Raw genomic sequence first — 141,926 nt, 5'->3', positions numbered from 1 at the left:
CTGCCTACTGGATAATTTGGCACTTGTATTGAAAAGCCATCTGTGATTAAACCTCTTTCTGCTCTTCAGAAGCCACTTCTTTCCAGCCTAAACTGAAATGATGTGAAACTGATTGTATTAAGCGACAGCAAAAAAGCACTGAGTTGCTCCAAAAACGGCAGTAAACCTAGTTAAATATTAAATTTACCAATATGGTGAGTTCTTGGTTGGAAAGTTAAGTGTCTGAAGAAGCCCATCCAAAGTTAAAGTACATCTGTTTAGAAAGTGGTTTACTGCAAAGCAAGGCAATTTCTGTAGACAAGGCTTCACTAGCTGAGATTTATAGAACCCTGTCTTCTTCCCCACCGCCTTTTCTTCACTCACGCTACAGCGGGCTGGAGCAACCACCGATGCTCTCCCTTATCCTCCCACACCTTGTACCTGTCCTAGTAGAAACTCCATTCCACTGTCATCTTCAGCAACTTAGACAGCTTTATTTGGGAGCTGCGCTCCCCAGGAAGACCAGAAATACCTTCTCTGTCCACACACCTTTACTTACTCTTGAAGACAATCAATATTTTTAAATGAATACTCCCACCACAGAAGTAAACATTTGGGAAGCATCCCAGCGAACGATATAAAGGCTCCTGTACATCAACTTGGTGTTCCCTAAATGCATCCACAATTCAGAGCCTGTGTGGATGTACAGATGTAGGTGCGCAGGCTGCAAGCACCCCAGGAGACAATGCGTAGCACAATCCCTCTCTAAACCAGAACATGCAGTAATTGCAATTGCAGATACCAAATGCGTATATCCCCTTTTCTCTCTCTATGTACACACATATATGTAGGTATTATATACATATATATATATGAATATATATATATATCAGAAACAGAAAGGTATGTTAATAACACATAGGTATGCACACGTATACAGTAAGCACGGACACATACACACTTCTGTGCACTTAAATAACTGGGTGAATAGGTGAATACGAACACTAATAGCCATTTATGGCAACAACAATGAAAGCTGTCCCTGGAGCCCGCCTATGGTACAGCAGCCAAAATGATTGAGTATGTACAGGGCACCGCCGCAGCAATGGCTCTCACATGGGCCTCCTTTTAGAAATGATTAATATTTAACCGACTTGGTGAACCTGGCTTTGGTTTTAGTCATGATTAGATAGCAGGGTGCACAGAGCCATCCCTCTAAGGACGTTGTGGGACGTCCAAGCAGCTTCCACTTGTGCTTCACGAGGAGACAGATAGAAAGTGAGAAGGGGAGAAAGGGAGAGATACAAGGCAGTAAAAAAAAAAAAAAAAAAAAAAAAAAAAAAAAAAAAAAAGAAAGAAACATGCTCAGCTCCGTTTGTGTTTGTTTGGAAAGAAAAGGGGGGAAAGCAGCCTGAGAGGCCAGTGTAATAAGATGCTGTAGCTTTCATGAAAGAGGTGAAATAATTTTAAACACAGACACACAATGAGTTTATTTATTTAGAAAGTTGTTAAATAGAGTCTGGGAATTCAAATATTCAATGTTGACATTGTACAGAGCTGGCGGGGAGCCAGCCCCGGCTCTCCAGAGGGACCCAATGGCCACGGCGCCCAGGCCCTTGCCCCTCCCAGCCCACTAACTAGGTAAAAGTCATTAGTTATACCCACAAGCAATATCTGAATCTGAGTCAAATAATGTTGCCTGAGCCAGCCAACTTCAAAGGCGTCTAAGTGTGTTTGGCTTTTTAGTGCTGGAACTGCAGCAATATGTCACACTTTTGAAAGAGTTTTGTAAACAGTTCCTTCCCCTTTGTAGAAACATTTCTTAAGTTTCTTGTACCCCATGTAAACAGCATTAATTAACAAGGGCTACATTTTTCATTTACAAGCAGGACTGTATTAATAATGAGCTCGCCTTTTGGACTATCCTTTTCCTTTGTGTCCTTTCTCTGCCCCAGCCGCAGCTGGCCTGATGTGGCCCGGGAGCAGCGGGGCTCAGCCCTGGGCCGCAGCCTCTGCCACAGCACCACAAAGGTGGCCCCAAATTCAGCCATTACTGTTGGCCCCGACTGAGAGACGGTGGGAGAGGGGGAAGGAGAGAGGAGAGGAGAGGAGAGGAGAGGAGAGGAGAGGAGAGGAGAGGAGAGGAGAGGAGAGGAGAGGAGAGGAGAGGAGAGGAGAGGAGAGGAGAGGAGAGGAGAGGAGAGGAGAGGAGAGGAGAGGAGAGGAGAGGAGAGGAGAGGAGAGGAGAGGAGAGGAGAGGAGAGGAGAGGAGAGGAGAGGAGAGGAGAGGAGAGGAGAGGAGAGGAGAGGAGAGGAGAGGAGAGGAGAGGAGAGGAGAGGAGAGGAGTAAAAAAAGGAAAAATCAGGGAAGGGGGGGAAGCAGAAGGGGGGGGAAGGGGGAAAGGAGGGAAAAAGGGGGGAAGAAAGTGCAAGCAAGAGAGAGAGGGAGAGGAGAGAAAGAGATCGAGATAGGGAGAAAGAGAGATAGAGAAAAAGAGAGAAAGGGAGATAGAGAGAAAGAGAGAGAGAAAAAAAGAGAGAGAAAAGAGAGAGACAGAGAAAGAGAGAGAAAAGAGAGAGAAAAAGAGAGAAAAAGAGAGAGAGAAAGGAGAGAGAAAAAGAGAGAGAGAAAGAGAGAGAGAGAAAAAGAGAGAGAGAAAGAGAGAGAGAGAAAAAGAGAGAGAAAGAGAGAGAGAAAGAGGCAGAAAGAGAGAAGGAAGAGCCACAGGCGCCCTCTCCACACTGAAAAGGGTTAATGAAGCGCCTGGTGCAGATGTGCCCGGCATATCATGGGATGGCCTCGCCGGTCCCCGGCGCCCCCCGAGCCGCGGCCGGTGGCTCGGCGGCTGGAAAGGGGCTGAGGCCGCCGGAATGGCAAAGCGATGGCATATAAACAGCCCCGCTGAAAAGCCGGGAGCCTGGACATGGCAAACACCTCCCTGCTCGAAAGCAAATTCCCGGACAGTCTCTTAAACAGGCAAATAAACTTGCCGGCTCTGTTTTTCAATCAAGCCTTTTAAGTACTAGACTGAGGCAAATTACAGGCGCAGGAAAACCTGCTGAAACTTAGGAAAGTGTTATTTTACTATCTCAGACGGTTAGAGGGATCTGGATCTACCTTGGCTGCGCTAAATTGCCTGTAAAAAAGTGGTGATAAAGTGTAAAAGTAACAAGTGCCTCCTTCTTCACGTGTGTTCCCCTGATCCGATCACCTTCTGCCTCTTTATGAGGCTACCGGGGGGCCGGGGCTACCCCGGGCCGGCTGCCGCGGGGGTTATTCGGGGATACGGTTTCACCAGACCCACCCGAGAGGGATAACCGGCAGCCCCGGTGCCCGGGGACCGGTGCCGGTGCCCGGAGGAGCGGGGATGCTCGGGCAGGTGCAGCGAGGGCATCCCGTGCCCGCAGCGCCGCGCAGCAGCCGCCTCCGACAGCGGGACAGGCTGGTCTCGTCCCCTATTTGAACAGAAAAATCATTAGCTACTCCCTGCGTGGCTTTTCTTCTTTCTTTACTTTTTTTGGAGGGGAGGGGCGAAGGCTTAAAATTATATTTTTTCTTAGCAATTTTGCACTGAGGTAGAGGAAATGAGCGCTTCGGGTATTCCCCCTTAATTAGAGGGAAACGCTTTCTTAGGTGTTAGCGACAGTCACGCAATCGGGGCGATTTTTATTTCAGGCACAAAGCGGTAAAAATTAAATAATAAAATAATTGCGCTTGATCCCGATCTATACAGTTTTCCATGTAAAAAGGGCGAAGGCTACAAAATATTTTCTATTCCTTTTCTAGCCAGAAAGAGCTGAAAAGCTAAAAACTTTTCCCATCAAAAGACTCAATCACCGGGATCGCCTCAAACCCTCCTTCCACTTGCCATGAAACTGAGCCGCTCTTCGGGGGGAGGAAAGCCTTTCGAAACACACATCAAAAAAATAATTCCCAGCTTTTTAAATATGATTTCCTTTATGAGCGGATTGTAACCGAAGGATTATTTAATGCAACGCATCTGGGAGGGGGGGAAGTGTTGCTGCTGCTGCTGCTGAGAAAGCCAAGATGCGCAGCCCAGAGCAGAAACTTCGCAGACGGTGGGATCTCGCCCGAGGAGCAGGAGGAGAAGCAGGAGCAGGAGTAGGAGCAGGAGTAGGAGTAGCCCTGCATCGCTCCGCAGCGAGAAAAACAAGAGAAAGGCAAGAAAACCTGACGGATTCGGTCGGGGACGTGAGGGTTTTGTTCATAATTAGCTCCAAAGTAGGAAGTGCAACCTGAAGATTTAACAACACATTTGTTTTCAAATTGTGGACGCTGCATTACCCACTTTAAAACCACCGAATCAAAGGCAGGTTGCTGCTGTTATTGTTAAGGTTCACGGAAAAGCTGATGATGATCCGGAGAGATCTTTCGCTTCCCCTTTCCACGCTCCTTTATTCCCCCCCTCCCCGCCTTTTCACAAATAAAGAGTAAATAAGCATCTGCTTTTTACGTCACGCAACTTATGCAACATTTCATCTGATATTCTTTTTTATTTCGCCTGCCCATTTTTCCTTTCGCTTGGGAATGTGAGTTGCCATCGCCACGGATATCAAATGAAACTTGCCCAGATGTGTCAGAGAAAATAAAGACATCAGCTGCTTTTAAAGTAGGACGCGAGAGCTGGCGAATTGTCGTTGTTGAGTCCCTCATAAAAACTATATATATATATATAAAAATATAAATAAATTTAAAAAAAAAAAAAAAGAGGGGGGAAAAGCCCTAAAGCTGCGGCGTAAAAGCAAAGATCCCTATCATAAAGGAGAAACAGATGGGGTGAGCGTAAGACAAATAATTAAATAAGTCGGGATTTGCGTGTGGACGGCCGAGCCCTCGCCTCGCGGAACAGAGACCTTCGGGCAGCCAAACTGTATAAAAAAGTGCTGGAAAAGCGCCTGAAATTACAACATTTACATCAACTTTTCGCGGGTGACTCCAGCGGGCCGAGAGCCGCTCTCGCTGCCCGGTCGTCGTGTCGTCCCCCCGCTCCCCCCGGAGCATCCCGGCTCCGCGCCCCCCGCGCGGCTTGGGGGGCGGAATGAGGGGCGGGGGGGGGGTGACACAAGCCGGGCAGGGCCCGGGGGGGGGTGAGGAAGGGGGATCCCCGGTAGCTCCATAGCGGCTACCTGCGCCCGTTTCTGGCCGCTGCCCCTCCGTGCACCCGCACACGTTTCGTACCCGCACACACTCACCCCCGCACACACTCGCACACACTCACACATCCCCCCCCCAGCCCTGCGACAGCCGACAGCGCCCGCTATAGGGCCCGGAGCCTCTCGCATCCCCGACATCCCCCCTCTAAACACACACACACACACACACACACTCACTCCAGCCCCCGGCAGCAACTTCCACTGAACTTTTCCTCAACTCCATCCCCACCTCCCATCGCCCTCCCGCAGCCCCCACAATCCCCGCGGCTCCGGCATCACCCCCGTCTCCCTCCTTCTCCCCACCGGGCCGGGCCGGGCCGGGCCGGGCGATGGGGGGGATGCTGCAGGTTGCCTGCGAGCTCCGCGCCGCACCAGACATGTCTATGCAACATGGCAGAGAGGGAGGGTGAAAAGCCAAGAGAAAGGGGTATTGCACCTACTTGCGGCCAGCTTCCTCGCCCTGCCTTTGGATCGCATGCTGCCAGTCCCGCGGCCGATGCTGGCGTGGGCTTGGGGGGGGTGGGCTTTTTTTTTTGCCTCCCGGAGCTTTTCCTCCTTTTTCGCTCCCCCTCTCCCTCTCTCTCTCCTCTCCCCTCTCCCGCACACACACTCTCCCTTTCTCTCAATCCCCGGCTCGCTATCTCTCCAGCATTGTCAGTTTGGACACCTTCGCACATGCGCACGGGCGGCTCCCCCCCGCTCTTCAACATTTCAGCGCCGCCAAAAAAAAGTTTGCAGCGATCCATCACCGGCCGGTGGGGACCCTGACAGCCGGCACCGGGGCCGGGACGGGCCGGGACGGGGCGAGCAGCGGCCGCGGGGCTGCGGCTCCTCTGGCTGCGCAGCCGGAGGGTTGGGAGCAGGGGCGAGATGCGCTCCCCCAGGGCAGGGGATGGGGGGGCCACAGTTTTTTTCCTCCCTTTTTCTCTTTGGTTTATTTGTTTTCTTTCTTCTAATTAACGCTATTCGTGCGCCTGAGCACCATTTAAATAGTTTATCCTCACCCGGCCGCAATTATCGTAGATCTCTGCGTATATAGAGACGGGGAGATATAATTTGATTAGAAGTTTTATTATGTATGCGTATCGTTAAATTGTACACTTGCCCAGCGCGCACACACCTTTTCCCCACCTTGAACTCGGCTCAGCCACCACCACTTGGGCAGGAAAAAAAAAAAAAAAACTCTTTTAAAACAGTAACCCCGACCGCTCTAATCTGTTTTAATTACAGGGTTTGCCAATCAAAGGAGGGAGCACGCAGGAATTGGGAACTCCTTTAGGGGGTGGCTGTGTCCGAGGTATGAATCAATCCAAACTACATATAGATTTTCCTCTGGTACAACCTCCTTGCATTAAACAGTTTTGTTCAATACCTTCCATGCGCTATTTATGTTCCCATTAATATCTGTTGCAAATCCTGCCAGACACCATAAAAGAAAATTACAATCTTTCAGACTCGGGGCTGCGCCAGTACATACACGCTGCTTAACTTTTTGTTTTAATAAAATCCTCAGCATCGCCCCTTCCCCCTTCAAGCCCCCCTCGCCCCCCCCCCGGTTGCCGGGGCTGCGAGTCGGGGCCGGGACCCCCCAGCCCAGTGCCCCCCAGTACCCCCTAGTGGCCCCCCCCCCGAGCCGTGGGGATCCCCCGCTGCTCCCCCAAATGCCGGGCAGACAGGCGCAAGCACTTCAATTCGCTCTGCGGAGCCATCCTCGTTATTTTTAATTTACAAATTGGATTTATTTTGGAGTGGTTTTTTTTTCAGGGTCTCGCAGCTGTGCCCACCTTCACAGCCGGGCAAGGGGGCACCTCGCAATCTCCCGAGAAGGAGGGCAGGGGTCCCCCAGCCAACGCACCCCTCGAGTGTCCCGAGTGGAACCCCTTCTGCCCGGTGGGGATGCGCGGGAGATGCGCGGGGGATGCACGGGGCCAGAGACGAGACCCCAAATCTCTTTCGCAGGCTCGGTGCTGCACCGGAATGTCCCCAAATCACCCCCGGGAGAACTATAAACGCCAGGGAACTTTGCAGAACTCCCCCCGTGCCTTTTCCTCCCTCCCCCTCCCCGGGTTCTGACGGAGACCCCGCGAAGCCGCTGCCAGCAGCCCGAGCATCTTTCCCCCAGCACCCGCTAGGAACACGCGTGGGAGCCCGCTGCTGGCACAGACGCGGGTTTCCCGGTGTCATCACCTGCCCCACCGTCCCCGGGAGCCCGGCAGGTGCCGCTCCGCCCGCCCGGGACCCCCGAGCATCGCCCCCCGCTGCCCCGAAAGGTGCCGCGCACCCCCGGGAGAGCCGATTCGTTCCTTTGGGGAGGCTCCTTCGGGTGGGAAGCGGCTGGCCGCGGTGCGCGGGCTCGTTTTACAACAGACCCACGGCCAAAAAGAAATAGTTACATTATAGGTTTGGTTTTATTGGTTTTATTTTGATCTATGCATCTATCTCTAGGAGACCAAACGCACCCGCTCGCACCCAGGTTTCACTGCATTCCCCGTAACAGGAAATTTTCTCTTCCTTAAATTCTAATTGAATAAGCCCCGCAGCCTACTTGGAGAAAAGTTGGAATTCTTCATCGAGGTATTTGTTGTGCTATTGTCTTTGTGCAGTGAACTTTACATCGTGTTATTCAATCTCAATCTATATTCTCCTAGCTACCAGTAAGATTAATTTAATCATTGTAATGCAATTATTAATACTGTTTACCCAACGCTTGATTTCAGGTTTGCTGTTAAGAAATTAAGCTTCTTGCTGGGTGACCGAAGGAACAAAAAAAAAAAAAGAAAGAAAGAAAAAGCTATGCAGGGATTTCCAGTCCACATTGAAATGAAACAGTCCTCTTTATTTAGTCTCAGAACTCCAGCTTTCAGCCACGGGCTCAATTAGCCGAAATGGAAACAATTTTCATTCATTGCAATAACTCACTGTTCTGCTGATCACTTTCAAAATATACACTTTATTATTATATCCTGACCCCGGTGCTGCGAAGTGGCAAGGCTAGAAAGAGGCAGAGGGATCTCTCCAGCCCCCTTGGGCTGTAATTATTAGAAATTAATTGGGTTCAGGACCCTGGGTAGCATGGGTAAATTAATAGCTTGTCTGGTTGTTTAAATCCGAATTCTCAGTCTGCAGGAGAGCCGGGGAGGGAGGCTCCGGCTCCCCAAACCCGCCCCGGGGCAGCGCGCACCCGCAGCCTGGCTTTCCCCCTCCTTTTCACCCACGCATTGTTTTCGGGGAGCTATTTAGGGGTTAAAAATCAAAAATAAAGATCCTGTATACTTGGAGCTGTCGTGCAGGAGTAAAAGTGAAAAGAGAGCCTTAGGCAAAAGGAAATTACTGCGAGCCCGCGTGACCTTTCCGAGAGGTAATCAATCAAGTGATCAACAGGGATATTTATCATTGCTAGATGGGGCTACTTTACAAATGCGCAGAAGGGGGGGGGGGGGAATACACACACACAAAAGTTTGGATAAACCCGATAAGTCTGAAGACAAATACGGAGACTTTAATCACTGGCAGGATTGCACATTTTCTTTTTTTCTGAGCTCTCGGAAGGAAAGGAAGGGAGAAAATCGCTCCAAAGTTTCCCAGTAGAAAATTCCTCCTGCACTAGGTGGTCACATGGAAGCTGTCCACTTCGCTTTGCGGTCCTGGGAAAGGCTGGGAACGACAGATGTGATTAAAAAAAAAAAAAAGGCACCAAATACAAGAGAAAATAATAGAGAGAGACTGAGGCTTTGATAACCGTCTCGGTGTTTGTTTTTATGTAATGTGTTTTTATTTGTTGGCTCGCACCGGGGAGGCTGCGGAGCGCAGTGCCGCCTGCCTCCCGACCCCGAAACGGTTAACTCGGAAAACAAAACAAAAAAAAAAAAGAAAAACCCCACCTCGTGCCCCCTGCTATATGAAATCAGCGATCTGGTTCAATTAAACTTGCTCTCCGTAGCATAAAGCATCCACCACAATACAGGCAATGAAAACCAACAATAAAAGCCCATGCATTTTCTGCGCAGTTTCCTTCTCCCTTGTAAAACATGCCGTCGTGAAAGCACCAGACATTTAATTTTGCTTCCTATAACTCACCGGATTCCTTAACAAACCTACTACGACCGCTTTTTTTTTTTTTTCTTTTTTTTCCCCCCTCTTTTCTTTTTCCTCCCCCCTCTTTTGCGCTGCGCTCCACGCACGCGCCTGCACGGAGCTGTTTGCGCCCAAGCGCTGCTGCCTTTTAGAAAGGGGGGGGGGGAGCAAAAGCCGTCACTCTCTCTCCCTTCCCCTCGGGAACGCTATTCGGTCCGTATTTGAGGAGAAACTTCAGCCCCTCCGAGGCGGGTGAGGAGTGCGCGAAGGAGAGCGGAGCCCTGCGCGCCCCTGCGCACCCCGCGGTCTGCGGCGCCCCCTGGCGGCTCAGCGGCGTGCGGGCACCGGCCCCGCGAGGGGCGAAAAGAGGCGAAAAAGGGGATTAAAGGGACAGGGGCTGGGACAGGCGCTGCCCGGCTGCCAGGAGGTGCCTTGAACTGCATGGAATCACAGAATCACCAGGTTGGAAAAGACCTCTTGGATCATCGAGTCTAACCGTTCCTATCTGCCACTAAACCATGTCCCTGAACACCTGTACACCCGTCTTTTAAACACCTCCAGGGGTGGGGACTCCACCCCCTCCCTGGGCAGCCTCTGCCAGCGCCCAATGGCCCTATCTGTGACAATTTTTTTCCTGATGTCCAGTCTGAACCTCCCCTGGCGGAGCTTGAGGCCATTCCCCCTTGTCCTGTCCCCTGGCACTTGGGAGAAGAGCCCATCTCCCTCCTCTCCACAACCTCCTTTCAGGTAGTTGTAGAGAGCAATAATGTCTCCCCTCAGCCTCCTCTTCTCCAGGCTAAACAACTCTAGTTCCCTCAGCCACTTGTTCTCCAGCCCCCTCACCGCTTCGTTGCTCTTCTCTGGACACGCTCCAGAGCCTCAACATCCTTCTTGGAGCGAGGGGCCCAGAACACAGGATTCGAGGTGCGTCTCACCAGTGCCGAGCACAGGGGCAACAGGCAGTTGTCCTGTCCCTGGTAAAAGTGCCGCTGAAAATACCGGTTGGGAAGAATGAAATGCATTCGGAGGTTGAGAAACAAGCTTGGAATAACAGTAAATCTTGGAAATACTCCTCTAGAAACATTTCCCCATGAAAATGGTACAAGATGCCAACTATGAAGTAGGTTGCATTTCTGCCAGTTGGATTTCCACAACCAGAGAGGAAAAGAAAAAACAGAGGAAAATTAAGAGGCTGAGGGCTAGGTCAAAGACCAGGGTGAAGGTCAGAGAGGTAAATGGGGACATCAGAAAACTGAATCTAATTTTTTACTTCGCTGCAGATTTCCTGGATTACTTTGCACTGGACCCTCAGTCTCACTGCTCCTCCATCCCTCAGCTGACATGGAGAGAAGCTTCACTGAACCCAAGAGCTGGAGGTTTCCGTTTTCATAGAACATGGAATCATAGAATCACTAGGTTGGAAAAGACCTTTGAGATCATCAAGCGCAACTGTACCTGTCTGCTACTAAATCATATCCCTAAGCACTTCATCTACCCATCTTTTAAACACCCCCAGGGAAGGTGACTCAACCACCTCCCTGGGCAGCTGTTTCAGTGCCTGATAATCCTTTCAGTGAAGAACTTTTTCCTAACGTCCAATTTTAACCTCCCCTGGCATGACTTGAGGCCATTCCCTCTCATCCTATCACCTAACACTTGGGAGAAGAGACCACCAGCCACCTCACTACAACCTTCTTTCAGATAGCTGTAGGTCTCCCCTCAGCCTTCTTCTCTCCATTTTAGGACAGGGTTGGCTTGCCTTTACCTCCCAGTCCTGCAAGAAGGTGGCAATGCAGGACCATCCCCAAACACGGAACAGGATTTACATATTAACTACCTGTAACCAAAAAACTCATTTGCCAAAGAGAGGTGCAATTGATACCTTCAACCCAAGCTCCTTTCCAAAACTTAAAGCACTTTCTGGCCAGAAAAAAGGTCATGTCCTCAAGAGGTTACCCCAGTGCATCTTGATCTTAAAGGAGCATCAGTGGAGACTTAATTGGAAAAATTAAAGAGGAGGAGGGGGAAAGTAATTACAGGCCACTAGAGAAAAACAAACATGTTCTGAATGCAGACAAAACATTGAACAAAGGAGACTGAATAGTACTACAAATCAAAAGGGGAAAATGTCAGCAGAGATCAGCAGAAAGTGAACATCTTATTAAAAGTGAAAACTGAAATAATCAAAATCACAGAGAAACACAGAAGGGGAAAAGCAACCTGAAATAGAATTAAAGGAACGGAGTAAATTTTACAGCAGTGCTCAGTAATCCTTAAAGCTGATATCTGAAGATTTAAAAAACTGAAGCCTCACCGCACAGGTGAGTCAGCAATGAGAGAAATCCTCAGCTGATTAGACACAAGAGAGCCAGGCTGGCTCCCGTTACACAAAGTGAACTGGGCAAGGCTTGAAAATCCTTACAGAAGATGAACAGGGCTTTTCTGCTATCTCCCACGGCTGCCTCCTTCCTCCCCGGCTTCACAGAAGGAAGAAGCTGGAGACTGGTGAAATCATGGTTTTGGGGAGCTGTTGTCTCCCCCAGGCAACACAATGAAGATGGCACAACAAGCACAGCTGAGCTCTGATGGGTCAGTAAAACACTCCCGGCATGCACGTTTTCTTGTGCTGAAACCACGTTCTGAAATAGGACTGTCCAATGCCGTGAAGGCTGAGGAAGCTTTGGTTATTAAGCTGTTTAAAGAAGATAATACGACAAAATATAAGAGGAGGGAAATGTCATGGGGTGATGGCAGAAAGGCTTCCAGCAAGTAGTGCTGAAATAAATGAAATTTTGAAGTAAAAAATGAAATCATGTCTTTATGTTGTGGGAACAGTATCATGACCAAGGACTGTCATCACAAAAGTGGAGTTTTCCTTTGTTAGTGCTTTACCTGCTTTCATGCACGGTGTCGCTACCAGGCAAATAGTGGGCTTCTTTCTGCTTGTCTTTAAAGGAACCACAAAGGCAGGTTAACACATCAGCCTTTATAAAATCCACAAAGCCATTCTTCGCTTTAAAGCATAAGGAACACATTCATATTTCACTCCCATTTTTCTCCAGCACAAAAGCACAGGGTCGGAATTAATGAGTAAAGTATTTGTGTGACGTTTTATATTGTATTGGCATTTATATAGTGCTTTTCACAGGCTTCATGTCAAAACCCTTTACAGGGCAATAAATCATACACCTTTCCTGATGAAATTGTATGTAGGCAATTGGGCACCTATCCTGCCCTCAGCAATGTCCCATGTGCAAGACACGAGAAGTGTGATGAAACCCGCAGAAGCGGGTCTGAAAAAAAATGAATGTAGGTCAAACCTTCCCCCCTTAATATCCTGCAACATGTTAAAAAGTCTTTAGAGCCCACTTGAACAGCCACAGGAAAGACCTAACCTTAACATGACAAAGCTTCTATTACAGTCTGAATTACTCAACATGCAAATGGAATTGTGGGTCTTACACTTAATCCCAGGGGGGGTTGTCTCTGAATTTAAACAAGATGTCCATTTACATGGAAAACAAGGATTTTTCAATTAATTTCTAAAAATAGTATCCATCCACAAGACTGAACCGAGGTATGAAATTTTGAATCCTAGGCTTTCTGTTAGAATTCAAAATTGTGCATCTCTGCCCTGACAGCATTTGCTTTCTTATTTGCAGTTTTTCAGATAACAAAGAGTTATGAAATTTTGAGAACTGTAAGCCTGATTAGACTGACTCTTTTGTACATTTGCTTGGAGTCCTGCTATGTTTCCAAAGCCACTTTTCGGTAAGAAAAATGGAAAGTCATTTAAAAGTCTTTTTGGGAAGAGATGCCTCAGATTGGCAAGCAGAAGCCAGAGCTCTGCTCCATTGTCCATGCAGGAGAATCACAACGCTTTGCCCAGTAAAGAGCTTTTTGGGTGCCATGGTTGTCAAAGGAAGCTTTGCAGAGCATTCCTCCTGGCAGACCATACCCCTTACCACTTAAATGCAATCTCCCCAAGATTGCATAAAGGCAACAGTTGAGGAGTGAATGGAAAAATCTTTGCAGTAGCTCAACACCATTTTAAAACCACTTTTCCATCTCCCCTATCTGCAACACGTAAAACCTGATAACGTTCTGCACATACTGGCTGACAGCTCAAACGCATTAGAAACCAACTTAGTTATGATTTATTAGCCGGAAGAGCTGCTAGAGTAATTTCTAAGTGTGAAGGAATACAAAAAGATACTGTTCTCCACCAAACAGACATTTAGATTACTTAATCTAAAATCAAAGTAATTCAGAAGTGAACCAAAAGTAAACAGGTAAAAACACATCACCCTGCTCCATTAACTGCCATGGGCTAGGTTGGAAGTGGAGCCTTCTTGCATCTTTTCAAAGGTGATTAACGTCTCGTGAGATCTGAGCGTTACCTGTGCGGATGCACGGCCGTGTAACGAACCAGCACTGCTCTTGCTTTCTTCTGAGTATTGTACCACAAGCTCTTAACTCACAAGAGCTCAAATTCACACCCTGTTGCTGTGCTCTGACAGCAATAGAGTTTAATTTTGTCTCTTGTTCCTGTCTCAGTATACAACTTATTTAGTAGTTTAGAGAATGATCGGTATATAATAGACATGCATAGATTCCACTGAGATGGATGACAACGATAATTAAAATGGTCTTCTCAGTGGGAGACACTATCAGCATCAATAGTTAAAGCAGAATTTTAAGAGTAACCAACAGATTAGAGCCTGTAAATTCTATTCTTTCTGGCAGCAATACATTCGGAGATTAAATTAGACTAAATGTTTGTTACAACAACCGGATTTATGTTAGCATACAGTATTATGCCCCCAGTCAATGTTATGCTTTTGGTCATATATATTCTAAAGGTCTCATTTTCCTACTTTCATAATTTTTTGATCAGTTTTGTTTAAACTGGAAGCCTTTTACTTTTCACTTTAGAAATTACTGTTTCTTCTTAAAACTTCTAGCAGGTTGTGGTATCTGGAATGAGTACTAAGAAAAAGGAAACAAGCTAAAGTAAATTACTATCTAATCTAACCATCTGACTATTTCTAAGGTACCTATTATTGTGGAATCAAAGTACTGGATCTCTGATAGCATGTGATCTTTCATCTCAAATTGGACCTCTGATAACATTTTTAATTAAAAATCTTATTTTGATGCCTGCTGTAGCTAACATGCAAATAGCATCACATAAAGAACAAAAGTTATGAGAGCGGGAAACAGAAAATAATGGCTAGTTTTAGCATGTTTATTGTACCAAAACAAACAACCCCATCCTCCAGACCCTGCTGGATTAAAATGATCAGGTTCAAAGACTGACCTAGAAATGAAAAATGCTCTCAATTTATTAAAATTAAAAATGAAGAGTTTGTCAGAAACAAATTTGATGTACTCACAAAAATAATTCAGAAGAACTCTTTTTTGGCTTTCTTTGCCCTCCAGTGCCCAGCAAATGTTCTGATTCTCACATCAACACAGGGTATACACGGACAGCACTTATAGCTGACAGAAGTCGAGTGTGTTCAGTTCCTTCCATATCAGACATGAATTACTCCCTTGTATGTCATACGCTGCTACTTCTGTCCAGGACATGAGAACAGATATCATTGCTCAGACCTTTCTGCTACGTATGGAATCCCAAAAGATTTCTATCACACTTAAACCCAGCATATATTAAAGCCTCACCATTCTCGAGGAGGGCTATCAAGTACAGTCTCATGATACTCTGACTACCAAGCAGTCCTTTTTCAAAATGTCTTTGGAAAAAATTCTAAAATATTCCCATTTGCTTTTCTATATTGTTTCTTTCATTCTGCACTCATCACCATAATATGAGCACACTCTAACAGCACACTAAACAGCCGTTCAAGCGTTTTTTTCCCCAGCATCTTCCCAGAGGGCGATGCATATACTGCGTAGTGATTTCTAAGATTTAAATTTTTCACTTTGATACAGCCCCATGTATCAAAGATGTAAAGATATCTCCGCTAGTTCTCTGACAGCTCTGTAGCCTAGAGGAGCAGCCTCTTGGTATCTGCTGCCTGGAAGAAAGCAGAGTGTAAACAGTCTAAACATCTCACACTTCTCTGAGGTCGAAATTCATCCCCTTTCCTTTCAGTTGCCACACAGATAATGAAATTAACATTATAGCCACAAATTACAGCAAGTAGTAAATAACGATAGACATCAGGTTCCAGAAAGAACAACAGATTACATTTCCATTTGTTTGTTTTACAATGCAGTTTGTGTTTCTAACTACAGTAACCAAAAAGGCCCATGAAAGTGGAGAGCCAATTCAATTTGCAGCTTCCCTTAAATGAAGCAGAACCCTAGGAGACCCCCTCTGATAATATAGCAATGCTCTGTCTGCATCTCCTGTCTGAGGAGAAGCAGTCAAGGTCTGTAGTAGGAGAGTTTGGCTGAAGAATGAATGGCAAAACCCCACAGAAGAGGCAGGAGAGTGAAGATCTCGTTTTTCTCCTTCCTCACATTTCCTACGGTAACTGTGGTTTAGCCTTTTGGTTTTCATTTTTCAGGAAAGTCCTTAAGCCTAGTTCACAGCAGTCTTTATGGCCGAGAGCTCATTCATCAAGGGCAAAATCTCAGATGCAAAGAAACTTCATGATGAAGTGCTAAGGTGCAAAGCTGAAAGAGAAGAAAAATAATTTTTCCCATCCTAGAAATAATTCCAAATTTTCAGAAGTGTTCCCAATTGCAACAAGATTAACTCAGAAGTGGGGTTGGTTTGTTTATTGTTTAGCAGTTTTGTTTTAACAAAAATGCAGGGAAAGGGAAAAAGCAGTCTAACAACCTCATAACCCAGAAGGAAAGGCCTCGTGGAATGTGAAGACTCTGGGGGTTAAGTCCTCCTCAGACAGGCAGAGCACACTCCCTCTAGATCCTAGCCTGAAAACAACTTTTTATTACAGAAGTTTCACTGAAACTGGCATGTTCCCACAAAATGTTTCAGTGGTGAGAAATAAAGATTTCCCGAGCATAAAGCACTGCCAAAAATTCCCAATCGTTTCTAGCCAGTGAGCAAGCAAATGTGTAATTTTGCCACCAGTGAAGAAGGTTCTCTCTGTCCCAGTGGTGCTGTAAGGTCATGCTTCAGCTTATCTCTAGGAATTTGTTCGTGCATCCGCGCTGCTAGGTACCTGTAATAACGCAGGGTCATTTTTAAATGCCTTTAAGCAGTTTGTATTGTAAATGCTTGTATAAAAGCAATGGGCATGGCAAAAGAACACAGACAGAAAGCTACCATGACCTCTTTTCCACCCTTTTACAGCAATCTCTGTTCTCTGCATATACACATACGTTGCCACTCATGATGTGTGAAGAGATTTTGGAAAACAATCTTTCACAGATATTTACTTTTCAATCCTATATACTTTTAAAAGAGAGGTGGGATCTAGCTTTCACCTGTGGCAGTTTGCACTTGCCTCCTGTTCAGATGCTGGGAAAGGCCAGAGGAAAGAAGCTCTTATGTTGCCTGAAATTGAATGCAAGGTGATAACTCTTTGACTGCTCAAAATTCAAAGTCTTTCTGGAGGAGAAATCCTGAAAAGGAGCAGACCTACATAGTGTTACTGTGGTCATGAATCTGGTGGAAGGTTTGGTGGATACCGAAGCAAGGTACAGTGTGAACCCCCGAGCAGCTGAGCTTGTTTTAAACCAGCTCTGCTGGATATTGTGGAAAGGGGAGACCGAACACAGAATAGTGGCTGTTTCAGAAGTCAGGGGTGCTGAGTCAGTAAGTCTAGAGACCGCTCTTGCTTATATCACTCGTGGATACTGGATGCAGTTAAGCATTTCATATTACCATCCCCATCCTAAGTTTACGCATGCTACTCCTTACTATGCTCAATCCACAGTGATAGCAAAGCTTTGCAGTTAGAATGCATTAGCAAACCCACACTAACTCCTCTTTTCCCAAATTATGTTGCTATCCCCAAACAAGCAACTTAACACCTGCTGTTATCCCTGACAAAACAGGTACTTCCAGAGAGGAAAAAGCATCTCTACGTTACAGACAAAAACAACACCTCCATTGTCTGCTTCCAAAGAAAATTCAACTAAGCAAAAGAAATCCTGTGTTCTCTCCAAAGAAGACCTTGTGCGCTCAAAACAAAGTTGAAAGAACTCAAATACTTCACATAATTTTTAATTAATTCTACCTAGACATGCAGCAGTCTGAGAAGATGTAGTGTTACATATATATAACCTCCTCATGTTTCGCTATTTACATTGTGTTGTTCTTTGGCTATTTCCCAACCCTATTCATTCACCCTAGAGATCAATTTATGCACCAAAATAAAGTATGACCTTATCTTTGCACTGTACAGAAAACCGAAACAAAATTTCTCACGGGAGGCAGGGGTTAAGACACTGGACTGGGTGTCAGAGAAGTGTTCTATTCTTGGCTCTACCACTCACTTGCTGTGGGAGCTTGTAGAGCAAGATATAGACCAGGAATGGAGACTCTAGCCAATACATTCCTCCTCTGTAACTTTTCCTCTTTCATTATGCATGAGAGTGAGTTTTTCCAGCGTTCAAGCACACGTCTGAAAGCTAGGGAAACGCGACTCAACCAAAATACAGAACCAGCAGAGAAAGAAAATGAGTGGAAAACATCAATTAGAAAGTTTTCTTGGGCACCTCTGAAGTACTGAAACAGAACCTCTACTCACACTGCAAAGACAGAGGACCAAATTCAGCCCCAGTTCCAGTAGGCGCACTTCCAACTGTTGCACTGGACCTGCACAGAGGCTGACTTTGGCCCGCTGTACTACAACTCCTTGATCCATTTGCTGCTCCAGGCAAGTTTTCTGAGACAGCAAACTACAAAGGCTCAGGCCAGGGGAGAGAGGTTTTCTCATGTTTTTTAAAAAATAAGAACCTATGCTTTGCTTTTTAAATAAGAAATCAGAGTTTTTAAAAGATAAACCAGAATATATTAGGGCATCTTGAATTCCAAAGCCATAGCAAAGACTATACCCAGATCTCAAGCAGATAACAAACTGCCTAAATTAAGAAAGAGCAGCATTTCCATGCTCTTCAATAGGAACAGACCGGATAATATTCCTTGCTTTACATAACGGCTGTGATCTAATGCATAAAGTTGCAATTTTTTATTGATCTGGAAGATCTGAAGAAAATGTAAGCGTGTAGGTCCTCATTTAAGCACGGCTGAGGTTAGGCTCTCACCCTGCTATGCCAGCTAATGATTGCAGAGCTTGATTTTTGCAACTACAGCAATTTGTAAGTTAAATACATTGCCATGAAAATTATTTATCCTGCCCTTATTTATTTTTAACCATTTTACCACTTACTCAGAGAATCAGCACGACATTCTGCTCTGAGCCATGTTCTAGACGTTTGGTGCAGACTTGGCTCATGTGCTGACATTGTAGCCGGGTCTTGGACTCTTTAGGCTCACAGAAACAGGACAATGTTCTAGCTGTAGAGTATTGTTCAATATTAACTTTTTTCTATGTTTTGTAGATGGTCTACAGGAATAGCATATACCTTGTTTGACTATTTTAGGAGCTGTATGAAATCAAAGACTGAACAATAACCTCACAAAATCTGCTGCTGTACTGCGTCATTTCTCACACACAGGTAACTCTGGTTCTACTGTACAATGAAATGTACTATCTTGGCCAAGGGAGAAAAACATTACTTATTCTGACAATCCCTCAAAATGCCACATTTTCAGAAACTTCTAGTCTGAAAGCCAGGCCCACTGGGACTCCTTTAAGGTCACCAAATATAGGATACATCAAAACATAAGTGATTTATTAGACATGTTAGCAGTGAACATTGGTCTCCTTGCATACAAAATGTTTGTTCCCTCCTCCTGTTTTCATGTCAAATCTCTTATCTTTATTGTTTTCAGGGCCCGTAACAAACTGTCCCAGCCAGCTGCTCAAGAAAGAGAACTAGCTTCTCAGTACATAGAAACAATCCCTCCAATTTCCTACTTTCTAAAATTTTCTATATTTTAATTGCTGAAGTACTAGGTAACCACAGTCTTTAACCTTTAATCTAAGGGCAACGCACACTTGATACATAATTATTTCTTAATAAAATGTAATTATGAAAAATTCAAGGCAGTCTCAGAGAATGTGCAACTGAAACTGTTAATATACCTGAGGGATTATTTCCATGCTTATGTATTTTAGGCATTACATAAACCATAGACTTTCTTGGGACATTATGAACAAAGGAGAGTTCTTTTTTAAACCTGCTTTTTACTGATTGCATTATCAAATTCAATTTTATTATCCTGAGTCTTGGGGGAAGGATATGATTTTAATAATGCATAAAAGGTTCACCTGGTAGTTGGCTGTTGGCTTTTACTTGATACTTGATGTAATCCGTAATTACTGTAGCAGCTCCTGTGCTGGCTAGTGTGTTAAGGTCACTGGAAAGCTATACTGTGTTGTACTTGGTGTACAAGAACATCCTTCTGGTGATTGATGGCTATACCCTACAGAAATACTTTAATCTTGCCTTTAAGAAACACTGTCAATATGGATTCTTCCTTCTCGAGCAGCGCATGGTCCTTAGGAACCTGTAGACAGCCCAAGATCTATCTTTTTAGCAATGAACATTCAATAACATCTCCTTTGGATTTCAAATTGGGTTCCCAAATGTTCAACCAATAAACTTACATACTTCTTATTTATTAAAAAGGGCTCATTCAAAAGGCACATTTTACCTTGCAAAAGCATTAAGATGAAAAACACTTGAAGCCTTCACCACACTTAGGAAAAAAGAAAGAAGTATTGCAGGACTTGGCTTCAAGAAGGTGACTTTCACTTTTTTAAGTATTATTCCCTCTCATAATAATTTTTCTTTCAACTGTATTCTTGAACTATCTGAAACACTTGGCTTGGACTTACAGTTGAGAAATACACTTAAAACATGATCTGAACTGGCTTATATTACAAGACTAAACTGTATTTTAAAGAAGTTTAACATTACTGTGCTGTAGCCAAACCCTGCAACACAGCAGGCTTGCAAGCCAGCAAGTCACCTGCGGCTTCACATGTCATCTGCTTCAGTAGAACTACCAAGATAAACTTGAAAATAGAAGGAAAATGCTGGAAATATTCCAGAACTGCAGTATCCCCAAGCTTATTAAACTTGGACTTTATAATCACAAGATTTCCATGAAATAGATTGACAACTAAAGCAATGGTCAGTGTTAATCACAGAATTAGCAATTTAACTATTAGTCCACATCTGTTTATGATCCTTACTGGATGTAAACCAACTTTTTGTCCTGGGGATACAAGTTTGGTACATTAGAAATGACATTCCCAAAGGAAAAATCAGTAGGGAAAGTCCTCTGATTGGAGAATGAAAAATCAACTTGGTAGAAAAATGGGTGATTCTGAAAAGCTGATTAATGGGTAATTTGTTTCTGTAACTCAAAACAATTTCTGTACTAGATAACATTACCTTTACCTTTTGCAAGTTTATTTCAGAAAAACAGTTCACTGAAAGGTTCGTGTGCTTTTACAAGGAAAATCAGGAGCAAGGCTCTGCTTATCATTGACCAATACTTGCCATCCATTTTCATAGTTTCAAATTCATGGTTCAGATCTATAAGCCAAATGAACAGAAATTTGTAGAACACTTCATCGGTAATATTTTGGCATTAAAAACACCAATAAAGAATCCTTATCTTCACCACCATAAAAGAAAACAGAAAGGTTCCCTGGGACATGTTTGAAAGATTTTTTTTCAGTATAGAACTTCATTTTTTATCTTGTTGGTTACTTATTTTCTCAGTGAAATTAATTCATTTCATGTTCACTAAATGACTTGCCATTCTGTGAAGTTAGGTGTCCTCATGTCCGGTTCCAGCCAAGAGTGACCATGGCTTTTTTGTGTCTCCCAGCTCATGTTAATAGTAACGCAGATTCTTGTAGGGGGCAGATCCATTTAAAGTGTAGATAAGAGTGTTGAGGATTTTTTGTAATATCAATTAATCTTAGCTCATATTATAAGCTTAAACCTCTTGCAAGACCAACACAGATGGAAACTAAACATATTATTGTTCATGTCTAATGAAAGAATAGGGAGCTTTTAAATCTTAGTCTCTGTAACTGCTAAATGACTAACATGCACAGACCAATAAACCTCTGCCTTTGAACAAATCTTGTGATTGTCTCCACTGAAAACTAATTTTGTCGTACTTGTCAGCTGTGTTGCATCATTCTTGTCCTCAGGAAAAAAAAACAAAACCAAACCACTAACAAACAAAATAAACAGGGAACAAAACCCCTAATATATCTTGATACTGCATGGCCAAGTCTGTGGGTTTACATTTTGTTGCTTTAAATATAAACACTGTGAAATCAACATTAACACAGAAGAAAATTGCTATTCAATACAGCAGTGACAACGCCGGTTACCTGTAAGGCCACTACTGCAATCCTCGATAATTTCTTGGGAGCAGAATCAAAGGACTACAGCACACGACTTCAAAAAAAATTTCACTAGAATAAATAGAGAAAACATGAAAAACAGTGATTTTCTGGGGCTCTGTTTGAAAGGAAGAGTTAAATTAATACATGAAAAGATCCTATCAGCTCTGACTTGTCTGAGTTATTAATTGAACACCTTCTTGGAAACATGTAGATAAAGACGTGTACCTTAGAGAATACGAGATGAGAGTGAAAGGAAAGGGAGAGAAATTAGCAATTTTGCCAGTTCACTCTCTTAATTGTCCAGCTAAGGTTGTTCAAAGCTGCCTGGAGGAACATAATATGAAATGGTAACTGATGATGCAGAAGATAAGAACTTCAGGATTATACTTAAACATACTTATCGTTAGACTCCGAAGAGGCTGTAAAGCCAGCTGAACAATATAAAGCTGTTCTAAAACAAGACAAATGTAAACTCCATGTGTTATAAGCAGTTCAAGCTGCTTCCTGTGATGAAAAACATGGGCTGTACGGTAGACATACTACAGCTAAGTACAATAGATCCCATGATACAGTTGTTTAAAGGAATATTAAAGTGATGAAAGAAGTGATGGAATTCTGCTCTTTAGGAGCTCAGAGGCTGAACCAGAGAGAAAAGGTTTAAGCATGCAGGCTTGGTAAATTTTCCTGATTCTGAAAGTTTGCGACCTAGAAGACAGTTTTATGCGTGAAGAGCCTGGCCTCGCAGGAAACAATCCAGCTCTCTGGATCTGTTGCTGCTGGCAAAATGAGAAGAGGATAGTGCTGCTTAGCACTTCTCATCCAGAGCCTCAAAAGGAGCTCAGAATCATTATCACCATTTTATAGATGAAGAGTCTAAGGAGCTCTAAAGGGCACATCTGGAGCGAGCAGCAGATTTGGGACCAAACCCTCTTTGTCACTTCATTTCAGTCGGTTTCTATTCTTTCAGCCTTATTTTGTCCCCCACCGAGCACAGTGAAGCGTCCAACTGTACAATTCAGATAATACCAATACAGTAATAAGAAACAACCCTATTAAAATACTAATTGCAGCACTAAAATGAATTTTCTATGAAATTATCATAGCTGCCAATATTCCATCATTAATGTACAAAAGTCTGATTATATTTTCAATAAAAACAGAGAAATGCTGCCTTTAAACTCGTTATCGTTGCAAAACAGAATGCTATGATAATGCTGGAGAAACTTGGTTTGCAGCCGTAAAATTCCCAAAAGTCTTGTGACTCACTTATAACTTTGTTATAGATTATTACCTTCCTCACTCACATACCTCCCATGTTCACTTTTGGGAAACAAAGGATATATTCCACAAAAGCAAACAGTAAATTTATTTCAATAAATGAGAAACGTGGAAAGCAATTTATCCTACAACATATTTCTGTATGCTGGAAAGGCTAACATTTGCACATCTAGATTCCAATTGTGCTGATCTAGTTTAAAATGCTGATCTCTGACACTATTTTCCATTCAGTAAAGGTGTCAAATTAATTAATTTAATTGTCAAGGTGAATCTTGAAGTTTGTAGATAGGAAATAAAATGTTTTAGTTTGTGTAAAGATGCGCTTTAACTAGTTTCTCAACCAAGCATAAACTGAAAATTGCTACTTTTTTTAGCAAACTTGAAAAGGAATAAGTAGCTAATGTTAAGTTGCATTCTTAATCAGTTGAGTTTAAGTGTTTAAACGCACATTGGAAAATGTATTTTTAAATACCTTTTTACATAGTAACAATTCATTACAGTCCTTTCCTGTGAAGCTTAAATAGTATCTTTCAATTTTTTTGCTTTGAAGCGGATTCTATAAAAAAAAAAAATCTTTAAATTGCAAAGTTTTCTATTAAAGGGCAATTTGCCCGTCCTTGAAAAAAAGAAAAAGTTTTTACAAATCGTTTCACTTGAATTCCTACTAGGAATGATCCTACTCTACATTTAATTCTGTAATGGACTGAGTGCTACCTTCATGTTTTACAAATGAATGGCTATTGCCATCTACTGTTGGAAAACATACGATCGGCAGCAAGAGTCTATCTAACAGACCTTCCCACAGTGCAGACAAGGTGCAGAAAACAAAGACTTCACCAGCCATAGCTTACCCTGTTGAAATCTTGGAAACACAATATTCAACTGGACAGAGAGAGGAAGGAAAAAGCCTCTTGCACTCCTAAACCATCATAATTCTTAGGTCTGACACAATTGGGAACTATACATGAATACAAACAGTTGACGATTGCTCATTTTGTATGGATTTGAGGGTTTTAAGGCTCCCCCAATGACTGCGGCTAGAGTTGCATATGCACAAATTAGAAAAGGAATTAACAAAGCTTAATTTTAAGACGCTACTAGGCCAAAGCTACGATCATGCCTCTGCAAATTGAAAACTATAAATGCAGACAGTGGAAGCCATCCTTCAGCTTTCTGTGCAAAGGACACTCAATACAGAACTTTTGCTTGAGGACAGACCTGATCTAACCCATAAAGCAGGTCGAAGTCATCGAGCAGAGGACCAAGACCCAGAGCTGTTCTCAGAGGACCTAATGTCAGAGATTTAGCATTGTCCAGAGTTGTTTCTTCCAAATTTCTGTTGGCTAAAATAACTTTTTTATTTAGTTGGGAGTGTTAAGCTGAATACAGAGATCTAAGCAAAAGCAGACACAGAAAGTTATTATAAGCTTAAACCTTCTTTAGTCCATTTTTTTAGCACTTACAAAGATTTGACCGCATGACTTCATTTTACCATTTAATTACTTATTTTTAAATGATTGAGATGTATGCTTCTTCAATTCCCTTTGCTGATAAATGTCCTTAGATACGACATCCAACCACATTCTGAAAGTACCCCTTGTTGAGGCAATCTACAAACAGAATTAGGGTAGGGTTCTATTAATGTTTGCCAGACCTGTTGGAGGTTAAACAGCCTTTGAATTAAACCATTCTTTACTTTTTGATAATTATTATTTCTCCTTAAGACGCTTTTTGTTGTCTCATAAGCAAGGTCAACTTGAACTGCTTTCTTAGGCTCAATATCATAGTTCAATTTAACTCTGCTTGCACCGTTCTTACAAAGCCTGCATGCACTATCGCCTCTGTGAACAACTTTGGGAAATATCCAGCAGAATTTTCAGTAAGCGAATAAGCTCCAGCTTTCCTATTGGTTATTTCAAGTACACAGCAAAGTGTACTTGAAGTTTACACACAAAGGCATACCAACATGTGAATCTATGCTAATTTACTTAAGTTTGTCCATCTTTCTTTACATATAAGCCTTTCAAAATTATTAAAATTTTCCTTGTTTTGGTTTGTTGCGCATCGGCACATCACATGCAACCCTAACAGTTATAACTGTTTTTAAATCAATGCAAGAAAGCTAAAACGTAAACTGGAAAATGCTTAAAGATAGATAAATACTGCTGTTTTCATACATAGCAAGTTGCAAGAGAGTGGGAAAGTGTTCTTGTTGATATCAGGGATATGTGAGGATGTTGAGAGGTGACTGAAGGCAGAGCTCAAGGTAGAGCCAGGAGTGGAGCACAGCACAAGACCTCTGCACACCACACACTGCCACAGCCAAAATAAACCACAGCTGAGATCTCGAACGTAGAAATATGCACTTGAAAATCTGGTATAAGGGGAGGTATGCTCAACCCCCCAGGGTCCCCAAATTTGTCACTCCTTGACATGCCCTCAGAGCAGGGCTATTTGCACAAGCAGTTTAATATTACACCTCTTGCTACCCCGTCAATCCAAAGGGTTCTCCTAAGGGATTTTATCCACGCTGTGCTGAGTTTTTTTCTAGGTTCTCGACAGAACTTTCCACAGGGACAGAAAACTCTGAGGTATTTAGAAACAGGACACTAGAAAGGTGACCACGCAAAAGGAAGGTGACCCTGCATATATTAATAGATTTCAGTGAGGCCACTTTGTAACGGCAGGGTGATCGACAGTGCTTTATCACCTTTTGCCAAAGCACTTTCCATGTACCCAACCTGATGTCACAAATGTCGCATGACTGACCTCAAGCAGTGAAAACGTCCGCCTTAAGATGCAAGCAAGATGTCCTTCAAAGCTCACCACCTAAACCTTTGTTACAGAACCTGCTGAGGACTTAGTGTTAATTTCTGAGCACCAGGCACTCAGTACAAAGTCATTCAGGATACACAATCCTAATTCCTAAACCACCGAATGGCAGCTCAGAGTATGAATCTCAATAACGAGCTTTAATAGTTTTATTGAGCACAAGTGCTCCTCTTCTCCCAAATGTCATCACCTGTCTCAGTGTCACCCTGTGTCACAGCTAGCACTGATGGTAAACTTCTCAGTGCACACAAGCTGCAGACAAACCATTAGATTTTCAAAACCAGACAAATCTGGAGATATTAACAGCAGCACTTACACTCTGCAGGGAAGAAAATCCACTTAATGCAAAGTGATTCCAGCATGGTACCGAGGCGGACCTGCTTCCGGAGACGCTAACCCTTGCAGGTAACTACTGCTCACTGCGTTTTCATCTTAGAGGAGAGCCATCAAATACAATTTCTTTGGCATACTGAGGCAGCTGTCACTTGCAAATGGTTTTAAACTCTTCAGGAGAGAAATTGCTGTGAGCTTCTGGTTTGATTCCCAAAAAACCATGGTTGCATCTTTTTTGGACTGTTTCACAGGGGCTGGAGGGCATCTGCAGGCTGTGCAGAAATTGTAGCAAGCTGCAGCAACAACAGCTACATTTGTTGTAGTCTCCACAACAATACCATGTTGCACAAAGTTTTCCTTACTCCTATAAATAAATAGAAACAAAATTAGACCAAGTCCTTAGTTTCTAAACATTTTTTCTCTGGCACGTGGATCTGCAGAGCATGCACTTCTTCATGCGTACACTAACTTGGCAGTTTAAGCTTATCATCTCTTCCAGAAGTGACAGCAAGGGAGTGGGTAAATCATTGCAAATGCCACAAAACCAGATACATTTATGGAACAAGACTTCTGTCAGGGAATTAAGACACTCGTAAGACAAGGAGAGTCTTGTTTGAAAAAATAATGTACTAAGCACACGAAGTATCTTTGCTCTGCGGGTTTAGTTGCAAGTCTGAAATGAATTATTTGATGCTAAGTGAATGCTGTTGCTCGGAAACAAGATAAAACAAATGAAAACACAGAAGTTAGAAACAAGAAAGAACACTGCCAGTGTCAGAGCCAGCGCTAGTTTTAGCTAGAACAGGTTTATTAAGTGACATTCAGATTCCACTGCCTGAAAGGACCTATACGTCTTGAGCTGCATGGTGTCAGACTCTCCGATTTCCAATTATTCTGGTAACAGGTTTCCTTCACATAGAATTAAGAAAATTAAGTAGCCAAGCTCACGCCCACCCTCTGTATGAATGAAGAAAAGAAGGCCACAAGATGGCACTGGTCAAACACTCAGGAGATGATTGAAGGGCTGGTGAAAAGTGAGTGGATACAAGCCCAAACCCAGTTTCTAGGGCCATGTCTGTTCCCCGCTGACCTGTGGCAGGGCAGTGGTGCGCGCTTGGTTTCCATCACGCACGCACGTGTCCCTGCCATTCTGGTTGGTTTTCTCAGAGGGTTTGATACTGGCTACAGAAGCATGGAAAAGGTTTGGCCTACAGCAAGAACAAGGCAACTGAACAGCCCGTTTCCATGATGGTGAGCGGCATGGGCTGGGCTCCTTGCACTGCTCCTCTGGGCAGACAGTGCCCTGGCTCATCACATAACGCAGAGGTTTGCTGCACAGCTGGCCCAAAGCCTCTGCACAGACGGATGGTTTTGGACAAGCCCCAACACTTTTCCCCTCGCAATCCGTTCTTCCACACCTTGGCAAAATATTTGTCGCCAGCATCCTGTACTCAGCCTCGCGTGTTTGTGCAGAAACTCAGCTGTGTGCTTCTAAAATCCATGAGTAAAATTCAACAGGTCTTAAAATCAAAGAGCAAAATTTGACATGTCTTAAAATTGATGAGCAAAAATCGACATTTCTTAAAATCCATGAGCAAAATATATTTCTTAAAGTGAATGAGTAAAATTTGACATTTCTTAAAATCCATGAGCAAAAATTGACATTTCTCAAAACCCACAAGCAAAAATTAACATGTCTTAAAATTTAGGTGTTTAAGGAACAGGTTAGGTGTTTACGGGACGGGTTGATGAAGTGCTTAGGGACATGGTTTAACGGAGTGTTAGGAATGGTTGGACTCGATGATCCAGTGGGTCCTTTCCAACCTGGTGATTCTATGATGATTCTATGATCCATGAGTAAAATCCTACATTTAAGAAATGAGAATTTAAAAATTAAAAAACTAAATAAAGAGTTTAAGAAACGTTGACTGTCACTAATGGATTTTAAGACATGCCGAACTCTACTCATTGATTCGGCACTTCTTAAAATCCATGAGTAAATCGATTGATCAGTGAGTAAAACTTGACATTTCTTAAAATCGATGAGTAGATCGATTGAACAATGAGCCCCGGGGGCAGGAGGGGACACCGACGGGTCCCTGGGGTGCACGAGGGGACAGCGAGGGGTCGCCGGGTGCAGTAAGGGACACGGACGGGTCCCCAGGGGGCAGGAGGGGACACGGAAAGGCCCTCGGGGGGCAGCAAGGGACACCGACGGGTGCCGGGGGGGACATGGACGGGTCCCGGGGGGGCAGGAGGGGACACCGGCGGGTCCCCCGGGGCGCAGGAGGGGACACGGGCAGTCCGTGGGGGTGTCTCGGGTGTCGGGGCGGCGCTGGCCGCGCTCCCCACGGCGGAGGGAGGCGCGGTGGTGGCCGGCGGCGCCGCGCCCGTGTTGCTCTGCTGGGGTCCCCTCCTGGCGCTGAGGGAGGGCGCCGCCCCCTCGCTGCCCGCCGCCGCCGAGGCTGACAGAGGCGAGCTCTTCGCGGCGGCAGTGGCGGAGCCGGCCGACCGCGGCCAACGGGGCGGCGGCGGCGGCAGTCCCCGCGGCGGAGCTGGGGGGCCCCAGGGCGGGCCGGGTGAGGAGCCCCCCCTCGCTGACGTTTTTTAGATGGCAGAACACCCCTTCCCTTCCCCCGCCTCCCTCCCTCCCGGGCAGCTCCCCTCGTCCGCTGAAAGTCAGCGAGTAAAACAGCGGGCGGGCGCGGGGAGCGCGGCGGCGGCCATTAGGGTTAGTGGCACCCGGGCCTCCCCACCCGCCACGCGACGAGGGGGGGGGCGCGCAGCCGCGCCTTTTATAGCCTTCGGGGCCACGCCCACCACGCGCCCATTGGTGGAGAGGGCCCCCTCCTCCGCTCCCATTGGATGCGGTGCGGCGAGGGGGCGGGAGGGCTAGAGTGGCGGGAGTTTGGAACGCACGGGCCGTTCGTCCGCCCGCTACACCACGTGCTCCAGCGCGCGCGCCGGGCCGGGGCCGCCTCTGCCCTGGGAACGGGGACGGGGACTGGGACTGGGACTGGGGCTGGGGCTGGGGCTGGGGCTTGGAGCTTGGGGATTGGGGATTGAGGATTGAGGCTTGGAGCTTGGGGACTGGGGCTTGGAGCTTGGGGATTGGGATTGGGGCTGGAGTTTGGGGACTGAAGTTTGGGGCTTAGGGTTTAGGGCTTGGAGCTTGGGGATTGGGGTTTGAGACCTGAGGTTTGGAGATTAGGGCTTGGGGATTGGAGTCTAGGGACTGGGGTTTGGGAACTGGAATTTGGGGCTTGGGGTCTTGGGGTTTGAGACCTGAGCCTGGTCTTGGGCCTGAGTCTGGGTCTGGAAACTCAGGAGCAGGAGCCCCACCTGCAGCTTGGATGTGGGATATAGGAGCTGGCACCTGGAGTTTAGGGCCTGGACTTGGAGCCTGGGGGCTGGACTTATGGCCTGTGTTCGGTCCCTGCCCATTTCAGTGAAGGATCCTTGAGTGACTAACTAGAATTGCTCCCGTCCCCCTGAAAGCAGGGCTGAGCCACCCCCCTGTGCTCAGTTGGAAGATGGTATTTCTCTCTTTTGTCATTTCTCGTTGCTTAGAGCATATCCTCCAGTACCTGCTCCCCAGAGCGCTTCCCTCGGACACCGTCTGTCTAGCATCTGCTGTGTCATGTTCCTCAGAACAGCTTTCTTCTGTTTGTCTTTTGACTCTGAGGTTTCCATGGAAAATCAAGGCATTCCAAGGCTGGGCAGTTTTGCAGATACAATGGAGTATGAAGCAATAGCATAGAGCTCTTGATTATTCTCTAGTTACTTCAGTTGTACGTAGACTGAACAGCATTGTTCTGGTAAAGAACCTCTTTAAAAACATTTTACACCTGTTCAGAAAGACGTAATCATGGGCTGAGAAGGAAGTAATTATGCCAGACGTTGTGATTTTTATTGGACTTTCAAAAGGCACACTACAGACACAGACTTCCCCCTGGATACTCACTTCCAGGGACATGCAGTCTCAGTTCCTTTTCCATGAAGTGTTAAGTAAAATCTGTTACAAAATCCTGTGTATTTTAGAAACATTTTCGGTGCACGGTGTTAGGCTCAGCCCCCCTGCACTGTGTCACAGTAATCCGCATCGGCAGGAAGGCAACTCAAGGAAGCAAGGAGTCTTCTGTCCAAACTGAAATCTTCCTGTTAGGACGAGCATGGACTTTCACCTGAACACTGCCTGGGACCATGCGCACTGCCTCCTTGTCTAAGCATTCAGCTTAATTCCAGGGAAGAGGCTGAAACCACCAGAAAGTACTGGAGTGGGAGTAAATCCTTATGCCAACACAATAATAATAATTCATTCATGACAGAATGGGAGCAGAGCTTATCAATTCCTGGTGACTCTATGCCAAAATTAGGAGGGTGAAAGAGGGTTTCGGGGCAACAAAACCTTTGATTCTGAACCATAACTTCATGTCCACCAGGAAGGTGGCAATTTTTTTCCACCTCACTAGATTCTTAGTCATCTCTCCCTCAAGGCTCAGGCACACACAACATCATTTTTCTTGTATGCCTTTGTGACTTGCAGTGTCTTGTGATGTGCCAGTTGTTCCAGAATCCATATCAGGTGTTCTGTAAGATCACAGCTGTCCAGGTCAAGCCAGAGTTCCACAGGGCAAGCAGTAGCCTTCAAGGCTCGATACGCTCTGGGTGACAGTGTAACTGGAGCCATATTCATTAGTTAATTTGGATTTTGTGTTTTATGAGCTTATTTACAACTGTTAACTGTACTCCCTGGGGACTGCTGCAGACCTGGCAGGAACAGGATGCGCGTTGATAACATTGGGGCAGTGTGGGGCTGAGCAGGAATGTGGCTGCAATCTCAGTCTTTTCATGCTGTTGTGCATAACAGGTCTTGTGGTCATGGTGTGCCACTGAAAACACAAGCACATTCCCACAAGTGTTTTTCCACATGGACTGTGAGATGTTGCAGTCACGAGAAGGGCCAGTAATGATGCACGTTGTTCCCCAGTGCTCTTCCATGGCACGTCTTGTACACACAACCCTATGTATGTAGCTATTACATACCTCTGAGCAACGACAGAAGCAGTGTTAGGAAATCCTGCAGCTGCCACTGCTAAACTCAACAGAACATTGTCACCGCTTGCTCACAGTTTTCTTCTGCTTCGCCCCTCCTTTCCTTTTAACAACATTCTTCTGGAGCCTTTCCCATCTCATTTCTTCTGGCTGTTCTTACTCCTCCTCCCAGTGGCTGGGGTTCGGCTCATATTTCTTTTTGTAAAGTGAGTTCCCCTCCGTAGCTCCTTCCAAGATGAAGCATTTCAGTGCCTGGTGTCCTAGAAAATCCAGGAGAATTAGTCACTTCCTCATTTTCCGAGCAGCAGCTGGAGTGAAGCCTGCAGAAGAGGCTGCCTTATGGAATGTGCTCGTGTTCATTCAAATCCCAGCTTGCCTGGAGACTCTCACTTCTTATTTACCGTGTTCCTACCCTGCCAGGCTAGCAGTGCCAATTGACTCTCTTTTGGCTTGGGGTGTCTCATTCTGATTTTGGACAAACATAGATTGACACTGCCCTGTTTTGTTCCTGCAGGACCATCTCTCCTTGGCAGCCCTGATGGATTTTTCCTGCTCATGCCACCTGCATTTGCTGGCACCAGCAGGAACACACACCCCCAACACTCGGCTCCTCTCATTTCCCTGGGTTTTTCAGCTCCTTTTGTTGGTACTTCTCTTCTAGTCTGTGCTTCCTTCCCAACAAAGCACTCCTTCCAGCCTTTGTAGATTTGACATGGTAAGAAACAGCATTTCAGAATGACACTTTATTGTGAAATATTAACTGAGGGCATGGCTTTTTATTTATAGAAAATCAGAGTGTTCGAGGGAAGATCCCGGTTATTCCTGTTACTTCTAGTGTGTGTGGAGAAGGGGCAGAAGATGCTGGCCCTGGAGGAGTTGAGCTGCTGCCTCTGGCACTGCGGTGTGAGAGGCTGCCCTTGGTGGAGGGAGGCTGAGGGGCTGGTGGTTTTGGGGGATGCAGGGCTTGGGTGAGCCGGGTGCTCTGGGAGAGGAGGGAATCATAGAAAAGACAGGTTAGAAAAGACCTTTGAGATCATCAAGCCCAACCGCAACTGTTCCTTATTAAACCATATTCCTAAGCACCCCATCTACCTGTCTTTTAAACACCCCCAAGGGATGGGGACTCCACCACCTCCCTGCACAGCCTCTGCCAGTGCCTGAGAACCCTTTGGGTGAAGAAATTTTTCCTGCTGTCCAACCTGAACCTCCCCTGGTGCAACTTGAGGCTATTCCCTCTTGTCCTGTTGCTTGGTCGAAGAGACCAGCCCCCACCTCTCTACACCCTCCTTTCAGGCAGTCCAGACCCCTCCCCAGCTCCGTTCCCTTCTCTGGACACTCTCCAGCCCCTCAATGTCTTTTTTTTGCAGTGAGGGGCCCAAAACTGAACCCAGGATTCGAGGTGCAGCCCCAGGCACAATCCCTTCCCTGGTGCTGGGAAACACGGCCGAGGAGGGACAGAAGAGGGCCGTCAGTGGCACGAGGAAGGTGCCATGAGTGCAACTCCATGACCACAGCTCACGAAGATTGCTGTACAGCCGAGTTTCCGTAGTGTAGTGGTTATCACGTTCGCCTAACACGCGAAAGGTCCCCGGTTCGAAACCGGGCGGAAACACGTGCAGCTGAACATTTTCTTAAACCCACCCAAATTATTTCTTGTTCTGTTTAATCACAGCTACCTTAAACTCAGAGCGGAGAGCCGCGTTACTCGCTGCTGCCCGACCCCCGCTTAAAGCAGCGCTCAGCCTCGTCCTCGCTTGACTACAACTCCCGGCATGCATCGCTCCCAGCTTGTCTGCACGGATGGCCCCACCGCGGCGCACTGCACGATGGGAATTGTAGTCCGTGCCCCCCCCCCCGAGACCGAAAATGCCGTCAAATAAAGCTTCTACTGACTCGTTTTGGAGTTTTAGAAAGCGAGCATCCTTTATCAGGCCTGGGCAACGCGAGGGAGGGATGCCCATCGGTAGCGTGCAGCAAAACAAGAACAGGGGAGAGAATGTATATCCTATTTACATACATATTCCCAGAAATCTTATGTGTGTTCTATCGCTTTCCAAGAACTAATTTTAATGTCATTACGGATTTCACAACAGTCAAATCTCTTGCGAATTTGGAGCTGGCCCCAGCACTGCCTGACCTTGCATTTGAAGGGAAAATGGAAAGCCTTGGGAAGGACTGCACACAGACGATTACAGAAGGGACACCTGTTTAGCACAGCCCATCCTGAACACGTGATGTGACGGCGTCTGCAAAAACCCTGCTTGAAAAAGAACGCTGCGCCAGCCGTGCTGTCAGAGGGATGTTCTGCCTGTGAGAAACACTCAATCACTCATAAAATATTGAAAAGGGCAAAAGCAGTGTGTATATGTACTAGTTTTAGACAAAGAACCGTGCAAATCCTCAAAGAATGTTAATTCATTTTTTAGATTATCCAACCATGCCTGGCAATTCCCTTCAGGTTCTCTCCTGACCTAAACCAGCTGCATCTTACAAGACAACTAAGCATATCAATAAATTCTCACAGCCCTAATACAGGTTCTCTCGTGACCTAGAACAGCTACACCCTACAAGATGGATTTATATCATGAAATAGTCATAGAATCATAGAATAGTTTGGGTTGGAAGGAACCTTAAAGATCATCCAGTTCCAACCCCTGCCATGGGCAGGGACACCTCCCACTGGCTCAGGCTGCCCAAGGCCCATCCAACCTGGCCTTGAACACCTCCAGGGATGGGACAGCCACAGCTTCCCTGGACAACCTGGGCCAAGGCCTCACCACCTTCACGGTGAAGAAATTCTTCCTAATGTCCAGTCTAAATCTGCCCCTGTCCAGTTTATACCCATTCCCCCACATCCTATCATCACAAGCCTTTATGAATAGCCCCTCTCCAGCTTTCTTGTAGCCCTTTCCGGTGCTGGAAGGTCGCTATAAGATCTCCTCGGAGCCTTCTCTGCTCCAGGCTGAACAACCCTAACTCTCTCAGCCTGTCCTCCTACGGCAGGTGCTCCAGCCCTTCAAACATACAAACGTAATCAAACATACAAACCAGTCGCAGCAAAACTTATCAATTCTCACACAGCTAAGCCCAAACCCCACAACTGCTTCGACGAAACTTAACTCCGCTTTAGCCTAAACCAGAAACATCCCCCCCTCAAGCAGCACCTCCTCCTCGTTCCTCCCGGGACACCGCCCAGCTCTGCCCCCTCCCCATTTCCGCCTCGCCCTCCCCCGCCGCGGGGGAACCGGAAGTCCCTCCCCGGAAGCGGGGCACGCGGCGTCACCTGAACATGGCGGCTTGAGGCGACGGCGCAGCTTCCTCCCCTTCCCCTCCGCAGGTGCGTGAGGCGCTGCCGCCGCCTTCCTGCTGCCCCGCAGCGGCTCTCGGGGCGGGCGGCGCCTGGTCAGCCGGGACCGGGGGGGCGGGGAGGGCGCTTTGGGCCCCGTCCCGCGGCGCGGCCGGACCCGAGGCCGCGGCTTGCTGCGGTGATCGGAGAAATAGTTATTATTACGGAACGCGGAATATCTTGATTTAAACTAAAGCAGAGGTAAGTTCATCCAAATAACTCTATTTTTGGTTTTTTTTTTTTTGAATGCTGGGCAGAATGTCTCTGTGACAGCATGGTTTTTGTAGCGTGTTTTTTCAAATAGTGTTTTTCCAGACGCCGTTGTGTCTTGTGTTCCCTCTGATCTGTGCTGAAGAAGTGTCTCTTCTGTAGTCGCCTCTGTTTTCAGTCTTTATCAAATGGAAGGTCAAGCAGAGACCTGGAGCCGGCTCCAAATTAGCAAGAGATTTGACTGTTGTAATTATTACAACAGTCTTTGTCTGTAATAACATTAAAATTAGTCATTAGCTAGTAATAGAATATGCATAACATTTCTGGGAATATTTACGCGCATGCTTGAAAGTGGAAAATATATTCTGTCCCCAGCTCTTGTCTCACTGCGCAGTATTCATGGAGAACACTCCCTCGCATCCTGATATAGGATAAATTCTTGGAGAGTTTATTTGTCTGTATCAGTGGCTTGCCAGGACCCTGTTTGCTGTATTCGTGCTGAGTCACCCCTGAAACCCAGTGCCCCCCAAGTCCAGGCATTGCCCCATCGCAGTGCCCAGGGAGCGGCTCCGCTGCTGCCTGAGTGCAGCTCCGTGAGCCTTGGGTGGTTAATTCCTCAGTGGGCCCCTTGGAGCCCCGGTTTTACACAGCAGTGCACAAGATCAGGCAGGCTAATCCACTGATCCGAGCGGGGCAGGACACGTCCCTGCCCTCTCCCCCTTTATTGCCTTTGAAATCTGTAGCTCTCTGAGTTAAGAAGGATCCACCTGTCTCACTGTACCTTGTACAAAAGCACTGCCACACAAACTGTCCTGCAGAAATCATGAGAGGATTTGAACGCTGAGCCTTTTGTAATCATTAACTTATGTTATGGGGGGAAACAAATCTGGTGTGTAAATTGCTTTTTTTTTTTCTTTTTTCCTAGATCAGAACAAGGAGGCTGCAGCCGATTATCAAAATGCAGTATTCCCATCACTGTGAGCACCTTTTAGAGAGACTGAACAAGCAGCGAGAAGTTGGCTTTCTTTGTGACTGCACTGTTATTATTGGTGAATTCCAGTTCAAAGCACACAGAAATGTGCTTGCCTCTTTCAGCGAGTACTTTGGTGCATTTTACAGAGATGCGTCTGACAATAACGTTGTTTTGGATCAGACTCAAGTGAAACCTGATGGATTCCAAAAACTCTTGGAATTTATTTATACAGGAAACTTAAACCTTGACAGGTAACACGCTCTGTTAAAGGGAGGAAAAGAATAGGGAAATAAACTTTGTATTGGGGTAGCACTGGGTTTTTTTTTCTCTGTAATAAGTTCCGGAGGAACAAATAATGGTGAATATAATGCATATTAACAAGTTGGAGATCATCTGTTTGTATATTTTAAAATAGTGTGTGGTAGGTGACTGGCAAAAGAAAGGTACGTTGCCTGGTATTTATTTTTTTTTCACTTTCTGAGTCTTTCTGCCTGGATTAACAATCTATTGCGATTACCAGGAGATGGAAAAATAGGTGATTTCTTTCTGAGGTTGGATTGTAGAAGCCCACTTTTGCAGAGAACACACAGAACTATATAAGCACTAGGTACAAAAGTCTGAGGACCTACTTCTTAGAATTTCTATGACCTGTTACTTAAAACCTTACATCATGGTGTCCAAAAGGGGTTGCAGAAAAAGTGGTTTTCCTCTTGCTGTGTTGATTCTGTGCCTGTTGCATTACATCGTGTACACCGAGGATTCTTTGCAGTGCTTTCCTCTCAAGGAAAGAAAGAGATTATCCCTTGTGTGGGAAGTGACTGCTTGGAAGTACACAGGCCAGGATTTTAACTCCTTTCTTAATGTCTAGCGTCAAATGCATTTATGAAAAGCTTTGTGGCTATTGATGTCTGGAAACTCATATCGGATAATTTGAGTACACAGGTGTAGGTGGTTTGTTGTTTTAAAGTAGATACAGGCCAGTAGCAGCAGTAGAGCAGCGTGCACAGCTGTGTGGTGAAGCTGGTGATCGATGCTTTGTGAATCAGGTATGAGCAGAGGTGGGCGATGTTCTTGGTGTCTGTCTGGGACAATAGCGCCAGAGTTTCTGGACTCTTTCTGAGCAGCTGAGATCTCTGAGAGAAGAGGAAGGTAGAAGTACTGTTCTCACCCCGGGGGAACTATTTGCCTAGAGTTGACACCTGCAGGTCTGCCCCAGTTCCCCTGTCACCTTGTGTTGTGTCTCTGTAGATGACTGCCACAACTGGATGCAAACTCTGTTGTCTGCTGCATGGTGGGTGCAGGAGTGACGCCAGGAGGGCATCCTTTGAACTTGGCACTAGTATGATACCAGATTCTAAACCAGATGTTTTCATGCACAGAGAGTGATTGTGGCTACGTACTTACTGTTTAATTACATTTACTGTGTAACAGAGTGTTAGAGTGATGTTGTTTACCATTAATGTCGCTTTAAAATGCTGTAAATCCATAGATGCACTGATGATACGTTGCCACCTTTTCCAGATCAATTTTTTCCAAACCATCAAGTCCTGTGTTGCAGGGACTGAAAAACAGAGTGTAGCAGTTTAAATGAGGATTTCCTTGGTGTTACCGTTGACTGTGTGCAGCTGATACAGAATTAAGACTGTTCGCAAATCGCTTTATAAAACAAGATTAATACCTGCCTCACAGAAGTGCTGAGGTGAATGCACTGTTTGTGAATTACTTAGGACGTTTGGCAGAAGGGTTATAGAGTGATAATATATGCAATTTATTCTCCAGTGTTTTGTCCATTCATGCTCTGATTTCTGAGCTTTTTGGACCAACTGCCCCATGTCTAGCCTCACCACCTTACAGCTGGTCTTTTAACTTATAGTTCTACAAAAGGCATGTAACTGACTATTAAATTCTTGGTTCTGTGGATCCGCAGACCCTGCTAGGCAGGGCCATCAGTTCAGGAGCCGTTGTCATACTTGGGTCTCCCAGCACTAAGAGATGAGCTCTTGCTGCACGTGTTCTCAAAGCTACATTTTCTGACAGTGTAGCTTTTCTGCAGCTGTGCTCTCTGTATATGATACAATCGGTACAGAACAAATATTTGCTGTGTCCAGAATGTTGTCACCCGAGTCTTGTTTTCTTGCAGCTGGAACGTTAAAGAGATTCACCAGGCTGCCGACTATCTTAAGGTAGAAGAAGTGGTCACGAAATGCAAAATAAAGATGGAAGACTTTGCTTTTATTGCTAATCCCTCTTCTACAGAGACATCCAGTATCACTGGGAACGTTGAAATGAATCAGCAGACTTGTCTTCTGACTCTTCGAGATTACAACAATCGAGAGAAAGCAGATGCTGCTTCTGCAGGGTTGGTTCAACCACAGGCAAAGAAAGCAGCTTTAGAAAAGCAATCTCCTCAAACCAAAAAGCGAAAGAAGAATTTCAGCTCCCCCAAAAGTTTACAGAATAAATCTGTACAATATCAGAATGAGGTGACGGAGCACACATCCATTGAAATGTTTTTAGATGCAAATAAGCTGGCTACCCAGTTAACGGAACAGGCTGCCCGAGGCAGCGATAACTCTGAACTACGGCTGGTGTCTGTGGTGGAAAGCGAAACACTGGCTGCGCAGGATATCCTAGTTCAGACTATTGCAGTGAAACAGAAACAAGGAAAGCCTCAGCAGAGCTGGGCACTGAAGGAGCACTGCATGTCTAACATAGCCAGCACCAAGAGCACTTACCCGTTGGAGTGTTCAGGGGAAGAGCTTGACCAGAAGTACTCCAAAGCTAAGCCAGTGTGCAACACATGTGGAAAAGTTTTCTCAGAAGCTAGTAGCCTCCGCCGACACATGAGAATACACAAAGGTGTGAAACCATATGTGTGTCAGCTTTGTGGGAAGGCGTTCACCCAGTGCAATCAGCTGAAAACACATGTAAGAACTCACACAGGTAAGCTGCTGGCCTTGTCTTGTGGGCTGTGGGGACCTGTACTCGCAGCCTGTGAATGCAGGAGTAAAATGACTTTGTGTTCTGGCTTCTTCCTCCAGAAATTTTATCTGCTGCTGATTTGCATATGGGGCTAGTGCTGCTATCCTGGTAGTGTGAAATGCTGCAGCAATTTTTAGTACAAAATCATAACCAGTACAAAAAATAGCTAGACAGCTGTTTGTTAGTTTGAACATCTTGATTTCTGGAAAGACTCAGAAGAGCTGGCTACTCTTTAGCTCTGTAGAGTAATGGAGTGCCAAAACCTATTGCCAGCAGAGTGTGAAAACCTTACTAGACTTGATAGCTGAATTTCTGTTGCTTTTTTTAAAGTGCAGATCTTAATGTATGTTTGGTAATAAAAGTGTGGAAAGATGCAGGCTTGTGACAAGTAGGTAAATTCCCCCACAAGGTGTTAAAAAAGGTAGGGGAGGTGGCAGAATTCCTACAGCGTTTGGGATTTTATTTAGTAAAATATGGAGCTGAAATATGTGATGGTTTTACAATCTCTCCATTTAATAACATCACTAGAAGTTTGAATGGTCATGGGTGTTTTTGCAGGAATAGGTAGGGAATTTCACGGTGTTGGTTGCTAGATGGCATGTTAGATGTCCAGTACCTTTATTTTTGAAGTTTTTATGTGCACAGTGTACTTAAGAATTGTTGAGTTCCTGCTTTGATTGTGGACTGCCATAGAAGTGCAGAGATTGGCTCTCTTATGCTGTCATCTAGGAGTGCAGAATAGCACGATCCATTGTGTGAGTCTGTGTTTACCACTAAGAACATGTGAATAGTCAGAGGAGCACCTGTAGCATTCTACAGTAGATGCTAAAGAGAAATTAATGAGCATTGGGCTATGCATTGCAGACTTGTTGCTGTTTGACAGGTGAGAACAAGCAGACGATTTACTGGTGTTTCATCCTGAATATTAAGAATCATGAATAATGGAGGGAAAACAGCATTATTAAAAATGTTAATCATTACCCTTTTTCCCCAAAAGGTAACATGTTCAAAACCAGTTTGTTATCCACTATATTCCTGGCATGTTCCACTTCAGTGGACTGATTACGGGATGTTCCAAGATGTTATTTGTAAGAAGTATTAGAGCAGACACTTGAGCTTTGGTCGGGCAGTGGGTTGGAAAGCTTTCTTACGTAAATTCAGAGAGCACAAAGGTTTTATTTTTCACTAGGGGAGAAGCCATACAAATGTGAATTGTGTGACAAAGGCTTTGCTCAGAAGTGCCAGTTAGTGTTCCACAGTCGGATGCATCATGGAGAGGAGAAACCCTACAAATGTGATGTCTGCAATCTGCAGTTCGCAACGTCAAGCAATCTGAAGATTCATGCCCGGTAGGCAAAAGTGACATCCCACAAATGCCTATCCAGATGCAGATGTTTGTCTAGACAAACTAGTTTACTCCAGTGTAAGCAAGAGTTACACGTTCACATATATTGGTCATTTCTACTCCCTTTCTCCTGGGTCTTCTCTTGCACCACATAACAGAATCATTACATCTATGTACTTGCTTGCTAGGGGAAGCGATTTGCAATTTATGAATGTTACAGCATGTGCACTGGTATCCTTATGGCATTGATGTGGGTTTTGTTTGAAATTGCTTGTAGAATCCAAGAGGAGAGAGTTCCTCAATGGGAAGTGAAACAGAACAGCTTTCCCTGTTCACTGCTATCCCCATGGGGCTTTTTGCATTTTTTGGCAGGAGCAGGAATTATGTTCTCTTGTTAGGAATGATCATTTTATTTTTCAGTTTGCTACAGTGCAAAACGTGCTGAGCTCTCTCAGTGCATGTTACGTGTGCAAGGCCTGTAGTTCAGTTCAGCTGCAGCTGAAATAATGAATGTGCTGATTCCCAGAGTCAACAGACAGTGAAATATCACTCGGTGAGAAACTGCTAACCCAAAACCAGACTTGCAGTTACATTTTTTTAGTTCACGGCACATGAGCACAAGGAACTTTGGGGCTAAAGTACTGATTGAGGAAAGTTAGTTAATTGGGGGTGTTGCTGCCCTTCCTGCCTGGAGGTCTCTGATGCCTGTGTTGGTTCACAGGAAGCACAGTGGGGAGAAGCCCTATGTCTGTGATCGCTGTGGGCAGCGGTTTGCTCAGGCCAGCACACTCACCTACCATGTGCGTCGCCACACTGGGGAGAAACCTTACGTCTGTGACAGCTGTGGGAAAGCCTTTGCCGTCTCCAGTTCTCTCATTACCCATTCCCGAAAACACACAGGTATGTTCAGATCACAGGTATGGGGAAACAGCACTGTGGTGCCAGGGAGGGTGGCTACAGCAGGGGGGCTGGAGATGGGGAATGATCAAGAAATCTGTAGATTGCGATTTCTCTCTGGAGTTGTCATCCAGCTGCTCATGTTTTTTCCCTTTGACTCCCGGCTAGGGAGCCCTTTCTCCCATTAGCCTTTACCTCTGTTTCATTTTGATCTGTTCTTTATGTGTTTTCTGGTTTATATATTGAAATAACCAACTCCTTGTGTTTCCTTTAGGAGAAAAGCCATATATCTGTGGCATTTGTGAAAAGAGTTTTATTTCCTCTGGAGAGCTCAATAAACATTTTCGGTCCCATACAGGTCAGTTTCCAGACAGGCTGCTTCCTGCACTATAAATAATATCCTACCTTTACCCTTTTGCCTTTGACATGCACCATATTGTGCTGTAAAAGTAGCAGAGTTTCTTAATTTATTTATCTCTTTTTTGAATGTAATTTAAAGAAAATATTTGTGATTTTTTTTTATTTGCCTTTTTCAGGCTAATTTTGGTTTAACAGCATGAGTTTTGGTGCATGATCATGGCTTTACTTCTAACATTTGGGGTGTTTTCCTTTGTTTTAATCTATTATTCTGGAAACAACTTTATTATACAGACAAAATAGCAGAGTTAGAAAGTTGTATTTTAAAATACAATATTGAAATCCATTATCCAACATCTCTAATAACTGTTCTTTTTCCATTTCAAGGTGGTTCTAACTGCCAAACCAAATTTTTTTTTTTTCAGGTGAAAGACCATTTATCTGTGAAATGTGTGGAAATTCGTACACAGATATAAAAAATCTTAAGAAGCACAAAATGAAAGTTCACACAGGTGAGTTCCTTGCACAGAGAAAGGTTAAGAAACTGCGTCAGCTATTTTGTCTTCTTCCATGCTGAAGAACTATTTTTGCTCCTCCAGGCCTAAAATTAAAAAAAAAAAAAAGATTTTTGGATAGTAGCTCTCTTTAGAGCCAAAAGCATCAGCTTTTCAGGTAGCCAGATCTTATAAAGCATCAAGTACCATGCCTTAAAGTAGATTCAAGACAAATTGTTAAGCATTTCCATTGCTATAGCACACTATGTTGTGCAACGTAGAAGTGGATTGCTGCAGAGAGAATGTTTGTATGTGGATATTTTCTTTCTTGGGCTGGTAACTTAAGAGCTTCCCGCATGAAAGCATAATCTGAATTGCAGGAGATTTTTTACCTCTTCTGAATATGTCAGGGGAGTCTGTCTTCATGAGGTTGGTAACTGAGATGAACAAAGCATAGCGGTTATGAGAACTATTCAACATCTTGAAGGCCCGAATATTTTTAATGTAACAGTGCAAGGTATTTTTATATATGCGGCCAATGCTAATCCAACTCCAGACTGGATTAGCAAACGCACATGAGACAGCTGACAAAATGTTCCCAGAGTAGTGCTCTAAAAAGACTTGTCAAGTACATTCAATTCCTATTCTAGATACCAGATTTTGATAGGAAGAAATTTGACCACTATTACTCGCCTATGGTACTCAGCACAGAGGTGTTCAGATCACCAACGTCTTTCAACAACGGGCTCCATACACCTTGTTATCTGTCCAGGTGTAAATGTATTAACAATAATTCCCTTGCCTCTGTCATAACAGAAAGAGGAATAATAGATATCTGTGCACATCAGGATTGGGACAGATGGAGCAGGTGAGTGAGAGGATGAGAAAACAGGAATCATATGTAAAGGCACTTTGAGCATCAAAAGCCTGATAAGGCCCATACAGGGAGGCCTGGTGCAGCAGGAAGCCAGTGGAAGCAAGAATGAGGTGAGAGCAGCAAGGGAGCATGGGGAGGGCCTGGCAGAGCCCAAGGGCGTGAGCTAGGAGAGCTGCCAAGCCAAGGTGGGTCAGCCTTCATGGAGAGATGGAAGGCAGCCACAAGTGCTTCGTCTCTGAAATCACAGGCTTCAGAGAAAGGGCCAAATATCCCAGGTGGGTTAATGAGAAAGCTGTCCAAGACCAGTGGCATAGGACACTGAAACAGGAAGGCAGAAAGGAATCTGTTAACAGTGATTTGAATTAAGAGTAGAAAATAATTTCTCAAATGACTGGATAAAAACTGTACTGAGTTGAGCTGGGATGCAGTTAACAAATCTTTTCTTCCCAATAAGTTTATGGATAGATCTTATATTTTACATTGCTATCTCAGTTAAAAGAGGATGCTTGCATGTGGCTGTGGTTCTTAAATTTTCTGAGGTGGAAAATCTCAAGGTAATCTTCATAATTACATTTTTGTCACAGCTGGTTTTTTTACTGTGGTGTTAGGAATTTATGTTCCATACCGTGCCAAGTAGAGATCAGGCAGGAATGCATCATCTGTCATGCTACAAGCAGTGGAGTACGTGATTCTCGGCGCTTGCATTGTATTTACAGCTCGTTCTGGCTTTGCGGCACATTGAAGCCCCTGACAGCCCAGCTGCCCGGGCAGTCTTATGACATAAAGCGTTTGTTTTGACGGTCATTTGAGAGGGAATTTGCAAAGGAGCTTTTGAACATTTCTTTCTTTCTCCCCCAGGATCTGAAACTCCACCTGACTCCATTGCACTTGATAACTCTTTCAATGAACAAGAATCCATTCACAATCAGAGAAGTCCTTTATCGGAGTCCATAGATGTGAAACCCTCTGAGATGTCTTTAGCACTTCCTCTTCCCATTGGGACTGAAGACCATCAGATGCTGCTTCCTGTGACGGGTAGTCAGTCTCCTTCATCAGAAACGTTGCTAAGATCTGCTGTGACTGGATATTCAGAACCTCAGTTTATTTTCTTGCAGCAGTTATACTGACAGTGAAGTACAGAGCCACGAAGGTAATTTGGGAGTGACCTTGCCTGCCTCTGGGAAGGTGAACATAAGCAAGCAAGCACTCATACTTTCTGAACGGGACTTGGTTTTGTTTTTTTTTCCTCTGTGTAAAGACACTTGTAAGGCATTTCCATTGTACAGTGCTGTCTTTCAGGTTTTGTTGAGTTGTGTTAATCTACAATCAGATTTCTATTTGCAATTAACACTGATTTCCAGGAGTCGAATCCGTTCCAGCAACACTTGCCTTAAGAATTCTCTGTTAAATATGTTAATGTGTTTTGGACATCTCCTCCCATGTTCCTGCTGATCTGTGTCACAGTGTCACTTGAAAGCAGACATTTTAAGCCATATTTGATAGTTTAAGAATATTAACCCAGAGGTGTAAGGGGAAAATCATTATTTGAATGTACTAACAAGCTTGTACTCCTGCATTCCAAGGTGATGTAATGGTACGTGATGGAAGGTAGGCCAGTGCTCTGGCGAGGTGCTTGCAAAGAAAGAGTTGCTGCTGTCTGCCAGAAGTAGCCATCATCAGTTGAAGTCTGACCAGAGGGAAAGAAAGTTTTGTGTATATTTTCCTGACGAGGCAAGTAAAGGAGGGTTGACTTTTTTTCTGCCGTATGGTAAGTCAGAGAGTTCTAATGGCATAGATACCACTGAGTCTTCTTTCCAACAAGTCACTGTTTCTTTTCTTTCTTAGATTTGGGGTTTTTTTTTAAGTAAATCCAGCATCCTTGTATCTTATCCCAGATATACTTTTCACACCCTAAAATGCCCTAGTTTGGCACAAACAGCAACACTTGCTCAAAAGGAGAGCTGGAACATGCCTGTTGTAGGTGAGACGAAAAGGTGCGTTGTCTTAATTGTGAGGCGTGAATCATAGCTTTGTAATCCTTTTTTTACAGTAGTGCTGTTTCTTGTGCTAGATTGGAGATACAAAAGAGAAAATAAAACCTGCCCTTCATTGTGAAAATAATAAGTGAATGTTATGAGTGGGCATTAAGGAAGAGTACAGCAGAACAGTTGAATTCTTACAGGCAAGAGTTACTTTTCTTAGAGCCTGATTTGGTTTAATTGAAGTATTTATGTATTGCTTTACCTCTCGTGTCGCTTGTCCACAGTAACTGCACACTGCTGCTGTTTAGCAAGACTCGTGCAAAGGTGCATTTTATTACTAGCAAGGTAAATTTTAAAAAAATGAACATTTTTAGCATCTCGATAGGGTCATTTGTTAAAGATCAGTTGACAGAGGGAGTACTTATGCTCTGTTTTGCCATTAATATAATGTCAGCGTTATTTAAGTAATCATCAAATAGTAAGGAAACAGTCATCTTAGTGTATCAACAATGCACTTAAATCTATTATTTACTGGTTGGTTATTTACTTGGTGCTAGCATTTTATTTCCACTGATGCCTTGTGTTCAGACACTGCTAAATAGAAGAGCGTAAGAGATACCTCTTAAGTGATTCTCTTCTACATGGAGTAATAATTAATCTGCACCTTAATTAAACAGAGTTATGAAAAATTTCTCAGAGGATTTCATTGAACTGTTCTGCAAACAGTCCCTCAACTCCTAAGCATGACTACAGATGTTTATTTTCCTCTTCCTACATGTTTGTACTTACAAAGTATTAGACCTTTTGCTTCTTTGTGTTGATTGTCTTAGTATGTGGCATGTTTAAAAGTCTGCTTCTTGACCATGTTTTAGGCTTTTATATATATGACCAACTTGCTAATAAAGCCTATCAGTGGCAGCAAGGAGTACAACAGTGTTCACCAGAAACATTGGTCATGCAGGCATCTCTAACTCGTTGTTAATAATCATTATTGCTGTACTTGTCTGACCTTTTATTTTCTGCGCTCATTTGTACCACAACATTTATGAACAGCTGATGTCTCTCATAGCGCTGGCGAGGGACAATGGTTGAAGTTCTTTGGGTTATTTTCTGTTTGTTTGGCATTTCCCCAATTTTTTCCCCCCGTTTCTTTTTTAGCTTCTGTAGTTGATGTAGCACTTGATGGATTCCTTAGCTTTGCTGTTTTAGACTGAAGAACCACAGAGATCAAGATCTTGACTGTGTTAAAAAAAAAAAAAGTGAATGCTGTGTAGCTTGTCCTGAGTTTCCTCTTTACTTTCTCTGAAAATAGAACAGAAGTCTTGGGACAGACATAGGCTTTGTCATGGATACCGAAAAAGAGCAGTACCATACAACTGATAAGTTTCCTATTTAAACAGCTTTGGAAGATAAGCTGCTGATGGGCTGCTGTTCTCTGAGGAAAAGTATCTGAAGATTAACACATCCAGGATAAACGACCACAAGAGAGAACTAGCTCTGGGGGGGAAAAAAAAGTAACATTCCTACACAGAAAATGCATTCCATAACAATGTTTGTTTGGACTGTTTTTATATTTCTAAAGTTAAAGCTTATTTCTGTATTCTTAGATTTCAGACTTTTTTAAAAAATACAGCACTTAGATTTATACAGGATTTGTTTAGATACTTGTACCAGTAACACCTGCTTTATTAGTCATTTAGTTTTCTTTCTAGGCAAGAAGATAATCATTATTTTTTACAAGACAATGATTTTAACGTTTCTTAATAGAATACACAGGCTTGTAGTTTTGTCTTGGAGCAATAATTCAGTGACCTGCACTCTTGAGTCCCCATCTGAGAATGTTTCATGACTATCCTCATCTTTTGTGAAGATATCTCAGCTGCTGAGGTATGAGCTTTATGAACTGTATTCATTTACTAGAATATAGGTTTTTTATATATATATAAAATAAATAAATATTAGGAGTGTTCAGGCTGGGTGCTGTAGGACCTGAAGAAGCAGGTCTGTACTCTACCTTTTGCCAATAGATGCATGGAAATCAGCTGCACATCTTGGGTTAAAGATTCCCAGTTTGTTTTGGAGGTACGAGGTTTGTAACAGTATTGATAATTTCTGTGAGGGATTAATATGGGAAAACATGGAATCTTTTTAGGCAGATGGCTTGAGACCTGTCTGCAAAAGAAAGAGGGCATTTCAATAATTCTGTTAACAGGAATTTAGAGAAAACACATGATTCGTCACACTGTTGTATCAGGACTGATTCAGACAATTTTGTGATGAAGTTGGTGCAAGTTTTGCCTGAATAGGTTATTCTGCATTCAGAAATTTCTGAATTGGCTGCTTGGCAATCCTTATGTTAGAAGCGCCCCTCGTTATGGCACTTACTTGCCAACATTTGCCTAAACGTGGGCATGAAGCATGATGACTTTTCTGAAATCATGTGTTTAAAAAAAAAAACATCTTCAAGTATGGACAAGTCCCGTGTTAAGGATTTCAAGGCTGTGATCTTGGAAAGGCTGTCAATAAGCCTTGCAGAATTAAGTTCAGATAAGGACTAAGAACTGATTGCTTGTTAAATTATTATAAAAATATCTTTCTTGTATATACAATTTTTCTCTGTTATTTGTACATAGCTCAGCTCTCAGTTTTATAATCCCTTGGGAAAGGAGGGAGTTGTACATATTTAGCCTGCAGTGTTTTATGCTAGACTTTAATAAACTTGTTTTGTAATTTTCCCTCACCTTCTGTCTCCTGTTTGTAACTGCAAGGGGTGGCAAGAAAAGGAGGTGGGAAGCAGTCTAACGTAAGAATGTGGAACGGGTTGCCCAGGGAAGTTGTGGCTGCCCCATCCCTGGAGGTGTTGGATGGGGCCTTGGGCAGCCTGATCCAGTGGGACATCCCTGCACATGGCAGGGGGGTTGGAGCTAGATGATCTTTAAGGTCCCTTCCAACCCAAACTATTCTATGATTCTATAGTGATGGGTATCTTTTTAACTTGCTTTCAAGAGCCAGGAAGGAAAAATGAAACGAAGTTTTGTCTCTTTCATTTTTAATACAAGAAACCAGTACTGGCTGCAAGTTAATCAAAATACCATTTATATACCAGTAAACTAGGGTCACTCACTTTAATGTCCCATATTATAGTGGCTAAACGCTTATTTAACTTGGTTTAAAAAAAAAAAAGTCACTCTTGTAGAAAAGAACAAAAGCATGCCGCTACTAAGTAAAAGGAGAGAGTATATAGAGCACAGCAGTAACAAACAGATTTATCCAAATCCCTCTTAACTTCAACAGGAAACTTGTTCTACAGCATATCTAATTCGCTGCCAAGCAAAGCTGCTGCCCAGTGGCAGTCCTGCGTGGAAGTTTTTGCCAGTGTGAACTGCCTGGCTGCACTCCAGCCTATAGAGACAGCGTGTCCTTACCTGAGGGCTCTCCCTGCTATGTGGAAACCAGACTGCAGAGACCGTAGCCGAGGAGGGGCAGTGGCAGCTCTCCCACTGCAGCAGCTCTGTGGACAAGCACCCTGTGGTCACCCTGCTTCAGCCACGGGCTCTGCTCCCGCCCCTGCATCTTTTTTAAATAAGAAGGACTTAATAAAAACTGATCTGAGAAGGTCTCTGAAGTGCAGTGGAGTAGTTCAGCTGCTACGAATTCAATTCATGCATCTGCAGTGCTGCAGTCTAAACTCATCACACACCTCTGGTCAGTGACTGTGCTGTAACTGCTAAGAATACCGAGTGTCACTCAGCGCACTCTGCTGTGGTGAAAATGTTTTTCCTCTTAATTTTTTATTTCCCTAAATTCTTCTGTCGCCCGGGAACCCTGGAGCTACATCTGATCGCAGTAAGGCAAAGGAGATAATTTTGCTGCGGTTATTTCTATTGCACACTAATGCATTTTCATTTTGATAGGCTTTTAATAGCTTGGGCATTTTTAGCAACAAATTTTAAGGTTGCTGGTTTGATATTTTCTCTCTAATGCCATGTCAAGTGCTCTTAGATCCTTCTAGACTAAAGACCCTGAAGAAACAACATGCAGCAAGTTTGATACTGATAAAATCAATTTACTAGAAACCACATAGGAAAACCTCAGGCACATGAAGCACATCGAGCTGCTGCCTGACTCACATGTGTTCTGAAACAGCTGCAATTGCCAGACTGGCATTGGCATCTCTGTTCGTCACTTCTCCGTAACTTGGCGTCCAATAGTAATGCTTCTTGAGGCCATGGGAGAGCTCTGCAAGGTGAACGTGCCCATCCACTGTGTACGGCTCCACGTCTGTGCAGCGGGGTTTCAGGCGGCCCCTTTGAATTAATTCTGAAAATGCCTGAAATGAGTAAGAACAAGAACCTGGCATACAATATTCTGCTTTGACTGCAGTGAAGGCTCTAGAAGATAACACACAGTAGATGAGTACTTGATCGTTTCCCATATGCTAATGTCCCATGAGTCTCCACCATATTATAATTATTATTTACAGCACCACCATATTATAATTATTTAAAAAAAACCCCAACATAGTAAATCAAGTTTCTTGTCCAGGAGTTGCTGCAGTCTTCCCAGTGACTGTCAAAACAAATTACAAGAGTGCTAACAAACAAACCCCAACCCTCTCGGAGGAGTTAAAAAGCAAACATTTACCTTAGAGGTGGCTTCATCAAATTTGTTCCCCCAGATGTAAATGTAGGAAAGCTTCATGTTTATTTTCATTGCATCTGAAAGAGCTCCGAGTCCTTTGCCACTTATGTTGTTGCTTACTACAGACAACCTAATAGAGAAAATAGTTATGCAAATGTGTGCCAAACCACAGAATTCCCATCTCTTTGTTAAAACTAAGAGTCTATCTATGATTTATTCTTATTTTAATTTTATCATTATATATTATTACATACAATTTTATCATTATATGTTATTATATACCGTATACTGAAATGTTACATTTAAGATTATAGTTATTTTTTTGTATCAAGTTGAGTCCTACTAAATGCACTTTTTCACATAGCTCGAGGCAGTTTGGGCTATGGACCTGTTCTGTTTCTCAAGGCATTTGCAAGACTTGTGTGGCCAGGTTGTTCACTACTCGGTTCTCCAGTGTCTGTGACTTTACTGCATGGTGGCCAGGTCTCATCTCCAGCCTGCTTTGAAGCCCAAGCCGTGGCACTTATCCAGGCTAAGCTTTGATCTTGGTGAAGAGGCAGTTATTTTTATATTAGCGAACCTGGAAGGCTTTTCAGAGACACCCAGCAGCCACCACCTCCTCAGCCTGTCACTTAAAACCCATGGCTTCAGGTAACACCTTTGATCAGCTTTTACGTTCTGCCGGCACACAGTTTAATGCGGGCTACAAAATACAACCCGATGGAGAGATTACAGCTCTTTTGGGTTCACCCGTAAGCTAACTTAGAGGATTTTGTTAAGTGTTGAAGATCAGAATCAACAAATATAGCGCCTCATCCCTGCACGGAATATGATTCTCTTAAAATTCTGAAGATGTACAGCGCTGGTTTGTTCTCACCTGTGTGCCACAGGGACTTAGGCTTTAAAGATACAAAAAGAATCGAATCAAAAAGATCCAATAGCCTTCCTGCACAGACACCCCTTAGAATGACTGGAAAAGCTGTGACTCACATGAGACGAACCACTACAAAACTGATCCACACATCGACCCAAAAAAGACAATGGAAGAAGTAACACGTGTCAGGTCACACAGCAGTGGATGTGCAATGAAAAAAAAGGAAGGATGAGGAAAAGGAGATAAAATGAGTTATAAGCAGGGTTGGCAGTATGGAAGGTAAACACGAGGCATTCAGTGGGGTTGAATAGAATTTCTCAGCCTGGTATTTTACTCAGTTAGCTCACATTAAGGTAAAGAGGACTGCATTCAGCAACCAAACACAGGCCTCCTGTGCCCCTGAGATGCATTAGTATGTCCTGCCAGGTCTCCAGCTGCATTGCATGGAGAGGACCTTGTAGCCCACCTGCCAGCACCCCAGGATGTCTCACAGGCTGTGGGGCATCCCACAGGGCAGGAGACGCCCCTGACCAGGTAGAGGAATTCTGGTCATGGAATCCCACCCGATTCATCATTCACCTTCTTTTTTTTTTTTTTTTTTCCAGAGAAAATAAAATGGACTAAAATGTTCAGAACTTTCTGACTTTTCCATTTTGATTTGTAACATCAGAGCTCACAGTTTTGATGTGAGTTCAGCCACTGCAAAATCTGAGTTTCTTATACTTCGAGTTGTTACATCTGCAGCCTCTGGGGAAGCTGTGTCAATACTAACGCCAGAAGAGTCCTGTTGTACAAAGCCAAAGCTTCACTCAAGTAGATGGCTCCATCATCTTCTATTCGGTTTGCATTAAGATCCAGAATTTCCAGGGTTTGGTTCCGTTTCAGTAGTTCTGCCAAAAACTTTGCACCATCTCGGGTTATTTTATTACTGAAAGAGAGATGCGCACCTTGTTTTTAAAAGTTGCCAAGAAAACAAGCGTCTGATGTTAGTCGGGGCTATATCACATAGTAACTCTTACCAGCTAAGATCAAGGTATCTCAGGCTGGAGTTTTCATACAATGCCTCACACAGCCGCTCTACACCAAAGTTCTTCATATCATGCTTGCACAGGTATAGTTCCACAAGAGAAGAGTTATTTTTCAACATCAGAGCTATGTGAACGGTGGTCTCCTCCTGAAACCAAACACTCGCTATCTTTAGGATGAGATACGGTCTTGCTTCAATAAAAGGGAGAGGCACAACTAACAGCAAGGTTTGGTCATCAGGAATGTTCTATTTTGCGTACACAGGTTTGTATTAAAAATAACCAGGAAACAGTATGTTATGATAATGCAGAAAACAATAAAAAAATGAAAAATACAAGAAATATGTTTTCAGATTTGCAGCCCATATATAAAACCTGCCTGCCAATATTAGGAACATCAACATTTGAATCATTATGTCTAATGAGTTTTTCTCACAGTCACTGCTCTTTAAAAACTGAGTGTTTAAGTCAGTCTTCACTAAGATTATTTTGTATGACACTAACCTATTATTTCATAAAAAGGAGCAGGATTGCTATGGGAAAATATATGTCCCATCACCATAAGACAAAGTAAGTTTATTTTGAAGTTGTCACATTCTGTTAAGAAAATAACAGAGTGAATACTGTAAGTGAAAAATAAGGCAACAGCACAGAGAAAATGGTAGAGTTGAAGGTGGGAACAATGGCAAATAGTCTCCCATCAATACAGACTGGGCCCTTACCGGCCCATACCTTGAATAACAGTAGCTTAACTTGACTTCTAAACCTGGGTTTAGGAAGATCAAACCTGGTGTTGCTAGAAAAGAAACAACTAAAATCTGTTTAAACTGTTAAATTCACTTTGGGGAATTTAGGAAGATCTGGCCTTCGTGACAGTTTAGTTTTGTTATGCTGCCATCGGGAAGATTCTGTGCATATCACAGACACATGACAGCTGCTGCCAGTCTCATGAAACCCCCGCCAGCACCAGCAGCTCCGCAGCCAAGGCTCCAGCAGGACCAGGGATGCATGGAAGCTGGACAAGCAAAAGCCCTCTGCCGCCTGTACGCACCCCGTGGCGTGCGGCTGCCCCAGCAAACACTGCCTTGCAGATTCTCTTTGCAGTGCTCGATTGTTTTTGGAGAGTTTGTGCCTTTGTTTTGGTTAACAAACACATCATGGGTTTTACATTGATGAGGTTCATTCAATTGCTAAATTCATGCTTCAAATTCAGATAGGGACACAACAAAACCGCACAGCCAGTGAATACGGCATATTGTTGAAGCGTGCTGCTCTTCTTTAGGCTGCCAGCTCTGGCAACTGCCCATGTGTCCAATTGCCCACGTATCGCAGATCCACAGCAGCCTTTTGTTCTTCCCCTCCTTTCCTGCTAAACAGCATTTCCCCCTCCGTTTGCTGAGTGAGGCATAAAACTCAGCAAAAGGAGTACTGGTTTGGCCAATACCAAGCTATCTCCACCCACCCAGTATTCAACAAATATTTAGGTACCAATAAATAAATACTTTTTAAATTAACCTTCTAGTTAAAGAGAGGCAGCCTACGACTGCACAAGGCACAGAAAAAGAATATTTCTGCAACCATTTACTTCACTTTGTAAGGAAACCCAGAGAGCCACGGGGTTGAGACGTTATAAATACATCAGTACTGACTTCAGTTATGCGTCTCACTTTGACTGCGCTGACACCACAGTCCGCTCACATACCTCTTCGCTGTATAGCAAAGGACGATTGAGGTTTATTGCTTTGAGTGGTCTGTTCTGAGCCAGGGCTGTTGCTATTGCTACCAGACACTGAGTACCCTGGAAACGAAAATAAATAAACTCTTTAGAGAAACCTGTCCAACGCATAGATCAAGCTACCGAATTACCATGAGTTCTTAGAATTGATTGTCAGAAGATCAAAACCATCAAACGGACTCAGATTGGAAACACTATTATTTCTGCCTCCATGTACTCTGAAGAGATGCAAGCGCAGTCGGCAAGTGCTTACAGACACATAATGTGTTTTTTGATAATACCAATGCCAGCTCCCTATGGAATAAGAATGGAATTAGACTAAGAAGTACAAATGACTAGGAAATTTGGCAATTCAGAAAATAAATAGCAAGAATAACACATCTCAAACATACCGGTCCATTTAATTAATCCTGTATTTGTATTTTCCTGATTTATGAAGCAAAAATCAGCTTGTGTGTGTTCCCCAAGGTCTTTGGCAAAAGTCTAGGGTGACATTTATCCACTCGGTAAATTCATACTAAATGTGAATGACATGGTTCACAGAAGTGAGGGTGTAGAATACAGGCCAATTTGGACTTCTATATTCCCTTCTAGTTTGCTCACTAATTTACATTCATGTTATTTTCCCATGACACTGGTCTACACCCAAAGCCATTTAATTCTAAACCAACTCTCTATCAACTCCCTACCAAGCACAAACATACTAAGCTTTCAAATAAACCCTACACTGGCCACATTTTCCTTGTTTATGTATTCGTAACACCCTTCACACTTTCTGAGAGGTATTCCCGCCTTCTAGTTTAGGAGCAAACTCTATTTCCAGGAAATAAATACAAGTATTTAAAAGCCATCCAGAGGCTTTTACTGGCTAGAGCGGAAAGCACCCTGCTCAATGCATTTCCTACCCTCCTGACTTTCCCTGTGCACTGTGCAAGAAGCCTTTGCACCCAACTCTAGGAGGCAGCAGGCTGTCTGCTATCAAATTGAGTGCCTTTCTACCCAAATCGGCACTGTTGTGCTTGTCTTTTACAGATCAAGCGCTGATAGGAGCTAACAGAGCTTTGGGACTGGGTGATTTGTAGGATTCATAGCACTGCACACTTCAGAAGAAAAGGAACATTCAGGAAATAGGAAGTCCTTTCTTCAATGTGAATTGCACAGAACTTAAACAGCATAGAAAAAACGAACAGCAGAAACAAACCTCAGAAAATATGAAAGCCAAAGCACTTGAATTCCCCAGGACATAGTGGCTCCGATACATCATCACTACTGACTTCACAGGTGTTTTATACAACATGCTCTTCCAAGTATGCATTGCAATATCATCTATTGCACTACCTCCAGGTATCACAAAATGTAAAATCAATTACAATAGATGGCATTTCCCCCTAATTCAGCATTGCAGGACCTTCATAATACCCTTGAAATACGCATCAGTGCTGATAATTTTCCTGGGTTACTCACCATATCACAGTCTCCGAGATCCAACTTCTCTAAGGTTGAGTTCATTTGTAGCATTGAAGCAAAGAACATCCCACCTTTGTTTCCTATTTTGTTTCCAGTCATTCTCAAATATCCAAGAGTTTCATTCCTCTAGACAAAATCAAAAAAAAAAGAAAAAAAAAAAGAAATCTTTTTAAACGGTCTGAAAAACCCACTGTCCTTTTTCCTGCTAATCCAGTGTTATACAATCTACTGTACGACCTTAGTTGTCAAATCGAGTGGAAATCAGTTCAGAGATCAAAGACTGTGAAGGAGGAAGAAAGATCTTGCTTGAGCCTCATTTCACAAACACAACAAATCTTACACACAAGCTTCATTTCCTCAGAAAACCACATTAACAATAACAAACTTGTTTTTATACTGCTGCGGTGAGGCAACATTTTGTAAACATGTCTCAGACATCTTGAATCAAGAGAAATATTGACATCAAGGTATGGCAAATTTAATACTTTTTCTTTTCTAATAAAACAAAGGGGAAAAAAAAATCAATGGTATTATACACTCTGTAGTATAGTACGATATGTTTTGCACAGGAAAGTCCTGCTGTCATAGTTGTGATAATTAACTGTTAATGGCAGCACAGTGCAGCTTTCTCTTGTGTGAAATCTGATTTCTGAAGTCTGCCTTGGGAAAACAAGCAATCCCCTGTGATACAGCAAAATGCTGAACGGACTGGAGACAGAAGGCCCTTTCAGGCAGCTCTGAGGTTGGCAGGACAGGCAGTACTGTTCATCAAAAGCAAAGCTATCAAACGAGGTGCCATTGTCTAAATCTCCCAGACAAATACTCACAAGGAGCGCTTTCGCTATCAGCTCTGCTCCGCTTGTGCCAATATAATTAAACATCAGGTTAAGGTACCGCAGAGTCGAGTTTCCCTTAGGACAAACAAAGCAGAAAGCAATGAGACTTTTTTTTCCAGAGCACACCTGCATTTTTCAAAAAGGAGATGGGCCATACATGCACTCACAGCCTCCGTCCTTTTCTGCGTTTGGCAGCCCCAGATCTGAAGAAGCAGTTAAAAAATGCCAAAGGACATCAGATGATGATGGAAAGACAGAAAAACACGTAGTGTGTAGGTTCTCCTGGGGCTTACGGAAACCACCCAGGAACCCATGTGCTCCACATGACCAAACAAGGCCAGTGGTCCGGCTCAGACGCAGACCTTCAGGTGTTTTGTGAACTTAATGGCCCTCCCTGAGCTCCAGAAATGCAGGACCCAAGTGCCAGCTCACCACTCTCCATCTATATTCTGGTGCTTACAATGACAGAAAGGCAGAATTAAATTTTTCTATGTTTAGACCTACAAAAAGACTAACAGAAATTATAAAGGACCTAAAACAAAGTCCTTGGCACACTTGATGCTATCATTACCTCTTCTGTTGAACTGAACCGTAAAACTCCACAGTTTATTCCACTGTTCTTTCTCAGGGAAACCCTGACTGATTGTCAAACAGTCTTCTACCAGAAATTTAAAATCTCCCCAAAGAATACAATCTGAGACTCTACTGGGATGGACTTGGAAGCGAAAGTCAAAATAAATGGAATTTTGCCAAACTGATGCATTCTTTTCTCCAATTTACCACAGATAAAAGTTATCATCACCGAATAAATTACAAATTGCTCGATGATAAATATTATTTGGGCACCTGGAGGAACTCTGCCACGTGCTTTGCTCCAGCATCAGTCAATGTGTTATACCTAAGATCCAAACCTGAAAAAGATGAAGCATGAAGAATGTGACAGATGTGTATCTACAATTAATTGATCTCTAAAGAAAAATAATTAAAGATGAACTAAGGCTGAAATCGAGACTGTTTATGTTTTCTCATATTAGCACAGCGAGGTCAAACATACATGAAAAAAAGCTTACCTGTGACAAAACCAGTATTGCGTAAGACAGAAGCAAGAACTTGAAGATCGTCATCTGTAACTCTCTGCACAGGCACTAGATGATTATTTCCAGCTATTTTTAGCGTGATCCCTTTTGTCCATTCACTGTAACATATAAATGTATGTACATAGGGAGAAGTAAAATGATACAGGAAAATGCATTTTCTTTCTAGATAAGACGTGTATCTTCACTTGCCCGCACTGATGCTTTTGCACACAGTTTGCTGCTGCTGCCGGTACCTTTGATAACACTCTGACAGACAACGTGATTCGCTGTACCTCAGCACCGTCCTCTTTGTTATTCTGAAGATACTGCGCAGCTGCAAGACCACACTTAGCAAACACTCACAGAAAGCAGGAAGAAGCAAGGTGAGGAGAAGGCAGATAGAAATAGTGGAGACTATCCTGGAGATTACCTCATTATCTCATTTTCACTTGTTACCTTACCTTTATTTACTCTATCCTGCCCTCAGGATCAAAACCTAACACAAACCATTTCCCTGTGTGGTCTTTTCTCAGCTATTCTCTCCAGAGAACAATTAACTTTGATCCCAGGAGCATCCATGAGAGGAAGCTCTCCCTAACCACATAATGAGAGAAAGTTTGAGTGGTTAATACCTTGGCAGGATTGAGAGACAGTTCAGGGAAGCGTTACCAGCTGGAAGCTAACTGGATGCAGCTGAGGCTTTTTAAACAGGAGTAAGACAAAACGAAGGGAGTCAAGATGAGTAGACACTGAGTTTGGCTTCTCTAAGGGACACAAAGGCACCATCCTGTAGATTTTTCACTTTGTTTTTATTTAAGTGCTTGTGAAGCTGCCCAGAAGGGATATATAGCTACAAACTTCTGCCAAGATGATGTCAAGATGAGTCAAACCAGAGCTTCTGCAGTAAATGCTGAATGTGATCTGTGTTTAAGCCTGAAACTGCACAAACTTTCTCATTGCTTAATTCCATGTCCTTCTATCTTGCTTAAGGCTTTCAGATGCATCTAAAACACGCCGTTCATTATTTCCTTACTTTTTATAATTGTTATCAGCTTCTTGAAGCAGATGAGCAATGAAGGGGTTTTCGGAGTGGCCGGAGCTTTGGCAAGCCTGCACATAGCGCTGGTGAAGATCTGGATGAACCGACATGACCTGCTGGAAAACAAAACAAAGCGTTACTACCTCAGCAGCCTAGCAACACCACCACGGGCCCCAGCGCCCTGTACTGGACTCTGCTTAACAATGAAAATGGGCTTGGTCTGAAAAGGGTTACAGCTCTTGGAATGCAACACGAGAATGACAGATCCAGACAGACAGGAAAAGCTTGAGGGGAAAAATGTGGACTCGTGGACGTGTTTCTTCTCTGCCAGGATCTGAGCTAACGGAGAATTAACAACATTTTCCCCTGTAAAACAGCTTCATCCCAATACCCACAGGCCTACCTGAGCCATCAGCACTTGTGCCCTCCCTTTGTTCGCCTGTGTGGATCAGCCGGTGGCTGAGCTTTGCCTTGTGGCCAAGCCTGGCTGCGAGAAGGTTTGCAGTGTTTGGTGATGGAGCCCGTTTCCAAGGAGGGTGTCCTGGGCACTTCACCAAGACAAAGAAGCCGCAGGCAGCCCGGTCCAGCCCAGAGCCTGGCAGGTGGCCCCATGGCCACGCTGCACCCTGTGTCACGGTGAGGTGGCCCCTTCCCCATCCTGGTGACACCTGGAAACCGGTATCTCTGGAAACATGAAGCACGGTTATGGCCACAGAGAAAAGACCATCAGTAGGAGACAACTGACAGCTGCCTCTTGACCTCCACTCTCTCTCTTATCATTCCGAAATGGCAGCTGAAATCTTTTTTCTGTCCAGACATCAAAAGTCACTCAGTCATCCCTTTTCACCTCTTGCTCCTTGGCTACCAACAATAAGATAGCTTGAAGGGTTATCAAATACCAGACTTGCTGGCATCAGTCTGGCTCAGAAATCAACAGTTATAGGAGAAGGAGCCACCTTTTTAGAACAAGACCCTTTCAGTTTTACAATCAGCACAGCTGAAGACAGATCCCAGTCAGTGTTGGTAAACGGAGGCCTTCAAAACTCAAGGAGGATGCTTTGCTCAGCTCCTGTGATTCCACAGGGTCAGCTTACAAATTTGGGTGTTGGGACACTTCAGAATGCACTGGGATCCAAACCTAAGGTCCCGCCGTAGGTGCTGTGGGCTTGGATCTCAATGAACACAAGCAGCTTTTTGCAGGTGTACAAGTGAGGCTAGAATTTGTCCCTAAATGCTGAGTTCTTCCAGTATTTGTAAGCATAGGAAGGTCCTCGAGTACTGTTGATTTGTAATTTTTTCCTCTCAGAAATCAAAAATAAGGAGCAGAAATAGCTGCGTCTCAGCAGAGCCAGGGGCCAGCCCAGGGGCACTCGCTGTCCTACAGCTGAGTATTAGTTTTGAGGATGACCATGATAAGACAGCAGAAGAAACACCAGGGACTGAAGCGCCAAAGAATGCGGCAAATCCTCCCACAAACATCACAGACAGGATATCTTTTTATTGATTTAGCCAATAAGCAATTGTGAACCATCTCGCCAGAGGTCTTGAATCTAGAATATCTGAAAGAACTGCACATGGAAAAGAACCTGATTGTAAGCATCCCCAGGGGCATCAATCTCCTGAGGCACATGAAAGCCCTTTACTCGGATCAGAATCACATACAGGATATGTGTGAAGAGCTGAGGGAGCTGAAATGTCTTCTGAGCTTAGATTTAAGTAATTCCCTCTCTGTAGTTTGCTGCTAGGTACCAGCAAATTGCTGTCCCTTCGTCAGCACAGGCTCTATAAAACAAACTTGCCCGAAATCCCAGTGCAGATCCGCAAACACCTCCATCAATGCTGAACTGCTTGGCTTTTCTGACAATAATCCAAAATGTTTGTCTAAAAAACCAGTGAACCTGAAAAAACTCAGGGAAATTTACCTCCACAAAAATTGAATTGAAAATTTTCCCAAGGAACTTTGTCAAATTGCTAATTTAGAAATAATAGGTCTGAAACAGGATCTAATCAGTCTCTTCCCAGAAGAGGCAGACTTTTTGACAAACTCAATAAGCTATTTTTAGCCTCTAATAACTTATCCTCCATTCCTCCTACGCTGCAACAGCGCCAGAAGCTGGCTGTGCTGCATCTGTCTCATAATCTCCTGCACAATCTTCCCCAGGTTTGAAGAATCTCACGGGCATGAGCGTATGCAGACCGTCTGCCAACAGCCTGGAGAAGATCCCACACCAGACCTGATGCTGGATGCTGCTTTCCAGTGTTTATCCGAGGAACACCAGACTGCGTGCAGTACCCAGGTCCTTCGCTAGATTAAGTGGTGTCAGGATACTAGATCCGAGTGAAAATTGCTTTGATGAGATTCCTAAAGGAATATGCACTATGAAAAATCTGCAAGTATTGGCCCTGGATGACAATCTGATACAGGAGGTATTTGTTCTTTTGTTTTTATTTTATTGATACCTCCCTTTTGCAATTCCCAATGTCTTCATTAGAACCAAGCGCCCTACTGCAGCCAGAAGGCATGTTCTGCCTGGTGTGCACCGGAGCATCACCAACACCCGAGCATTCAGGCAGGGAGAGAAAAGCAAGAATGTGGAAACACTGACCTTTGTGTTGAACCTTAAAGATTAAATCATGACCGGACAGATTGCTTCAGTGTTTTGGCATCTTTTTTTATGTGTACATTGGAAAAATAAGAGCTGCCTTTGCATAGACTCAATATGTCACAAACTGAAACAGAGCAGAGGACAACTTAAAAATGGATATGGTATTGTTAATGTCTTTAACACCATTAACACTTGCTGTTTATTTGATAATGAGCAATTAAGTACCCTAGCTGTGCTATTATAAGTATATCAGTATTCATGGACATATTCATTTTAGGGTTCAGAATACATCTTCCTTTTTTATTCACGATGTTTCTTTTCCAAGATTTTCACTTGCTCAATTTTCTTCTTGAAATTTCATTAGAGAAGCAGTAATTTATGCAAAAGAATCATTTTCAGTTTTCATTTATTTAAATTATTCTCCTCTGCACTGTGCATACAAAGGAAATGAAGAAGCAGACTAATGTTTCTGTTGAAATAAAATTAACCTCATAAGAAATATTTCCAGCAGAGGAAAGAACATGGAATTCTTGCCAGAATTTCTGCCATACTGTGAGGTATAATGTGATACTAATGAGCAGAATATTCTATGTTCATCCATCAATAGAAATGCAGCTCCACAGCATTTTCCTGGAGATTTTTCCCTTAAAAAATAAAAATAATCCCAAAGATTACTGTTTAATTGCTATAATGTATCTTTTTAATGACTGTGTCTAGGTAACTGCAGTGGTAAAAGGACCAAAAAATTCTAAATGCCTTAGCCCATCTAAAAGCCAATTCAGTGTCTTTGCAAAGGACATCTTCCTCCTTGAGTCCTTAGAGAGGTTATAGCTTGGACAAAGCAAAGGAATTATATTCATAAGTCCTCCAGAAGACATTAACAAACTGCAGGCAGGAGCAGTAGGAGGGAGAAGATCTTGGTCTACTGCCACATGGCACTTCTGTGGACTTCAGCTGCTTCCAAACGCAGGACAGAAGGTCCTCCTAATCTCCTTAAGTTCATGGTGCAGCATCAGGCCAGGGCTGTCAGAACAGGAATATCAAAACTCAGTGTTTGAAACTCATGTTGCCTCACTGGACTTAGTAGTTAGCCCAGTGGTGTCTCAGTTTATAAACCTTACTGCTTCCCTTACTGATATTCTCTGCACATTGATTATATATCGAACCAAGAAGAAATCCTTTAATTATTAAAACTTATGCACACATCTCTTCCAGAATATGAAAGAACTACACATGGAGAATAATTGTCTGGAGTATCTGCCTACAGCCATCAGCTTAGTGACCTGCTTGAAAAATACTTGACTGTTGCAACAATCTCCTTACCCAGCTCCCAGATTCTGAATGCCAAATACAAGGTGAAAACCAGTCTCTGTGTGGGTGGTTTTAAGGACACAAGTACCAGTAAGCATTTTGAAATAAAGGAGGGAGAGATGGAATACAATGCATCGTTTGGGGCTCCTCCTGTAATTGTAAGGGAGCTATATAGGATAAAAGTTAGGAGCTGTGAGGGTGGGGAAAATGCTGTGCCCAACCTAAGAGGACAGGATGTCCTCACCCATGACCTACCTCAGCCTCAGAGTCTGAGGAAAAAGATATCTCCTAGAACTCAGCCGGAAGCAGACTCTCCAGTGCGAGAAGACCGCCTTGGTCAGCCGCAGTGACTCCAGAGCAGTGAGGAGGAACTGGCTCTCTGCAGATGCTCTCCCACCCAGCTGTTCCATCTTCCACGTTTTTCCCTCTGTGTGGCTAAGTGGTGGTGTGCCAATTAGCAGGACTTCTGAAAGCTGAATTTGGCCACCTGGCTACCAGGTGAATTGCCTTCACTATTGAAGTAAATGCCTTATTAGGAGAGCCTGAGTCTCATTCCTCTGTATTTGGGAACAGATACTTTGAATTTTAAATGCTCTGGTGAGATGTTTGATGAACACATTCCTTACATGCACAGACTGAACTGTTTGCGCCTCATGAAGTGCTATTTATGGGAAGCATGCAGGAATGCTCCACACCATTCCTGTTCTTTGTGCTGCAGTTGTTTGCTTTTGTGTGTTCAGGTTTGCCAAAATTGCTTGTTCAGAACAATCACCTGTTCCAGACGCCCAAGAATTTGGACAGTCTTCAGCAGCTGGAGCTCATCCTTGTGGATGGAACCCTATGACAGACCCTCCCATTGGTGCCAGGGGACAGCTGCCATCTGGGAACACTTAGGGGAAAAGAGACGTAAAAAGACCTAGGGTTGTTAAGAAAGCCACCACAGTATACACACAAAGCTGTGGGTTTAGTAACAGATACTTTGCAGAACAATTAACAGGGCACTTTATGCAACATCAAAACCCATTAAAAAACTGTTTGCATCAGCTATGGCAGAGCAGTGCCTTCATCACTGATCAAGTTATGGTAGGATGTAGGCAACCATCAGGAAATACAGCACCGGCATAATTCAAAAATTCAGAAGGTTGTTGCAGAAAGTTGTCACTGCCCCTCCAGGTCACAGTCAGCAGGCACAGAACCGCCCTCATGACTTGCATTGGAGCTTCCCTCAGTTCCTTTTCCAGTGGAAGAGGAATCACAGAATCACAAGGTTGGAAAGGACCCATTAGATCATCGAGTCCAAAACACGGCAGAGCCTCCAAATCAAAACAATGCTTAAAGATGAAACTAACTGCAGGTGGCATCTTCTTTCTTGCTGACTGTATTTTGACTGTGTAAAGTTGAAGATCCATTGTGCAAACACATTGAATGGAACACACTTTTTTTGTATGATGTTGTTTTGGTTGGGTGTGGGTCTTTTTTTCCAAAAGAACATTAGTCTGCATCACCAGCGGGCCATGGAACTAGTTTGCTCAGAAAAAATACAGGGCAAGAAGGAAGGAGAGGCAAATCCTCAGTCTTTGATTCTTCTGAACTTGAATTATTCCTCTCTCTTTCTCTGTAACGTCTGTATTTTCGTCATGGACTACTGTGTTTCTCCCAGACTGTTCTTCTGAACTAAAAGGTGACATTTAAAGATGCGCAGACATAGTCATTTACTACGCTAATCAAAGGGTCAAGAGGGCAACCATCCTCCCTGGTAAGAAATTACTCTTGAGAAAAATAACAGGCAGAGGAAAAGTCAGGTGGCTGGCAGTCTATCTTAGCTGCAAACAACATAGTCTGATATAGAACAAAAGGGATTTTTGGAGACCCCAGCATGCCTGGCTTTTGCATCAAGAATATCCCCCAATAATACTGTTCCACACAACTGTTTGCTTTTACCCCTTTCCTCCAGGTAATCAGATTGTTCTCTCTTTTTCAGATCCAAATTTTGTGGTGTGGGTTAATGAAACAAGAGGGAATTGGACCTTTTTGACACTTAAGAATCTAATGACAAAAAGGAAGAAGGAAAAGAAAGGAAAAGGAAAAGAGAAGCCCGTAAAAGGATGAAAAGCCAGAAGTTCTATTTGGTCAGTAAACTGCAGAGAGCTCTTTTCATTTACCAGAAGGTTAATTTGAGAAGAGTTAAGTGAGTAAGAGATGAGCAGAATCAAAGCATTTGAATCAATGAGTATTACAATGAAAACAATGATTTTGAGATTTGTTTTTGTGGTTTTTGCCAACATTGACTCCAGCTGAATCAAGCAGCTTCTGAAATACTCTCAAGACGTCTCATTCTGAATGCAAGATATCTCAAAGTGTAAAGGCAGCTGATCAACTAGAAATTAATCTAAATCTGTAGGAATCTTGTGCAATTACGTGTTCTTTATTCTGAATCCCAAGTTATTTTACATGCAATTGTTAGAAATCTGTTTTCCAGTTCAGGATATACAGCCATATCTAGAGGAAAAAAATGTCTGTGCCCTCACCTACAGCAGTTATCTAATGAGTTTTACATTCAGAAATGATCAATACTTTGTATGGAAATATGGAGGAGGATTCCAGGCAGTCAGAACATATGCATTTCTACCAGCACCTGCATTACCATACTGTTTTACAGAGGTGTAAAAAGCTGTTTTGTAAGTATCTTTACACTTCCGTAAAACCGTTCACTGGTGTTTTGACAGTCTGTAGCTGTAGTATTTTGAAAGACTGCAAGCTGTCAAATCCTTAGTGTTACAGCTCATCTCTGAGATAGCTTGGTGACAACTTGCAAAATGTCTGTGTACAATAGGATTATTTGAAAGCAGAATGACTGCAGAACGCAATATTCTGCAATGATTCTGGGTCCCAGCATGTCATAACACCTTTGTTATTCAAAAGAACCACGACAAACACTCCTTACTATAATTCTAGTATGCCAAATTTATATGCAACCATGTCTTTCTACAGCACTTTACCGAAGCTGCTTGTCCTAAGCAGCTAATGTCCTTGTCTAGTTTTTATTTTATATTGCTCAGTTACTCCTTAAACCCCTCCAGACCTTTTTTTTGCAGCATATATAAAGCATGGGGATGGACCGTGACCAACCACTACGCAGATTCCAAATGCATGAGTGAGTGGGAGTAGACCCCTTTATTTGGTTTGCTTGGCTGCTTGGAACTGCAGCCCTGCCCTCCCTCCCCTTGTCTGAGTTGTCTCAGAGAAGGTGGTGACATCCTGAAGGAGATGGTGAAGGCAGAGGAGCTGAGCCCCAGCTCTTCCTAGAGCTCCACATCCAGGCAGTGCCCTCTGAGCACTGTGGCTACCATCTGCAGGGTACAGATATTATTTCCATTTGGCTCTTGAAACAGCTAATACTGAAATCTCATTAATGTGCTTTGTAATGCAGAAAAGTGGGATGGCTCAGTTTTAGTTTTCCGTTTTGCCAGGTAACCGATGTTTTGATTGTTTGGAGGTGTCTAATGAAATTTTTTTTCAGCCTAAGCGAAGGCAAAATGTAACGGAGAGATGGATGATTGAGAGACAATCGAGTAGGCAATCACTGGGAGAGAGATTTCTAGGAAGATTGGCAGATAGACAGGACGTTTAATAGAAGTGATTTAATAAAAGCTTTTTAGTACCACAATAGGTACAACAGAATCTTGAGAGGGCACAAGGCTGAGAGGGGGGTCATGTAGAGCAAGCGGAGAGGTTGCTAGCAGCGAGTCTGAACTCACTGTTCTGGAGCTGAGAATGAGGAACCAAACTATAACAAAGCAAGAAACCCCTACAATCAAGTCGAGTTCAGTCAGTAAGATTATAACAGATATTGAACATTAAATACAGGCCAGCTGCTTTACTGAATTAGTGGCAGGAGTTCAAGTGATAAAGAAGCGATGCAGAGAGATTCTCACTGAACAGATAAAGGATCAGTTTCCCAGTTGGACCAAAGATAGAATTGAGGAAGAAAGTCACAGAAAAGCAAGCGATTAAGAGAAGAGGTTGGTGTGCTGCTGTTAAATAGAGATTATGTTACTTCCACGTTAGAATAACTCTCCTGGCTTGAGTCACTGCTTGCAAGTGTCTCTCATTGGCCCTGTATGGAACAGGTGCTCTTTGCTTCATTTCAGAGCCTGCATATCTCTGTAGAAAATAACTGATCCCACATGGCAGCAATTCCCTGCTCTCTCTGACCAAGACACTCCAGTTCATCTCACATTTCTCAGAGCCGGGGGAGCCAAGTACTCTTCTCAAGTGGAACTGAAGCTGGAACCAGGAAATTCGTAGAGACCCTCACATGAAATCATGGATTAAATGATCAGGAGATATCAGCACAGCACGGTCAGCTGCTGGTTATAACCCTGACCAGCCAGAAGTTGATGTTGGAAAGGTCACCCAGACTGAAAGCTGAATATTGATCTTCATCTGCACGGGAGAACTTGCTCAGAGGTGTCCTACCAAGTTAGGAAAGTGTCACTGAACAATCCTGTTGTGCCTCTCCTCCAGGAGATCGCTGCAGTGTTTAGATATACTCAGGGCTAATTGAGCAGTGCTTTATCCCTCAAGCTGCCTCAGGATTTCTCTAAGACTCCTTGCTCAGTGGGCAGATCCAATATCTTTACTTCCTAAAATACCTTACCAATGAATAATCCCACTGCAGTCTTTGAGCTCACGTGTGGGTCAACATGCTCCATGACACGGATAACTATGCCAGAACTGGTCTCTGTGTAAGGAAATACAATAACATAGCAAATAAGAAATTAACAAAGAAAGAAAGGAGGAGCCACTTACACCTCCCAAGTTGGTGCTTTTTCTAAGAAGTCTTGGGCACAGAGCAAGGTGGTGCTCTGCTCTTTGCTAGAAGCTGCCCTGTGGCTTTGAATAATAGACTGCTTCTTTCTTTCTTGTTTAGAGCAAGGGTAAGAACACTGCCTATGTCACAAAGTGTTGTGAAGATTAATGGATTAATCCGGAATGCAGAAAGCACAAAGACACTGTGGGGACTCCCACTTGCTTTCATACGCTCTAGATCAGACTCTTCAGTCTGAATGTTTGGGATTGTGCTGCCACGTCATGAAAGGGCCTCTATAGAAAACACAGTCTGAGTAAGGCTGAAACAGCTCAGGATGAGAAGGAGAATTCCTGAAGTATCTTGAAGTCTTTGCATAGCCTTATCCAGAATAATTATGGATTGCTCTGTATCCAAAATCCTTGCTAAGGTAGCAGGACATATCTCTGATTTAACCTACTATATATAGTATTTCCTGGTAAAGACACTATTCAACAGTTTCTTAACTTGATTTCACGCTGATTCTGTACGCAGGACTCATCTACGCTACGAGATGGCATCAAGGGCCAGAGCAGAGGCAAAAAAGCTCCTTCTGTATTCTCCTTATTGAATTAATATATAAACCTGAGTTGTTGGGATGCTTTCAGTGTCTTACAGTTATGCAGATTTAATGCATTCACAAAAAGGCAAAAGTTTCTGAGGGAAGAAACTAAAATTTAAAACACAGAGGTTTCAAATGGTTTCACGCCAGAGGCATTTTTCCTTATGTACATGAGGCCACATTCACACTGCCCACCCACCCGCATTAGCACACACCTCAGGCAGTTCCCCCCACTGGCAAACTGGCAGTGTCCATCTGAAATCATCACTGCTTTTTTGGCAGCAGTCACTGCAGTATTCGGAACATGAAAATCAAGCTTGTATTGTAGTGTAAGCATGGCCCAGAGAACCTGAAAGAGTGTTATTAAATTGAATGATCTACACATGCAGAAGTTAAATAATGGTTTTGTATAATTGTGGAACTATTTCAAGAGCTCTCCTGAGACAAGATTACTGTAATAAAAACTGGGCAGTCTTCTAAGTCAGAGACACATAATGGTTCATGTGCTGCTTGTGAAAGGCCTTCCAGAAACCGTCAACCTCCATCAATAGTCAAAACGAATGTTTCTTTTGTTGTCTTGATTAAAGCTTTCCAGGCGTTTCTGCTGTGTTTCTGAAAGGACCCATCTTTGCATCCCCAGCTCTGCCAAGGCAGGCAGCTTTGTCAGGGCTGCTAACAACTCGCTGAACCATGTCTCACAGCCCCGGCAGGACGATGGGCGAAGACTGACATCCAGCTCTGAGAGTCCTTTGAATACCGCTAAGCCTTGAAAGAAAACAACCCACCCTTCATCAGAGATGTTGTTGTTGTAACTCAAATCCAGCTTCTGTAATCTGGCTAGATGGCCATCCCGTGTCAGTAGTGCTGCAAGAAATAACAGGCACAAACACAACTAACACATCCTGGCAATTGCTTTAAAAGCTTCTAAGTAAGAAGTGTAGTATTTTAACATCATATTTTTCAATACGCAGTTAAACAGCAAAATTCAACTCCTCAACAACATGAAATCACCCGCTGTTCATCTCAGACTATTTGATCCCAGCTGAAGGAGTGTATAACATTCAAAACACGCAATTCAAAAGGAATAGAAGTGTCAGGTTAAAATTGCATAGCAACCTGAAAACCTTTGTGTCAGTTGGAGGGAGGTTGCAGCAAGCGCCTAATAAAATAGGCAGACAGGCTTTACGGGGAGTTTTAGAAAGAGGAAAGCAAAACTCGATGAGGCTGCATATTTGCAACAGCCACCTCTCACCGTGGGAGGCCTTGCATACCCTAAAGGGAACTGGGATCCTGAACATATGACTGGCAAAAGAGACACCCATCAAGGGCGATGTTGGTAAAGTCAAAAATACTCAGGCTTCATCTCAGGGCTGTATAGCTGTCACACAGCTATTGTTAGTCTCAGACAGTCAAAACCCACGAGTCAGACCCACAGAATCACAAGGATTATTATAAACATGTTTTTTAAAGGATCCTAGAGTTTGTTCCTTCATTGGGTTCCCATTTTCCAGTATTTGTCCACAGCTGCTAAGAGGTGGGCTAAAATATTTCTGGCTTAATTCTCCCATCATAGTTTGACTCAAGAAACACACCTGATGGAGTGAGAGCTGGCAGCTCCTGTATTACTGCCTGTCAGCAAGTACATTTCCCATAAATTACGGAACCCAAACCCAGCAACTGAGCAAAATAAAACTCCTCAGAGGCAGCATTAAATATCTGATATAAAAAACAGACGGAAGCCCCACATTTTTCTAAGTGCTGTATTTTTGTATTAATAGATAAAATCCTTTAAAATTATTGCATTTTTATCCTTTTCAGCTTTTGCACTGTGCATGTACAGGACACACAGATTTCAGCAAAATGAAAACCCTTTCTGAGAAAGATACTGCTGTATTTTCCATCTTTTCATTTGTTTTATGCAAAAACGTGCTCAGCCCATGGAACAAGTCCCTTCTGAATTGTGGTCTAAACGCTCTGGCTCCTTGACTCCTAGTAAATACCATGCTATACTTACTTAGAAGTGCCAAATCTTCAGCCACCAAGTTACAGCTGCTCAGTCTTAACACTTGAATCTCCGTTGCAAGCTTTAGTGCTCCCAAAAGCAGCTTTAGGTTCCCACCAACGCACTTATTCCAAGAAAGGTCTAATATCTCCAGTTCAGGAAGGTGAAGGGCAGCCTCAGCTGAAAAGATTAAGACCAGCAACTTCTGCTTACTAAGAGAAAACAACATGGCCTCAACAGACACCTCACCGGCAATTCACCTGTAAATAGGCTCCTAACAGGCTGCCTGCTTGTGCTTAGAATGACTTATTTTATCCTAATAAAAGTCAGATGAAAAATATCTCCTGTGCTCATTAAAGAATATAAGAAAGGCCTGCCTATAGAACCTTTAAGGACTCTCTGAATAGGTTTCTTGTCTTTCTGTTTACATTATTGGCTTAACTTTGTCCCACTGAAGTCAATTTAATATAACAGCTTGTTTTTAAACCATTTGATATCAATTTAAAGACGGCAATTTTTTTGGTGTGAACTCACCGTGCAAGGTGAAATGCTCTGTATCTTTTGACAACACCAATTTCCATGATGTCACTCTTACATAATTGTAATGATATAAATATAGCACTCTTCCTGCAGGGACCTCAGACCAGTTTAGCTTGTTACTGCTTCTGCTGAAAGCAGTCAAATTTTACCCCAGGTTTCAATATCACAGATAAACAGTACAAAATATAATTGCACAATACACAGTAAATAACAGATCCCTCTGTACTTAGATTTCATGTGCCATATGGAACACCTATCAAAGGCACAGTGTAGCTGCTAATCCACTGAGATTTGCAATAAGTAGGCAAAAGTGGCTGAATTTACACATTCTGTCTTAGACAGGACTTTTCTTCATGGCTGTGCAATATCTTTTCCATTACTGCAGTTATTGCCTCCATTCCTCCCTATGCTTAACTCTACTCCGGTTTATACTGAAACTTCCACCTGCAGTGAGGTGAAAAACCTTCAGTCAAAACTCTATCCCACTAAACTACAAATTCAGTGTTATAACGAAACAATAACTACAGCATAACACGAAATCACATTCTGTTTTCTCTTCCAAAATTAGGGAGTATATAAAAAGCTCACTATCAGAGAAAGGACTAAAAGGACTTCATCCAGTCAGGTATGATGGGGCAAGACATAAAATCGTCTTCCCTTGCTACCAGGTCCCACAAAGCACTGATTTCATCACAGGCTCCTCACTCAGGACGTGCAGTATAATGTAACCATGATCGCTGGAGTTCAGCCAAAGCAGAATGAAGTGCTTTGTCCCACAAGGATACAGAGAATAGACACACTTTAAGAAAACATTCCTACCTAGTGATGAAAACGACTCTTCATCTAAACCACAATTGCTGATGGCCACAGATTTCAACTTTGGTAAAAACCTGAGCCTGCCCAGAAGAGGATTGGATGAGATTCCTACATTTTTATTTGAGGATAAATTCAGCTCTTGAAGACTGGAGAGTAAAGGTATCACCTGGGCTATGAAAACACAAAATATTTATTAGACAGCCACCGATCCAGAACAAATAAGCAGTTGTATATTTGCCTGACATACTTTCTTTTCTTTATAAATCAATCCAAAAGTCAAGGCCAAGTTTTGACGCTCAGATTTATTGTGAGTAATGTTTTACTCCATAAATAGCCTTGTCATTTTCAGCAGGAATGTTTAAGATATTAGGTATTACATACTGTGTGGAAGGTTGTCAGAACAGGGCTCCCTGTTGAAATTTTCTAGGTGAAGTAAGGAATTTAACATTAAATGGTATGGGGGTTGTTTGCGAATGTTGGCACTGCTAACTGAAACTCCCTGTTATTAATGTGATTATTCTCCGTTGGTCGAGAAATTAGACATCAATCATGATTGCTGTTACTAATGGTTAATATTTCTCAGTGCTTCAGCAACAGCTTTTCAAATTATCTTCTTTACTATGGAAAATAAGATCTGGGCAGTATAGGACTTGTTCTTGTTTCTCTAAAGAGTAAAAACCAGTATCAAAAGTTTTGACAACACACACAGAAAAATAAACCACCTCACTGAATGAATAGGAAATGTCTTTTTCTTCTGAATAGTATTTAGGATTTGGATCAATTCAACCTGGAGACTCAGTTTTTCTATAAATCACACAGCAGCAGCAATGCAAGATCCCTTAACATCACTCTCTACTTGACGTAAAGTTCGCTAAGCAAGTTTTAGGCAGTAACCTTTGCAGGCACATCGGTACCTTGGATCCATGCCAATTTAAAGCAGTGGGGGAACTGTCTCTGGATATTTCCAGAATTACTGATTATCAAAAAGAAACAGTGCTTGGTGGCAGTTCTGACATTCCCATCACGGGTCTGAATCATGGAGGATTCAGGACCTTAACTCCACGTGGGATCAGACATTATGAGATTTCCTTTGATACAGCAAAAAAACCATTCCATAGTGATCAAGAAAGCTATCCCCCACGCTGCACTTCCAGAACTGCCTAACGAAAATGTACTGAGATCTGCTAGACTAGGTCAGGTAGAACCTCTTACTCCTTTCAGATATTTCCAGTAGTCAAAACCTACATTCTTAATGGATTTCCTCAACATGTCCCTTACACAAAACAGTCATGTCCTCTTCTGTTACACAGCATTGGTGGAGATCAAGGACTTCGAGATTTTTCAAGCTGGCCAAATTAGCTGCTGAGTCTTTAAAGCCACCGCCAATCTCTTTGTTACACGATATGTCTAATTTTCTTAGCTCTGCAAGGTGCTGCAAAGCAGTGTCTGAAATGGAAAAGGAAGCATGCTGGTCACTGGCTGCTACAATAGCACACGTCGCGGCTTTAGCATTTATATTTACTTTAACATTAAAATTTGCAGAAGATATTGCAGGCAAAGCTCTCAGGCTAAGCTTCAGCATATAATCACAACAGACATACAGTAATACTGCAAAGCTTCCCACCCATGCAACTCCATTCTTCCCTGAAAGAGCAGGTGAAGGTGAGGCCAGCTGATCCGCCAGATCCATTCAATCCTCAGCCTTTTCCTGAAATTACTACTGAATGTACTAATTGGTGCCAGTTGTTTTGTCTTACAGATAAGACCTCCACTAGGGAGAGACATAGATAACAAGCCCGTTTCATACAGCTTCACTGGACACTCATTAAGTGATAATGGTGAATTTGGATTCCCCTCTGAGAACAGGAGTAGCTTGTTAAAAGTTAGCTAGCCTGTCTGTGCCCTTGTCTATGTTCTGTCTGGAGAGAGAGGAAGCATGTCCAGAGAGCCATTAATCTATCCTAAGATGTGTCTCAGATAAATGGTGTGGAGGGTGACTCTCCCCACTGACTTTCACATGCTCGAGCTCAGGGAAGATAAATGCTACTCCTGCTGAAAGTCTCTGTAGTCTTTTATCAATCTTCAAACAGCAGCTAACGATTGCCCTTTAATACTGCCAAACCATCAGCAAAATCCCACCTCATTGCCTTTCTTAAATGGTTTTCAGATGTACAATTTATCCAGAATGAAAGTCTTTCTGAATATAAAGTCTAACCTAAGCCCTGGAGGCTGTCTTGCTTTAATCCACACATGTGCAAGTTTAACTCTTTCAAGCCAGGCACATTTTTCAGATCCTGAGCAATAACCTTCACGCTGCAGCCGATGTTTTTGTTGATAGAGAGATCTAATACTTCAAGGTCTGGGATCATGTACAGAATTTCAGCTGGGGGAAAATAAAAGAGAAGAAAAACAGAATTGGTAATTGCCTGGAATATATAAAGATGAACCCTAGAAAAACACTGCACCATGACAAACAGGAAGAGGTAGGCTGAGTTTGCCTCTACGTGTGGTTTTAGACTTACTAAGTTCCTCTTCTACCTAAAAATACAGTAAAAAAAAAAAAGATTGGCTAGAAATCAAGAAAATCAGTGAATAATCTGTATGAAAACAAAGCTGAAAAAAATACAAGGAGAGTAAGAAAAATACAGGGGAATAAAAAGCAGGAATACAAAGAGAATGAAAAATTTCTAGTGGAAAGATATAGGACAGTATGGTGTACATGACCATCTCCTGCAGTGGAGAGGAGAGCACAGGAGCTTCTCTTTAGGCAGAAAATATCCTTTAAAACATGGAATCAGATCAAAAGGCCACACAGGATTAAGCTATGGTGAGAGGAAAGAGGGGAGGGGTGATCAGTGGTTGCCAACTCAGCCTAAATTCCCATCCCTTGGGCTTCTTTCCATTCCCATGGTGAACTACATATCCAGCTGCTTAATTTGAAACAATCAGTGTTGGAAATCCCAGCATGTGCGGTTTGCTCAGGGTCTCAAAGGATCCAGCAACCCTGGATCACTGAGGCAGCCAGACTGTGGTTTATATCCACATACTCTTCTCCTCAACCCTACCCTCACGTGATTAGAGAAAGCTTTCTGCTTTGGCAGAAAGTGCATAAAATCCCTGTACTGTGTAGTTAATACTATTATAATACAGACCCTGAAATAAATTAATTTTCAACTAACATCAAGCTCAATACAGCCATAATCTGAGTCAAACAAGTTAGACTTTTGTGAAGCCAGTCTTTCAATCCAGCTATCTGGAAACACATACCAAGGGATTCTCCATCCTTTGCTGTCAGGTTACAGTCTGTCATTTTCAGAATTTTTATCTTGCATCCTTTCTGGAGTTTTTTTGTCAGGAGTGATAGCTTTCCACCTATGTTACTGTTCCATGATAAATCCAGTTCTTCGAGTTGCGGAACAATTTCAAATGCCTCTCCTGTAACAGAAGTCTAAGATGATTAATTCCAGGTATCCATTTCAGTGCAAAATAAAAATACAGGCTTTAATTATATTAAAGGGGAAGGTTAGCCACTTAATTCTCAAATTGTTACACATTCTATAGCGCCTGGAAAATTGGTGCATGCCATGAATTGTTGCAACTGCAGCAATGCTGTATAAATTCTCAGCTTGTCTAAGGAGCAATATAGATCACAAGTCGTTGTCACAGCACACACAGATTGCTGGGCCATCATTGGAGACCTGCGCCAGGACGCAGAAAGTCTAGTCCACAGGGAAATCAATACAAGTGACAAGTCTGAATTTACTGTCCTGTACAGGTCTGCTCTATTTTATTTGGCAAACTTCCAATGTCCTCTGTACTGCATCATTTTGGAGATGAAAGAGGTCCTCTCACAGCTATTTCTAAAACTTAAAAGCTTAATTTCTGACCGGAATTTCTGACTCATTTCATCAGGAATTGAGATGAGCGTTGTTTTGACCCAAAATAACTTTCCCATGATTTCCAGGCAGGAAGCACTGATTTTGATTACATTCAGGTGCATCAGCCTTTTCCAGGCTTGATGCACCTGCCACAGTGAACTGTGTTAGTGCTTCCTTTGTGGAGGAGGCGAGGAGGATGTTGTATATTTGCATAAACTCATTCCCAAGAAAGATTAATTAATCAGACTATATGCAAATGCAATTTCAAAGTGTCATATACATTTTTTTATCTAAAGTCTAGTCATCAACCTAATAATTGAGAATTGTATTTTAACACAAAACCCCTTTCATGGCTTTCATTTTTCACAGAAAGGGTCATTGGGCACTGGCAGAGGCTGCCCAGGGAGGTGGTTGAGTCCCCATCCCTGAAGGCGTTTAAAAGACAGATAAGAGAAGGTGCTCAGAGAAATGGTTTAGTGCAGATAGGAACGGTTGGAGTCGATGATGCAAGAGGTCTTTTCCAACCTGGTAATTCCATGATTCTATGCTTATGTTTTCACCATTAATTCCTCACAATCAATTTATAATAGAAAAATAATTATTTCTGTTGTTGTAAGTGAATCTCCAGGTTTGAGAGAAAAGGACGTCTTAATTTTTATTTTTGCATTTATTTTAATTCAATGTCCCAGTCTTTAATGCTGAGTAATGCGCTACAGTTGAGAAGTGCTTTTGCCTCTGCAGCATAGCCTGTTTCTGTCTGACATGGAAACTGGCATTCCAGATACATTTTTCACCCAAAAGATAAATGAAGGACTATAACTCCAGGAATGGTTTCCTACCCCCTCTCACAGTCACAGCTCTGAGCAATCACACAGGAGATGTTGATATTATAGTTATATTTGAGGTACTGATTTCTAAAAGGAATGCTCTGAGTCCACAAGTGGCCACATTCCCACAGAAAGATCGGACATACTCAAACAGGCAGCATTGGGCTAAAATACATATGCTATTTCCTAAATCACAGGCAAAATCAATGCAAACTCACTATTGCTATTTCACATGTCAAGGGTGTCACATTTTGACTGGAAATTAAAATTGTAAGGTTTATGTCTGTCTCAGCAGACGCCAAGCCAGAAGAGGGGAGGAAACAGCACAGAAGAACAAGGGAGAACAAATCAACTGGAAGTGTAACTAAGAAAACTCAAGAGAAAAAAGGTATGAGGAAAGAAATGAATTTGAAAAAAATCTGGCACAAAATGAAACACAGATTTTAGCCTTTTCAGAAACAGACCAATTATTTTCACCAGCTTTTGTAGGGATTAATTTTTCCTTCCCAACAGATAGGATGGCCCATGTTTGAGCTACCACAATACATGCAATTTTATTTCTGAACCTTTCCTGCAAAAGGCCTGGATATGAATGACATAAAATCCAGCTTCATAACTCAGGCTGGTTTTAAGAGTTTGCAATATAAGCAGCAGCTTTTCAGAATTCCTAGTTGACCTCATTTGCCCTTCTTTACATATATATCAGATACTCACCCGAGAGTAAACTCCAGGCACGAGAGGTAAGTGACTCTGTGTTAGAACCCGAGTGCGTAACATCACCTTTAAAAACTATAAATCTTATGTTTTGCAAAAAGCAGGGTTGCAGGCACTCCGAGCACAGAAGTACAAAGAGGAATAAATTTCTCCCAGACTTGCAAAAACAAGTTATAAAGCCCCGAGGCAGCACTGGGTTTGTGTCCTCACAAAGACCACCCATTTTTTTGTGCTGCATCTGTCCTGCAGCATGAAGACCTAAGCTGACCCTGATGTGACTGACTCAGTTTGCTTCAGTTCTGCTGTCTACCATTAGTTGTGAAAGCTCGCCCAAAAAGTAAATGCAAAACATGCTTTCCTGCAAACAGGACTGAATTCAGTTCCCTCCTGAATGTGAAGCTTTCATGGCCTGAGGAACAAACTCAACAGAGCTACTCAACCGTACAAGATCACTCATAAGCCTAAGTTCTTTCTACTGTTTCATACCTGGATTTTACATTGCCCAGTGTGGAAGCAGCAGGGGTAGGAGGACGTAGGAAGAGACGAGTTGGATTTTATTAGACCCAAACTGTCTGGATGTAAATGTAAATGAAATCCTGTACCTAAGTAGGTGACATCCTCAGCTGTCAGCCTGCAGTTGTTAAGTCGAAGGACTTTTAACAGATTCACATGATGAAGTTGAACAGTGAGCGCTTTCAAAGTCCCACCAACACAACCATTCCAGGACAGGCTGATCTCTTCCAGTGCTGGGAGAAATGGCAGTAAAGCACCTGTTAAAAAAAAAGGAAAAGAAAAAGTGTATGCTGCATGCTATCTGCACACCCCGGATGTTTACACATTTTAATACAGAGATGCTTTCTACAACTCAGGCAGCAGTATAAAGTCATAAAGCCATGGCACTTTATTGTAACACTGTCAGTTTTCTTATCTGTACTTTGAGCGTAATGATAGTCATCTGCTTCACAGGCCTGCATGATTTTTATATTTATAAATACACCACATCATTTATATACTTAATTAATATTTCGTAGGGACCTGGGGCCACCAGATGAAATGTTCAATAAAGCCAGGCCTGTATAAAAGAAAGGGAAGGGAAAAGAGGAGAGTGAATAATTGAATGAGCAAATAAAGATTAAAGAAATTTATGAAGTGACTAGGTGAATCAAATGTGTATTTACCCAGCTCTGTTACATCTGTTGCACTTAATGCACAATTATTTAGATCCAGAATCTTGCTGTTGGGTTTCTTTCCCAGTTTCTGCATGAACTGGTTAAATCTCTGCTCACCAGATGGTGACTCCGCTTCAGAAATGAGATGTGAAAGTCCATCTGAGTAACAAAGAAATAGGGCCCTGGTTACCTCTGCTTCTAACACGATGGGTAAGACCTGTCTGTGGCAGCTGGTGAAGATTTTAGGTAATTAACTAAATCTGTCAGTAAACAGGGCTCTATTTTTGATCAACATGGATCAATAACCCAAGTGATAAGAACGTTGTAGATAAGATCACTGCAAAGCTCCTGATGCAGGGTGTGAGAAGACTCTCCCGTTACACAACTCCATGCTACCTTGTGCCACGGACATTGGATGTTTGCACCACCAGTTCAAGGACATGAAAATCATGCAAACACAGCTATTCTCGGTGCACAAGTCATACAACTATCTCTGCATGCTGCACTGTAGCCACACTGCTGTGACAGAGACTGTAGCTGATCATTTAGCACCGAGTGGCCCTGCAATCACAAGGTGAACCTGCTGCTTCCTTCACGACAGCCCATGTTCATTTTCCTACATCATCTGTGTAGGGCAGTTCCTGCTTTTCTTGGCTTTACAAAGCAACCTCCACTAACTACTGTTTTCCATGCAGTTTGTACAGCAAGGAAAATTGCATTTACATTCATTGCTAAACCCTTTAACAAATCAGTAATTTCATTTAATGCCTATCGCTGGAAAGAAAAGCAGCCAAAAGTCACACAACTCAGCAATCCTACTCTCAGTACCTGTCCCCTCATCATTTCCTCAAACCTACCTAAAATTCTTAGGGCAAAAGACGGAGTTCTAAGCCTCATCTTCCAGATCCTTTGTTAAAATAGCCCCATCTTCTCTAGTGTGGATGTAAAGAGCATCCTTGTGTGCACAAAATAACATAGATGGTGAATTTCCATTTCCTTCCCCTCCCCCTCCCCAGTGTTGAGCAGTAGGAAACATCTGCTCTTGTTGTCTTCAGATTGCTCTAGCAGCAGGGTGGACAGAGACACATCTTAAATACAAGCCAAGCTACTGCTCAAAGCTTGGCTTTGAAATAAAATAAGCTCTGCAACTAATGAGCTGACTCCAGCACTGACCTCTCACATTGGAAATCAAGAGAGAGGCCACTCACAAGCTTTATCCCTCCTCAGCAACATGGATCCCACTCCTTGATTGGCACCTATCAAATCAGAGGGCACATGCTCAATAGTGTTCCCATCAGAAGCAAATCCTGGCTAAAGAATAAAGTACAGGCAGCAAAATACAACATTTTGGCTAGCAAGAAAAAACAACTGATTTTCTATGAAGTTAATATATATATACACATACACATATGTCATCATTGTATCAGCATTACCTTCTACAGGGGGATCTTGCTTCTCACAGCAATCCTCAGCTTCAGAGTTGTTCATTTCTGTTTCTTCAATTTCCCTTCTCTCCTTGCCTTCAGATCTCCCAAAGTCAAAGACACTGAAGAAATTTTTGACGCCTGAAGGCTGCTCTTTTCTTTTTTCAGGAGAGAGTCTCTTTCCTTGGAACTGTTTTACAACAAAGCCAAATAGGGAACTCTCTGGGATGTCCTCTTCATGCTTATCCTGGCAGTTCTGAATGCCATCTTTCAGGAGATCAGCAGACACAGAAGGAATTAGTTTTAGTAATGTTTACTCTTGCTTACCCTCCTTCATAATGGCAAATGCACTGAATTTCTCACCATCCCCTCCACGCTTACAGCGGAGAAGCACTGTTTTGCAGGCCAGATTGAACTCATTTCTCCTCCTTTAAAAGGAATTGGTAATGCTCAATCTGCGCAGCAGACTCAGTGATCCCAGTTCTCAATGGTACACGTATCACCCCTGCTGTCTTGCGATTGCAGACTCTCCTTAAAGCCGGGCCACTGGGTGCTGAAGGGCTACCCTGCTGCTTCCCCCGTCATTCAGTCCCCAGGTTCAGTTCATATCAAAGAAGACCATGTAAAAGAAGCAAGGCTGAGATGTCCCCATTCTGAGAAGAAACCAGGGTAAGTTTGGGACAAAGTGATGCTTCGTGACAAAGGCCAGTCCAGCAGTCAGGAAGCAGAGAGGAGGTGGTGTGCAACAGGGAGTACAAGAGCATCCTTGCCTGAGCAACATCACAGGCTCCCAAGTCCAGGGTGGAACATGAAAATGAAACCCTATTAAGCTTAGAGCACAGCTGAAGTGATAGTGCAGAAATCAACCACGTAACATAGCTATGAACACTATGATTGTGCCAAGGCTGGAAGAAAACAAGCCTCCTCAGACAGCTTGTTCAGAATATTTCAGTACTGTAGCAATCTCTGTTTCAATGACTAATTCACAGGTAAACTGAAGTTCAACTTCGTAATAATTTATACACATTATTTTCTGTTTATACTACACAAGCTGTATCATCATCCAGTGACTCTAAAGCTGCTTCCTTTTTCTCTAAACATTCTTTCTTTTGTTTTAATTCTAGTATTCACCTGCACAGATGTGCTTTTAACCATGCAATCAGTTATAAAAACTAAGCAGACATTCACTGACTTTTGCTTTGAAGAAGATACATATCAAAGAGATACATATCGAGCCCTATTGTGTATTGCCCTGCTAGTGACTGCAGAGGGAATGACCTGTTCTCAGACCTCCATCCCATAATGCACCAGAGCTCATGAATGGATTTCTGTGCTTACACAGGTTCCTCCTTCCCTAGTACAGACCCACACACAGAACTCATTCAACAATCCTCCATCAGCCATAGAGCACATGAACTTAATCATTTTAATAATTGTTCCATATAACGTCACTGGCATCACTTTGCCAAAAAAGAAACACGAAAGAAGTATCAGCAATCCTATGACTTTCACAGATAGATTTCATGTTATTATAGCAAGAGTCAGGCTGGGAAAAATGCCAAAACAAAGCAAATGTAGTTTTTATATACACATACTTTTCCTTGTGTGTGCGCATGTGTGTATGTGTGTGTGTGTATATATATATAAAAAATTGTGGGTATATGCTGATGTATCAATAGGTATGCATGTAAATTTTCTTATTGTGTTGGAAGTTATCTGCCATGATATAAGTGTTCAAGGGCAGAGCACTTACAATTATGAAAAACTGAGGTATTGCTTAAGTCTTGCTCTTGATAGCCAGTCACAGTTGTATTTCTTATAAGTAGAGTATGACCATTATACAAAACAACATACATAGCTCTACACGCACCTTTACTCAGCTGTAAAGCAACGCCGGTTACCCTGGCTGTGTTTTCATGCTGTAGAATGGTATTATTTTAAACAAAGAAACATACCTGTCTCTTCCATTGGTACAGCTGAGGATCTGTTTCACGTCGTACAGCACTTTTAGGGCTTGCAGAAGTAAGCCATGACATGCAAACAAAACCTCACTTCTTCCCGTAACAGATCTTCCCACGTACTTGTCTTTCAAGAGTTTCTGCCTTCATCAGTTTGGCAGCTCTGCGCAAGCGGTTGGTGGGCTCTTTCCTGATGCCTCTGTTCCTCTGCACCGTCTCCCCACTGTCAGCCTGCTGTCCCTGGCCTCTCTTTTCTGGGAGGGGGTGAGAAGTCCATTTAAATGCTGTGATCATGTCCCAGCTCAGATCATTCACAAGGCAGAAATCAGGAAGTGGCAGCACAGGCTTCAATACTGCACAGGCTGCATGCAGTTAACCACTGCACGTCCCCAAACAGCTGTTGTTAGAAGAGTCTGAGTCACCTCAAAGATCAGGTTACAAGAGTACCTGAAGAAAAGCTCTTTGTTTTCCCACCCCTTTTGTCCATACTGGTGAGAAATACTGATGGAAGCTGAGCAAAGCCGTGCTGTCAGCAAGGTGTTGCATAGCTTAGTAAGAAAATGGAATACAGAGGACTAGCACGCTCCTGTTCATTTTAGGTCAACGAGAGATATGCAGGGAGATGTCCTTCTGTACAGCTGCTACAATCTGCTTGTAGGCAACAGCATGATACAACATTAGGATTCAATCATTTGATACATTCAATACATACATCAGACTCCACTGTGCCTCTTTTTTTGCTGGCTGGCTGCCCTAGAATCTGATTTCCATGTTACAACTTCTAGCCTAAACACACTCATGGACAATTATCCTGAATCTTTTTAGCTTTAAGATTCTTTTTACTCTATGGGGTCTTCAGTTTTGAAGGCTAAACCAACCAAACTCCTCGTTTCCCCTCACATGGCAAACCTGGCGTTTTCCTTATTCTTGCCTTCACCTGTTGCAATATAATTTATATTTCCTGAAATACAAGGGACCATCTACTGGCACGTATACACTAAAGACCTGTGCAAACTGGAGTGCTTTCAGTGGAGAATGATAAAGCTGGTCAACAAAACTAACGACTCTTTTGAAAGCAGCTGAGCAGACGCTGGCCATGAGGACAGGCTTGACTCAGTGTGTCAACATACAAATGATTCAGATGGGATGGAACGAAGCACCAGGTGCTGTTAGGAGCCAACAGAAAAAGAGTAAGAGAAAGACTTAATGTGAATGTCAGGAAAATCCTCCTGCCTATGAGAAATACTGCGCTGGGAGGCACTTATAGCAGGAAAAAATGCTCAAAACCACGTCAATTAACTGTCTTTCCTTCCAGGAAAAGAGAGCACATTTCTACTCCCAAACAAAAAGGAACCTCCAGGCTGGTTTTAGGGTTTTCTGATACAGGAGTGGCTGTCCTGTCCCAATTTCTGCAACTAGCATCTCGCCACAGACTTGGATCCACTGGGAAAGATCACCTCCGTGTGAGCTAATTTACTTCAAGTGTTCAGGCAACTCAGCGACGCAGATAGTAAAAAAACCCCAAGCATAACTGTTGGTAAGGAACTCATTGAATTTGACAGCTCTTTTCCACTTTACTCACTGTACATAACATCAGAGTGGCCAGAGACGAAATGGAAACAAAGCAACCCATGTTTGGGAACACGTGTCAGGCTGTGCTGGCCCAAGACACTCAATGCCTGCTGCGGTTCAATGAGAACACGGAAAGGGAATATCTAATAACCTCTACTCCTTGGCACTAGAGAAATCCTTAACCAATTACAGTCGTTAGGCTGAGCTAACGTGGATGCTCCCACATAAGAGTATTAGATGATGTGTTGCCCATTCAGAAATTCTTTCACCACTTCAGGCTGTTGAACAGTAGTGAAAATACCTCATGGCACCATGACAGCATCCCTCTAATCTGGTAAGAAGGGAAATGTAGTTTCACAGTGACCTAGTTTCTTTTTCCTAGAAAGCAAATCTTTACTGCTTTTTTACAGCAGCTATGAGGAAAGAGGGAACAGCAGGGTTATCCCAAAACAAACCAGGATAACTAGAGTCAGGTGGCTGCACTGGTCTGCAAACATGAGTATTACCCCACAACAGGCACAGGCTGTGCTGTGAACACATAATACACCACAACAACTAAGCCCAGCCATGCCCCCGTTAGCTGCTAAACTGGGCCTTGCTGTGCTGGTCGCCGCCTCTGTCATGGCTCGTTTCTGAGCACGTGTCCTGCTCCTGCCTTGCAGACCTGTGTGTCTGCTTCCTGCGGTGTGTCATGGACACCACAGGGCAGGCTTAGCTTTTGGAGTTTAAAAATAATAAACGCCTTCCCCTTTCTATCCAGTTAAATGGTTTGTGACCATCTGCCAAGTGCTCAGCGTCACACTTGTTTATATCTACTCTTCCCTCTGTGTAGACCTGGGGCAAGGTTAGGAACAGAACCAATTTTGGAACAAAATAGTTAAAGTTGCAGCCCACACAGCATCCACTGGTGAGAGATTAACGTGGATTTTTGTACTTTGCCTCATTGTGACTCCTTAATCCGGCATATATTCCAAAGAAATAATGCCATTAGAGGATTAGTGCCACAAGTTCATTTGAAAAAAAGGATTTGCAAACACTGAAATCCTATATTCTATGTACTTAATCACCAAGTATCATTTTGGGGATTTCCTCTCCCTTTAGTAGTGTCTGTTTCAATGAAACCAAAGCAAAGTAGGCACTCTGTTTTGGATGTTCCTTATTATCCATTAAAGGAAAAAAGGTTAAAACAACAGACTCTAAACACACTGGACTAAACACATCCTTGCTGTTGTACAATTGTTGCAGTTATACCAGGGAGGCACTTGGCCCAATATTTACACAGAATGCAATGTTTTTGCGTATTTATCATCTAGGGATTTTTTTAATATTCTGAGTCCTGTAGTAAGTAGTAACACAGCGACCCTTGTTTGCTTCTAAGGCAGTCCCCTTCCCCAGCTTTGCTCGCACCCAGTGAAGTACTCCTCTCCTCTCTGTGGGAGAAACAGACTGAATCACTGCCATGCTGGTCATCCTCCTTTTCCTTGGCACACACGCATCTCTGCTGCTCGGTTTCCCCTTTCTGCAGTCAGTGCCTGCAGCAGCCTCTGTGGGCTTCTCTTGCTTGGCTCAACTCGTGGCAGGCTGCCGAGGTGAAGCGGGCAGTGGCATGGACCAAGAAATTGCTGTGGGTGGATAAACGCTTGTTGCTCCCGTGCTGACTTTGCCAGTGCCAGGTGACTTGCTCTTGGGCTGTGCTAACTCGGAATACACGTGCCAGGAGCTGCTGCCAAATGAGGGCAGAGGAAGAGTGGCCTGCTCCGGTACCAGGTTCATTGCCCTCATCTTTCCCAGCCAGGTACATCAGTTCGTACCCACCACAGCTCACCCCATCCTCTCTCTCTCCTGCTCTGTCCCTTCCCTTCATCCTCTGACTTTGACCTAAGTGACCCCTTACAACTGAGGCAGCAAAATTCAGTCTTGCCTACATAGATGAGAAGCCTTCAGCTGGCACTGATGCCAAGTTGCTACCTCCGCAAAGTCTGTGTCATCCACCTATTTGATGTTGACTCTCTTTACACCCAGGCAATTCACAGAGCAGCAGAGATCAGACAAAAACCTTCAGAAGGGACTGCACACATGATGGGCTGGAAGGATCATTCCATGAGGATGAATCGATAGATGCAGCTGCACTCACTAGCGGGAAGTGCTCTGCAGAATTTAGGTTAAGCAGCGTGGCTTGGGCTTCCACACAGAGCTCAGCAGTGTTGCTGCCTCCTGGAAAAACTTTTTTTTTCACGTATTCATAAGCTCTCAGAAATATTGTGTGACACCGACACTTTCCTGGAGCAAACTCAGTCCAGACTTCCCTACACTGAGATCAGTTTATATGCCTGAGGATTCAATTTGGTCCAAAGTACCTGAGTATTCTCATAACTTCCCACAAAATAAATATCTGATCTTCTGATTTTAGTAACCCATCAGTAGTTCCTGAGGCTGCTGTTTAAAACACGTTTCACGAGGTTATGAATACTAAATACAACCAATTTGGTGTATATGCCCAACCATAGATTGATCACAGGGGGATGTTGAAGAGACATCGAGACCATACAAAACGAGCTCGTTCAGAAACACGTATGCCTCTGAATAACCTGAAACAGTTCCCTGAACTCAGTGAGATTTTTCACAGGTGGAAAGTGAGATTTTGACATTTCACTGTCCTCTCACACTTAAAAACATAACAAAAGGCACAGTTAGGGGACTCTGGTGCTAGCAAATAAAGGTGGTCTCTGCCTGACCTGAAGGGGCAGCACACCTGGCAGGACTGTCTTGCAGGTGTATGTGCTGGACGAACTGGTGTCAGAGACCCGGTTGCTGCTGAGTTATTATGACTATTTCAACCCTGTATTTACAAGCACAAGCCACTAAACAAAAACGGTGGAATTCAGAAATCTATTCTTTTTCTCAAAGCCACAATTTGCCTTTCCTACTATAAAATATAAGCAATGCTAACTAGATTTTTCTAAGTACTATCTCATATTGAATATGCATTTTGATTTCCATAAAAAGCATGACTAAAAGATCTATCACAGCAAACATTTTTATATCCAATATGCAGATATTTTTAACACTGATATTGAGTTACTGTTCTTAAAATGGAACTACACAAATACAAACTTAATGTTCCATCCTCTATTGCAACATAGTAGTCCATCAGAGAAGATTTTCAGGGCTGGAAAATTCTTTTTGGTTGAACTTATGCCAGGAATAATCCCCCTTCAGTTAATCATTTACACAAATGTGTAATCTGCAGAGTTCATGCAAGGCCTGCAAACTATATTAATTACTAGAAACCTAATTAGAAATCAGTAGAGTCAAAGGATCAGTGTTACTTCCATACGGTACCATCTGGTACAGTTGGTTCGGATAGTTCTGCAAAACTCCCCATTTCATTCTGTGTAACTTCACTCTGAATATGTGCTGCCAGAGAGCGTAAGTTTATGCTGATATACGAGCTGGTTGAAAGCATTTTTACGGTCATTCTAAGTGACAGCATCTGAGTCTCTGTGTTTCTACCTGTTTTCAAAAGTTAGTTAAAAAAAAAAGTATTAAATCAACAGTTTTGTTTTTGAACGCAATACCAATGCAGTTGTAACTTGCCTTTCCACACCCAAAAATATCCTAATGAAAAAATCCCCAAACAAACAAATATGAACATATGCCATAAAATAGTTTAAATAAAGACAATAAGTGTGTGTCTTGTCATTTGCTTCATTAATTATTACTACAGTGTAACAAGGCATTTGCAGAGCAAAAAGTAAAATTCCATAGACGACACAAAGCTGGTAGAGTGTGGCTCCCATTCCCTCTCCTGCATATGCATAGAAATGGCAATATAATTTTACCAAGTGATTTGTTCTTTCACCACGCAGCCAGCTTGAAAGTTTTGACCAAAACATTTCATTCCTGTTTGAGACTATGCTAGCCAAACAAAAAAAGAAAAAAAAAAAAAAAGAGGTCTTTGAAAACTCAGCTTGCGTGGGTTTGAGTCTAAACCTTTCCAACCATTTTGATTCAGGGATTTATAAAATCCAATCTTCTTTCAACACACAATGTTTGGTCAATTTAATTTTCAAAGGAACTTAATGATTAGCCAAATTTCATCACTTAGAGTCACTCATTGACTTTTAGAGTGGAGATCAGCCATGCTAAGTCAAATTCAGCAGCTTCAGTTTTGTCCCTGATTGGGTCCAGACCTCTCTGGTTTATTCCCAGTTTTCCACTGGGAATGAGACAGCTGTGTAATCCACCTAGTCTCTCCAAACCTCTCCCAGGGTAAATGTAATGCTTTCCCATTGAGCAGCCAATTGTATTACAACCTGTGTTACCTCTCCAGTGAGTATTTGTTGATCTTGTCTGTATTTATTCAGTACAAGGGAACACAGTTGGGCATTTCCCTCTTCAGAAAGTCCTCCAACTCAGAAGGAACTGGAACACCTACCCTGCAATCAAGCAAAGGGCTGAGAACTGGAAAAAAAAACTGAACTCCTAAGGAGTGCTACAGCTTAAAGGACACCCTGGTGCTCACCCACGCACCAGATGATTACAGTGACACTGACACATGGCTTTGCCCATTCCTGTCTCTGGCTACTTCTCAGATTCTTGTGAGTGGGCCCAAAGGCAAGATCCCATGTGTTTCTAAACCAGCTGCATCACTGTAGAGAGTCTGGCGATTGTTTCTAATCCCAGAATTCTAGAACACTATTTATTCAAGCTTATTCTTGGGATTCCCAATCTACTGGTTCCAGACATCCCAACCCATCCATCAGACCACCCTGTTCCTTAGCTATGCTGCCAGCTGCGGGCATACTACTCTTCCAGTTTAAATCTTTTGGAGGAAACATGGAAGGAAGTGAGGTTTTATGTCTTAACACAGATTTCATTTTGGAAAAAAGACTAGGTGATCTGTGATAAAGAAGCCATTTGCCAAGTGCTGTACCACTCCAGCTCATTTTGTTATACAGAAATAAGCCTCCACTGAAGTGTATCTAGCTTCAGTGAACTTCATAAGGAGAAGTAAGGATTATTGCTCTTCCACAGATTCCTCACTTATAACAGACAGAGTTTAGAAACAGAGGATTAAAATCTGCTTATACTCTAGTTCAGCAGGTTCTCTACTTGCACAAATCCATTCCAACATTGTGTTTTGGTAAACAACATAATTCTTGAACTGGTAATAAAACAGTTTAATATAATTTTTGCTTTCCATTTTTGAAGATGAAAAATCCAATCAGCTGAGCCATGTCTGTCATTGATTTTGTCAAAAGAGGACAAAGTTCTGACCCAGATCCATGCTAACAACAAGTCTGGCAGTGATGGTAAGACTAGATCTACCTTAGTGCATGGAGCTGAATCCATACTGATAACCCATTCTGATACTTCAGGAACTGAGAAAGATGCGAGAGTAGCTGACATTTCTTATGAAATTAGTTGAGAAAGAGTCTCATGGTTCTTAATTCAGCTTTAAAATATTACAGGAACTGCTCAAACCTGTTGGTCTTTGGTAGCATTCCTTCAGCCCCTTGTGGTCTATGATGAAGTGATGGTCTCTGGGTGCATCCCATACCATATGGGTAAATTCCAGTTTTGAAACCCCAGCACTATTTGCCACAGAGTTAAACACAGGCAACAAGGCTGGGTAAGACGGCGCAGAAGGTGGTGTGAGCCCAGCTCGATCTTTCATATTAGTCTATACCTGGTATCTGTAGCTCAGGTGACAAACCAGGTACCAGGTGGGAGCTGCCAGGCTGCAGTCACCCCCTTTGCACAGAGGAATCCCAGCGTTTGTGTTTCCTTGCTCTCAGATTCCACTCTGGAAAGGCAATAAAGTGGGACTACTGTCCTAAACCATCTTAGCTAGCAGTGATACTAATTGACAGACCAAGGCCCAGATCAATTTTATATACTCTACAATACTTTGTTCTTTCCATAACTCCTCTCTTATGTCCCTTTCTCTCCCTTGTCTGCTGCTCTGCCATTTTTCCTGCAGCTGAAGATGAACAGGAGAAACGGGACGCTTGAGAGATCCACACACTGCTGCCCGATTCAGAAATTCACCCCTGCCTGATGCCTGGGAAATCCAGTCAACAACTAGATCTTCTCCGGAGAGAGACCATTAAAGCATCTTTATGAATTGTGGCTGTCACACTTCACTACAGCAATCCTGCTGCTGTGCCAGAAACCACAGGCGGGATGCCAGGGGTCTTGCAGAGCAGTGTTCTCTCTCTCCAAACTTCCCTCATTAGGTAAAACAGGAAAAAAAACATATATATGTCCTTATTATATCTTGGTTTTGTTTCTGCCTCAGGAAGTATTTTTTCCTAGTATTAAACTCTGTGGTTTTCCTGAAACGTGACTTACACGGATTGAGACATGTGATGAAAAATGTACACTGATGTAAGACTTTGCTTTGAATTTATTCAGGCAACCCCATATCTAACAAAGCATTTGATTCAGCCTCACCCAGACAATCCTGAAAAATCCCAGCAGAGGAACTTTTTTTCAAGACTGTATCTACTCAATACATCCCGAGGCTTCTGTAGGCAGTTACAGACTGGGTGGACTGAAGACAAGCTGAAAATTATCTTTAAGCCTAAAAGGCTCCTTCAATTCCTTGTCCAGCTGCACATGCAAAGATTTGGAGAAACACAGGAAAATCATTCTCAGGTTATTTTAGCTACTCTCTAATTTATTTATTTTTCAAAGGAAGTCCAAAAATTATTTTTAAAACCTAGTACTGGATTTTTTTTTTAATAAAACAATGGTTCTCGGTGTGATTTTCTTCTTTATAAAGAATGTCCAGACAGCAGCAAAACAGCTTTTACAGCAAAAATATTGAGAGTAATATATTCACTTAAAAATATAATAATCCCATATTAGATACCATAGATATGTATATTGTGTTACATTATTTAAAAAAAACTGTTTTCTGTAAGGATGTGCTGAACTACAGCAGAATTACATCCCTTCACTAATAATAACACTTCCCTTGGAATGATCTTCAATAGAAACAAATCCATTTTTTCCAAGTCTGAGCATTGTATTAGCGTTCAAGAGAGGATGAGGGGCAATTTTTGTTGTTGCAGTGAGCACTTAATGAACTTTAGGCAGGTTAGATACTTTAGGCAGAACAAGGGATAAACAAACATCAACTTGGATGTCCCATCAGTTCATGCAGATGTTGGAAGAAACTCCCTACTCTCTGACATTTTAAAATCTGCCATTTACCAGGCAGTCGTTCTGAGAGGTAACTCACTGACAGTGAGAATTAAAGAGTAAATTGCCGGCTTGAGCAGTATAACCATCTGATCCCTGTGTTAGCCTCACAATATGCTTAACAGGATTTCCATCTTCTACTTCCCTCCAATCCACTCAGATACACAGTTCCTGGATAACACAGTTCTGGGGAAACTGTTTACCAATGGCAAGTAGTGTGTCCTTTCTAAAAATCAGTATAAATAGGTAACATAATGCATGAGAGCTGGGCGATTGTTACCCTTCACTCATATTTCTTGTTGGAACAGGAAGATTTTAAGTGAATGCATCAAGCATCTTAAAAGCTAACAACAGCTTAGCAGGTTAAATGTGAAATAGGTTTATCAGATCAGTGTAGTGCTCTTCTGGTAATTATGTTTTTACAGGCTGGTTAGGGGATGGTATTGGAGAAGGGCTTGTGATGTCAGAGTGGGTAGGGCTTAAAGCAGGGACGAGGGCTAATCAAGATCAGTTCAATTTGTATTTAAAGTAAAGTCAGCGTTAGTTAAGGCAGTTTTTGACATGTTAATCTTGATGTGTTTTAAAAGCTGCCAATCACATTACTGAGGCAGCTTGAAAGGAAGACTTATAGCGAAGGCACTTACTCTTGGATGTCTATGGTGTCTTCATTTTTCCCAAAACTAAGGTCTTCAAAATAGATGTAAGTATGCATGAAATAAAACTAAAAAGTGCTAGTTTATAATGTAAATGGGGATGCAACGTCTGCTAAGCAGTACCAAGAGGTATATGATTTTTCAGATTCTGATAGGAAATACTTATCTCACAACAGAAAGAGAGCAGATCAAAAAAAAGACCTTCTCATGGCGGTTTTCTTTAAGAACAGCACTGGGCTGAAGAGAGTAGCGTTAGGAGTAGGCAGAGGTGATACAAAGAAGTATAGGATTAACTATGTTCTGATTTCTTACCGATCTGCAATATGTATTATTAGGGGTAAATAACCCTGCCTGTTCAAGTGGAAATGCTGTATATTTTATGACTGAAACTTGATCACTTTGGAGATGCTTAGAGATCTGTTTCACAAATTAAGGGGTTTGCTTTGAGAAGGCTTGTCATTGCATAGTCATTATTATTCTAGAAAACTCAGGATAGTAATTGAGTCACTTGATGTAATTGCACAAATGTTTCACTCTTTCGTCTAACCATAACAAAATATTCTTAAAATCTAACTGGTTGATAATACATACAGCTTAATCTTTGAGCTAATTTATGTTTTTGAAGTACAATAGAAAAAACTCATTAATTTACAGATACTTCCTGGAGCAGTGGATTTTCTGAATCAGTAAGCAATGAGAATTAATCAAGGCCATCATCACACAGATATTTGGCTGTTTTAGTCTGATGTACCTACATTAGATTTACCTAATTAAAATTTTGCTTATATTCATAGTCATTGTAAAAAACCCCAGTGCCAGCAGCTTTGTAGAACAACGACATATGCAGCATGGTATATTTTGTAGCAATATTATCATAATGCAATGAAGGTTCCTTATATCTTGTTATTATCTGAATATGTGGGCAAAATTAGCTGTACACCGAGAAAGGCTTGGGCACTATTATATTGCCTTTGGAGTTAAAATTTCAAGTTCTTCAGTTACAGAATACGTGAATTTCCACACCTCCCCAGTGCCCCAGAGTTACAGAAAGAGTTAGAGAGGCAGGCAATCCTGGCTCAAGCAATTTTGTCATGGTCTGATCCTGCAAACTGGAGCTGAAAGTGTTCAGTTTGTTTAAGACGCTGACTTCTGAGTCTGTTGGCAGGATCAGGTGTGTGATTTCATATGTTAATCTCACAAGGTGAAAAAGTTTTTATACAAACTTGTGACTTCATATATAAATCTGGAAAATAACAGCGGTTTTAGCATCCGATATCTGTGACTTATATGTATTTCAACATCCCGCAAATATTTTTTTAAGACAAGTGCGTGCTGTCTTTTCCTTTGTAATAAAGCAAGCTAACCTGAAATGATTAATGATAAAAACCTGCACCACCTTGTTTTACGTTAGTGCTGTAAGACACATCAAATGCAGTTTTCAGTTTTATCAGAGGATTTTGGGAAGCTAAGAAATACTACTGCAGTGCTTAATTTCCTAATTGAAGAGAGGAGGTACTGAGGATTCAGGACAAGTTTTCTAGATTCAAACTCTCAGTTAGCTAGTGAAGTTAAAAAGTTGTTAAATAAAAATAGCTTTATTTAAATAGTTTTCCTAAAACACTCCCAATAGTATTTGGAAATACCATCCTTGCTGTGTAATTGTTAGAAAGCTTTCCATCCCAAGAATTCCATTTCCAGTATTTAAAAACAAAAAAGAAAAAAAAACTTTCTGTGCTTTAAAAGTAAAAATTATTAAAAAGTAAAAAATAGAGAGTTTAGTTTCCCTTTCACTGATCCCAGTACACCACATATTGCAATCTCCAGGCTTCTAGAAGAATCAAAGACGAGTGGATAATGTTTCAAATGTCCTAATTATGAAATAAATCCACAAGGAAAACAAATTACATCATGCTTTTATCTCTCTGCATATAACTAATGTAATGGAAAGACCCATCCCCTGTAAACAGCTTCTCCCTGTACCACTTCGTCAGGATGCAGGGTGGGAGTAAAATGTTACAGACACCTGCGCATGCATGCACTTGCTCTGCAACAACCACTGTTTTCATTAGTTCTTAGTTATTTTGGCTAGTTTTTTTTTTTTTTAAAGGCATAGTTAAAGCACCCTGTGTGATCCCAGCTGAAGCCTTTGGGTTCTGCCACAAATAGAAATGGATAACATCAGCACCACGGCTCTGCAGAAACCCAGCTCAGTGCTATAACCACAGGACGAGAGGGAGAAGTGCTAAGTGCAATTCCCCCCTCAGCTGCTTACTGTCCTGTACTCCATCCCTCCAACGCCGTATCAAACGGCAGGACTGCTTCTTTTTCCTGCACCATCTGTCTGTCTCACCTAGCAGGCTTTGAGGGCTCTTGCTGTGTGTTTGTGCTCAGCACAATGCATCTCCACCCTCGGGTTTAGGCAATGCATTCAGCTGTCTGTTCCCCTAGCACACAGGTGTGTTTCCCCTCGCCCCCAGCCACTCCCGTGGGAAGATGAGGAATGAACTCCTATTACAAACTTAACCGAGTTCCCAAAAGATTTACATTGCCAATTGTAGGCCTTAATTTCTTCCCAAGACCAGTGAGTTTAAAAGAAATGAGCGACTTGCTGCTTGCAACCGTAACAATTAGCTGGCTCAAAAATGGCAAAACATCCACATCTTCATTTCAGTGTAAAGGCATGCAACGCAAACACTACTGGCTGACACACACAGTATAAATATAGTTATTTTCCTTTCTATAGGGAATGTATCGTTCTCAATCCAGTTTTAGGATTACACTCTAATCTCGGTCTCTGAGCAGTCTGTGCCCACGTATCTAGGATTAGATTTTAGCCCTACAGCCTCTCCAATGGTACCTTACCCCAATTAGGATGACATATTTCATGATCCTCTATGACATAATGTTGGTATAATTGCTTTCTTGCTTTCCAAAAGTAATTTATTTTGCTGACTGTAGGTTCTTAAACAAGTACAATCTCTAGCTTTATGACTCAAAGCACAGGTTTAGGGCAAGAACCCTTGATACTACAGTTAATACCATTAGAGTATTTAAAACACAGATAAATATTCCCATATTATTAAATAGCAAGTAATTTCTCAAGTAATCAGGAGAGCTTTTCTAAAAGGGGAATCAATAGGAATAGAAATGAGACTATGCATGAAATTCATCATATAAACATGTATACATGCTTATGAGTGAAATATATTACATATTTAACAGATTTCTTTGACAGATTTACCTCAGCATTGTAAACAATATTCAGTTTCTTCCAAACACTCCATGGATCCACCCCTAAAGTATACTGAGAATTGCTTTTAAAAAGGGTAATTCCATGTGTTTGATGTACATTAAAACAATATTAGCTGATGAAATCTGAGTGCATTTAGCTAAAAAGTCTTCCAACAATCTATATTATACATCAGACAACACTGTATTTTGCCAGTGCCATTAATACTAAAGATACATAGATTGCTACAGACATTTTGAAATTGCATATAGCATGATTAGATTTGCAAATGCTTCTGGTTCACAAAGTTCGTGTCTTGCCCCTTCTCATCTAATAAATTGAGACAGAATTAGTACTCGGTGAGTGCTTCTGCCTGCTGCCAAGAAGGGTTTGCTAAGGGTAAGACTCTAAAGGTAGAGATTAACTTGTCTTCATCCCTGTAATGTGCTGTACAGCCAGGATTTGTGCAATAGGATCAGAGAAGAGCCATATATGAAGGTAACACTGGACAGCTGGTGTGTATGAATTTATATGATCCCTGATGCAAGATTTAGAGCCTCTTTCAAATCCCAGCTAATATATGTATCAGAAGTATACTTTCCCTGTTCACTCAGATCTTTTGCTGACAAGGGTTTCCATTACGCTGGTTGTTATGAAAATAGTATGAACCTTAAGTACCCTAAATTTGATCTGCAAGTGAGAACTCTATTTAAGTAACCAAAAAAAAGTGTTTTTCCGAAAGGAATAACATAGATTAGTCAAGTTCAGTATCTCCTCCTGACACAGCTACACACATGTCTATGTATTAGGTTATTAAGCTACTTACCCTACCTGATCAATTCAACACTTCCCTGAACACAAAATTCAGGAAAATAATGAAGTAATTTAATATGGACAACATACACATACAAAATGTACCCTTTACATAAAATTTACACCTAGGGGAAATATATTAGAACTTCAGTGGAAATAACATCTGATTTTTTTTTTACCACAAATATGAGATTTATTTTTATATATCTGAGAAGAAATCCAAGCTAAATTAGATAGGATTGACCGGCACACCAACAAAACATGGAGCAACCCCAGTCAAAACTTCTTTAAGGAATCAAACCCTGCTTTTTGCTCATGATGATTCAAAAACTGGGTCAGTGGAAGCACCAAGCTACAGCTTTGTGGAAGAATGAACTTTCAAACCATATTATTTCATGACATTTTTCAATACTATACCTCTTCCATGTCAAACTCACACACCACTTAATCTGTCCTTGCAAGGATAAGTTGCTTACACGATGAACATTGCTGGAAGTGATGGTCTGTGAATTCTGGTCATTTCGTGGATAATAATCCATCAATAAATACAGATCAACTCCACTGTGGATGCTGCTGTATGTGGTACCCTACACTCAGTGAAAATGACAGCATTGAAAAGAACAGTTCACTTTCTAAAAGAAAGATTTCAAGAAAGTACTTAGATAGTTTCTGCTTCAGCTCTGAAAGGAGGCTATTTGTCAACACACAGTACAACATACTTCCCATCCAGCACAAAATCCAGGCTCACTTTGGGAACCTCAGAGTGCACTGAGAACACCACAATGGTACTGGTGCTACTGGTTTCTAACTGTAGTTACTGCTTGGTTGTCAATAGATGTCTGCCAGAACAGGCAGGGTATATGGGATCCTATGTGGAGATGCTGGATTGGGGTCAGAATAGATGGGTCTTTTGAAATATAAAGGTTGGCTCTCCCTGTATTTTTTCTCCATTACATCTATCTGGACCACTGCTGGTTTCTTTGCACCTTCATATTTCCTAGTCAGTGCACCAGGCAAAGGCCAGGCTGTAAAAAGCTTAGCATGAAGTTTAAAATTCCAGCTTTCCAGAGTATTCAATACATGGTCACTCATCTGGGAAAGGAAACCATCTAAATGGCTTGCTGGACCAGTATGGTATGGCAAATCCCAGTCACCATCAATTTTTTGAGCTGCTGTAAAGTTTAGTTCAGCACTAAATCGCTTTAGTACTGAGCTTTAAAATGCTTTAGCAGCTCAGAAGCACTTTGGCAGCTCAAATGCTCTTCATGAAGCACCCAGCATCCTAAACCGCTTTAAGTCTAAAGTATCCTAAAAAAAAAGGCAAATGGGAATATGTCCAGCAACACATGTTCAGATATATATGTCAAGAACAAAGGACATGGTACTGTTCTTGGACTTGGCAGGCTTGTCTGCTTCCTGGAAGGCCTGAATCCTGGCCAACACAGATCCTAGCTTTTACAACATTTATAAATGTAAAAACTCTTTATTTTGAGGGAATACAGCAGCGTGATCTAAATACAGCCTCTACTCTCAGCCTGAATGGCTGAAATGACCAACCTGCCCAGGTTTTGGAAAACGCATTTCGAGGCTCAGACCAAGTATGTTCACCATACCAAGGAATTGGTAAATTCCTGGAACACATGAATGAGACTGACAGCTTTCCCTTAATCTTTTGTAACTCATTGATAGGTCAAAGGCAATAAAAGGAGTTTTAATGATTACTCTAATTTATAAATGGCTTGTGTAACAAAATATAGGATTTTGCTTCTATTAGATTTTGGATAATGAACAGTTTTTAGAGTTTCGTTCTGTTTTGGAGAAGAATTGGCTGTGAAAAAGGCAATTTTGGTTGCTTACGCTTAGCATTTCTTAGAAATTCCTGTATCCTAGCTAGCTGGTTTAAAGGTAAACAAACTACTTGGCAACCAGATCTGTCTTGGACTCATAACAAGGTTAGCACTCCAAGCTGTGTCTGATCTCACTGGTACTTGTGCAACACCCCCGTCTCTGCTGGTGTCACATCTGTGTACTTGGTCCCACAGCTGGATTTTATTTTATCTTATCATGCCAACACAGAGTCAGAGCCATTGACTTAGTAAGGCAGGGGCAATATAGTATAAAAATGAAAATAAGTTTCAGCTTGTAAACTAAGCAAATTTGGCATAAAAGTGAAAAATACACAAGGAAAGACCTAAGAAAAAAGTAACTAATAGAGTTCTCACAGACAGCTGGTATTTTAAGGCAATAACATTTTCACAGCATGCTAAAGGCAAATTGGTCAGTAAGCCATAAAATGTCAGACCATCCAAAGCTCTGGATTGTTCCTGCCATTTGTGCTTCAGAGATCACATCTTTTTGGAGTGATTATTAACATGAATTCAGCAGCTGTTAGCACCCAGTTGAAATGGAAGGTAGCTGCTGCCACAGCAGTTGTTGGTGATGGTTTCCTTGCCGTGGGAAACCAAACCCAGAGGAGAGGACTCCACTGCTCTTAGTGGCACAGTCAGTCCTCCGTTTCTTAGATATTTTTCCATAATGAATGCCTTTTACTGGCTTTCATGGAAAAGTTCAGAAAGGTATCATTCACTTGAGCTCTCTTTGTCTTTGGAAGAGTCTCTGTGCTTCTCCTTTTCCATACTAAGACATACCTCAATGTTATCTATACCACACACTGGCTGAACTTACGGAGCTGTAACTATCTGCAGGATGAGATTACTTAAGCATCACATATTTCACCTTTAAGAAGGGAGAAAGAATCCATTTCATTTGAACCAATAGGGAAGAAAATTAAACTCCTTCATTTCAGTTTTCTTAAAAAAACCCACAACACCCATCATTTGCTGTGTAAACGTTTGAAACAAATGTACAGATTCTGCCTGTAGAGCTATCCTGGATGAGCTCACAGAACAGCTTATGAACAACCAGGCCCTGGGTTATGGCACTTGCTTCCTTTTCACCTATCTGCACAAATAATCATGCTGTCGATTGTTCCTCCAAATCCTGGCAGCAGATACCGTGGTTACTCGTTCCCCTGGTAGCAGGATCATTTGTAAATTAGCCACCTGCTTCTTTGGACAGACTCAGAAACGCTGACACAACCCCAACAACACTTCAGCTATTCAACTGTGCATTAGTTTTTAGTCTAGATTTCTGCTCTTCATCTGGCTTTATTTACCTGTACACAGGAGGATAATTAATCTAAATCTAGATGGTTTTATCACTGTTTTCATCACTACAAAATATGTTCTTTTACTTTGTTTACTTCATTTGGCAGTCTTAAGGAGCTGATGTCATTTGGAACAGTTTATTCCTATTATACTATTTCTTCCCATCCATTTCACTTCAAGTAGACAGAACTCCAAACTATTACAATTCCCAAATTAAAGCAAAGATATCTGCCTTCTTGAGTATGAGCACATCACTCTTTTCAGGGCTGTTGTGATACAGCCAAGGGCTGCAGGCAAAAGACTTAGGCTTAATTTCATCCTCCTGAGCAGCTGATATTTCCCAACATCCTGACTTTCCTTGCATAGGAAGGACACTGAACAACTCAGTATAAATGAGGGCAACATATGGATTGTCTTGAAAACTGGAAGTTTCTATATGGTAACCAATGCAATCCACAAGCACTGAAGGTTACAGCCCTGACTGGCAGAAGGACAACTTGCTTATTTGAGAAATAATTTTTATAGCCTGCTCTGTTTCTTACATTCTGGAATGTCTTATTCTTTTCTGTGGGCCTGCTGATTCAGTCCTTTACAACAGAAAAATTGTTGCTTTCTCCTTACAGCATGACTCCACGAGATCACATGAGAAAAATGTCTATCCTGGGGGAACAAGGAGCACTAGAAGAAAAGCACTTATACCGATTGGCAAGTGGCATGGCAGCAGGAGGTAAGCAGGAAGAAACCTAACTGTGCATTTAGGATTATTAATATCTGTATAATGTACAGGAAACAGCCAGCAACAGGTTTAATGTCTTCAAAAGGTATCCCAAATTTGTCTTAGGAGTAACTGGAGAAACACTTATCTTAAGGTAATTAAAAAGTTAACATCAGGGATTCTTAGCATTCAGAATTTGATCAAGAGATGCCAAGCATCTGGAAGAAGATTCAAGGTCACACAGGAACTTAGCAACAAAAGCCATAGCTGGGTATTATGAGGTTCTGGCTCACCGCTGCAGGCTTGTCTGTCTGGAGCTGCTGTCTCATGATAAGGGAGGTTTCATCTAATAAGACTTTTCTAAAATTAAAACTGTATTAGAAATTAAAACCCTCTCAAGCAGAGAGCTTAGCATTCATTGCTATTCTCTTCTGTTGCATAGTGATACATGAATTATTGTTAATTGCGATTTGTCCTTTTGTACACATAACTGTGCATATTCTGCTCATTTTTACTAGTTTGATTGTATAAATCTACATTATTTAAACAAAATGGTTAAGGTGGCAGTGAAAACATCTATTTTAGTTGCTGCTATTAAAGTGCGATTTCTAACTCATACTAAAATGCTGTCACTTCAAGAAAAGCATTTTCTCTGGTGAAGCGATACTGCAGACAGAACCACTTTCTGGTTTCCTACATTGATAACAGAACCGTATGTGCTTTGTGCCAGAACTGCGGCAGCGGCAAGAGATGCTAATGAGAAATCAGCTGATGGCAGTAAACCCTCAGCTAATGGGTGCGGGCCAGCAGAGGATGCAGGCGATTCCCTCCCAGTTCGAGCCTCGACTGGTAGACAGGTATTTTGCACCAGTATCTATTATAATATTGCAGTTAAAAATAACTATGTATGTGCTGTACCCGAGTATATATAAAGCCCTTAATTTGTTCTTAACTATACAATGTCCTTTGTATATCTGAATGTATTTCTTTTTTCCCCTCTCAGAGATCTGTTACCTTCAACTGAAATGATGGCATCAGCTGACCCGAGGCAGATCCACATAGCGTCCCACCTAGGGCCCACGGTCCCACAGCACACAAACATACCAAATTTATTGTCCAACCGTGTTTACCCAGGTTCAGGTAATGAAGCACTCTCTGCATCCTGAAAAGTGATGGTATATAAATGAGAAAGCAAACCACGCCTCCTAGACTTTCATGGGTTTATCAGTGGTGTCAATAACAGTTTACTTTCTTTAGAATAACAGTCTCACTAACAGGAAGCAGTCTGCCTGTTGGGGATTCTAAACTATGTGTCTAAACACATCCAATTTAGCTTTTGTTAAATACACTGTTGTCAAAGTCATTTGCATGCTTGTGTTCTCTCTTTTGGTATTTTCCAAGCATTTTCACATCTAAACAGGAGGCTGTAGCTAAACAAATGAGTCCACACAACAATTTTTGCTACATTTAACTCTTGCTCATGTATGAGCACTGGCTGTTTTACAAGGCTACTTTACTGATCGTATTCTTTAATCATAATATCACATGCCACTTTACTCATGCAGGGCAACATGTCCTTTAATAAAGGCTCAAAATTACAGGGCACAGCTCTAAGGGGAAGGCTGGATGTCGTGGCATGACAACATGACTGTGGCACACACGTCACGTGGCACAGAAATTCACACATCACTTTGTATGAAGAGGTCATACCTTAAGGCTCTTTCTTTGAGATAAGCAAATAAATTCTCGATGCCACATAGACCTATAAACAAGAATTTCTGGCATCAGCTTTCTCTTCCCCCCATCCCAATGCAGATTTCAAAACAAGTGGTTCCCTCAAAAGGAAACGTAATTTAAAATTACGTGGCATCGAGGCTAAAAATAATCTTGAAGGAACAGGTTTGCTTTAACTGTTATTATTTTCTGAGCTGCTCTTTGTACTTCAAAGACATAAGACACCAAGCTGTCTCTCTCCTGTAAGGATAAAGGCAGGTACATGTAACCACAGGTCTGATCCTGCAAACACCCGATGCTGGACTTCATGTTTCTACCATATTTTCCCACCAAAGCAATGAACACAAATGTGATTTAACTTAAGTCAAACCAGCTCCCTGCTGAATCAGATAATTCAACTCTCAAAAAGGTTTATAAAATGTCTCTGCGTTGCTTTGGGGTTTGTGCATTTGCTTGAGGAAGCAAGTGAATTTTAAAGGTTTTTCTTCTCCCTCCTACCTTTAAGGATACAGTTTTCTGCAACCAGAATCCATGGAGGCTGTGGCAAGAAGACAGGAACTGGTTCAAAAGCAAAATATTGCCAGGTAATCCCTAGTAAGATTTGCTCTGATTTGCTCACGACAGGATTAGGGCAGTAAAGGCAGCTGCAAATGATTAGGCTACAGACTTCTTGTGGGTTTTTTTATTTGATTGAGGTACTTTTTCAAGTCACCCAGAGAAGCAGAGGACCCTTGATTATCTTTTGTGGTCTGAAGCTACTGAACATTCTGCTTGCCCCGATTCTGCTTTTAGCCTTAAAATGATATAAGAAAAAGAAACAAACAAGCTACAAAGTTCAGCCCCAGCCCTTGAACTCTGGATCCAAACATTCTAAAGGTACAAAAAGTCAAAACCAAATACAAACATTACGCTGTGTGCTATCACACACAACATCTTAAGCATCTGCACCTAGGTCCTTGGGACATTCGGACACGTCTCCACCCTGCCAGGGTGGGCAGCTTTCCTAGTTTAACCTAATAGTCAGAGGGACCAGAGAGAGTCCAGTTATTTGTACCAGTACCAGTGTAATCGGTAGCTGTTAAGTAGCCACCAGTGCCCTCCCTCACAGCTACACCATTTCTATAGAGGAACTCTGACCTCAGCCATGCCTGCGCTGGGCTTCAGCACAACGCTGAGTGGCAGCACCTCTCACACAGCAAGACTACGAGCAAAGAACAGGTAAATTCTGAGTAGGCATCTCAAGAGAATTAGGACAGAAGTGTTTTGAGCTCTTCAGTCAGCAAAGCTTGGTTACTGAACTCAGGTGCAAAATCTGCCTCAACAATGCATTTCATACAGCTCCTAGGACACAATAAAAATTCTGGGAAAAACAAGTAAAATAACTAGCAGCAAGCAGGGCCAGCACATATATCTCTCAGCCACATCAGAGCTAGTCCTGCCTGTTCAGGCTCTTCCCTCAGCCCAGCAAATCCAGGAAAACACCAATATAAAAGAGCTCAGCCCAAATGCATGAAATAAACTTTTACCCCAGTCTTTTGTCATCCTGGCAATTCCCACTGGCTTCACACTGCTTTCTGCAGCACACATCACCTTAGGAGCTGCACTGGCTCCTTTTGCCCTTTATAGAAATCAGGTGTTGGAAAATGATCTCCTGCACCTGGGCCCAAACCCTTGTTCTCTGAGGGAGACTGCCTCATACCAAAGTTCAGCAATCCCCCGTCTGCTGTTCCTCAGAGGAGCAGACTATCTTATCTGGAGGAGTATTCAGGAATGTAATGTTCTTTCCTGTTTTTCTCCACCTCGAGAGCCGTGTGTGAGGGATGACAATTGGCCAAGATGTTCAAGGACATGGTACATAAACAAAACACTTCCACTGAATCTCTCAAAGCAGAAAACTGATAATCTGGAGGTTGTTGCAAAAACGAAAAGAGGACAGAGAAAAAGGCCTGAATGTTATGGAGTGATCAAACAATTCCTCCACGGAACTCTCATCTGAAGAGAGACACTTTTTGCCCAAACAGTTTCCTTGGTAATGTCACATTAATGAGAAGTCTCCTAAAAGACACTCCATGACCTGTTATCCTCATTGCAGTGTTAAGAAAGCAGTGCACTTTAAAGACCTGACTGCCCTCACAAACCCTTTTCCAAAGATGAATGTTGAAGTCCACCAAAAGCGTTGCAAAACAAGGAAGGCAGGCTGGACTACTTCTGGGTTTATGTCTGGTAGATTGCCTCATTTGTTCCATCCCCCAGCTCCAGCTGAAGTTGTGGAGCTCTAGGAACCTGTTTGATCACTCTCTTGGCTCCAGAGAAAGCTAATGCCAGCAAAGGCTGGTACAATGGAGACACATAATGCTCCTTGTGTGCCCCATATCTCACCAGTAAGCTGCCCTGCTACTATGCCAGGGGCAGGAAGCTGACACAGCCCCTGGAGCACTGGCTTTATCCACCAGGAGAGAGATCAGTTGAATGCTTACCACCAGGATCTCACCCTTTAACACGCAGAACTATGTGCAGGTGCCAACTACAATGGAGAGTTACTCAAGAGATTTACTCACATTAGCTTACTCTGAATGTATGCACAGGTTCCATAGATAATATAGTTCTAGTTCTTTATCACCTACAATATCACATCCATTTTCCAGTTTTCAGTATAATTTTATTATTGGTAATGTAAATCATTTATTTTCTTTAGTCTTTGACCCTTATGACCCTGGAGACAATTTTCCAAATCCCAAGTGAGCATAATCACTGTAATAATGCCTACATTACCAATATACAGACATCACTTTTCTGTCTGAAATATTATCTAGGGACGTCATGTGGAAGACATACTTTCTCTTCCTTTTAGTTTACTGTATGTACCTGGCAGCATGTTAAATATAGGTAGGTTTGTCATTCCATCTGCAGTTTGTGACCTCTCACACATAGCAATAGAGGGAAGAGGGAAGAAAAGCAGTACTCTTGCCTATTTGGTTATCTGAGTTTTAATCTGCGTCTGTAAAAAAGAAGTGAGAAAGAAACTGAATGACCCTAACTGTGCTCTGTGTGTCTCTTAGAATGGAAATGGAGATGAGTGCTATTTTTCAGCAAAAAGAAATGGAGAAAGCTCATCGGAAAGGGCTACTGGGCCTGGAAGCACCTTTCCTTTACCATGGGATGCCAGCTAGTCCCATTGCTTTCCGTGGCAGACACAGACTACCTGAAGGTCATCTTCCCAGTGACTTATATGTTCATCGTACCACGCTTGATGAAATTCACGGCAACACTATGCTCATGGCAACGAGTCCATACCCTCCAGTCAGCACTTTGCAAAGGGAGAGGGGGCGACGACCAGGGAGAAGAGCTGGAAATCATAAAACTGCAGACTGTAGTGGCAATGGCACCAAGAACCAAGCTGATGACAAAACTATGGACCCTGCTTCAGCTGCAGCGGATGATGAGAAAGACGACAAGAAAGAAGCAGAGGTGGAGACACCAAACAAACATGAACAAAGCAAAAACCAGACTGAGCCACCCACAGTTGCCAAAAACTGTAAAGAATTTGAACAAAGCTTGAGAAAAAACTGTGCTACTCATGAAATTTCTGCTGAAACCAACAGCTGCAGCAACACAAATGAGAAAGAATCAAATAGCTCCTGTGCTGCTTTTGATGACAAGTACATGTACCCTTCTGCAATTCCATTCTCAGCATTACCATATGGATTTCCAGTACCCAGCAACCCATTGCTACCTTCAGGTTTGTTCAGTCTCCACATTACAGTTAGAGTGGCATGTTGATATTATTTATTTCTATTCATTTGCTCTCTTATTTCTTCCCTCTGTTTTAAGCAATTTTCTCAGTGTGATAGAGTCATGGCAACTAAATGTAGAATTCATATGCTGCAAACGGTTGTGACTTGGTAAATCCAAGTCAGCGAAGTTAAAGAGTGGTTTTCCCTACCTGGAAACTGCTGCTTGCTGGCATAATGGAGGTTTCAGCATCTTAGGTAGCACTGCTTTACTTGGTGGGACAACACAATTGCACAGCAAAAAGTCACAAAGCAGCCTCCTAACTGTTCCAATGCTCTGTGCCCTGCACCATAACGCTGTAGGATGTCATCCTGTGTTCATATCACTCCCTGCAGACAACACACTTGTCACCCCTAAGCTGTCACATTAGCAGCACTTTGATATCTCTGCAGTTCACTTCAATATGTTACATTCTCTCCTCTCCTTCTGGTGGTTCAGGGGAAACACAGCAGCGTGGAATATACTGATCATAATACCTGTGTTTGTCAAACAGGACAAGGAATCCCCTTAGAATCTGCACTCATTTACGAACAAACTTACCCCTGATATTTGACTTTCCCAACAACAGAGTGCAAAGCACAGGCCTCTACATCTGCTGTACTAGAATCAAGATTTCTAAAGCTTTGCAGCTCTTGTCAAGTGCACCAGTTCCAGCGGATGAACCCTGCAAAACTTCTCATTTACCTGAAATGAGAACAGGTTGGGATGTTTGTCCAGGATCATCCACCAAAGATATACTGTATCACTGAAAAATATAGAATCATAGAATCTTAGAATCATTTATGTTGGAAAAGACCTTTAAGATCATAAGTCCAACTGTAAACCTAACTCTGTCAAGTCCACTGCTAAACCATGTCCCTAAAATGCACATTAAGTGTTCGTTTCTGTCTGCAAAAGGAATTTCAATTGAAACTGTTTCAAAAAAGTGCTGAAAGAAATTGTAAAGTAGCCTCTCTCTTTTGCCCATAACATTTCTGTATGTCCTTCTAACTCACAGCAGGCACTATGGGCTAGCAAAGGCTTGGTTCTGTTCCATTGAAATATTAGGCAGTGAAAAATAACAGTAAAGTATAAAGAATCAAAAGCATTGGATAATGTACTCACTATAGAAAATACTGTAGTATGATTTGTATATGTAATGACTGTACACACAGTGCCAGCAGTAAACAAAAAAAGCCAGCAAAAGAAAACCTTCCAGAATCAGCTACTACTGATCATCTGGTGATTTTGGTGTCTAGGACCCCTGTATCCGCCTGTGACTTCTACTGTTAATATATTAGTTTCTGGAGAAGTGTAAAAACTCTTGTGTTAACAGTAATTTCCTATTGATCTACCAGCAAAGTCCTATAAATATAACATTTGTGTTTCTTCCTCAAAGGAGCACATGGCCTGATTCTGAATGGGGAAGACATTTCTTCCATTGAAGACATTCGCAAGTGGACTGTTGATGATGTGTACAACTTCATCGTTAGCCTCCCAGGCTGTTCAGATTATGCCCAGGTGATTATAAACATTCATCACATTTTCAGGTCTTTAGGACCATCTGGATTTAAAGGTCATCAAACAAATATAAGTGCTAGAGGTTAACTAGCTGGCACCAAGTTACAAACTTAATAGTAGTTTTCATTGTTCTTCAACATATGAAGCCGCTTGCTTCTTAAATGGAAAACCAGTCCATGCTCTGAGAGGTTACATGCACTTCTGCTGCAATCTGGAGTCACTGGTCATGATACATGCCAAAAGCATCAGCAGCAAAACGACAGAGTAAGAAAAGCACCTTATTTTTTTCACTCCACATGCCCTGCACCATTTTTATGCAGATTAAAGCAATTTTGCATCCTTCGATACTGGTATAACGCACACTGCCCCGAGCTCTTATAGACATCATTCCATTTGAAAAATTCAATCTCATTAGAAAAGCCAGCAATGAGATTCAAATCTTGCAGGCTGCTCACTTCTAATAAAAAACCCTAAATAACATGAAACATTACAAAGTCCCCTCTTGACCGAGAATGAGTAGAGAAGCTACAGGCAAATGTGCTGATATCCACGTGCCTCAACAAGAGACCTCACACCGCAGTTAAGAGATAAAAGTGAAGACAAAACACTAAAATTATTTCCTCTTTTTATTGTCTATGCCTCAGGATTAAGCATTTTAAAAAAAAACAGTGAGGTGTGTTTTAGCATATTATGATATGTTTTATCATCTTGTTAGATATTTAAAGACCACGCTATTGATGGAGAAACCCTCCCACTGCTAACAGAGGAACATCTCCTGGATACAATGGGATTAAAACTCGGACCAGCATTAAAAATCCGCTCTCAGGTAGGATCTTTAAATGTATGCCAAGTCACAGAGACATGAAAGAGTCAGAAGGTAAGAGGATGAGATTTTTCCAAACTAAACTACATTTTTTTTTCTCACTAACAAGGTAACTGCTGTAATATTAGAAGAAATTAAATTACTCCAGCATAGCTTGCTTTTGCTTCTCTGTGCGTTACAACAGCATGCAGGGAGACACTAAAGGGGAGTTAGGAGTAACAGTTTGAGAGATAGGTAAAGTGGAGTCAGGATGCAACAGCTCTTGACACTATGCTGAGTTTGGAAATGGAAAAGATGTTTGACCAATTAATTCAAGTTTCCCTTCTCTTTTCCCTTCCCTGCTCTGATACAGACTTGCTTTTGCCCCAAGCTGGCTGTTAAAACATACCAAGCAGAGGTTTTTGCAGCCCTTCTGGGAATATAGTCTCACTTGTTTCAGGAACAGGCTGTTCCTCTTTGTTTAAAGTTTTCTTCTCTTAATCTTATCCAGTAATATCAACTGTCTGTGTGTCTATTCTTGCCTGGTTTATTTCCTTTTCTTTATCCCTAACTCTTCTCTCGTTAAAGCCACCCTCCCTGCACGCTGCAAGCAGTTTGCCTCCCCTCTGTCCCGTGGCTGCTGCAGCACCTGGAGAGCAAGAGGAGCCCCCGTCAGGCCCAGCACATTGTGCCTTTTCCAAGCTGAGTATTGCCAAGCTCCTTCCATGAGAACTTGGGCCTAGAAAAATACAATAGGAGGAAAATGGCAGAGATTTTTTTTTTTCCCTTTTGCTACCTACTGATAACCCTTTAAGATAGCTGGGATTTCCTGGATGTCCCTGGCATCACTACACGACAGTGAGCTGCGATGTTGAACAGCCTTAACACTGTCTTAAGAAGAAATGACTGCAATTGTACTTTTGTCTTTAAAGGTATCTCGACGTCTGGGCAATGTATTCTACATGATGAATCTTCCCCTGTCGGTGCCCCTGCCACCTGCTCCAGGCAAACCGTCCGATCAGCCCGCAGACATAGCCTCCCCTCTTCACTGCAACAGCAGTGGCGACACGCTGGATAGTCCCTGCTCTCAGGACCCAGAAACTTCAAAAGCAGTGGAACAGATAGTTTCAGAAAGCAGAGAAAACCCATGTGACACAGCTGGATCTCAGGCTGACTTCCAGATGATGGCTTTTCAGAAAAGTTGAGCTGAGTCCAGGATATAAGATGATTTTACTGACACAGGAACCTCTAGTTACAAAGTATTTGAGAAGACAGCTACAGCCTGAAATCTCTGCATGACTGACACTGAATGAAATAAGCGGCAAATGCAGCTCAAGGAAGTGTGGTATCAGAAAAGCATTGAAAAACTGCAACTACCCGGTAGTGCAATTACTTTCAAGTGCAATTCATTGAAAAGAATACCAGTACAGTTAACAGGTAAATTTAATTTTTCCATTAAAGACCAGTGAGATCACTGGAATCTGTCAGAGACTCGTAGTGTGCTCTGTCTTACAGCACGTTCCTGCAGGCTGCTGAGAAACTACAAGGAAAAGTTACATCTTCCACAGGTAGCTGATTTCTGCTTCTGTTGAACAAAAGCTATACAGAAAATTTACATGGAATTCATTGGGAGAGTATGGAATTACCTGCAGAACACAGAGAAATATACCCCAGACTAAGCAATTTCAATTAATTCCATTGCTATTCTAGAACTAAGCCTTTCTAGGTGCCTGGGAAGAGTATGCAGAGTATAGAAGAGAGACATGGATTAGACCCTAGACATGAAAATACCAAGTGTAAGAGCAGTTTTAATTATCCCAAGGCACTCATATTGATTGAATCTGCTTCAAGTGATCACATAGCTGAGCTGGGTTTAGACGGAAGCATCAGCAAGATCTGCCATGAAGACCAGTCACTGGGACGTGAACATCCCTGCAGGCAGCAGGCTCAGAGCCACCCAGTTCCTTCCAGACTCTGTTGCAACATCGTTCCCCTCAGCTCACCTGGGCAAGCCATGGAAAGCCCTTCACTCAGCAGCACACCCAGTGTTTTTAATTTTGGAAGAGGCCATCAATTTTAGCCTGAGTGCTAAAATCTCTCTGCAAAAATTCAGTTCCCCTCACTTCTGCTACTGATGATTAATTGCCTCACAGCAAATAAGAACCACAAATCAGAGTTTCTACCTAGGGATAAATCCCTGGCAATTTCTTGATTCTTGTATGAATTACTTTCGCTCCCTCTTTAGGGGTTTGGTGACGCACTGGTCTCCCACTCAGGCTTTGGAAGTCAGTATACTGCAATGCCATCTTCCACTCTCCTCCTTATAAGAACACTTCTTTACTCCAAAGGACACAAAAATATGTTTGATAACTTTATTTTTGTAAATTGAGGGTTGACAGACTGTGGATCTGCTGTATATCACTACTCCAGATTCCCTTTCCTTAGCTGAGTCTGTGTGGCCTCAAGTACTTAAAAGCCCAAAGTACACTGGTGTTTAGATGCGAGTCTAAACACGTGAGGAGAGGGAGTATTCTCATATTTTAGGCTGTGAGCAACTGTTCTTTTACTTTAGTAAAAGACAGTCTTTAGTCTCAGACAAAATGTTTTATATTTTTGGTATATTTGTGCACTAGACAATATCTGATTAGATGTTTGCAACAGCAACTTAAGATGTTCGTCTTGCTACAGAATCATAGAATGGTTTTGCTTGGAAAAGACCTTATTGAAAAGATTATTGAGTCCAACCATCAATCCAGCCCTGCTAAGATTACCACTAGATCACGTCCTTAAGTGCAACATCTACTTGTCTTTTAAACACCTCCAGGGATGGTGACTCAACCACCTCCCTGGGCAGCTGTTCCAATGCTTGACAAGCCTTTCAGTAAAGAAATTCCTCATAATATCCAACCTAAATGTCCCCTGGTGCATCCTGAGGCCACTTCTCCTTGTCCTGTCACTGGCTACCAGGAAGAAGAGATCAACCTCTTCTCTTGCAGTTGTAGAGACCAATAAGGTCTCTCCTCAGTCTCCTTTTTTCCAGACTAAACAACCCCAGCTCCCTCAGCTGCTCCTTAAAACACAGCCTTGAGAAGAGGAAATGTCTATAGCACTCCTTTTCTGAAATGGCAAAGTATTTCTGAAAAAAAGAGAAGAGCCTGGTTCTACTTTCACTGAAACCTGCCACCGAGTCACAGCAGTCTGGGGCTCTGCATGAATCTCCAAATACAGTAACTGGGATGTACAATTTTAGTGTTAATCAATAAACTTCAGTAAGGTCCAACGCAAAAGCGTGGTGTGCTATGCGGCAAAATTCCCCAAAGCTTCAGACTGAAGGAATCCTCTCCCAAGTGAAGTGCTGAACTTCACATCTGTGATCTGGTGAAATAATGGCAGCCAGAGTGTGGATTCTGTCTTATGCATCATCTCTGAGTATTCTTCACTTAAGGACCTATTTACTGAATACTCAATTGTGTTCAATGTAACAAAAATTATAACGTGAAGCCGGAAAATTTAACTACAACTCCATAAGATTGTTTGAAAGATGTACAACACTAATGTTAATCTTGGACTGACAATTGGTTTGTTGTTCACTTTGTTTCAATGAATTTAAAATTATATTAACCTCTGTTCTCTTCATTAACTTTTCTACATTTTTTCATGGCTTTAAAACTTAGTAAGGTAGCTTGGAGAGTTTTATGTTGAATTTGGTAATGCAAATGCTTACTTTTTCAGATTTTGGATGAAACAAAATTGTCAATGTAAAAAATCCTTTTCTGTTTGAGACCTGTTAGTTTAACACATGACTTCTCAGATTAATTGCACCAGAAAAAAAACTGTTTTACATTAGACTTAACTACAGTGACTTATTTTTAATGTAAATTGTTCATACACCATGAGGGAAAAAGAAAATATTTTTATATAGTAAAACTGCTTGTTCAAATAATAATTTAAAAAAAAAAAGGACATCAGTTCTGTATAGCATCTGAAACAATTTCTATCCTCTTTTTAAGTAAAATTGATAATCATGTTGAGAATGTCACTTATCTCATTAACCTCTCACTTAATGAACTGGTTTTTTAAAGGATATCCTACCCCCATTGTACAAAATATTTGACTGAATTGACCTTCTCCACCCTGGAAGAGGAATGTTTGATAGTGTTTCCAAGTCAATGAGGCCACGAGATGTCGCTGCAAAGCTTTCAGGGGTTACCTACGGCCTCTCCAAAGAGAAATTCAATACACTTGGAGAACAGGTGCCCTGCAAAGAGGAAGGATGTGAGGAAACTGAACTTGTATTTCTAAAGTAATAGCACAGGGTATTGACTTGAAATCTCATATGTCAGGGAAAAAAAGATTGAAATCTGGTTCTGAAGAGCGTGACGACTTGTGTTGATGGCTCAGAGATGAAGAACGCCAAAAGCAGAGAAAGCCAGAATACAAACTTCACAGTCTGGTACTACTTGTGCAATTGAAAAAAATGGCTAAACCTTTGCACGTACTGGGCTCTGCTTCCAAAAATGACAAAGAAATGACTTTATGGCTTCCTGTACTGGGAGGGAGCTGTGCCGGAGCAAACAAGAAGCAATAAGGCTTGGACTGCATGCAGCCATGGAGTGGAATAGGAAGGAAAGGGATTTACCTGAACGGACATTATCAATTCTATTTCTAGTGAAGGAAATAGCACTGGTAATGAATGTTTGTTCTCCTAGAAACACATCAGGGAGAATGGGGAAGAAAAAAAAAACCGTATAAACTAAAAAAAAGACATAGAACCAATAGACAGACCCACTTTTCAGATTTTTATGTGTTTTCAGGAATTGTTTATATGTAAACACTGAGGCCTTACTGATTCTCAGCCGCTACAAGCCCTTTTTTGACTTTCAGTGCTTACTCAGGCTGCAAAGGGGCGTAGCTAGCAATCACAGGTACATAAGAAAGCTGGAAGAACTGTGCAGCTCAGTGATTTTCTGGTGCCTACGCTACTAGTGCATTCCTGTTTTCTGCTATGCTACTAAAGTCACAGTGGGATGCAGAAGGTGTATTTTAATACGTGTGGCATCATTAGAAATGTTACACTTGCCATCCATTACTATATTAGTCTGTAATAGTGATGCAGAATGTTTGTTAGGACATGTTGTAGAAGTACCTTGTTTTCGTCTGTATCGACACTAAATGTGTAGGCTCCTAGGGACAGGCACTTCTGTTTCTCTTTTTTTATAGGGCCAAGGTTACAGACAAGATAAATAAAAAGATATAGAAAAAGTATGACAAAATGGCTCTGTACTATAAATAACAGATTTAGATAAGTCCTGAAAAGGAAGAAATGGCTTGTCCTTCCTACAGCAGCCCGTGTTCCTGATCTGATGATGCTGCATATGACAGTGATAATGTGGAATACATATTCTTATGGACCTAAACAGATAATTCTCTGCTCAGTTCCCCAGGTGAAAAAACTCTCTTGATGAATATACAACAGTTAGACAGAATCCCCACCTCATTCAAGCCAGGCAGTCATTCCAATCAAGCAAATGAGAACAAGAACAGGCAGCTAGATCCATAAGGCGAGGAGATTTCAAAAGTTCATGCCACTAGCTACTTTATGAAACTTTGTATTTTAAGATCTAAAACAACTGTGAATCCTCCACAAGATAGTTTTCAGGATGTTAATTTATCTTTTGAGTGTGAAGCAGAAAAATTAATCACCTCCAGTTTTTAAAATCACCTCTATTTTTTAAACTAAGTTGAAACTTCCCATGTTTTGGAATTCCCAAATGCCCTAATATAATGTTTATTGGCTGTGTTTTGAGTCACCTTCAACATCAGATATTTTACGGAAAAGCACCCAAAACTAAATATGGCTTTTGTTTTGATACCTTGCTCTCATAATGGCATACTGAATACCCTATCTAACCTCTGTACTATTCACTGGGAAATAACAAATCAGTTCAATGAGACCGTGTGTTCATCAGGGTTCTGCTGCCTGTGATGCTTGGTTTTGATCAAGCCCTTTGTGCTACAATAAACAGCTATGGATATATTGCTATGGCAATTTCAGTGTATTAAGAATACATGTTATATTAAGAGAAAAACTCACCTCTCCTTTTTTATTTGCTTAGGGTTCGTGGAGTTTTTTTGCAGTGAAGTGTGTGTTTGCTTTTTGCCTTTGTAGTTGTCAAGCTCTTTTCTTTCTTTGGGAAGGCTTTGCTCCAACTATCACTTCTATTGAGGCTACAATAATTTTTCTGTTGATGTTGCCTTCGTGCAGTCCTTTCCTTTCTCCCATTATCAAGTTTACCATAGTCTGTATTCTTCCAGACAGATGTTAGTTCTGCTACTATCAATACGTTCTTCTTGAACCAACAATTTCCCAGTTCATGAGGATGCAAAGCCTTTTACCTAGACTGTAGAAGACAGGAACCTATTGTCCATGTTGCATAGAGAATGATACAGTATTTTTTACCACAGTACAGTGAAGATGTGAATAGATGTTTTGCTTCATCAGAATTTAAAAGCACTTTGTTGTGGTTTAACCCCAACCAGCAGCTAAGCTCCATGTGGCTGCTTACTCACTCCTCCTCAGTGGGATAGTGGAGAGAACCAGAAAAGTAAATGTAGATTGAGATAATGACAGTTTGATAGGTACAGCAAAAGCTGTGTGCACAAGCAAAGCAAAACAAGGAATTCCTTCACTACTTCCCATCAGCAGGCAGGTGTTCAGCCATCTCCAAGAAAGCAGGGATCCATCGCACATAAAGGTTACTTAGGAAGACAAATACCATCATTCTAAATGTTCCCCCCTTTCTCCTTCTTCCTCCAGCTTTATACGCTGAGCATGTTGACAAACAGTGTGGAACATCCCTTTGGTCAGCTGGGGTCATCTGGCCTGGCTGTGTCCCCCCCAAATCCTCGAGCACCTGCAGCCTACTCACTGGTAGAGCAGAAAAGTCCTTGGCTCTGTGTAAGCACTGCTCAGCAAGAACAAAAATACCCCTGTGTTTTCAGCACTGTTTTCAGCACAAATCTAAAACAGAGCCCCATATCGGCTCCTGTGAAGAACACTGACTACCCTAGCCCACACCAGCACACACATCCATGTGGCCTCTGTGCATTACTGAAATAAAAATCAATCAACCAAACAGCAAACAGAAAAAGCACTGCTGACCAAGGAGGGGGAAAGAGAGCATCAAGCCAATCTGGTTTTCATCTTTGCTGATCACCTTTCAGTTGCAGGGTTCAAACAGCTCTGGTAGAGAGGAGCGCTGCTCAGTCTGTTATTCATAGGCTTCGAGCAGTCTGCATTGAGCGATGGCCCGTAAAGCAATCACTGGCTTCTGGTTGAATCTGTCAATTGGAGAGATGTAAACTTAAGAATCACATTTTTGTAAAACAAATACTTTTATCTCAAACACTTTTAGTCATCACAACAAATTTATGATTTTATAAAACAATAACAATTAGTTTTTGTAATCTTATATCCTTAAATATTACCACTCTCCACTCCCCTCCTGCCATTGCCAAAAAATACAGAGATACAAGCAAGCCTTTAATTTTTTCTAAAGTTTATTATTCCTCAAAACCTCAGATGATTCTTAAAAAAACCCATATTGATATGTTTTCCTTTTAATGTATTTATGTGTCCAAGTACATCCCCACCGACTCTAGCACGGTCTCCTGGACCAGCAGAATTAACAGCGACCTTTAGGAAGAGCTATATACTACTCTACATCAGGAGAGTTGGGTCCTTATTAGGGTTCACCAGTTACTACTAAAAAAAATATATTCTTGCAATGAACAAAGTTGGTATTTGAAAGAGATGATCAGGTAAAATTCAGTCTTCGTTCAACTATGTTTTTTCTAAGTTATATGTATCAAATAATTCTGAGCTATATAGAAATGAAAAGGAACTTGCAAGAATGGGTATTTAAGAAGCTTCTTTGTGAAAGATAATTCTGGAGATTTGTCTAACAAACCTTTGTTGTTCTGCTAAATAAAAAGCTAAGTGGCTAACTAAATATTTATAAGCAAGCTTCTGAGATGAAAGTGACTCAGTACACGTCTACACTGGAGTGTGCTTCTGAGTAATGACTCACGTATCTGTGGGTGGATTTTAGCTAAACCTGCCTTGAAGTAGCTGTTACTGTACAGTACAAGGCCTATATTCCTTACATTTTGAACTCACATTCAGTGCTGAAGCTGACTGGATGAAATGGGAGGTCACTCCAGAGCCTGCAGCATGCTACCATCTATAGCCAGTCTAGAAAACGTCTCCTAGCATATTGCTGGGGAATTTTGCTGTCCTCCTTGGATCCTTCTAGGGGAGCTCTTTCTGTCCTGCCTGCCTTCCTGCCCATCAACATAATAGTTGAGGTAACTGTGAGTTCTGTTCTCCCTCTCTTCTCCCAAAGCCAGGTTTGACCATGGGTCCAGTAGATAAGCTTCTCACTAGTGAATGGTTTGTTCAGCAGAACAGACACTCAAGCTTTTAGTGTCACTTAAGTTACTCTATTGCAGAAGGCAGTATGACTCTAGAGATAATTTGTTACATGCTTGGAAGTAATTCACCCGCCAAAGTGTAGCCTTGCACTTCTGGTACACATTAACTATGCCGTAAAGGTAAGACCACATCATCTTTGGGATCCAGGATGACTGACACTGAGCCAATAATGCCAATAAAACCAAATGCCAATAAATTGCCAGGAACAAGTGAGTATAAAGGTATGAGAAAATATGGACCAGAAAGCATAGAATACCACTTAACCTTGTGCCTTGCCCCAAAGACATAGAGAGGACACCTAAAGCAGAGTATAAGGACAAAGGAAGCATCTCAGAATACTCCCCTTATCTCCAGGGATCATCTACTAACATGTAGACAAACAGAGGTGATTTTTATATTTAATAGCTCATGATGCATTTTGTGTCATGAATGTATCCAGCTGTTTTCTGAACTAAGTTTCCAGCATCAGCACTGCTGTATTAGATCATGCAGCTGGGGTAAAGAAGAGGAGGAGGGAAAAGAGGCTCATGAAATGCCATCGGTTTGGCTTCAGTTGAAAAAGGAAACCACTCCACTTGCACGCAATATCCTTCACAACAGTAATATAAGTGGTCACGACTCTGAAACCCTACTCTAATTGAAGTGGCAGTTGGCACTTAAGGGGCTGTAACTTTACAGCAGAGTTCTGAAATGCTTCTTTTTGCAGCCTGCCCTACAGTTCATACAGACGCTAACCTTAAACACAAGCAGATTGAACCTTCACTTCCACTCCCTGGCTTTCTTGAGATTCAGCCACTTGCTTCTCTCCTGTTCTCCCACTGTACTGATGACTGAAAATAAGTTTGCCCCAGCTAGGATACAGTCTTGATAGGCTCTATGTTCCATAACAGTAGGAAAGTCATGACCCAGTGTCTCATACTGGAGGACACATTCCCTGGCCCACTTTCCATCCCTCAGTCCTTTCTTACCGATCTGCCTGAAGTGGCCAGTTTGCCCCCTGTGCTGCACAACAATGTGGTCCTTCACGCCCAGCTGGGAAGAGCTCCTGCAAGCTAGCATTTCTCAAGCTTCACATGAATTAAAAGTTCTGTGAAAGAAAAAGAAAACAGACATTAACCAGAAATCTAAGGTGCTTTTCTGGCAGCAAACAGCCGCAGATGATGTACCATACCAAAATAAACCCAAACAAACAAGTGAAGAGCCAAGCATTAAAGGTGGCTTTATGAATCAGCACTAGATTCCAATACACAGGAGACACATGGGAATTAAGGTCTTAGAAGAGTCTGAACAGGTACAAGGGATGATGATCTGGAATGAAACGCAGCACGAGGCAACGGCACTGTTCACAAGGAGGGCAGCGAGCAGACAGGAGCATGGTTTGAAACAGCCTCTCCCATAGAGCAGGGAGGAGTTTCCCAGCTTAAGTTCAACTCATGCCTATGCAGGGATTTCAAAGAAGCTCTGAGCTATGCAGTGCTAAAACTCTTACTGCAGGCATTGTGTATTATTAGCAAGCCATAAGTTACAGATGGCTAAAACTTCTTCTACAAGAAAGCCTCTTTTTCAGAGTTGTCTTTAAGTTACTGTAAGCCAAGCACATAACTGTTAAAATGATTGCCAACTTAAAAATGTATTTTTTTAATAAATGCAGCTTGCCTACTTTTCACAAGGCATTGTTTTATTGTAACCACAAAAACTTGAATACCCTATAGCTACAATTTTATCTTTTGAATTATACTTTTATAGTTCATTTGCTCTGCAGTCAGTCAGCTTAATTTGTAACTTGTATAGATTTTCTGCCCAGCAACGGCAAGAGGAAAACATGCAAAAGAAAAAGACGTCACACCAGAAAAAGCGCAAAAACTGGCACAATGACTCAGGGGTAAATATGCTGCTGGAAACAATTTTAGGTTTTTAATTACCTAGTTTTCAGTCTGAGGAGTTCTGAAACTGTGGGTACAGGAAGGGGCAATAGGATTTAGATTGACTGGAAAAGATGATACAGTGCTGCACATAGTTTTTCACACCAAAGTGCCAGGGTATGATTTGGAAACATGGAGCCAGGATAACCTAACATACGCTTTGCTAACTTGAGTGATCTCACAGAGGAGGCATGGAGGACCTCTGACAACAGGCCACTTCACTCCATACATGTTGAATTCCAAGTCTAATTCCGTGGGCACATGAGAAGGTCTGAGCAATCAGAGCCTGTCTAAAAAGGCGCGCTCGCAGCCAAGAAAGCCAACTGTATCCTGGACTGCATCAAAAGGAGCATAACCAGCAGGTGGTGGGAGCTGATTCTGCCCTTCTGCTCTGGTGAGACCTCTCCCGCAGACCTGCATTCAGCTCTGGAGTCCTCAGCACAGGAAGGACGTGGACCTGTTGGGAGTGAGTCAAGAGGAAGGCCACGAAAATGATGCAAGAGCTGGAGCACATCCTGTACGAGGACAGGCTGAGAGAGTGGGGTGTGTTCAGCCTGGAGAAGAGAAGGCTCCGAGGAGACCTTAGAGCAGCTTCCAGCGCTGAAGGGGCTACGCGACAGCTGAGCAATTGATCAGCGAGTGGAGGGATAGGACAAGGCGGAACTGTTTATAGTTGAAGGGCTGGGGGGGGGGGGGCGGAGGCGGCTGAGGCGGGGCTGGAGGGCGGGGCTTGTGACTGAAGGGGTTGTGCTTGCAGCTGAAGGGGCGGGGCTTACTCTTGGGGGCGTGGCTGGCTGGCGGGGGCGTGGCTGAAAAGATGGGGCGTGGTTGTTTGTCTTGGGGCGTGGTCTATCGGTTGGAGGCGGGGCTAAAGGGCTGAAGAGCGGTGCTGATTCGTTGAGGGGGCGGGGCCGAAGGGCTGAGAAGCGGTGCTGATTGGCTGAGGGTGTGTCTGGTTGGCTAATGGGGCGTGGCCATTGTGGCCCCGCCCGCGCGCGCTCACGCCGCCTCTCGCGAGGCCTCCCCCGCCGCCGCCGCTGCCGCTGCCGCCGCCGCCGCCCACGTCACGGCCCCAGCAGACGGGGACAACATGGCGGAGCGGCGGCGGCACAGGAAGCGCGTACAGGTAGCCCAGGCTCTCCCTTCGCGTCCCCTGTCCAGCCCCGGGGGCCGCCCGGCCTGCCCCTCGCAGCGGCTTCCCGCGGCTTCCGCTGCTCCATTGCGGGCTAGCGGCGGGAGCCCGCCGCGGCTCCGGGCAGGCCCCGGCGGAGCTGCTTTTCCTCAGGATTTTCTATCGAGCGTCCCCGAATCCCGCAGAGGGGCCGAGGCCGCGGGGCTCTGCCCGGAGGGGGTGTTTGGGGCTGTTCGATCGCCGCGAACCAGTGGGGTTCGCCGCGCTGTAACGGGGCGAGCAGCCCGGAGCCCGAACCCGCCCTCTCTGAGCCACAGGCACGGTGAAAGCGCCTCGGGAACGAACGTGCCCCGGCCGGGAAGGGAGACGGGGAGGAAAGGAAATTGGGGGTTAGGGAATGTAAATAAACAACAGCGTCTAAAAATAGACTAATCAGCTTTGAGATCGCGTTAAAATGTAGTGATAAGGACGTGGTGTTCCTTAAAAAGGCAAAATGAAGCCTGTTTTCTTTTACCTGGACCGGACTTCTCAATATGTAACTTCAGCAGGGAGTTTGACAGAGTTTATAATGGATGTTTTGGGCATAGTTACAATGTCAGCTGCTCTAATGCCTGTTACTGTTATGTATTATTAACGCTAAGCCTCAATAGTGTTTGTTTGGAATTTATTGCTTTATGCTAAGTGGAGATAATATTCATAAAAGAAATCATAGAGCCATTCAACAGTGTGCACTTCATCTGTCATCCTTCTGCTTGGTTGCCCTCTCTCCTTTCTCTTCCCTTTCTGGCCCACTTTCCCTTCCCCCAAGAAGATGGAGATGTGCCTGTACTGTAATGGTTTCTTTTTTTACCTTTAATTTAAATTATTTTGGACAGACACAAAGAGTAATAATTAATCAGAGTCTTGTTAAGCAAGCCTTATCAATCCCAGGCATTCAATGAGTTATCGTAAAACATTATAGAATTACTCTCTCTGCATAATCATCACAGACCGTCCCTTACCAAGGACGACAATAGCTCAATAAAGCATCCATCAAAACCAAATTAAATGTGTGGTTAATGTTCTGTATTGTACCCAAGGCTGTGGTCTTGCCAGCACTTAAGCACATGCTTAATTTCCAGCCTGTTAGCAGTAGAAGTGTTTCCCGCATTGTCAGGAATGAAATCAATGTCTGGATGTTAACCCTTAAGGTTTAAGATGTGGCTTAAGTTTGTGATGTAATTACACGATAAACCAGTATTGCGTCTTAGTAGTTTGTCAGTGGATGTCAGCAACAACGGGAAGAGGAAACGGTGAACAAAGATGACTGTTGAATGCTCAGAGGGTGTTCTTAATTGGTCAGTGAATAAAACACGTGTTTTTTTCATGGTGCTTCATTTTGGGGGGGGGGGGGGGTTTCAAGGTTTTTGAACTTCATTGGCATAGTTATAGTACAGTTGTCATGTTTCAGGATAATGCTGTAAGTTCCATCTTTAAAATGAAGTGTGAGACACTTATTTGTAGGCGTTTCAAGTGCTTTAGAAGTGTGTGCTTATTGTAGGGTGATGTGTACCCCTTAGTAGACTTTACTATACTGTATGCAAGTCTGATGTTTGAGTATCCCACTGTCATTAAGCAGAGCTGTGTTTCTTGAGAGCAGTAAGGTTCTTGGCAGGAGCAGGTGTGTTTAGCTGTGGAAGAGACAGATGTAGTAGAGTTCGGTTACAAATACTGCAAAGAGAAGTTGGGTTCTGAGTGTTTTTTCATAGGATTTTGTATCTCGCATCAGGGTTAGAATTATGGTAGTTAGGTCAACTAATTGTACATGAGATGAGGCATGAAAAAGCCTTGATAAACAGTTTAAGAGTTCTGACAACTTTCCATGTTTTCCGTTGGGAGTCCTAAGAGGAGGAAGGATGTATTTGTTTTCATGAACAAGACACATTTCCTAATCTGTATTGCATAGCTTAGCCTCTTTCTCTGGCTGCAACAGTAAAGTTATGGAAGTTGCAGAAATCTTTAATTCAGAAGCTCGAATAAAGACATTTTAGAGGTAAGGTTTTCAAAGCGTCATTCCTGGTGGTAATCTAACTGTAATTAATGTGGACATGCAGTTGTGAAAAGAGACTGGTCTGCGGGAAGCAGCTTGCTTGAGCCACATGATTCAAATTGCTGAAATCCAGAATGCTTGCTGTATGCAAAGGAAAAACAGAAAAAATTCCTTGCTAAAGGAAAAACAACAGTGGTTATCTAATGACTAGTTGAATAGTTTTCCTTTAGACAGATACGTCTCAAAAGATGGAGGATGCCTGTTACTCCAGCAACTTGATCAAAGCTATTGCGTCTCTTGGAAGAAAAATACGCTTCCGTACGTATCCTTGAAATAATTCTCTTAAACACAAGATCTTCAGAGTTGGTTGCTTTGACAAGCATTCAGCTGGGTAACACGTGGCACTTTGTTGGCAGGTCTGCAATCTGACTGTTAAGTAGGCATTAAGTTTTAATTACATTGGCTGGATTCCATTTTGCACGGTTCTAGTCTGCCCATGTGAAGTTTTGTTTATCTTTTTGTTCTGATTAATGGCACTTGCAAAGCACCTTAGTGCTGCGTCCTCTGCTCTAAAAGTGTTAATGCGTATAGTACTGCTCTTATAAATACAGAAAACAGTTCTTAGGCAAATGTCTCACTGCAAATAGATGGCTGAGGTGGCATCAGTGTGTGTACATGCCATGAATGACACGTACCTTCCTTGTTGACTTTTTTTCTCTTGAGTCACTGGATTCAAGCTTTTAAATTCTCCTGATGAAGGACATCTGCTAATCAATATTAACTGTTCCAGCCTACAGTTCTGTTGTGTCTTGATTTGGAATCTGCTGAAAGGAAAATGTGCAACAACTGCATTGCTGCTTCCTGTGCTACAGTTTTTGTGAATGAGTGCAGAAAGGATCTTTAGAAATGGCAATGCAACCGTTTCTCAGTAACGCAGATTTTAATCGAGCTTGCTTATTTGTTTTCTCATAAATTCTAGTAAAGTTGAGCGAGATGATAACAAAGGAGGATGTCTAAATAATGTCTTTGAATGCGAGTGGAATTAGGTGATAGAGGAGAAAGAAACAAAGATTGAAGGGGGAGAAAAAACACAGAAGAAAGGGAATTAAAAGGCAGCCCCATTTGTCATTAAAACAAGAATTGCTGTCTTTTGAAAATCTGAGTTACATTTTTGGAGGTGGGAAGGGAAAAAGTTGAAACAGCTGGCCTAGGCTTATAAGAGGACTGCAGCTGGCACGTTTTGGCTTCAAAGTACTGTACATTGCTCCTATGACATGCTTTAGAACTCTGTATGTTTACAGCTTTTGCTCAAGTAAATTAGTGATGGCTGAAAAGAAAGGAGGAAGAAAACAAGTACTTCTATTTTTATAGGATGTGTATAAGACAAAAAAAAAAAGTCTGTTAAGTTTTCCTTACAGAAAAGAATTGATGCCCTTTTCTGTGGCTAGCACACAGCCACAGCAATCTGGAAGAACTGGTTTCTCTGCATGGCTCTGCTACAGTTTCCTTTAGGAGACCTCAGGCAATCCATGTACTGGTCATCAGTGGAAGAGGTGGACAATTTTGTGTTTATTAATTGCTGATGGAGTCCTAAGAGCAAATGTTAAGACCCTCTGTGTTTGCCGCCTACCCACTCCCCCCCCAGTGATCCATTGAGTCGTGCTAATTCGTCTGCCTTTTCTCTGTCCTACTATGTCTCGGTTTATTTTAGACAAAGCATAAAGGTTTCAGCAGGATGGATGAGGAGTACCCACTCCCCTGCCATAGAACATCTCCATGTCTAAGGTCCTGAGAGTCAACAGGGAAAGGAAGAAGATAATCGTGCAATTCAGCCCATCTTCAGAGAAGATAACTAATACAGTTTTAGTGTCCTTATAACATGAAGAGAAGTGGGAGGAATGGAACATGAGTTGACATAGTGTCATTTTTGACATAGCCTCTCAGCTTGAGAAACAGGCTGCACCTGACAAATGTGCTTAACTGTCGTCTTTTCCTTATCTGAAGGCTGCATAAGCTATTGGGCTTCAGAAGTCTTCTGTGAGGGATAATGTTCTGAAAATGTAAGCTCTCGGATATAAGAGCAAGGAAATAAATTCATTTTATTGATAGATATTTTATTGAAAACAAAGAATTTTGGTGACCCCTTGAAAGGAGAGGAGTATAAATCCTTGTCATGTGTTTATCTGCAGCTAGTATAGCTTGTCTTGTTAGCAATAGTCATAATTTACTCTCTTCTGATTTTCCAGAAGCCTTGTTTACATTACAGTGTAGTGGAAAGAAATCACGGTGTCTTGATTCATGCCTGTCTTCTCATAATTGTGATGCAAAGGGATAAAAATGAGTGAAGTTTCAGACGACAGATGTGCTCTGGCCTTTTGACATCCACTGAAGGGTTCCAGGAGTAAGAGCTCTTGAATAAGTCATACTTAGGTAGAGATAAAAGGGAGCAGGAGGCTCCTAGTTGCGCTAGTTTTAATAGCTCAGTTCAGATGTTTTTATTTTTAATGTATCCGGGCCTCTTTTCCGCTACAGTTCCAGCTGGAGGTTGAATTGCCTGGGAACTACAAAGTGTACTGAAGGAAGTTAAGAATGCACTGTGCTATGCTTTGATTTGGCAGATAATGGCAAAAAGATAATTTTTATTAGGACTTCCTTTCACTTCAGTGGGTCTGGAAGGTCCCTGGGTTGAAAATCTCAGTGTCGCTTTGTGAATCTTATAGGACAGAATTTTGATAGGGATGCTTGAGAATGCTTCTTGTAAATCTTAACATTTCAGTGCACTTCTTGTAAGTAGGTAGACCAAGCACTGCTTTTCCTGTCTTCCTGTAGATGGAGTTCTTCTGTCTAGATAAATAAGAAATTGGGCGTGATTTTATTTTTAATGGCGTTTTTGTAGAATTTGTAAATTATCGGAGAATTTATATATTGCTAAATTTTGCATGCTGTCTAGTGACAACATGCATTTTCAATATATAAAATAAAAGTAGGTGCAAAGGTCTAGAACAAAAATCTAGAACAGAATTATTTACAAGTTTGACAATCTCCTGGTTTTTATTAATTGAGACCAGTTTAATGATAGACTTTTAATGCAGAAGACATCTTGGACCATTCCAGTATATTGCCTGAAATATTTCTTGAATCTTCTCTATAAAAGCAAACTTTAAATATCGGAAAGTTTTCATATGTTTTTTAAGGTTGTGTCATTTGTTTTAAAGCTTTATAATTTACTGAGAACTACCCTTTGATTCATTTGTATGATCTTTTTCTAAATATATAAGGATTAAATGTGTGCAGTTTGGCTGATTTTACAGCTGTACATGAAGATCAGTTAACTGCACCTTTAAAAAGTTGTGCTTTAGATACAGAAGTTTTCACTGCTTTTGATGATTTTGCTTTATGATGAAATGGGATATTTTTTCCTGTCAGTTGTCTGGTTTAATATTTTAACAAAAGCGTGACTCTGCAAATAAAGGGATGAAAAATGGGGATTAAATTGCAGGGGAACCTTTTTCAGAATGAGCTCAGTTAAATTGTTGCAGTCTCTCTCACAGGGAAACTTTTTTGTTTGGGATATTATGAAACCATCCCACAGAAAGGACAAAGCAGTAGATAGTGAGGGGCAATCAAAAAAAAAGTCCTGGTGCCAGCCACGGCCTGTGTAGCGCATCCCGTGACCTAGCAGAGTCGTAAATATTTTAGGAAGGAAAAAAAGCCCTAGCAGAGGAATTAACGTGAACGCGAGTATCTGTGGCTTCTCTGACTGTTGTGCAGTCTGTGCTGTGAAGAATGTTTGTCCTGTGAGGAATTGTTCCAAGTTTGATTTGTTGATAGCGAATACCGCTAGAAAAGCATTATTTTGAAACACAATTGATGCCTGTAGTCACTGGTCTCCATGGTACCTTAGCCCGTGTGCCATCCAGTTATGATTGTACCTTTGCTTGTTTTCTCTAAATGTTTTATAGATAATTTTGTTGCTATTAAACCAAGTCTGGCTTGATACCAAACTCAGTGATTTACAGTTACTGGTGCAGCTGTACCGTGTAAGGGCACATCAGACCACAGTGAACAAATTATGTGCGTACGTGCACTGTCAGTTAGTGAAGAGTTTTCCCTGAGTTATCTGACATTTTATACAGATTTTCATTTAAAAAAAAAAAAAAAGGATTGAACATGGAGAAGGAGTTATTGTAATCTGTATGAGGACTATTAGTATTATCTGGTTTAACTTGGGCACGTTTCTGAAACTGTCTGACTGGTCAGTGTGAGGGCATATTTCTGTATACTTATGAAGAATTGAGACTTTAACAAGATCCCAGGAATCTCAGAACTAACACGCTGTGAATTGCTTTTGGTCATTTGGGTACGTTATGTCTGTATTATTCCATTTAAAATTGTCCTTGGTTAGGAAAAGCAACAGTTGTCTCTGGAAGGATAATTCATTAACCAGTTGATTTTGAAAGTCAGCTGTACAAACTGTTGAAAATTAACAACTCTCTCACCATCTGAAGTTTTTATTCTGGTGTAACAATATCTATTTGATCTTGTATTTCCACTTAGCAGTGCTGCTTGTGATATTATGTATCTGAAAAGCGGTGATGGATGTTGTATATGATTATTGACCTTTAAAAGCATTATGTCTTTAAATAGAGTCTTTGGTGATTTATGCGAATATATAGAATTCAATTAATTTTGGGGCTTCTGTAATGTTTCTTCGGCTAGCAAGAGAAGAATAGGTACAGAAAAGGTACTGCCAGTCTGAAAAGATGTCCTGGTTTTAGCCTGTTGCTGATCTGCGAGTAGCCAGGGGACTTGGAGAATTAAGCTTTAGTGACGAACTCATACAGAAAGGAACTTTGAGAAAGTTTGCGTGCATTGGCGTAATATGCCAAATGTGTTCCTGGTCTCTAGACTGGAAGAATCTCCTCAGCAGTACTCTGAAGTTCAAGTCACTCTGTAGTCAAGCAGCCATACTGGTGTTTTGTAGCCAAACCTTTCAGCATCTTTCCAACATGGTTTTCTCTTTAGCATGAATTTCAAGCTACTCTGTATTCTGTCAGTGCGCCTACATTGCTGTCATTTCATACATACTCAATTCCTCTCTGTTGTTTTCCTTGCTCTCAGCTTCACAACTATTTCATCCAAGCTTGTGTGCCTTAAACAGCTTTCTGTGTGCCCAGCACACTCCTCTTAGTTCCTCCTTCAGTTTGCTCTTTTTACAGAGCTGTTAGAGTTCATAGTCGTTACCTTTAGATCGTCTAACTTATGAATTCCTGCTTTTCTGCTTTATGCAGATAGGAAGTTATTGGGAAAAATGACTCGACCTATTTTCACATCTCTTACATTTTATTTATTATCTATATATTGCCATAAAATAATGAGGAATTTGCAATATTTGTTTTTTGAACCCAAATTAGTGTCTTTTCCATGTGTTTAAAACTATTAATTTTGCACTTTTACTGTTGCAGGATGTTGGTGAGCCATTCAAAGAGGAGAAAGCTGTTGCTAAATACTTACGTTTCAACTGTCCAACAAAATCCACCAACATGATGGGCCACCGTGTTGATTATTTTATTGGTAGGATTGCTTTTAACCAAAGGATGATGCTTTCTTCTTCTAACATTGTACTGGGGGGGTTAGCTGTTTTGGTTTTAGTATTAGTGCTTTATCTAATAACTAAAGATCTTACAGTTTGGTTTTGAAAATGTATCTAGGTGTTAGATAACTGTAAAATTTGTCTTGTCAGCCTGAAGTAAGCACGGTAACCTTTTTGCTCTGTCATTTAAAGATGTGTAGCTGTCAAGAGTGTGATGTATTTCAGAACAGTGGCTGGTCTTACTTTAAAGATTGAGATGTGGAACACCACCAGAACTGACTTGACTGGTTGGTTAGGTTGAAGGACTAGATGTTAAAATAAATGTCATTGATTTTAATGCCTTTTCAATTCTATTTTTCTGTCTAGCATCAAAAGCTGTGGATTGCCTCCTGGATTCCAAATGGGCAAGGGCAAAGAAAGGAGAAGAGGCTTTATTTACTACCCGAGAGTCCGTAGTTGATTACTGCAACAGGTATGACCTAGCCTAATTCGTCAGTTTTATTAATGAGCATTGTTATCAAGATGTCTTAGTTATTTAGGAACCAGTTTCTCTTAGGCTTCATGTATTCTGAAACATTTGTTGTTGTACATAAAAATAATGATTCTGGTTTTGTTACTGTCTTTGAGGGTGTCACACCAGAAATGGAAACTATGTCGTTTCATTGTCTTTGTTGTCAAAACTTTCTCATGCTTTCATTATGCTGCTTGAGGCAGCAAGGAGAACAAAACAATTTTCCTAACTTTGATAGTTATTTTAAGTCAGCAGAGTTAGAGCTTTCAAACTTCTGCTTTCCATTGCCGCAGTTTACCATCATGGCAGAAGCTGAACTTTGCGGTTCAGTTTATGCCTCTCAAATGGAACATCTGCTGCTTAGTGTGCTCAGTGCTTTGTTTAGATGAGTGGCATATCTGACTATACCTCATTTGGTGCAGGCACAGAGGATTAAGGAGACTGCCTTGACTTGGAGAGCTCCGTGAAAGCTGTGTAGAAATGAAGAATATGACTAATACTTAGTCTTTTTTTCTCTGGCGTGTCTTGGATATCCATCCACCAACATGAGATTCTTTCCACCATTCCAGGGCTGAGTTAGGGCCAGTTCTGTGTTTGTCCTTGAATGCTTGGGCTGGCTTCAAGAAAGTTTAATGCAAGCACAAAAATAAAGTTTCACTTGTAGAGTCTTTGGACTGAGGTAGAATTCTGTGTGTTTGTTTTTTAGTTACGAAAGCATCAGATGAGACAACAGTTGGTTAAGTCCACTGCTCTAGTAGTGTTAAGAAAGCCTTTGTAGTGTCCAAAGAAACTTACTTTGACCCTCTGTTCTCTGGCACTGGTTTCTATCACCAGTATGATTCCATGCCCTGATGATCTGTTTGGTGCCACACCATGTCTGCAGTTTGCAGTTTGCTTTCTCCCTTCTATACTGCTAATAATGCTAAAGCCACCTTTGGTTGTTTCCAGAGTTTTGAACATTAGCACTGTCTACTTCCTTTGCCTTTTGGGAGGAGTGGAGGAATATCAATACAAAACTAGTCCCTTTGGTGTAAAAGGCTGCTTAGGCTCCTACTCGTATTAAAAATAAGTACTTTACAACTTTTGGTGCAGCTATTGTTGTTTTCCCTGCTCTATGAAACAAAGGACAAATAGCAGATTCTGCTTCTTTATCCTGTGCCGGTTGCATCGATCAGTTGCATGTTTAAAACAAGTTTCGAACTGAGTTCCTAATGCTGCTCCAGTAAATAAGGTCTCCTGGTACCATCTACTTATTGATCTAAGTTCCTAAGTTTTCTTTTGAGAGGTTTGTTTGCCAGTAAGCTACATCAATAATGCCTTGTTCAGCAGATCAGTAGGGGGTAAACAAGCTGGAGTCGGCAAGGAGCCTGGACTTCATTAGTTACGTCGAGGTCTGTCCTGCTTCTGGACCTGGCTGTTGGCTGCACTGATGCCGTGGTTCTGTGCTCCAAGCAGTAGGTCTTGCACAGTCCTGTCTATAGGCAGAGGCAGCTCCTGCAAGTGAAAGCTGCCCTGCAGGCCAGACCTGTCCTGTGGGCTGATCAGGACCTGGCCCTCAATGTTCCAGCTGTGGAGAAAAGTAGTTTCTCCCCAAACAAGTGGTTTGCTGTTGCTAGAAAGAAAATCCATGTCAACAATTGTCTGAAGGAAGGTTGTTTTTATATACCCGCAACACATCTATTTGATAGTTGGGATGCACACGAGTTTAATTGGTAGAATGACCTCTCTCATTAGTGAGTTTTCCTAACTGGACGAGCAATCCTAGCATAAGGATTTGGTCTGCAGCAAGAGATGAAAGAAATTAGCAACAAATAAAATAGATTTGATATATTGGATGAGGATTTTTGGTGTGAGTGGGTGCTTGAATTTCACACCCCACTGCTTCCTCTGAGTCTGAAGAGCAGGATTCTGTAGTGCTCTTCCTATTCTGAGTTTGGCTGTGCTTCTTTCAAGGACATTACTTGTTGGAGACAACCTTAAGATTACCAAATCTTACTCCCTGGTGCCCTGCTGGACATATACTTGCTGTAAGGGTTGTTTGTAGCTGACACGAATGGAATGCTTGCATATCTACTGCAGTTTCATTTTATTAACTGTTCACCACTTACCAAAGAACTTGATAAGCTACGTGCCCACTTTCTTATTTTTGCTGCGACATACATTGACATGAACTTGAAAATAAATATTGATTGGATTTGCATTAATGGGGAAAATAATCAAATTTTGGCTTACAACACCCTACCTCTTGTGTATTCATTTATATCTATGCAAAATGCAGAGAAGAGTATGTTTTGTACCCAGTTTTGAACAGATGAAAAAAAAAGCAGAGCAAGAGATGAGACACGAGATAATTAGGTCTGGTGTGTTTAGTTGTAAATAGAGCAGATGGCGGTGACCTCTGTCTCTCATTCATGCTATTAGTGATTATGTTAGATTGATAATCTAGAATGGTATTTAATAACATAATTGAGTGTAAATGTTATTATCATGGCCACATTTAAATGTACTGTGTAACTGTTTTCATTGTAAGACTGCTGAAAAAACAGTTCTTTCATCGGGCGTTGAAAGTGATGAAAATGAAACCTGACAAGGATACAAAGAAAGAAAAGGAAAAAGGAAAGGCTGAGAGTGGGAAAGAGGAGGAGAAAAAGAGCAAGAAAGAAAGTGGCAAAGATGAAAAAACTAAGAAGGAGAAAGAAAAGGAAAAGAAAAAGGATGGTGACAAAGAGGAGTGTAAGAAGGTAAGTAATGTCTGTAAGACAGGAGACAAACCTGTAAGAGAGAATACATGAACTGATTGTTAAGATTACATTGGCATAAAAATACAGTTGGCTATTCTAAAATGTGACATAATTTTTTTCCCCTATTCTCATCTCTAAAATATGCTGCCACTTTTTTTTTTTTTAACTTTGGAGTTGTTCTGATTTTGATCTAGATCAAAAAAGAGGCTTCAATTTGGCCTTTGTGTACCTCGTTATCTCTCGATGTGGACTGAGTTAATCAAGAACCACACCTCCTGGCTGCAGCAGGCAGTGAGGCTCTGTGCAAGTGGCCATTGGCATAGAGTGACACATATGCATCGGACCCGACGTCTCAAACCAGTGCAGCCGCACATGTGAAACAAAAACAGTTTTGCAATGTTTGGTACTAAGAATGTTTGGAATGTGATATTTGATATGTGGTGCTTGTAAATAGCTCTGCAATAGTGGGTCGGGTTGGGTCTGACAGCTCCATTACTAATCTGCACAACAGCTCGTTTTCACAGACTTCGGATTTACTTTCTTTAAAGTTCAGACTCCTATATACCGTACAAGTTTTCATGTGCTTTTTTTTTCATGTTTGCATTCCTGGTTTATTTTATTAGCAGAACAGAATCCCTAAATTAAATAAATGTTAGGAATCTGCAGGAGAAACTTGAGGAGGGGGTGTGTTTTTTGTGTTGGGTACGCTGCTGTGAATGCCGTGAGAGTTAGTAGGACAGTGCTCAGAAGTTATTCCAATTCAGATGCTCCTAAGTGAAACAATGGCACATTTTGTGAGAGTTACAGTCTGTTTACAGAGAGGGATCTGGATCTCAGAAGAAAGCTATGTGGCTAATAAAAGAATAATAAGCAAAAGAATCTTGCTGGCAGTTTAAATGTAGAAGCCAGTATAAGATTACCTAACTCTTGAGGTACTCTAAAATGCTGATGATGAAAGTTATGAACTCCTCCAATTCCCTGTCTACATTATTAAATGTAATGTTAATTTTTAAATCAATCATTATTTATTGAACTGATATTATAGTGGATTATATAAGCCCCTGGGTAGTAACTTGAACAGCAGAGGACAACAATTAGGAAGTTAATTTCAAGGAAAGAAATGAGCAAAGAGTAACAGCAGATAGGGAAGAGGAAGCACAAGATCCAAAAAAAGAGATTGAGGAGAATAAGGAGATAAAAATGGACTCTGAAAGGATGCCCATGTGGTAAATGTGACAACAAGATACTCAACTACTGTAATAAAGTTGGTGGTTATGAAGCGCCGTACCCTGTTCTTGATCTTTGTGCAGACTTTCTGGTAATATCAGCAAAGCGTTGCTATGCATTTGAAGACATAATGTCATCCTAAAGTTGTAGTCTAGTCCTTAGACACTAACGAAGATTAAAATTTCACTCTCCTTACAATTTTCCTTTATTTTTGAGGTACCCAGTTGGTAACAAATGAGAGCAGGAGGAAATAAAGCATCTTTACTTAGGATCACGCTCACACTTTTTTTTTTTTTTTTTTAAGTTTCTGAAAAGTTACCAGACTCAGTAGGTTAAAATACTAGAAATTAAAACCCTCTTAATTTTTAGTTTTTTAAATATATATCATTTGTGTTTGTCCTCAGGATGAGACCCCAGGAACACCCAAGAAAAAGGAAACTAAGAGGAAATTTAAACTTGAGCCACATGAAGACCAAGTTTTCTTGGATGGCAATGAGGTATGGTTTATGGGTACTAACCTTTAGTGTCAGTGCATTGTTGTCAGAAAATGGGTTACATTCATGGACTTCTGCAAGTGATGACTGATCTTGAAACGTCAGATATTTAGATATTCGCAAGGAAGTTAGAGGGAGACAAATGTAGGACAGTAACTTGAGAAAGGCTGACACCAGTGGCTGAGCAAATCTGGTTCAAATGGATCCACAGTTCTTGCACAGACATTCGGTAGAGTGTTGTAAGCATAGAGGCTTAGATTACAGCGCTGTGGAGCAGAGGGTGCAGTTATATTTGCCTGAGGCCATCGGATGGGGCGAGCTGAACTGAGCGTTTCAGCTGTTGCTTTGCCATGGAATCACTGGCAGTGCCCTGCCTGGCTCCTCATCGTGTCCTGCCTGCAGCACAGTGTCCTTAGGCCTCCTGCCCCAAGGCTCAAAGCACCATCAGGCCTGCAGCGTGCTGGCTTTCTGTCTCTTTTTGCACCTCTCTCACTGGCAGAAACCGTTTTCAAGTCCTGTTCAAAGCACAACCCTTCCTCTAATACTGCCCCTTGCCCTGCTCCTCCACCCTGGTGCGGCACTGACCGCAGGACTACTTGTTCAGCAGCAAGTGTTGCAGCATGGCAGCAGCTCTGGGATGAGGGAATACAGCAAATCAATTATCGGAGCTTCCTTTCCTAGTGTAAACCAGATTGTTTCTGTTGTAGGTGTATGTGTGGATCTATGACCCCGTTCACTTTAAAACTTTTGCCATGGGACTTGTGCTTGGTGAGTAAGAGCAGATACTGGTGAGCACATCCTAATTGTAGGCAGAGCATCAACGGGACTGTCTCTCCTTGGAGCGTGTGCCTTTTTCCTGGATAAAGGCTTGCTCTTCAGTTTCAGCATGATTTCATACCAGTCATGGTATCTGAATTCTGATTTCGGGGTGCAGGGGGCTACATGTGATAAAAAGAAAAAGCTGAAACATGCTTTAGGAAATGGCTGAACCTCCACAAGTTTGCAAACTGTTTATTTCTTTTGCTTTAAGCTAACAAGGGAGACTCCTAATAAGCAAACGTGGGTTATGTAAAAATGTGTAAAGTGTTAAAGGAATTATTTTAAACTGTGAATGATGCCTTTCTGACCTGAGAAGTTGTGTTTGTGTGGAATAAGCCCAATCATGTATATTAATTTAAATATAAAAATCTAAAAATTAGTATTGATGTTAAGTGACACCAGTGGGCCAACAGATCATTGTACTGCTGGTCTAACACCTGCTTCCTCACCTTAAGAGAACCACCTTTCCTGAGAATCCATGTTGTCACTTGGGGCCATATTCCGGCCTTTGGGCTGCCCTTGGGGCCACTATGATGCTCAGCCAGCTCCCTGTGCCTGTGTCCTCTGCTGCACTGGTTCTAGGCAGCCTCCTGCTCCCCTGTTTGCCATGCTCTCCCCTCTGAGGCGCTGTCATTGCTCTGTTATCATGCACAGCGACTCAGAATTACTGATGGTGGCATCTCTTTACCCAAAATGAAAACGGGAGCAATGGTTTCGGTCAAGGTCTAGGGTACTCATACCGTGTTAAGCCAGTACCTTGAGTAACTGGTAAGCCTAGAACCTCTGTACACGCACCAGGGAAAACTCATCGTGCTTCTCATGCCTTTCTTCTTATCTTTCTGTTCAGTGATTGCTGTGATAGCTGCCACATTGTTCCCGCTCTGGCCAGCAGAAATGCGCGTTGGTGTTTATTACCTCAGCGTGGGCGCCGGCTGTTTTGTCGCCAGTATTCTCCTTCTTGCCGTTGGTAAGTGCTGACCTTCTTTGCTTTATCAGCAGGGGAAGTCTGAAAGAGCAGAAACACAGGCTGCTTAAGTGTGGTCCAAGAAGTGGGACTGTCTGGTGACCCGTAGGCTGTGGGTAGCTCTGGGCAGGCTGAGGATGTGCCTGTATTTCCCTCCTGGCCACCGGGTGTCAGAGCTGGGCCGCAGAAGGAAAGGCTGGGGCTGGTGTCACTGCTTATGTTTGGAGTGGAGATGTCTGTGCTGCCTCAGCTTAAAAACAAAAAGGCAAAACAAAGCCCAGACCTGTCTATAAGAACTGATTCAGCAGTGAGACTGGTGTACCCGGGATTTTAAAGCCCTTGCATTTCTTTACCAGAAGGGATAAGAAGCCGAATCACAGATAAGAAGTGAGTTTAGTGGGGTGGAGAAGACATGAGAACAAACCATTCCACAGTGCTGCGGCAGGAGGAGAGATCTTAAAGGCTTATGGTGATAGGACATGGGGCAATGGGTATAAACTGGAGAGAGGCAGATTTAGATAGACATTAGGAAGAATTTCTTCACCATGAGAGTGGTGAGGCACTGGCACAGGTTGCCCAGGGAAGCTGTGGCTGCCCCATCCCTGCAGTGTTCAAGGCCAGGTTGGATGGGCCTTGGGCAGCCTGAGCCAGTGGGATATCCCTGCCCATGGCAGGGGGGTTGGAACTGGATGATCTTTAAGATCCCTTCCAACCCAAACTATTCTATGATTCTATGATCTTCTCCCGAGGTTGCCCCTGTCCCTGCCTCAAGGTGGCTGTTAGCAGTGGGTGTCTCCTACACCCCAGTTGTATGGTATGGATGTTCACAATAAAAAAAAAAAACCTTTCCCTTTTCTGTACAGCTCGCTGCATCCTTTTCCTTATCATCTGGCTCATCACTGGAGGAAGGCATCACTTCTGGTTCCTACCGAATCTTACAGCAGACGTGGGATTCATTGACTCCTTCCGGCCCCTGTACACACATGAATACAAAGGACCAAAAGCAGACTTAAAGAAAGAGGAAAAGTCAGAATCCAAAAAGCAGCAAAAATATGACAGTGAGGAGAAATCAGACAGTGAGAAGAAGGAGGAAGACAATGGGAAAACAGAAGCAACAAGGAACTTGGGAACAGACGGCTCGGGAGGAGAGCGACATTCAGACACTGACAGTGACAGGCGTGAAGACGACAGGTCCCAGCACAGTAGTGGAAATGGAAACGACTTTGAAATGATCACAAAAGAGGAACTGGAACAGCAGACAGATGAAGGGGATTGTGAAGAGGAAGAGGAGGAGGAGGATACCGAAAGTAGGCCTTCACATGAAAAATCATAACTCACTGTGGTTTTGGGACTAAGTATGTGCAAATGGTTGGATTTTCTTTGTTGGCTGATCACCAAAACATAGACCGTACAGTAGCATCTTTGTTTGCTGAAATACACACCTTACCAAACAGTTTTATATCTAGTTCCTTCATTTTTTTAACCATTAACTTGATTACTTGGTACCATGTTAATCATTAATATCCATTGACAGAAGTTTTATCAATCTGACAAGTTTTCTATTGATTGATAGATTGCCCAGATCGTCCTCAAACACACTGAGAAACATCATTTTCTGGTACTTGCATAACTGGTCAATTAGTTTAGCTTCTCAAACTTGCTTTTGTAAACCAGGTAAAAGTTGAATGACCAAACCTCGGATTATTCCTAGTTATACTCATTTATAGCTGGTTAGATAAAGCCCTCCTTAGCCCACAACTTTCCTGATATCTTTCTTGATTTTATTTTCAAAAGATTGTGAAGACTTTCCTAAGAAAACTAGTTTTAGCAGAAGCATTTTGCTGAAAATATAAAAAGCTGGTAGTGCTGAATGTGGCTGCAGCGTTCTCTTTCTCCAGACTGTGCCAGCAACTGAGGAAATCCAAACTGGTTTTGTACATCTGGTTCAGAGAAAGGTGTCATCTCCAGCAGGTGAAGGAAGCAGCGCTATTTGGAAATCAGGGCTGTTTTCTTTCTCCTGCTCCATCATAATTAAAAAAAAAAAATGTATTCTGTACATAATTTACAAATAAAGCAAACCATTTACTTTAACTGCTACTTATTATTTAGAGATTTGATCCAGCATTTGGTTTGTATTATTAAAGCCATTTTGTGGTGTATCTATCGGAGAAATGCAAGTCAAGAGGACCTCACAGAATATTTGTGTATGATTGGTAGCTGTTCCACAAGAGCTTTAGTTTTGTGCCAACATTCCATGTATTTGAGTAAATTGATCTTTATTAAATGAAAGCAAACAACATAGCTGTATGTATGCCTTAATGTTAAAACTTTCTGTACTCTGGAACTGAAATTCTTTTTAAATGGAAGAGGCAGGGGAGTATTCATCTGTTCAGAAATACAGGTAACTCCAAGCTAATATTAAGTGACCATTAATAATTTGTTTATAAATCTCTTGGAGCAGTCTGTGCAGTTTCTCTTGCGCATCCCTTTCCACTGGATGTTTGGAGGATGTACTGTGTGTTTTGGTTGATGAAGCGCTGTGGGAGTTAAGATGGCATCGTTCCTCTAGATGGCATTCGCCATAACTATAAGTGCAATCGTCTCCTGGACCCACTCAGAAGATAAGGGTAAGCTTGACATTTTCATGACTGACTTGGAGAATTTTTATTCCCGTCCCAAATTGCTTCCCCTTCCATCCAGCACTGGCATTTGGGATGAAGATACTAATTTTTCTGATTGTGCGAACACATACATCATCATGAGTGCATTCATAAACAATTCCTGGATACGGTGTATTTGCTTCTTAAATCCCCTGAGTATTTACTCCGTAAAGAAACAGATAAATGGATCGCTTTTTTATTAAGATAGCTAAAAATTAAAGGACACGTTGCCTAAACATATTGGCTTCTGGGCACTTGTGTGTAATCGCTGCTGGAAATACCAAAGGAAGGCCCGTTGCCCCCTGCAGTACCTTACTGAGATGCGCTGTGTGGTGATGAAGCATCTTGAACAACAGCTGCCTTTTCCCCCATTCCAGCAGCTGCTTCCAGGCGCTCTCTGCTCACACAGAGGTGAGGTGCCTTTGTGCCAGTGGTGAGAACAGAGCTGCCTTGCTGTGCGAGAAGCTTCAGCTCCTTGGCACTGTAATTCATGACAGAGCTGACAAGCTGCCCCCACAGCTTGCCTCATCACCCCCCCATGGCAGGGGGGTTGGAACTAGATGATCTTTAAGGCCCCTTCCAACCCAAACTATTCTGATTCTATGATAACCCTTGCTTTTACCACCCAAGTGCAAAGTTGCCAAAAGCTGTTCTGTAGTCCTTAGGTGGGATTCCTGGTGATTCCAGTGGGAGCTAAACCAAGCATGGCTGACCTTTTGCAGGGGTCTCTTCCAGAAGTTGTTGCCAAACTGGCATCTGGGAGGGTGCTCGCCCATCCCGAACACAGTGGAGCGCGTGCGCCAGCAGCGTGTCGAGTGGTGGCTCAGAGCAGGCAGCTGCGCTTCTGCTGGATTGGGAAGAAATGAATGCAGTGGGTTTCAGTTGTTTCGAGTGTCGTTTCCTCCTAGAAATGAAACGTCTTAAGGGGCTTGCTGAGAAAATAAGGTTGAAATGGTCAATTAATAAATACTGAAGCAATGTTGTCTTCTGCTTCCTGTTATGTAGGATGTGCCAGCGCTACCCACGTGTGGCCTGGGACAAGTGTCTGGATCTCAAAATTAACTACAACAAATCTGTGTGATCACCTTAACAGAGCTCCATGCCCAGGCAGCCGCAGGCATTGAATTCATCTTAGACTTTCACCAGATCTGCAGGGAGCAGCTCTGCCCCTTCTGAAGCAGCAGAGGGAAGGGAGGTCTTGGTGGAGCCGTTTGGTCGTTAAGGAAAGGGCTTCATGGCCTGTCACTGTAACGGAGCACTTACTGCAACGATTCCCCAAATAATCCTGAATTATTTGGAATGAGGTGGTGAGAGGAGTGATTACAACATGCCAGTAAAATTGTGAGGACTTAGCGGTATCCTGACAAATGGTTCCTGTCCAAAGAGAGGCAGTCACAAAAGCACCTGGCTGCATCTCAGTTATCAGGACATTTTTATATCAGGTGTTTCAAAGTGTTTCTTACCGATTTTGACTGTTAACTTCCAGAGTTGAAGGTGACCTTATGGGAAGGAGTGTGTACATACATACCTGAGGGTTATTTAAATAAGTGGTCTATTAAAATATCCTTCCTGCAGTAATATTTCATAATGGTCTTACTGATACTCCTCACAGTGTTTTAGATACCCAATATAATTTTCTTATTATTTTTCCTTGCAAGAAAATAGGGTTATTACTAACTTTTTTGAAATTAAATAATTTCTGGTAAACACACAGAGGTATTTAATGCAGAGCAGTATTTGGTGAAGATGCTGCACCCAGGCATGCTCTGCTTTGGGGTAGATACAATAACCTCTGTTCAATTGGGGTGTTCACTGTTCTTAAACAAAGGCAAATCTTTCTCTAGCAATTAAAAATTATTCTTTGACAGACTCACCTATGTCTTTATCTGTACAAATGTTGCGGTGCTGATGGGGATGCTCGTGTCTGTCCTGATGAGCAGTTTTTGAATAGCAAAAAAAAGTGTTCAAAAGTGTTTTGAACAGCAGCTGCTCAGGGGAAGCATTTGCTTTCACCTGCTGGATCTTGGCAGGTTTTTCCCATTTTATTTAATACAGAGATTTATCTACTCGTTGCTCATCTACACCTGTTTCAGTTTCTGTTTGAAATTAATACCAGATGGAGTTCACAGAGCACCATGCAGTGCGAAGTGGGGCAGGTAAAGTAAAACAGAGAAGCCTTGGTTCCTCAGTCAGCTCTTAAATTACATTTTAACCAGGCCTTGCCTGCCTTCTGTTGGCTCAGGAGGAAGGCTGACAGCAGCACCTGCCTTAGGTAAACATTACACGAAGAAACATGGAAAATATGCCTGCCCAGCTTAGCCCCTGGTTCACCTTCCTGCATCCCCTGCTTTCCTCTCAGCACATAACAGCCATGGCACTGCGCTGTGAGAGCCTTGCTAGGCTGCTCTCCAGCTCCCCTGAGAACATCATTCTTTTCTAATGGGGTCACAATGACAGTAAAGTGATATTCAGACTTCACAGTTGGCACCAAAAGCACTGGGCAACAGAGAAACATCCTCTTCCAGCTGCAGTTTACTGGCAGCAGCTGGAAGTCCCCATCAGATTCCCTCTTGGATCTGTTGGCAGGTTCACTTCCAGTGATCTCAGTTTACAGAGTAACCCCTTTCTGTCTGCCTTACTGCTGTTCTCTGCCCTTTTCTGCCCTTGTGCAGTTGCTGAGCTGCTCACTCCTCACTATTCCCACACCACAATCCATACACTCCAGCCAAAAATCTAAGCAATTTACAGAACAAAATACACCTGGATCCCAGCTGGAACAAAGGCCACCATGGAATGGAGAAGTTAAATATTGGTACCTACTGTTTTCCTCTCTGGAGATGCCACGGTGGGGACAAAAGAGCTGCTTCATCATCACTGGGTGTCCCAGAGCCTAAGCCAGCCCTTGGTCCCCAAAGCCCCATGGGCCTTGCTGTGGCTGGCACAGTCCTGCTGATCACAATGGGATGTGTCCCCAGATGTTGCCTCATTCTGATCTCCATGCCCTGCACTGCTCTGCGCCACCATGAGCTTGGGTAAAAGAGATTTTCAAGTAACACCATGTCCTGCCTTTCACAGAGCAGACGTGAGCTGCAGGCTCACCAGGGCACCCCTGGCATGTGCCCTTTCCTGGGCCAACCCTGCCAAAGGAGCCCTTGGCTTTGGCTCCAGGAACCATGGAGGTACGAAGTCTGGACAGCAGAGAGGTTCAGAATCCTAACGCGCGGATCTGATGGCAACAACTGGTGATTTTAAAAACAGTGCTGGCACTAAAGCACCCCACGAAAAGTGCTCTGGCCTTAACTTACTTATTAACGGAGAGCTGAGTCCTTTTAACTTCCAAATTCACTGCTCCTCCTCAGGTTAGTGTTTGAAGAGAGGAGAGAAGGGCCATCGCAAGCTGGCTGGAAACACCATCAGGACAGGCTCCAAAGGACTGCCTGCGAAATAAAGCAAAGTGGAGCAGAACCAGGACCCTGAAACCCAGAGGTATCCTTGGCTTGACTTGGCCAAGCTGGGGATGCCAAAGCCATTCGCCAATGACAGCTCGAGTCACACTGCAGCTGTAATTTCACATCAACTGTTCAGATAGAAATGTTCCATACACACAGATTCTGTACATATTATTTCTATAAAGCTTGGATTTCCTTTACTACCTTATATTTAAATAGAAATTCTTCACAAATTCAGAGTAGTTCCACAAATCTGTAACATCACAAAATCAGGAGAGGAGACAGACTCTGGTGGTAATTTTTCTGCTCACACTGAGTGGTCAGAAAGGAATGCTTCAGCAGGAGATGCCCGAGGACTGCGCATCCTCTCCACAGGCATAGCCATCCATCTCCTGGCAGCTGTGGGAACGGAGGGCTGCATCACTCGCTGCCTGGCTGATGCTTTATCCAACCACTTCTCATACAGTTTCAAAACCCAGCCCAGAAACGTCTGAATCATGCAAGATTAAACCAGATTATTTATTATGCTATTTTTACCAGAAAGTCTTTATCAAATGTTTTCCAATACCCAAAGCGGCTGTGATTATGATGGAACTTCTTAGTGGCTCTAATGTAAAATCTACTGCTTGGTATTCAGCACGGAGATTATCACTAAGGTTACCTTTTATATTTGGCAACTCTTGCTAGGAAGCCCGCTCTGTGAAAGTCTCCACCTGTTTGCCAGCAGACTTACATGGCAGGTGTGCTGACTCTCAAATACAGAAGAGATAAAGAGATCAATTCTGTTAGGGGCTTTTAGAGAAAGCATGGTGATCTATAACTACCTGGAATACAGCTGACCCCCAGCTCACTCCAAAGGGATCCTCCGGCTACCTTGGTATTTTGTCTAATAAGAAGGGTTAACTGGCTTCATTCCTAAACTCTCTCATCACCCCCTCTCTATCAAATCAGAATAACAGCTTCACCCCATGCTGTAAGGATAAACAGGCTGCTGTTTGCAAAACACTCAGATGTAAGACCTGGGACACTGACTTCTAACAAACGCTTAGAAGTCACAGGTACTGAGCTGCTGAGCATGAATGACTGCCGATTCCAAGCATGGACTGGTCCATAGCACCACTGTACACGAACACAGCACTGTAGCTTTCTCACTTAAAGCCTAAGGAGAAGGACAAAACAATCATATCAGTGCAAACAAACTGAGACTGAGCAGCTGCTGAATGTTTTCAATAGACTTCCCTGGTAATGGCTGGTACAATTTCATTAGGGCTTCTGGTTTTATTTAATAAAACATTGGATTATTGTACTTGTCATACAGCAACAGGTGCAGGAGAACAAAAGGCACATTTCCTGACTGTGTCCACAAAGAGTCCATTCCTTACTGTCTGACACAGTAGGCATTCCTGTTGCCAGGCCTATTTCTGAATGCGAAAATAATAATCCTTCAGAAAAATAACTATTTTTTGATAAAACGCTTTTGAGAGAGGAGGTAGTTTGGAGTTAATAACAGCACTATGCAAACAGTTTCCGAGTAAGTTAAAGTAAAGAGAGAGCTAACGGTACTTGGTAAACATGCTTTAGATATAGAACAATGTATTCTCTACAGGTGGTAACCACCATTAATCCCCATCATGTAAAACAGAAACCAAACAAAAAGTAGGCTACACTTATGATCCCTGAAAGTACTCTGTGGCCTCGATCCAATAAAGGATGTAAGTGCTCACAAGGCACTCTTGCAGTTTACCTTTACTAATCAATAAATGAAACACAGATAATAGTCCCAAGTGATTCTCGCTGGCCTGAACAGTAAATTCTTATTTTCTCTTTCTGGCATAGGAGTTTTCAACCAATAATGAAGAAATGCTGTTTGCTGAGAATCGGAAGATGCAGTTCTGAATTGTTCAGATTGACGGTGCAATTGAAATGACACTGCTCCCCTTTTTAGCTTCCTTTTAAATGAAAGCACCACCATAGAACCTGTTTAAAAATGAAGTCTATCGGCAGGTAGTAATATCCAAAAAGGTTCCAGATGATTACTGGCTCTATTTTGTTGTTTGTCAGCAACAACAGACAACAACAGTGAGAGTAGGATCACACCTTGCACTCTACGTTGGCTTCAGTCTTGTCACAGTGACCAGCAAACCATGAACTCGGTTTTATAAACTACTGTTTTGTGTAATGTAGTTATCAGAGCCTTGCACTTCCCATCTTTCTTCTAGTTCACTTTCTTCTAGTTCACAAAGAAAAAAATCTTTGTGCCAAAGACAAGCAAAACCCAAAAAGACTGCAGTGTCATCATAAGCAGAGCGAGCAGAGCGAAAGGTTACACCTTATACGGTGAAAGCACGCTGCGGCCACACAAACCAAGGAAATACCACCCCTGAAAAATGCATCAACCATGTACTGCACTTACTAGATTTTCACTGAATAAGCTGAGTCAAAACCCCATAACAAGGTGCCTTCAAATTAAAATTGCTACAGAAATACCTACAGTTTCTTCTCAAAAGGAACCTCCCAAGAACAAACCTGATGGTTTTAAGATGAGCAGCACCTCAAATAATTCAAATCAAGACCCAGGTGCTCCTTGTCTGCGCTTCTGAAAGATTTCTGAAAAGTAAATGAAAACATCTTTTAAGTGTGACACTGGTCAAGTATTTTGTTCTTTGAAAATAAAGTTAGTTAAATAGTTCATTAGATATGCAGCTTATTAACTATTTTAAATCTCCATAAACACCATGCTGTCTGTCTAAGACATGCAGCCTTTCAGGAACAGCAACTCCACAACCGCTTGCTCATCAGCCATTGCAAAACTCGGGCTGCTAATCCTGTGCTGACAAGGGATAACATCTAATAGGGCATTAAACATGCTCAGCTGGGCAACATCCAGTTAAAGGCACATCTAGGAAAAAGAAAAAGGTACAAGAAAGGCTGTATCAGATTGGCACTCATCTCCACATACAAATACATTCCAGAGACAACATTCTGTGCTCGCCACCGTCTATTGCCATGGTTGTTACCTCTGTTTGTTTCCAGTTTGAGTCACGCCCAATTCCTTGCCTCTCAGGATTTTGTTTTTTCACAACAATTTTTCCAGGAGTTCCCTTCACGATGCGTAGGTTTCTCCACACACAGCATCGAAATGCATAAATATGTGTTAGATCTCCCTTGTCTTGCTCCCACATGTCCAAGATGCTAACAAATGATTTCTCAAAATACACAAAGGTAAGTTTTAAATGTATTCCTCCTGCTCAACTGAAAAAAAGAGAGAGACGACAACTGGTTTCTGAAGAACAACACATCCCAAACAGAACGATCCAGGGAAAAGGAAAGATTCAGTTCTAACTATATGGGAAGCACACCTTTTACTACTTCACATGATGGTAGCAAATCTTATTCACTGTCTACACCTGCCCCTGTTGGTAGAAAACCTCCTGGCGCCAGATAGGGCAGTACTGACTCTGAAGCAGAAGCAACACACAGAAACTCTGCAGCTCCCCACTGGTCTTTCTGAGTGGCTTTAGGAGCCACAGCGAACCCTGGGGCTGCAGCGCTGAGCTGCATCACAGAAGCGGGGAGAGGATAGAGAACCAGTGTTCTGTGAGGACGCTAACCTTGTTGAGCCACTCTGTTTCTTTTAGAAACCCATCAAGTTAGATTTAAAATCAGAGAGGGTTTTTTTCTTGTTCCTTTCCCCTTTGTCCTGAATTCCTACCATGACAGTTAATTTCAACAGCAGAACACAAAATATGAGCAACCAGCAACAGGAAACAGTCCTAAAGAAGGAAGGAAGCATCTACGCAAACATCTTTCAACTACATAGAACCACAATACAATCATCTGAGAAATACACAAATGGCTTTTGCAAAAGCCTGGAGGAGGCAGTCTCCCATCCAATTTTCACGCACAGTTGCCTGCATGCAAATAGAAATTAATTTCTTAAACCTTTCTGTTGCTGCACGTGAATATAAATGCATTATTCTTAATCAAGAAACTTGGGCTTGAGCCATCATTTACAGATTACAACATTTGCCAAGTACTTGCAGGTTTTCCTGTGAAGCTGCAAACCAAGCCAATGCTAAAGTAGCACCTGTCCTATTCAACAGTGAGTGTAAGCAACTCCTAATGCAGTGACGAGGACTGGCCAGCAATGAGCAATGCATTTGATATCGAGGGCATCCCATCTTCCAGTATCGTTGCTCTGCAAAACAAGAAGATGGGATGTAACATTCAGAAGCAGAAAACAATCACTTGAGAGTAAGCAGTGATAAGCAAACTTTCCAACAAGCACCACAGAAGGCCTTGGTGGAGAAGAAGGGAAGCCAAGTAGTCCCAGTGTTAACTCAGGGTGTAACTTGGGCAACACCATGCTCCTGTGGGCCACGCTGAGGAGCCTGCTTAGAAGACTTACTGAGCACAAAGCTGACATTCTGTGCCTCGTAATCTAGAGGTCACACGCTTGTTAGGAATTTTTTATCAGCAGAAAACAATGTCTAGACTGTCCCCATCCCCTCCTGGTTGCTCATTTCCACCACCTCTGGTATCTCCCCACACAGGCCAGTACAGTTCCTGCAGTCATACAGACATGACTAGAAATAAGCACAAGTTAGACAGAATGTCCCTCTGATATCATGTGTTTTTTCAGTGTTTTTCCAGACACTGTTCATTCGTTGGAGAAGATAGCATCCTGTGTTCAGTCTGATCTGTGCTGAACAAATGTGTCT

The 141,926-nt window shown here is 42.5% G+C and overlaps 7 protein-coding genes and 1 non-coding gene across 21 annotated transcripts in view; 5 read left to right on the top strand and 3 right to left on the bottom strand.

Moving 5' to 3' along the window:
* The window catches only part of MECOM (MDS1 and EVI1 complex locus), a 344,439-nt gene extending 338,705 nt beyond the window's left edge, over window positions 1–5,734 (bottom strand). For 5 of the 6 annotated variants that reach the window (XM_054074326.1, XM_054074319.1, XM_054074321.1 and 2 more), the window contains exon 1: window positions 5,595–5,734. In XM_054074326.1, the coding sequence (XP_053930301.1) occupies window positions 5,595–5,631 (37 nt within the window). In that variant the 5' untranslated portion in view covers window positions 5,632–5,734. The remainder of the gene's footprint in view (window positions 1–5,594) is intronic. The other variant, XM_054074327.1, reaches the window with a different exon arrangement.
* Window positions 5,735–32,708: 26,974 nt separating this feature from the next.
* TRNAV-AAC (transfer RNA valine (anticodon AAC)) lies at window positions 32,709–32,781 on the top strand. The gene has a single exon. It is a non-coding gene; the product is annotated as a tRNA-Val (tRNA).
* A 1,646-nt stretch (window positions 32,782–34,427) lies between these two features.
* MYNN (myoneurin) lies at window positions 34,428–48,020 on the top strand. 4 transcript variants are annotated; one of them, XM_054074256.1, is made up of 9 exons: window positions 34,530–34,716; window positions 35,651–35,949; window positions 37,839–38,641; window positions 39,870–40,029; window positions 40,747–40,925; window positions 41,197–41,280; window positions 41,705–41,791; window positions 43,509–43,800; window positions 44,234–48,020. In XM_054074256.1, the coding sequence occupies exons 2-8, from the start codon at window positions 35,684–35,686 to the stop codon at window positions 43,775–43,777; spliced, it is 1,848 nt and encodes a 615-aa protein (XP_053930231.1). In that variant the 5' UTR covers window positions 34,530–34,716; window positions 35,651–35,683; the 3' UTR covers window positions 43,778–43,800; window positions 44,234–48,020. The 4 variants fall into 4 exon arrangements, with proteins under 4 accessions (XP_053930229.1, XP_053930230.1, XP_053930231.1 ...); XM_054074254.1 differs by lacking the exon at window positions 34,530–34,716 and adding an exon at window positions 34,428–34,506 and having other exon boundaries at window positions 43,509–48,018; XM_054074255.1 differs by lacking the exon at window positions 34,530–34,716 and adding an exon at window positions 34,461–34,506 and having other exon boundaries at window positions 35,656–35,949; window positions 43,509–48,018.
* LRRC34 (leucine rich repeat containing 34) lies at window positions 46,674–58,613 on the bottom strand. Of its 4 annotated transcripts, none has more exons than XM_009564316.2 (13): window positions 57,729–58,613; window positions 57,320–57,438; window positions 56,281–56,405; window positions 56,057–56,121; window positions 55,202–55,285; window positions 54,372–54,500; window positions 52,875–52,970; window positions 51,167–51,321; window positions 50,920–51,075; window positions 49,277–49,403; window positions 48,763–48,962; window positions 48,058–48,143; window positions 46,674–46,804 (listed from the first exon to the last, which is right to left on the bottom strand). In XM_009564316.2, the coding sequence occupies exons 1-12, from the start codon at window positions 57,735–57,737 to the stop codon at window positions 48,074–48,076; spliced, it is 1,335 nt and encodes a 444-aa protein (XP_009562611.2). In that variant the 5' UTR covers window positions 57,738–58,613; the 3' UTR covers window positions 46,674–46,804; window positions 48,058–48,073. The 4 variants fall into 4 exon arrangements, 3 of the variants coding, with proteins under 3 accessions (XP_009562611.2, XP_053930236.1, XP_053930234.1); XR_008451211.1 differs by having other exon boundaries at window positions 46,744–46,804; window positions 48,058–48,205; window positions 57,320–57,441; window positions 57,729–57,752; XM_054074261.1 differs by lacking the exons at window positions 56,057–56,121; window positions 57,729–58,613 and having other exon boundaries at window positions 57,320–57,426.
* LRRIQ4 (leucine rich repeats and IQ motif containing 4) lies at window positions 58,611–62,437 on the top strand (the record flags this gene model as incomplete). Its single annotated transcript, XM_054074544.1, is given in 11 exon segments — window positions 58,611–58,817; window positions 58,819–59,044; window positions 59,047–59,162; window positions 59,164–59,371; window positions 59,374–59,484; window positions 59,487–59,752; window positions 60,649–60,822; window positions 61,147–61,221; window positions 61,223–61,296; window positions 61,918–62,072; window positions 62,075–62,437. Coding segments are annotated over 11 exon segments (1,674 nt in total), but the record flags the coding sequence as incomplete, so codon positions are not given.
* A 1,972-nt stretch (window positions 62,438–64,409) lies between these two features.
* Window positions 64,410–80,288, bottom strand: LRRC31 (leucine rich repeat containing 31). Of its 3 annotated transcripts, XM_054074258.1 has the most exons (11): window positions 79,979–80,288; window positions 78,033–78,290; window positions 76,609–76,758; window positions 76,033–76,200; window positions 73,279–73,446; window positions 72,227–72,394; window positions 71,290–71,457; window positions 70,015–70,182; window positions 68,668–68,835; window positions 67,439–67,517; window positions 64,410–65,986 (listed from the first exon to the last, which is right to left on the bottom strand). In XM_054074258.1, exons 1-11 carry the CDS (start codon window positions 79,989–79,991, stop codon window positions 65,944–65,946), a joined length of 1,551 nt encoding a protein of 516 aa, XP_053930233.1. In that variant the 5' UTR covers window positions 79,992–80,288; the 3' UTR covers window positions 64,410–65,943. The 3 variants fall into 3 exon arrangements, with proteins under 3 accessions (XP_053930233.1, XP_009562502.2, XP_053930232.1); XM_009564207.2 differs by lacking the exon at window positions 64,410–65,986 and having other exon boundaries at window positions 66,597–67,517; XM_054074257.1 differs by lacking the exons at window positions 64,410–65,986; window positions 76,609–76,758 and having other exon boundaries at window positions 66,597–67,517.
* A 9,026-nt stretch (window positions 80,289–89,314) lies between these two features.
* Window positions 89,315–107,737, top strand: SAMD7 (sterile alpha motif domain containing 7). Its single transcript, XM_054075069.1, has 9 exons — window positions 89,315–89,465; window positions 97,251–97,354; window positions 98,073–98,199; window positions 98,346–98,482; window positions 99,582–99,660; window positions 102,136–102,815; window positions 104,247–104,368; window positions 105,084–105,194; window positions 106,103–107,737. The coding sequence occupies exons 2-9, from the start codon at window positions 97,252–97,254 to the stop codon at window positions 106,373–106,375; spliced, it is 1,632 nt and encodes a 543-aa protein (XP_053931044.1). The 5' UTR covers window positions 89,315–89,465; window position 97,251; the 3' UTR covers window positions 106,376–107,737.
* Window positions 107,738–116,559: 8,822 nt separating this feature from the next.
* Window positions 116,560–133,393, top strand: SEC62 (SEC62 homolog, preprotein translocation factor). The gene is made up of 8 exons (XM_054074520.1): window positions 116,560–116,712; window positions 124,213–124,321; window positions 124,707–124,812; window positions 127,382–127,592; window positions 129,224–129,316; window positions 130,021–130,081; window positions 130,980–131,099; window positions 131,960–133,393. The coding sequence occupies exons 1-8, from the start codon at window positions 116,677–116,679 to the stop codon at window positions 132,427–132,429; spliced, it is 1,206 nt and encodes a 401-aa protein (XP_053930495.1). The 5' UTR covers window positions 116,560–116,676; the 3' UTR covers window positions 132,430–133,393.
* The last annotated feature ends 8,533 nt before the right edge of the window (window positions 133,394–141,926 follow it).

This window comes from Cuculus canorus, chromosome 9, assembly GCF_017976375.1.
Source record: "Cuculus canorus isolate bCucCan1 chromosome 9, bCucCan1.pri, whole genome shotgun sequence".
NCBI lineage: Eukaryota > Metazoa > Chordata > Aves > Cuculiformes > Cuculidae > Cuculus > Cuculus canorus.
Note: the sequence above shows the minus strand (reverse complement) of the source record. Positions and strands in the feature narration are given on the sequence as shown.

Bases quoted from the DNA above. Each gene is read 5' to 3' on its own strand.
- SEC62 (XM_054074520.1), top strand. From the start codon at position 116,677: ATGGCGGAGCGGCGGCGGCACAGGAAGCGCGTACAG. The intron at 124,813-127,381 runs GTATGACCTAGC...TTTCATTGTAAG, and splicing joins GTAGTTGATTACTGCAACAG to ACTGCTGAAAAAACAGTTCT. The intron at 131,100-131,959 runs GTAAGTGCTGAC...TTTTCTGTACAG, and splicing joins TATTCTCCTTCTTGCCGTTG to CTCGCTGCATCCTTTTCCTT.
- SAMD7 (XM_054075069.1), top strand. From the start codon at position 97,252: ATGACTCCACGAGATCACATGAGAAAAATGTCTATCCTGGGGGAACAA. The intron at 98,483-99,581 runs GTAATGAAGCAC...CCTACCTTTAAG, and splicing joins CCGTGTTTACCCAGGTTCAG to GATACAGTTTTCTGCAACCA. The intron at 99,661-102,135 runs GTAATCCCTAGT...TGTGTCTCTTAG, and splicing joins CAAAAGCAAAATATTGCCAG to AATGGAAATGGAGATGAGTG.
- LRRC34 (XM_009564316.2), bottom strand. The intron at 49,404-50,919 runs GTTAGTATTGAC...TTTCTCTATTAG, and splicing joins TACAACAGGACTCTTCTGGC to GTTGTCTGTAGTAAGCAACA. The intron at 48,144-48,762 runs GTGAGTCAGGCA...GCTTGTCCACAG, and splicing joins GCAGCTGTTTCAGAACACAT to AGCTGCTGCAGTGGGAGAGC.
- MYNN (XM_054074256.1), top strand. From the start codon at position 35,684: ATGCAGTATTCCCATCACTGTGAGCACCTTTTAGAGAGACTGAACAAG. The intron at 35,950-37,838 runs GTAACACGCTCT...GTTTTCTTGCAG, and splicing joins GGAAACTTAAACCTTGACAG to CTGGAACGTTAAAGAGATTC. The intron at 41,792-43,508 runs GTGAGTTCCTTG...TTTCTCCCCCAG, and splicing joins CAAAATGAAAGTTCACACAG to GATCTGAAACTCCACCTGAC.
- LRRC31 (XM_009564207.2), bottom strand. The intron at 76,201-76,608 runs GTAAATACACAT...TTTTTTTAACAG, and splicing joins AACAGATGTAACAGAGCTGG to GTGCTTTACTGCCATTTCTC. The intron at 67,518-68,667 runs GTAAGTATAGCA...TATTTCTTGCAG, and splicing joins TGAAGATTTGGCACTTCTAA to CACTACTGACACGGGATGGC.